General features: G+C 45.4%; 2 protein-coding genes and 1 long non-coding RNA gene across 3 annotated transcripts; 1 reads left to right on the forward strand and 2 right to left on the reverse strand.

Annotated features, from left to right (window-relative positions):
* Window positions 1-29,788: 29,788 nt before the first annotated feature.
* LOC138651139 (uncharacterized) lies at window positions 29,789-61,487 on the reverse strand. Its single transcript, XR_011315442.1, has 3 exons — window positions 61,037-61,487; window positions 53,074-53,134; window positions 29,789-33,143 (listed from the first exon to the last, which is right to left on the reverse strand). It is a non-coding gene; the product is annotated as an uncharacterized lncRNA (long non-coding RNA).
* Window positions 61,488-61,698: 211 nt separating this feature from the next.
* On the forward strand, window positions 61,699-89,400 carry LENG8 (leukocyte receptor cluster member 8). The gene is made up of 16 exons (XM_069741233.1): window positions 61,699-61,956; window positions 64,996-65,049; window positions 65,452-65,599; window positions 65,774-65,869; window positions 66,171-66,278; window positions 67,166-67,418; window positions 67,635-67,809; window positions 67,941-68,126; window positions 74,353-74,622; window positions 74,717-74,848; window positions 82,433-82,721; window positions 82,906-83,007; window positions 83,586-83,654; window positions 84,024-84,153; window positions 84,253-84,460; window positions 87,861-89,400. The coding sequence occupies exons 2-16, from the start codon at window positions 65,015-65,017 to the stop codon at window positions 88,021-88,023; spliced, it is 2,364 nt and encodes a 787-aa protein (XP_069597334.1). The 5' UTR covers window positions 61,699-61,956; window positions 64,996-65,014; the 3' UTR covers window positions 88,024-89,400.
* A 28,275-nt stretch (window positions 89,401-117,675) lies between these two features.
* LENG9 (leukocyte receptor cluster member 9) lies at window positions 117,676-121,270 on the reverse strand. The gene is made up of 2 exons (XM_069740684.1): window positions 121,108-121,270; window positions 117,676-120,160 (listed from the first exon to the last, which is right to left on the reverse strand). The coding sequence occupies exon 2, from the start codon at window positions 120,142-120,144 to the stop codon at window positions 118,828-118,830; it is 1,317 nt and encodes a 438-aa protein (XP_069596785.1). The 5' UTR covers window positions 120,145-120,160; window positions 121,108-121,270; the 3' UTR covers window positions 117,676-118,827.
* Window positions 121,271-122,203: the final 933 nt, after the last annotated feature.

Raw genomic sequence — 122,203 nt, forward strand, 5'->3', positions numbered from 1 at the left:
GTGAAGTCAGGTCACGTGTCTGGGCCTCTATTAACTAACACAGTCAGGGGTAGCTGCAGGTCACGCTCCCGGTCTCCTTTCAAGCAGCACAAGCGCGGTACTCCCTTTCACAGGGTGTCTGGCACCTGGCTTTATGGCGTTCACCGGGCACGAACTGTATGTCTCCTTTCCTCTTGTCATCGCTGATGGCGACGGTGGTCGCTGGTCTGTGTGGTGCAGGTGCTCCCTGAATGGAGCACTCCCCTCTTTGTCTGCGGCAGAACCTGACTTGGCTCTGCTCTGCACGCACAACTCTGCACCACTCTTCTCTGTATGCCTGGCCCTTTTCTCCGCTGCAGCCTCTCTGCGAGCGGTGGGGCCTGCCGCAGCGCCGGTACTGTCTGGAGGGACGGGGCGCAACACTTCTCTCTCCACACGCTGCTCTGAACTCGTGGGAGAAGCCCCCCTGCAGCGCACGCTTTTCTTCTTTTACCTCACGCCACTGCACGCTCTCTCTTTGCTCTCCCCGCCCCCTTTTCAGCAGGAAGCTCTCGCTCTCTCCTACTTCCTTCTGGCAGCAGGGGAAGGTCCGCCTCCCTAAAGTTTCCCCTCGGAAACAGATCATGCAGCCCTTTCAGCTCCAGACCTGGCATGCAGGTGCCCACGGTCCGGTCTACCCCCTTACACGAGAAAAAATCAGACACCACACGGACCATCCGTGTGACTTGCGAGAAATACGCGCACATTTTCCTCATTTCAACCCATTGAACCATTAAATTCAATGAGGAAAAGCAGTGAGAAATGTAAAGCCATACGCATGTCATACAGATGCTTAGATGTGAGGAAATCTCATCATCACAAACGGATTACATGCAGAGAACACTTGTGCGATTCTCGGCCGAGAGAATTGGACCGATTTGTTTTTTGTTTTTGTTTTTTTAATACGGTAAGTGTGACGCCGGCCTATGACTGACTGACTAATGCTGCAGCTTATCCCTACCTGGACTACTGCATATGACTAACTGGTGCTGCTGCTCATCCCTACCTGGGCCTCTGTCTATGACTGGTGCTGCAGCTCATCCCTAGCTGGGCCTATGTCTATGACTGACTGGTGTTGCAGCTCATCCCTACTTTGGCCTATGCCTGGTGCTGCTGCTCATCTCTACCTGGGCCTATGTCTATGACTGTGACTGGTGCTGCAGCTCATCCCTACTTTGGCCTATGTCTATGACTGGTGCTGCAGCTCATCCCTACTTTTGGCCTATGTCTATGACTGTTCCTGGTGTTGCAGCTGATTCCTACCTGGGCTACTGCATGTGACTGTGCCTGTTGCAGCAGCTTATTCCTACCTGAGCCTCTGCATATGGCCGGGTTCACACTTGCGAGTTGAATGCGAGAAACTCACGCATCAAGTCCCGGCACTCGGGACTGGAGTTTGCGGATGCGGAGTTTCTCGCATTGGATTTGCAAGTGTGACCCCGGCCTATGTCTGACTGTGACTGGTATTGCAGCTCATTCCTACGTGGACTACTGCATGTGCCTGGTGCTGCAGCTCATCGTTACCTGGACTACTGCACATGACTGTGCCTGGTGCTGCAGCTTATCCCTACCTGGACTGCTCAGTTGAATAGCACTGTGCTGTAGCATCAGGCACTACAATCATAATAACTAATAAAGCAGTGAAGGGGCCACAATGCTCCATATATGTGGATCGCCCCCCAAGGACAGTGGGGTACTCGGTACCGGGTCCGATGCTCACTGGGGGATGTCACGGTGGCTGACCCGGTCCGTGACCCTGGAACATCCGTATAAAAGGGAAAGGCCTTTAAAGGGATACAGTTTATGTTCGTGACGCCACCTGTAGTATTCGGTCAGGGTGACCGATGCTGCTTTAAGGGGTCCGCTGGGGTTGATGTTATGGCAGCTAGATAGTATACCTTCCAACAGGTGAAGTGTGTCCCAAGGCTTCCCGGTGTGTAGATAGTGGTATGGTGAAAGGCGCAGAGAAGTATGAAGACACAAGGTTGCAGTCTCTTTTATCTTTACTGAAGACTTCAGCATCCACAGTCCAGGGCACCAGATCACGGGGCAGGCAGAGTCCAGTCGGTTTGGAGGCAAGTCCAGAGTCCGCTTGTCCAGGTGGAAATCAGTAGCCTTCCCTTGCGCTGCAGTGGTGTAGTCCCTTACTGCCTATGGCTTCACATAACGGTCTCACAGATGCGGTGTTTTGCTCTCTCTGTCCCCCATATAGGATAGGACAAAAGCTGTTATGATCCGGTGACCTTGGAGCTGCATGAGAACTTTCACTGGAGAAAGTGGCCACTATACTGACTGCAAACCTGAACTTAACACCGCAACTAGAAGTAGCCGTGGAGTGTACCTAACACACCTAGCTAGACACCTCATCACAGCCGGAGGACTAAATTCCCCTAAAGATGGAAATCTGAATACTATCTTGCCTCAGAGAAAATCCCCAAAGGATAGACAGCCCACCACAAATATTGGCGGTGAGTCAGAGAGGAAAAAACATACATAGGCAGAAAAAACAGGATTTAGCACAAGAGGCCACTCTAGCTAGATAGGACAGGATAGGACAGAGTTCTGTGCGGTCAGTATTAAAACCCTTCAAAAAATCCACAGCAGAATATACAAAAAACTTCCTACATCCAACTAAAGATGTAGGAGCGTATATCTGCAACTCCAGTGAATCCTACAAACAGAGCAGGAAAAAACTGAAACAAGCACACAACAGTGTGCCACAGACACAAAAAAAACCAAAACACTTATCTTTGCTGAAATTGGCAGCTAAACAGGTGAGGCCAGGCAGAGATTCAATACTTCCAAAGAAACATTGACAACTGGCAAGGGCTAATGAATCCTGCACACTCAAATATCCCAGTCAGAACAGCAATTAGCAGATACACCTGGCCAGGACTCTGACTCAGAGACAACTGCATTCCCACCTACCACCACTGGAGGGAACCCAAGAGCAGAATTCACAACAAAAACCCATACGACTGGTGACTTGAGGCTGTTTATAGGGTCTCTTAGATAACCCGGCTCTGTAGGTGTCACCGTGCCTCCTGGGTGTAGGTGCGGACAGGTAACCTACCATTAGCTGTCCTGCCGGTCTCTGAAATAAGGCGTAGAGGTCCTTACTCCCTCGGTGTTCCGGCTACCGGGATTTTGCGCCTCAGAAGGAGGCAGCCTGAGCGGGGCTGGTCCCCTTCTGGTATACTCTCCCTTGCTTCGACTTCCTTTACGCTCGCTGCAATACAATTCTGCCTTTTAATGTCTCTTTCTGGGAGCTGCAGCTCTGAGGGCATGCACAGCTCCTTTAACCTTCTGTCCTCCTCAGATTGATGTCTGGAACTCAACTCCTACAGAACTCCAGTCTGGAGCTCTGTCAGGAACTAACCCCTGTCTGGAACTGACTAACTTTCCCTACAGACTGCCAGATATATATATATATATATATATATATATATATACATATAATCTGGCAGTCTGTAGGGAAAGTTAGTCCGCTCCAGACAGGAGTTAGTTCCTGACAGAGCTCCAGACAGGAGTTCTGTAGGAGTTGAGTTCCAGACATCAGTCTGTGGAGGACAGAAGTGATATACCAGTGGTGTGTGTGTGTGGGTATATATATATATATATATATATATATATATATATATATATATATATATATATATATATATATATATATATATATATATATATATATATATATATATATATATATATACCACTGTGACGACCAGGACCCTGGGGCGCCACATATGGGGACAAGATCGGGTTAAAAACAAAACACCATTAATTCAGGTAAATAATGATGATCTGCAAACATAGTTCCTAAAATAAAGGCTATGGGTCTGTTGACAGAAAAGAATCATTATCTGATATAATAAACTATAAGGTACCTTCACAAAAAAACGATTTCGTTAACGATATCGTTGCAACATCACGCTTTTTATGACGTAGCAATGATCCCGCTAACGATATTTTTATGTGTGACAGCGACCAACGATCAGGCCCCTGCTGGGAGATCGTTGGTTGTGGGGAATGATCAGGACCATTTTTTGGTCGCTGATCATCCCGCTGTCATCGCTAGATCGGCGTGTAACCCAATGTTTACCCTGGTTACCCGGGAACTTCGGCATCGCTGGTCGCTGGAGAGCTGTGTGACAGCTCTCCAGCGACCACACAACGACCTAAACAGCGACGCTGCAGCGATCGGCATCGTTGTCTATATCGCTGCAGCGTCGCTAAATGTGACGGTACCTTAAGGTGCAAATGAAAAAATAGGTAAAAGTTAGTGATGAGTGAAAGTGTTTGAAAGGTGTAATCGGAGCATGCTCGGGTGCTACTGTCTTTGGTGTGCTTGAATAATATGTTCTAGTCCCCGTGGCTGTTCGACAGCAGTAACAGGCAGGGTTTGCCTATTTGTTAGACAATCCCGATATGTGCCGCGAGACATGCAGTTGCCGGAACTTGAACATACTTTTTGAGCACGCCGAAGACCCTCGTTTAACACCCGAGCATGCTCGGATAACACCTTGTCCCACCACATCCGCTCATCACTAGTAGAAAACAAAAAAAAAGGCACACATGCTGTAATGAATCTGGGCCTATATGGTTAGGTGCTAATAGGAATAACCCCAGCAGATGAACAAACCTCTTAATGCGTAAGTGCAAATTTGCCTGAGCACAGCTATAAGCAAAATGGCTAATAAATGAAAAATAGGAAATAATTAATATATTGAGTCCAGGGATGGAGGAAAGTGCAGGACACAATGCAAGAAAAATACTGCAACAATAATGAATAAATATGCTTTAATAAAGCAGGGGAAGTCAAGAAGACCTAAGCTTGGCAGAATGGACCACATGTGTCATGCAACTTCTTCAGGGATCAGTCAAGTCATTTACCAACTATACATTGAACAACAAGTAAAAAAACCTCTTCTAATCCCTGGAATGCACTGACTAATCACTGATCCTATTATTTCCCAACTGTTGTTTCACTCCTTGTTCAGTAAATACTTGTTATGAAGCAGACAAGCCAATGTCCTCCCCCAAAACTCTTTCTGTATTAGTGATTAACCAATTGGCCAAAATACTTTTTTTTTTTTTATTAGATGCTAAAGTGCCTAAATGTACAACCCCTGGCAAAAATTATGGAATCACCGGCCTTGGAGAATGTTCATTCAGTTGTTTAACCCCTTTACCCCCAAGGGTGGTTTGCACGTCAATGACCAGGCCAATTTTTACAATTCTGACCACTGTCCCTTTATGAGGTTATAACTCCGAAACGCTTCAACGGATCCTGGTGATTCTGACATTGTTTTCTCGTGACATATTGTACTTCATGATAGTGGTAAAATTTCTTTGATAGTACCTGCGTTTATTTGTGAAAAAAACGGAAATTTGGCGAAAATTTCGCAATTTTCAAACTTTGAATTTTTATGCAATTAAATCACAGAGATATGTCACACAAAATACTTAATAAGTAACATTTCCCACATGTCTTCTTTACATCAGCATAATTTTGGAACCAATTTTTTTTTTTGTTAGGGAGTTATAAGGGTTAAAAGTTGACCAGCAATTTCTCATTTCTACAACACCATTTTTTTTTAGGGACCACGTCTCATTTGAAGTCATTTTGAGGGGTCTATATGATAGAAAATGCCCAAGTGTGACACCATTCTAAAAACTGCACCCCTCAAGGTGCTCAAAACCACATTCAAGAAGTTTATTAACCCTTCAGGTGTTTAATAGGAATTTTTGGAATGTTTAAATAAAAATGAACATTTAACTTTTTTACACAAAAAATTTACTTCAGCTCCAATTTGTTTTATTTTACCAAGGGTAACAGGAGAAAATGGACCACAAAAGTTGTTGTGCAATTTGTCCTGAGTACGCTGATACCCCATATGTGGCAGTAAACCACTGTTTGGGCGCATGGGAGAGCTCGGAAGGGAAGGAGCGCCGTTTGACTTTTCAATGCAAAATTGACAGGAATTGAGATGGGACGCCATGTTGCGTTTGGAGAGCCACTGATGTGCCTAAACATGGAAACCCCCCACAAGTGACACCATTTTGGAAAGTAGACCCCCTAAGGAACTTATCTGGATGTGTGGTGAGCACTTTGACCCACCAAGTGCTTCACAGAAGTTTATAATGCAGAACCGTAAAAATAAAAAATCATATTTTTTCACAAAAATGATATTTTTGCCCCCAATTTTTTATTTTTCCAAGGGTAAGAGAAGAAATTGGACCTCAAAAGTTGTTGTCTAATTTGTCCTGAGTACGCTGATACCCCATATGTGGCAGTAAACCACTGTTTGGGCGCATGGGAGAGCTCGGAAGGGAAGGAGCGCCGTTTGACTTTTCAATGCAAAATTGACAGAAATTGAGATGGGACGCCATGTTGCGTTTGGAGAGCCACTGATGTGCCTAAACATTGAAACCCCCCACAAGTGACACCATTTTGGAAAGTAGACCCCCTAAGGAACTTATCTAGAGGTGTGGTGAGCACTTTGACCCACCAAGTGCTTCACAGAAGTTTATAATGCAGAACCGTAAAAATAAAAAATCATATTTTTTCACAAAAATTATTTTTTAGCCCCCAGTTTTGTATTTTCCCGAGGGTAACCGGAGAAATTGGACCCCAAAAGTTGTTGTCCAATTTGTCCTGAGTACGCTGATACCCCATATGTGGGGGGGAACCACCGTTTGGGCGCATGGGAGGGCTCGGAAGGGAAGGAGCGCCATTTGGAATGCAGACTTAGATGGAATGGTCTGCAGGCGTCACATTGCGTTTGCAGAGCCCCTAATGTACCTAAACAGTAGAAACCCCCCACAAGTGACACCATTTTGGAAAGTAGACCCCCTAAGGAACTCATCTTGATGTGTTGTGAGAGCTTTGAACCCCCAAGTATTTCACTACAGTTTATAACGCAGAGCCGTGCAAATAAAAAATTTTTTTTCCACAAAAATTATATTTTAGCCCCCAGTTTTGTATTTTTCCAAGGTTAGCAGGAGAAATTGGACCCGAAATGTTGTTGTCCAATTTGTCCTGAGTACGCTGATACCCGATATGTGGGGGGGAACCACCGTTTGGGCGCATGGGAGGGCTCGGAAGGGAAGGAGCATCATTTGGAATGCAGACTTAGATGGATTGGTCTGCAGGCGTCACATTGCGTTTGCAGAGCCCCTAATGTACCTAAACAGTAGAAACCCCCCACAAGTGACCCCATATTGGAAACTAGACCCCTCAATGAACTTATCTAGATGTGTTGTGAGAACTTTGAACCCCCAAATGTTTCACTACAGTTTATAACGCAGAGCCGTGAAAATAAAAAATCTTTTTGTTTTCCCACAAAAATTATTTTTTAGCCCCCAGTTTTGTATTTTCCCAAGGGTAACAGGAGAAATTGGTCCACAAAAGTTGTTGTCCAATTTGTCCTGATTACGCTGATACCCCATATGTGAGGGTAAACCCCTGTTTGGGCACACAGGAGAGCTAGGAAGGGAAGGAGCACTGTTTTACTTTTTCAACGCAGAATTGGCTGGAATTAAGATCGGACGTCATGTCGTGTTTGGAGAGCCCCTGATGTGCCGAAACAGTGGAAACCCCCCAATTATAACTGAAACCCTAATCTAAACACACCCCTAACCCTAATTCCAACGGTAACCCTAACCACACCTCTAACCCTGACACACCCCTAACCCTAATCCCAACCCTATTCCCAAATGTAAATGTAATCTAAACCCTAACCCTAACTGTAGCCCCAACCCTAACTGTAGCCCCAACCCTAACCCTAGCCCTAACCCTAACCCTAACCCTAACCCTAGCCCTAACCCTAGCCCTAGCCCTAACCCTAGCCCTAACCCTAGCCCTAACCCTAGCCCTAGCCCTAGCCCTAGCCCTAACCCTAACCCTAACCCTAGCCCTAACCCTAGCCCTAATGGGAAAATGGAAATAAATACATTTTTTTTTATTTTTCCCTAACTAAGGGGGTGATGAAGGGGGGTTTGATTTACTTTTATAGCGGGTTTTTTAGCGGATTTTTATGATTGGCAACTGAAAGACCCTTTTTATTGCAAAAAATATTTTTTGCAATACCACATTTTGAGAGCTATAATTTTTCCATATTTTGGTCCACAGAGTCATGTGAGGTCTTGTTTTTTGCGGGACGAGTTGACGTTTTTACTGAAAACATTTTCGGGCACGTGACATTTTTAGATCGCTTTTTATTCCGATTTTTGTGAGGAAGAATGACCAAAAACCAGCTATTCATGAATTTCTATTGGGGGAGGCGTTTATACCGTTCCGCGTTTGGTAAAATTGATAAATCAGTTTTATTCTTCGGGTCAGTACGATTACAGCGATACCTCATTTATATCATTTTTTTATGGTTTGGCGCTTTTATACGATAAAAACTATTTTACAGAAAAAATAATTATTTTTGCATCGCTTTATTCTCAGGACTATAACTTTTATTTTTTTGCTGATGATGCTGTATGGCGGCTCGTTTTTTGCGGGACAATATGACGCTTTCAGCGGTACCATCGTTATTTATATCTGTCCTTTTGATCGCGTGTTATTCCACTTTTTGTTCGGCGGTATGATAATAAAGCGTTGTTTTTTGCCTCGTTTTTTTTTTTTTTCTTACGGTGTTTACTGAAGGGGTTAACTAGTGGGACAGTTTTATAGGTCGGGTCGTTACGGACGCGGCGATACTAAATATGTGTACTTTTATTGGTTTTTTTTTTTATTTAGATGAAGAAATGTATTTATGGGAATAATATTTTTTTTTTTTCATTATTTTGGAATATTTTTTTTTTTTTTTTTTTACACATTTGGAAAATTTTTTTTTAACTTTTTTACTTTGTCCCGGGGGGGACTTCACAGATCGGTGATCTGACAGTGTGCACAGCACTCTGTCAGATCACTGATCTGACATGCAGCGCTGCAGCCTTCACAGTGCCTGCTCTGAGCAGGCTCTGTGAAGCCACCTCCCTCCCTGCAGGACCCGGATCCGCGGCCATCTTGGATCCGGGGCTGGAGGGAGCAGGGAGGGAGGTGAGACCCTCGCAGCAACGCGATCACATCGCGTTGCTCCGGGGGTCTCAGGGAAGCCCGCAGGGAGCCCCCTCCCTGCGCGGTGCTTCCCTGCACCGCCGGCACATCGCGATCATCTTTGATCGCGGTGTGCCAGGGGTTAATGTGTCGGGGGCGGTCCGTGACCGCTCCTGGCACATAGTGCCGGATGTCAGCTGCGATAAGCAGCTGACACCCGGCCGCGATCGGCCGCGCTCCCCCCGTGAGCGCGGCCGATGGGCTATGACGTACTATCCCGTCCAGGGTCAGATAAGCCCAGGGCACCTCGACGGGATAGTACGTCTAAGGTCACAGAGGGGTTAAGACATGGCACAAAACTAAAGTCATTTCAAATGGCGACTTTCTGGCTTTAAGAAACACTAAAAGAAATCAAGAACAAAAAAAATGTGGTAGTCAGTAATGGTTCCTTTTTTTGACCAAGCATAGGAAAAAATTATGGAATCACTCAATTCGGAAGAAAAAAATTATGGAATCACCGTGTACATTTTCATACCCAAAAAATAACACCTGCATCAGGTTAGATCTGCTAGCAACCAGGCAACCCCCACATGTACTTATGCTGGCGAACAGATGTAAATAATTCAGCTGCGGCAAGAAAAACTAAATCTCCGAGCACTAAAAAATACTCGGAGGAAATCTGGAGTAACGAGTATATTCGCTCATCACTAGAAATTAAAGATCGGAACAAGTTGGATTTCGTACTGCTGCTGATCCTTTCGTTTTCCGACATATAATCTGCCACAGAAGACTCTGCCAGTGGCTCTTTCATAGAGAACACCAAGAACCCTCGCAGTGTGAGAGCTCCTTTTTCACCGGGACCATTGTTTGGCCGACAATCATCTAAGGCAGTGCTCCCCAAGTCCGGTCCTCAAGAGCCACCAACAGGTCCATGTTTTCAGGGGCTGTAGTCGAATTAAACAGTTGCCATCTAGATTTGTTGCTGAGAGTCCGTCTCGTTTCACACTTTTAAGAATAGCAATCCATTCCTTATATATTACAAATATTGGGGGAGAAAAACAGAAACCCTTGAAGAAATTCAAGTGTATGTCCATTTTTGGGTGTCTACAGTATAAGAAGTCCAATGTGTTGCGTTCGTTTGTTTTTTACAAAATAAGGTTTTCCACCACTGTTACTTCATGCAGATCATTGGCACATCGCTTTCACGTTCATAACTCTGGACAGTTTGCTTACTATTGCTCTACAAGAGGACACTATACAATGGGATCGATAGTGCATGAGATTTGTTAACCCTGATGCCCTAACCGGATTCCAATGTGGATCATGCATTCCTGGCCTGTCCATTGGGGGATAAGGCTAAAATGCTCCATTAAACAGGAATTTGAGTTCATTCTATGACCACAGAAGGAAGTCATTTTGATAGAGGTCAACTGCACCAACAATAGCTTGTAAATATAACTGACTCTTGTGTTGCCATCTTGGCTTTATGTTCTATTTGACCTGCATAAATAAGATTAAAATAGATAAATCTCCGGGTCCGGATGGCATACACCCACGAGTACTAAGAGAACTAAGTAATGTAATAGATAAACCATTATTTCTTATTTTTAGGGACTCTATAGCGACGGGGTCTGTTCCGCAGGACTGGCGCATAGCAAATGTGGTGCCAATATTCAAAAAGGGCTCTAAAAGTGAACCTGGAAATTATAGGCCAGTAAGTCTAACCTCTATTGTTGGTAAAATATTTGAAGGGTTTCTGAGGGATGTTATTCTGGATTATCTCAATGAGAATAACTGTTTAACTCCATATCAGCATGGGTTTATGAGAAATCGCTCCTGTCAAACCAATCTAATCAGTTTTTATGAAGAGGTAAGCTATAGGCTGGACCACGGTGAGTCATTGGACGTGGTATATCTCGATTTTTCCAAAGCGTTTGATACCGTGCCGCACAAGAGGTTGGTACACAAAATGAGAATGCTTGGTCTGGGGGAAAATGTGTGTAAATGGGTTAGTAACTGGCTTAGTGATAGAAAGCAGAGGGTGGTTATAAATGGTATAGTCTCTAACTGGGTCGCTGTGACCAGTGGGGTACCGCAGGGGTCAGTATTGGGACCTGTTCTCTTCAACATATTCATTAATGATCTGGTAGAAGGTTTACACAGTAAAATATCGATATTGGCAGATGATACAAAACTATGTAAAGCAGCTAATACAAGAGAAGATAGTATTCTGCTACAGATGGATCTGGATAAGTTGGAAACCTGGGCTGAAAGGTGGCAGATGAGGTTTAACAATGATAAATGTAAGGTTATACACATGGGAAGAAGGAATCAATATCACCATTACACACTGAACGGGAAACCACTGGGTAAATCTGACAGGGAGAAGGACTTGGGGATCCTAGTTAATGATAAACTTACCTGGAGCAGCCAGTGCCAGGCAGCAGCTGCCAAGGCAAACAGGATCATGGGGTGCATTAAAAGAGGTCTGGATACACATGATGAGAGCATTATACTGCCTCTGTACAAATCCATAGTTAGACCGCTGAGGATCTGTTTATACCAAGGAAGGTGACGGGCACAAGGGGGCATTCTTTGCGTCTGGAGGAGAGAAGGTTTTTCCATCAACATAGAAGAGGATTCTTTACTGTTAGGGCAGTGAGAATCTGGAATTGCTTGCCTGAGGAGGTGGTGATGGCGAACTCAGTCGAGGGGTTCAAGAGAGGCCTGGATGTCTTCCTGGAGCAGAACAATATTGTATCATACAATTATTAGGTTCTGTAGAAGGACGTAGATCTGGGGATTTATTATGATGGAATATAGGCTGAACTGGATGGACAAATGTCTTTTTTCGGCCTTACTAACTATGTTACTATGTTACTAATGTGCTGTCACATCTTTCCCATTTTTTCCCTACAAGAATTATGGAAGGATATTCAGCAAGGTCATGGAACATTAGGCAATGATTGCTGGAAAAAAAAATGTTCGCCTCCTAGAAATATAGATCACATTTACATAATCATAGTGTGGACCTGTCTGGAAACCTTCAACAAGATTTTTGACAACACATTCGTAAGGACGACCATAGACATTAGACGGTTGTCGACTGAAAGATTGTTTGGCTGACAGCCCTCTCGGCTGACTCTCCCATACACAGGAGAGCTCGTTCGTTCGGCCGACCGCTCCTGTGTTCTCTATGAGAAAGCCTCAAACTGACACGTCTCCCGGTGTCTTATCTCAGAAAGGACAATGCAATAAACGGTCTGAAATTATACATGCCTGATTGACATTTTCTACCGACCATCATTTGGCTGGTGCTCTCAAACACATTAGACTGTAGGCCGATTTTGGCAGGTTTGGCCAACATATGTCTAATGTATATGGCCAGCAATACCGTTGGGTTGCCACAGCTGGAGAATCCCACTTCTTTTGATAGCAGAAGTAAAGGATAGTGTGCACAAGATCTTTATACACTCAACACCATTCAAGAAGATACTGCAACAAGATTAAATAGACTATGGCCCCACTTCCTCTAACAAGTGTGACACATCATGTGGTCGGCCACAACCTAATGCAATATACAGGACCAACCCAGACTGGGGATGTACCTCTCAGTGTGACATGGACAAGCTTACTTCTCCCTCATCTCACACTGGAGACTACACCTCACTGTGTGGTATTAGGTTCTCCTTGCCCTCCCTCGTGGCTCTATCTCAAGGCCACTGAGACACAATGGGAAGCTTCTACTCTGCTTTGATTCTTTCAATAGGGTGGCGCTCTATTAAGGCGGTATTTCTCCTTTCTTTGTATGTAGGCACAGCTCATTTCGCCCGAAACTGTCTTAGATGCTATTTCCCCTCCAAAACATGGAGGCAAGACACTGCAATTCAAATGTGTCTTCTACCAATTTGCAAGTTGAGGTCTATATTGGGTGCTGTACCTTCTACCAGCTCCATGTGCCACCTGTAACTGGCCCCGAGTGACAGCAAATCAGCCAAAAATAAACTAGGTAAGCACCCTCTTCGCCCAGTCTCAGTTTTGTCAGCACCACACTTAACCCTTATATATCAAGACTATAGAAATGTTGGCATGACTTAGCATTGTCCATAGGCACACGATAAAAACATGAATAAGTGCACCAAGCATAAATCCAGATGGAGGGAAGGGGGCTAAAATGCACAATGTAAAGGGTCGGTCTCTCTTCTATGATGGGTGATATTAGTGGTCATTTCCAACCCTGTTGGTGCATGTTGAGTCACAGAACTCGGGCCTTCAGCCACGTTGGTAATCTATGGCTACTGGAGGGGAGTTCTGAGAACTGCCTCTTACCTGATGACATCTGCAGCTCTTCTTCTATCATGATTGTGCCACACCGCAATGACGATGGCGCATCAGGTAATTATGGTAAGAGGAGGTTCTCGGGACTTCCTTCCAGCGGTCATAGATTACCGACTTGGCCAATGGACCAGTTCCTGCAAATCGATCTGCACCAACTCTTTTTATGCTTGTTTGTACTAACTCAGAAAATAGTATTAGTTCTTTTATCTCCTCTTTTTGGATATATATAAATTGTAATGCTATAGAACATCCATCTATCTAAAGTGTATGAGGTCCTTCCAACAAATGATCTTGGGTGGACAGAAGGATCAGATCCTTTGCTGTTCCTTGAGATAACCCATTACCAGAGATGTCTGGCATCAACTCACTCCTTTCTCTTCATAGAAGACACATGCAGACCCAGCTGACTTCATGCATACATATTAAAGGGAGCCTGCCAGAACACAATGACTGTTTAAAGCAAACACATGTTTCGTTGCACCCTCGGTGAGGCCAAAAATGTAAGTGCATCTTCCCACCTACTTGTCTTCCATCTACTTCCACCCTTCAATCCATTTCATGTGAGTCAATCAGCGCTGGCTTCACTCTTTGACATTAAATTGATCATTGATAATCAGTGTCACTAATTTCTCACCTATGACCATTTTATTACTTCCGATGTATAGAAATATTCATGTCTTCTGTACGTTGAATGAAAGCCCACCACTTCCCAATGAGGCCACAATTTCTCCTTATGTCATATATAATTGTTAGTAAAGGTCTTTGGAGCTACAAAACCACGCGCCTCATCATTACTTACTCATAAAGTACAAAGCCCGAAGTAAACTTCTCTTTGATGTGAATATTGCCGGGGTTTTATGATGAGCATGTGTAATGTAGTTCTCATAGGGGAGGTTCTATAGCTCTATAATGTGCTGGATGATGTTACATAGTGTTAGGGTTTGAGCGCTTAGATGTTCATGTTCTAAGGTCATCTGTTCATGGACTCTATATAAAGGTAATATAATAATCTGGAAACTATCCAGAATTTTTCATGATTAAAGTCTTATAGATATTTGGATAAGTGTAAAAAATACTTTGCAGTCCAAAAATTATTTTTTAAAGAACTTAGCTGGGCATTTGCTACTACTTTTATGACCTACCTGTATGATTTCTGGGAGTCTGAACAACGGGACCCGTGAGACACAAAGTCCTTGTGTGAATGGAGCTGATGAGAACTCCGAGACCACAACTCCATTCAAGTCTATGTGACTGATGGAGGAAGCCATTGCGTCAGTCCCACAGAGATGGGTGAAGTGATGATGGTGCATCGACTCCTATCATACAGGGGGCTTTAGGACCCCTGGTTTCAGGATCAGTTGGGCTCCCAGTGGTTTGATCGCCTGCAGTAATACATTTATCATCTATTCTGTAGATATATCGTAAAGGTATCTAGTGGGAAAACTTCTTTAAAGGGAATCCATCACCAAGTTTTTTCCTAGCGAATCTGAGAGCAGCAAAATGTAAGGGCAGAGATCGTAATTTCAGCATTGTGTCACTTACTGGGCTCATTGTTGTAGTTTTGATTAAAAACAATTTTCTCTGCTGCAAATCTAGCACTTCTCTTGAATGCTGAGCTACGTATAACCCCGCCTACACCACTGATTGGAAGCTTTCTATGTCCACTGTACATAATCTGCCAATCAGTGGTGGGGGCGGGGTTATACAGAGCCATGACCATAGAGGACTACATGGCAGCAGGTTTACTAATCCTCTAGTGATAATTTCCTGCTGATAAAACAGTGATTTTATCAAAACTACAGCAAGCAGTCTGGGAAGGGATACATCACTGAAATCGGGGTCTCTGTCCCTACATTATTCTGCTCTCAGATTAGGTGGCAAAAAACTGGTGACAGATTCCCTTTAAGTATAAATGACATGAGGTTTTTTTCAAGAGCAGCTGGCAGGAGGGTATGTAATGATGTATAAGTGCTTTAAATTACTTATAAATAGCTGCCTTCCCCAATTTCCAGCATTGGTCCGGTCCTCTTCTGGCCAATCTGACCTGCAAAGAGACTATTAGGCTTAATACAGGGTTTATGTGTACACTGGAAGTCACTTTTTCCACGTAAGTCTATGGAGTGCTGTTCTCAGGATCCATAGGTTTACATTGAAGAAAGTAGCATCGTCCCACACAACGATCCCTATGTGAGCCAGCAAAGAAGAGGAGACCGATGTGGGACTGGAGCCATCCTGAAAAATGAAGAAGTATTTATTTTAATTCACTTACACATCATTACATACAGTCATGGCCAAAAGTGTTGGCATCCTTGAAAGATTTCCAGAAAATGAAGTTTTTCTCCCACAAAATTATTGCAATTGCATGTTTTATTATACATGTTTATTTCCTTTGTGTGTATTGGAACAACACAAAAAAAACTGAGAAAAAAGGCAAATTGACCATTATTTGACACAAAATCCCCCAAAATGAACCAGACAAAATTGTTGGCACATTTCCAAAATTGTAGATAAACAGCCCTTTAAGTAGAGGGCTTTTCGGTCTCTTTCATCCCGCTACATTTAGCCCAACTTGGGTCTCTCCCTAAGGTGGCTAGCATGTATTTATAGATAAACAGCGCTCATTCAAACTCACCTATGGCAAGCAACAGGTGTGGGCAATATGAAAATCACACCTGAAACCAAGTAAAAAGAGAAGTTGACTAAATATTTGCAAAAATACATTAAAAACCATATAAATATTTGTGAACTTTGTCATGCATATTGAACTCTTAGTAATTCCAGGGATGTCTACAATTCCAAGTAAGAGGTTTAAAAGTCTGGAGCAGCTTTGAAATCCCTAAAATAGTAGTCAAAGGTCAAAATGCATTTGTTGGAAGCCATCACAGTGCGGACAGTGTTCTCATCGAGTCACTTAATGACTATTCCAGCTCATTCCTTGAAGAATAATATTGGCGAATCAGTTCTGGACAAAGTTTAGCTCGGCTTTCATGTATAATGTCTAGCTGTAACCCGAAGAAGGAAATGAAAATAAACAGTAAAATAAGTGCCGCCCTATGGTGTGGATTACTATGGGAATATTTCAATAAGAACTCACTGCTGTTATGATTGCCACCGGAGAGGTGATGGATTTCCCAACTGGATCTTGAGATCGACAGAACAGTATTTATTTAATTTTTTATTCTTGCCTATGAAGCGTATCAGTATGTCTTCACTGAATGGTAATAAATATGCTACTGGAAACGGCCAAAGTCGGGGCCAACGCAATGAAAAGTCAGGATGAGATAAGTCAGATGATATGGGGCAAAATCAGACCAAAAAAGTGGCCAAACATCACATACCTGGCAATGACTTTAAATAAAAGAGGCAATGGGGGAATTTCTTAAGACCAGTGTTTTTCCCCACAATGCAGAATCCAAAAGCAAGGCTTAACCCCTCCCCTACACATTAGACTAATGTCCATCAAACCAGCCGATATCAATAGGTTTGACCAACAGCCTAATTTGTATGGGACCCTATACAGATGATTGTTGAGGGAGATAAGGAGTCTGCACGTCCGATTTCGGACAGCCAAACCTTTTGTTCTGTAGAGATAATCCATCATCAGAGATGTCTGGCGGCAGGTCTCTCATAGAGAACACAGGATCCCTCGACGAAATGCTCTTGTGTATGGACGAAGCATTTCATTGCGAAACGCGCGTCGGGTGTGGTGGGTCCCCAGGAGCACTCCTTAGGTAATTATTATTTGGTTACTTTATACACTTGTATTATTTACCCGTTATCCATTTTTTGCATGTTTGTACATGGTCACTTGGCACAATTATATGCAATGTTTTGTATTATGGAATAATTATTTTTACTACCATATTTGGAGTTGTCACCTGGGGTATCCCACCGTTTTGCCTGTGCTGTGGCTCTATACCGGTTACTGTTTACTATTATTAACCATTGTCAATAAAGTATATATGTATTTTAATTGGCCTTGTGTGAAGGATGTTTTCTTTGGTGTTTGTAGTGGCTATTCCCTTCATGGTCTGTATGTAGGATACATGTAGGTGTTTTTGGTGTATAGAAGAGTCCGGAGGGACAGCTAGCTCTCGAACCATTGTTCAATCCTGGAGGAGAAAGAAGCATATTTTTCTAATAAGATATATGACAAAGCTACTTATTTTCATCCATATTATTGATTTATGAAATAAAAATGAAAACAAGTTATTCTTTAAATATGCCTCCGGTCATCCAGAGAGTGCCATTGCCACCAGCAGCTAAAAGCCAACGAGCCGCTGCCACCAGTGGAAGGTTCCTTCTGTTATCAGAAGAAAACAGTGACATACAATAGTTTTTAATTTATACGATTGAATGATATGAAGCCTTTCAAGTACAATAGTCCTTTTTTAACGAGAATATTACTACCTATTCTAAAAATAACAATGTATAATAACGTGCAGACTAGCCGATTGCTTTGGACAACTCTTGACCTTCTTCCGTAATGATGGTCTCTGAAGCTCAAGAGCATGGAACCACTCTAAGCTCAAAATCAGCAAAAAGGTTGTAGGCTTATCGCAATGGAAAAGCTAAAGATAACCAACTAAGCTGATCAAAAGGGTTTAGAAACGACTTTTTTTTTTAGGTTTACAGCATATGTCCAACCTAATAATTGAAAAAAAATAACAGTAATTAGGTGAACATATGCTACAACAGTCCATTTTCTTTCAACGACTGCTACTGATTAATTAGGGGCATGAACTTTCTTTGGGATGTTACACCAGTAGCTACTGTTGATTTTGAGACTGTAATACTTAAAATGTGAACAACGCAAAATGACCAATGTGTCCTTGTCATTCAAAATTGAAGAAAAAAAAATCTACAGTATTTCTAACACATAAAATAGCACTAGGTCAACGAATTTGATAAACTTTCAATAAAAACATCATTATGGTGTTAGACCATAGAAAAAGCTGAAACTTGTCTCTGCTAGAATACATATATCTAGGTCTAAGCTAAACTATTCTACACAGAGGGTTAAGATTCAGATTACCACCCTTGCCTTATATCTAAATACCCTTGCTAAGTCAATGTGCCTTGGTGGTGGACTCCCTGATACCTTGAGCAAATGCACTTCCAGCCTCCCAACTATCTTATCCTGTATGTTCATGAGCGTGTGGAATTATAGGGTCATTTGCCGAGTACAAAAGGATCACTCATTATCTCCCCTCCTACATATCAGACTGTTGTTCAATGTTACCGATATTGACAGGTTTGGTTGACTTTTCTCTACTTGTGTTTGAGGGTCTTAAGCGACAGTGACAAGTGTCAAATTTGTCATTCCTAGACAACAAAGTCAGCAAATATCTGAAAAAGCAGCATTTGTTTGGTGTTCCTGGTATAAAGCGGTTAGTAGTATCTACCAACAGTGATCTAAAGAAGGAGAACTGGTTGACCACAGACAGGGTCATGAACACCTAAGGCTCACTGATGTACTAGCTCATTGGGCCTAATGCTGCAGCAAAGCTACTGTAGTGTAGCACAAATTGCTCAAAAAGTTAATGAGGGCAATTAAATAAGTGTTTGTATCCTATCCATCACAGCTTGCCATGTATGGGGTTGTGTACCAACAGACCAGTCAGAATGCTCATGCTTCCCTCATTCCACCTCATGGAAAAGAACTTTGAAATACCTGAGGTTCTGCAGAGAATTGACCTCCAATGCTTGCTGAAGATGTGGTACTGAGGCTGGCATGACGACTCATACTTGGTGATCTTGCCCACTTCTGCAACTATTTTGGTGGACAATTATTACATTTATCACCAAAGCTTGGTCTGGAACCCATCTGGCAACAATTCCCCAGGTTGCACTCCTTTTGCTCCTCCCTGGTTTGATTTCCTGAACTAAAAAGGATTTTTTTTTCTCTGTCTCTCACACTTTTTCCATTTATTTTTCCACTATGCCTTCTCTACTTCTTGGTTTCATACCTTAGATGTTTAATACTCTGGCTTCTTTTGGCAGGATACTGCTCCTGTCACATTGCAATAATTGTTCAGGAATGGTCTAAGGAACATGACTTAAAGTTTAAGTGGATGACTTGGCCCCCAAATTCACCAGATCTCAATTTCAAGCATCTTTCGGACCATGCTGGAAAAATAAATACAATATATGGAGGCCCCATCTCACAATCCAGAGGACCTAATGCATCCGATGCAACAGAAAGGAATCAGAGGTCTTCTAGAGTTCATGAGGACCTACAGTTAGACAATACATTTAAGGTTACAACTGACTAAGGCCGGCTTCACACTTGCGAGTTTTACGGACGTAAGAGCGCAGAAACTACGTCCGTAAAACTCGCAAAAAATACGGCACAATTATTCTCTATGCCTCTGCTCCTATCTGCCGTATTTTACTGATCAGTATTATACGGCTTTCTACGGCCGTACAAAATCGCAGCATGCTGTGTTTGTCACCGTACTGCGCAAGAAATACGCCAATGAAAGTCTATGGAAGCGTGAAAAATACGGATTACACACGGACAAGCAGTGTGACTTGCGAGAAATACGCAGCGCTGTTAGAGAGAAAAGCCGGCAATTCAGTGCGGTGTACAGTAAAATCACACTGACAGCTTACAGTAGAATAGGTAGAATAAATGTGTACACATAGAATAGGTATATATATATATATATATATATATATATATATATATATATGTCAGTAGACACATATATGTATATATATTAATATTTTTTCCAGCGCTATACAGCTTGAAAGCCGGTAATTCAATTACCGGCTTTTTCCTTCTCCTTCCTAAAACCCGACATGATTTGAGACATGGTTTACATACAGTAAACCATGTCTTCTCTCCATTTTTTTTGCAGATTCCACACTACTAATGTCAGTAGTGTGTATCTGCAAAATTTGGCCGTTCTAGCTCTTGAAATAAAGGGTTAAATGGCGGAAAAAATTGGCGTGGGCTCCCGCGCAATTTTCTCCGCCAGAGTAGTAAAGCCAGTGACTGAGGGCAGATATTAATAGCCTGGAGAGGGTCCACGGTTATTGGCCCCCCCCTGGCTAAAAACACCTGCCCCCAGCCACCCCAGAAAAGGCACATCTGGAAGATGCGCCTATTCTGGCACTTGGCCACTCTCTTCCCATTCCCGTGTAGCGGTGGGATATGGGGTAATGAAGGGTTAATGCCACCTTGCTATTGTAAGGTGACATTAAGCCTAATTAATAATGGAGAGGCGTCAATTATGACACCTATCCATTATTAATCCAATTGTAGTGAAGGGTTAAATAAAACACAAACACATTATTTAAAATTATTTTAATGAAATAAAAACAATGGTTGTTGCAGTATTTTATTCAACGCCCAATCCAGTCACTGAAGACCCTCGTTCTGTGAGTAAAAAAACATAATAAACCAACAATATACTTACCCTCCGCAGATCTGTAACGTCCAACGATGTAAATCCTTCTGAAGGGGTTAAAACATTTTGCAGCAGGGAGCTGTGCTAATGCAGGCTGCTCCTCGCTGCAAAACCCCAGGGAATGAGGCTAAAAATAGATCAATGATCTATATTTAGCTTCATTTGCGGTGAGGCGCCCTCTGCTGGCTGTTCATAGATCGTGGGAAATTACCTAGAAAGCCAGGGAGCTTTCTAGGTAATTTCCCACGATCTATGAACAGCCAGCAGAGGGCGCCTCACCGCAAATGAAGCTAAATATAGATCATTGATCTATTTTTAGCCTCATTCCCTGGGGTTTTGCAGCGAGGAGGAGGAGGAGGAGGAGCAGCCTGCATTAGCACAGCTCCCTGCTGCAAAATGTTTTAACCCCTTCAGAAGGATTTACATCGTTGGACGTTACAGATCTGCGGAGGGTAAGTATATTGTTGGTTTATTATGTTTTTTCTTTCACAGAACGAGGGTCTTCAGTGACTGGATTGGGCGTTGAATAAAATACTGCAACAACCATTGTTTTTATTTCATTAAAATAATTTTAAATAATGTGTTTGTGTTTTATTTAACCCTTCACTACAATTGGATTAATAATGGATAGGTGTCATAATTGACGCCTCTCCATTATTAATTAGGCTTAATGTCACCTTACAATAGCAAGGTGGCATTAACCCTTCATTACCCCATATCCCACCGCTACACGGGAATGGGAAGAGAGTGGCCAAGTGCCAGAATAGGCGCATCTTCCAGATGTGCCTTTTCTGGGGTGGCTGGGGGCAGGTGTTTTTAGCCAGGGGGGGGCCAATAACCGTGGACCCTCTCCAGGCTATTAATATCTGCCCTCAGTCACTGGCTTTACTACTCTGGCGGAGAAAATTGCGCGGGAGCCCACGCCAATTTTTTCCGCCATTTAACCCTTTATTTCAAGAGCTAGAACGGCCAAATTTTGCAGATACACACTACTGACATTAGTAGTGTGGAATCTGCAAAAAAAATGGAGAGAAGACATGGTTTACTGTATGTAAACCATGTCTCAAATCATGTCGGCTTTTAGGAAGGAGAAAGAAAAAGCCGGTAATTGAAGTACCGGCTTTCAAGCTGTATAGCGCTGGAATAAATATTAATATATATACATATATGTGTCTAATGACATATATATATATATATATATATAGACAGTATATATATATATATTTTTTTCTTTTTGGGACACATGGATCATTTCTATAGCGGTATGTTGGTTTTGCAAGCCTGCGAGAAAACCACGCAGTACGGATGCCATACGGATTACATACGGAGGATGCCATGCGCAAAAAACGCTGACACACCCTGCCTACGGAGGAGCTACGGACCACTATTTTCGGGACATTTCAGCGTATTACGGCCGTAATATACGGACCGTATTTTCATACGCTGAGTGTGAAGCCGGCCTAAAGGTACCGTTACACTTAACGATTTACCAACGATCACGACCAGCGATACGACCTGGCCGTGATCGTTGGTAAGTCGTTGTGTGGTCGCTGGAGAGCTGTCACGCAGACAGCTCTCCAGCGACCAATGATGCCGAAGTCCCCGGGTAACCAGGGTAAACATTGGGTTACTAAGCGCAGGGCCGCACTTAGTAACCCGATATTTACCCTGGTTACCATTGTAAATGTAAAAAAAAAAAAACACTACATACTCACATTCCGGTGTCTGTCACGTCCCTCGCCGTCAGCTTACCGCACTGACTGTGAGGGCCGGCCGTAAAGCAGAGCACAGCGGTGACGTCACCACTGTGCTTTACGGCCGGCGCTCACAGTCAGTGCGGGAAGCTGACGGCGAGGGACGTGACAGACACCGGAATGTGAGCAGAAAAAAGAAAAATATATATACCAGCTCACCTGTCGGCATGTGTTGTGGGGAAGCACGGATAACGTGTAGTCATCACGTGAGCAAGCAATCCAAAAAAAAGAGAAAAAAATCCAGCTTCCAAAAACTTACAAACTTATTCAGGATAAAAGGCAAAGTCCAGTCCAATCCAATAAATTACATAGTGAAGAGTAGCAAGCAACGCGTCTCGAACAATGGTATGTTCTTTCTCAAAACACTGGAATGTGAGTATGTAGTGTTTTTTTTTTTACATTTATAATGGTAACCAGGGTAAATATCGGGTTACTAAGCGCGGCCCTGCACTTAGTAACCCGATGTTTACCCTGGTTACCAGTGAACACATTGCTGGATCGGCGTCACACACGCCGATTCAGCGATGACAGCGGGTGATCAGCGACCAAAAAATAGGTCCTGATCACTCCCAGCGACCAACGATCTCCCAGCAGGGGCCTGATCGTTGGTCCCTGTCACATATGATTTTGTTAACAATATCATTGCTACGTCACAAAAAGCAACGATATCGTTAACGAAATCGTTATGTGTGAAGGTACCTTAACTGTATGGGTAATCAGATTAACAGTGATGGTTTTGGCCTGTGAACCAATACATGATAATGAGTTGACCATAATTTTTTAACTATGAGGGCATGCTTGAGAGGACGTGGCATTTTGCCAACACACACAGACAGTCCATGGATTTCGATAAGTTTTATCCATTTTGTATCAGTGATGTAGGGGAATTTAAAGTGTTGCTCTGCTACTTTTATATTGATGATCTACAATCAATATCGGATGGGTAGGGTTTGACTCCCTCATGAATTATTCATTCTAATATGGGTGGGTTTGCTATACACCCTCTCATGGCCACTACACGGTTGATGGAGATATAATGTTCAGATCCATAACTGCTAACATCCGGCAACCGCCTGCACCGAGAACAGCTGATCGGTGGCTATGAAGGGTGTCGGACCCCCACCAATCTAATATTGATGACTTATTCTCAAGATGACTCCTCAATGTAAAAGTAGTGGAGCAACTCTATAACACTTTCTTATGGATTCTTCTACAAATTACTTGAGGTCCTAATAAAGGAAAATGTCATCATTTGCTGGATTATCCGAAGACAAACTTCTGAAATATAATCTATTGCCTTATACCAGACATGAGTAATGCTCTCACTAATACCCTCATTATTTATCCTTCCTTCGTTTCACCTTCCAGATAGTGCTTATAAGACATCTGCTAGGCAGAAGACCATATGGAAAATACCTTTCCAGCTGCTGTCTATCAGATTAATGTGCTAAAAATGAGAAGAGTCATTCAACTCTCCCAGTCCTTCAGTAGAACGTGATGAGTGAAGACAACAGCTTGCACCGTTTGTACAGGCTCCTACCATGTCAACCTTTTCTTCTGTAATTACCCCTTACAATCACTTTAACCTAATTTATTGTGTGGTCAGCGAACCTCAAGCATCACAATAATTCTTGAGTAACGACACAGTATTATGCAGATACGGAAATGTTAAAATCCCCAATTTCCTGGAAGCTGTGTAAAAGGGGCAAACATTCAGCCCCACTAATGGTAACAAAGGCAACATGTTTTACTCTTTAATTGGTAATAGACTACTCAATTGTCAAAAAAAATTATTTGTTCCATTTTTGTTGCTTTGTACATGCAACAGAAATATGTATACACTTTATTAGAGACACTAGTCTACCAGCGCATTGGACCTCCTATGGTCTTCAGAACCACTGTAGGTCACCACGGCTTAGAGTCCACCAGGGGTTGAAATTGCTCTGCAGGAATATTGGTCCATGTGGACAGGATTGATTTCTGAAGTAGTGGCAAATTAGATGGAGGGGCTGACCTAGTAAATTCAGCCCATTATACCTCATCCTAGAATTTTGGTCCTGCCAATAAAGCCTATTTGAATTGAGTTAAGATCTTGGGTCTATCAAGACCGGGGAAACAAGGGAAACTTGTAGTTCTGTTCCTTGAACAAATCCATGATTACGCGACCTAGATGCATTGCCCTGCTGAATATGCCCTTCCGATATAGGGATGAAGTTAATCGTTGACCACAATGCTTAGGTAAGTCCTGCTGTCCAAGTGTCTATCTACAAATATTAGAGGACCTAGGATGTGTCTTGAAAACTTTCCAAGTTACTTCACTTCTACCAAACTGATCTGTTGACACCTGATAGGAAGGATTAATCAATTCATGCTACTTACGTAAAAATTTGACATCAGCACAGAAATTTATATTCATCTGTTCAGGCGATGTTTTTCCACAGCTCAGTGATTGCTTTTTAAGCTCTTTTACCCATTTGACCGGAGACTTTCTGTTTACCTTAGACAACAATGTCACTCAAACTGGTTGCCTGCTGATATAGCTAATCCATGCTAAAGTATGATGAGTTGTTCAGACACGTTGTATTGGAGTACCACAGTTGTATTTGGCTGCAGGTTTCAATGCCTTCTCGTTGGAACAATTCTTCACATCTTCTCGCACCCCTCCAATTTATTCTAAACTCTGCTGCCCAACTAATCCACCTGTCCCCCCGCTATTCCCCGGCCTCTCCCCTCTGTCAATCCCTTCACTGGCTCCACATTGCCCAGAGACTCCAGTACAAAACCCTAACCATGACGTACAAAGCCATCCACAACCAGTCTCCTCCATACATCTGTGACCTTGTCCCCCGGTACTTACCTACACGCAACCTCCGATCCTCACAAGATCTCCTTCTCTACTCCCCTCTTGTCTCCTCTTCCCACAATCGCATACAAGATTTCTCTCGCGTATCCCCCCTACTCTGGAACTCTCTACCACAACATATCAGACTCTCGCCTACCATCGAAACTTTCAAAAAGAACCTGAAGACCCACCTCTTCCGACAAGACTACAACCTGCAGTAACCACCGATCGACCAAACCGCTGCATGACCAGCTCTATCCTCACCTACTGTATCCTCACCCATCCCTTGTAGATTGTGAGCCTTCGCGGGCAGGGTCCTCTCTCCTCCTGTACCAGTTATGACTTGTATTGTTTAAGATTATTGTACTTGTTTTTACTATGTATGCCCCTCCTCACATGTAAAGCGCCATGGAATAAATGGCGCTATAACAATAAATAATAATAATAATAATAATAATCTTCCTCTGAACCCTTTTGGTCTTCGAGTTTTTTAAGTTCATTAGATCCATTTTGTCTGGAAGCTTTTCTTCAGTCACACAATTCTCTGTATATTCTCAACCCAGGAGGTTGGTAGTTTTTTCAACATTGTGGATCTAGCACTGAAGATTCAACATCACTCAAATTTCTCAATTTCCCCATTCCAACATGGATTCACATTAAGACATGGAAAACTGGCTCTCCGGATTTTATGCTCCTCTCAAAACATAATTTCCTTACAGGTAAGTTCCAATCATGAAAGGACAGTTGTCTCTAATAAAATGTCCATTCAGCGTACTGTATTGATGCATGATTAGGTCCTAGTTCCTACAACTATCAGGTCGCGGTACTCTAAATCGCCGCCATGTCCTACTGAAGCCTGGAAACTTCACCCCAGAAGTGAGTCTAGTGAGGCCATAGAGTATAAAACGTGGATGTGTATATCTCTATGTGTCGTGTTGGAGTTCTAAAACAGGACTTTTGTGAATCCAATATAAAGAATGAACAAGGTGACCTGACAGTGCGTAATGGTCATATGTTAAAGCCTAAAAGTTCATTTACACTGCAGGACAAGCATGCACAGTGCCGATCCATTATAATGGGAATTAAAGTTCCCCTTTCTGCTAATCAGTCAGACTCTCAATGATCACCAAGTTACAGATAGGTGATAACTTGTTTTCACTAGACAACCGCTTTAATTTGTGTTTTCCTGATACAAAAAAGCCAAATAAATTACAACAAGTGATCTGATCATCTAGTTTACGTCTGCTCTTCTTACAATATATCAAAGTCTTCACTCACACTTCACCCACCAAAAAGTCCCCTCAGGTCCATGAAAAGGTCCATATACCATAGAAAAGTGTGTATGGCAATTTTAATTAGATTTTCCTAATGACAAATTTAGTTTACTGATTGACTGTCATCAACAAGGATTTGGATTACTCACTAAACAGTCAAAAACCATCGCCAATGATGCATTATATATTCAAAGATTCCCATCCATGGAACCAATGGTGGATACAGAAGAGGGCCCCTGTGCAAGAACAACCTATGGGCCCTTTACAGCCCAATTGTATACATTGGCACCCTTACTTTGTGGGCCCCTGTGAGGTTTACAGGTTGCACAAATCGTATGTCCACTCCTGGATTGAACATCTACCCTTGACCATTTGTTAGAAACCCACGAGTTAACTCCTTCTGTTACGATGACCTGTTCGACTCCTCATGCTGATCAACGTCTCCTCGGATACTAAGTGCTACCTTTCAAATTGTAAAAATACCAAAAATACCTTTTGCAACCCACAACTATAATCAAGATCCACTGATGCAAATCATCTCCCATCTTCAGCCAGCAGACTACACACATACTACATAGGACCTGACTTTACTGTAATTAACAAAGAGCATATGAGATAAGAAAGCACAAAAATGTGCTACAAAAAGCACAAAAATGAGTTATGGTCCAGTTGAAATGAGAAAAACAAATCAAGGTCTACATTTTTAGTGTCTGAGCCAACTCTGTGCTTCAAGGCTGGTTAGACCTCACCATAGTCTCTGGTAAAGGTCACTAGACAGTGCCTTTGCTTAGCAAAAGAAAAACACATCTGAGGCCTCTTATCTGAGCCGTCAATTCAAGGTCTGTGTGTATAACCTATGTCTGGAGATGAATCCTCCTAATTCTCCGGATAAAAGGTCTTTTCATTGCTTTTAGAACATACAAAATAAAGGGTCACGATTGACGACCTGGAGCTTATAGGTCGACCATACAACTAAAGTGAAAATGTCATCTATTGGGGTAAGACTATGTGCACACAACATCTTTTCGAAAAGAGCAGAAAAATGGTTCCAAAAAATGAACATAATGCGCAGCAATGTGAAAACATCTTGCTCAGTCTTTTGTTATGTTTTTAATCCCTACAGGGTTTGGTGCTTTATTTTTTTATCCAGAGCAACAAATCCCTTGCATAGACAATATATACATTTTTACTTGCCAACTCTCCCAGGACTCTTGTCACAAAGGGAGACTTCACCGATTTCTATAAAGAATGGAAGAGAGAGAGAGAGAGAGAGAGAGGAAAGAATGGGAGAGAGAGGAAAGAATGGGAGAGAGAGGAAAGAATGGGAGAGAGAGAGGAAAGAATGGGAGAGAGAGAGAGGAAAGAATGGAAGAGAGAGAGGAAAGAATGGAAGAGAGAGAGGAAAGAATGGAAGAGAGAGAGGAAAGAATGGGAGAGAGAGAGGAAAGAATGGGAGAGAGAGAGAGGAAAGAATGGGAGAGAGAGAGAGGAAAGAATGGAAGAGAGAGAGGAAAGAATGGAAGAGAGAGAGGAAAGAATGGGAGAGAGAGAGGAAAGAATTGGAGAGAGAGGAAAGAATGGGAGAGAGAGGAAGGAATGGGAGAGAGAGAGGAAAGAATGGGAGAGAGAGAGAGGAAAGAATGGAAGAGAGAGAGAGAGGAAAGAATGGAAGAGAGAGGAAAGAATGGGAGAGAGAGAGGAACGAATGGGAGAGAGGAAAGAATGGGAGAGAGGAAAGAATGGGAGAGAGGAAAGAATGGGAGAGAGAGAGGAAAGAATGGGAGAGAGAGGAAAGAATGGGAGAGAGAGGAAAGAATGGGAGAGAGAGGAAAGAATGGGAGAGAGAGAGAGGAAAGAATGGGAGAGAGAGAGAGAGGAAAGAATGGAAGAGAGAGAGAGAGGAAAGAATGGAAGAGAGAGGAAAGAATGGAAGAGAGAGGAAAGAATGGAAGAGAGAGGAAAGAATGGAAGAGAGAGGAAAGAATGGAAGAGAGAGGAAAGAATGGAAGAGAGAGGAAAGAATGGAAGAGAGAGGAAAGAATGGAAGAGAGAGAGAGGAAAGAATGGAAGAGAGAGGAAAGAATGGGAGAGAGGAAAGAATGGGAGAGAGAGGAAAGAATGGGAGAGAGAGGAAAGAATGGGAGAGAGAGAGGAAAGAATGGGAGAGAGAGAGAGGAAAGAATGGAAGAGAGAGAGGAAAGAATGGAAGAGAGAGAGGAAAGAATGGAAGAGAGAGGAAAGAATTGGAGAGAGAGGAAAGAATGGGAGAGAGAGAGAGGAAAGAATGGGAGAGAGAGAGAGGCAAGAATGGAAGAGAGAGAGGAAAGAATGGAAGAGAGAGGAAAGAATGGGAGAGAGAGAGAGGAAAGAATGGGAGAGAGAGAGGAAAGAATGGGAGAGAGAGAGAGGAAAGAATGGAAGAGAGAGAGGAAAGAATGGAAGAGAGAGAGGAAAGAATGGAAGAGAGAGGAAAGAATTGGAGAGAGAGGAAAGAATGGGAGAGAGAGAGAGGAAAGAATGGGAGAGAGAGAGAGGCAAGAATGGAAGAGAGAGAGGAAAGAATGGAAGAGAGAGGAAAGAATGGGAGAGAGAGAGAGGAAAGAATGGGAGAGAGAGGAAATAATGGAAGAGAGGAAAGAATGGGAGAGAGAGAGAGGAAAGAATGGGAGAGAGAGAGAGGAAAGAATGGGAGAGAGAGGAAATAATGGAAGAGAGGAAAGAATGGGAGAGAGAGAGGAAAAAATGAAAGAGAGAGAGAGAGGAAGAGGGTAAGGACAGGAAGTAAGAGAGGGGGCCGGGAAGGAAGGAATGTAAAGACAGGCACAGTAACTGTGAGCATGTGCAGAAGGAAGCTTTGCTGCTGTGCCCTGAAGTTAATCTATGCAGGTACTGTTAAGCTATCTCCAGGTCACAGCAGTGGAGCTTCATACTGCACATGCTCACAGACACCTTACCGGTCCTTACATTCTAGGACAAGTTTCTGCCAGGGTAACAGGACAGCAGCCATTTTAATGTACTATTGTGATTACCTCTCTAGAAAACAAAATGTTATTTGCTAATTCAAGGTATTTAGTAATTTATTCTAATTATATTTTTCTTCTTACTTTTTTTCTATTCTTGGAGAACCCCTTTAAGTTGATTTTTTATTATTATGCTTCTGCCATTTCTCAGTCCACTGTCTGCAGAGAGCAGGATGACGGTAAGCTATGCCACGCTACACTATGGGACCTTTTGGAAGTCCCTGAAATAGTGAACTAAAAGGTCAACCTTGGAATGAAGAAATGAACTTCACAGGATGACCGAACCTTTTGCACCGCTATGTTTAGTTTTGCTTATACAGCTAAGTGTCAAAGCATTTCATTTATTATCCATGGCTACATTCACACATCTGCGCGACTCGTCCTACTGCTGTCCGTTTTTTGTGGTACTTTCATTTGCATTGCTTTTGAATTGTGATTCAACAGAAAAATTAGAATAAAATGTAATAAATATGGCCTGGACAAAAATGATGGTACATATTATATAGCAGTTTAATGTCTCTGAGATTGTAGCCATCCTACTTAGACGTGGCCACAAAAGGAAAATTGTTGACAAATTGAAGAGACAAATTATACGAATGTTAACCAATGAGCCTAGAAGAACTTCCAAAGCGATTATAGGTGAGCTCCAAGGCAAGGTCAAGGTCCTTCTGTGTCAGATCGCACCATCCGCCACTGTCTTGGCCAAACTGGGCTTCAAGGAAGACGACCGAGGAGGAAACCACTGTTGAAAGCAAATCATAAAAAATCTAGACTTAATTTGCCCCCCAAAATATTGACAATCCACAAATCTTCTGGGAGATTGACATTTTGGACAGATAAGACAAAACTGGAGCTTTTTCGCAACTCACAACAGCTCTAAGTTCACAGACACAAAAATGAAGCCTACAAAGAACAGAACATTGTACCTACTGTGAAACACGGTGGAATCTCGGTAATGTTTTGGGGTTCCTTTGCTTCATCTGGAACAGGGTGTTTTAAATCTGTACAGGGTACAATGAAAGCTCAAGACTATCAAGCCATTGTGGAGAAAAATATGCTGCCTAATATCACAAAGCTGAGCTGCAGGTCGTGGGTCCTCCAACAGGATCACAACCCAAAACACAGCTAAAATATCATGGATCAAAACAAACCCTTCTGAAGTGGTTTCTATGAAAATTAATCTAAATCCTACTGAACATCTGTGGACGGAGCTGAAACCTGCCTCCCGGAGAAGGTGCCTTCACACCTGAGACAGAGGGAGATGTTTGCTCATGAGGGCTCGGCCAAAATACCTGTGGACAGGAGCAGACGTCTCATTGAGTTACAGAAATTGTGTGTTTGTCGTGATTGCCTCAAAACGTTGTGCAACAAAGCACTGAGTTAAGGGTGTCCAGACCGTTTTTATTAAAAAAATTTTTTTCTGTTGAACCAAAATTCAAAAGCAGATCATTTTGGACGGCTGCCTTACATACGGCTGCCTTGGAAATAATTGTATTCAGATGGGAATGGGAGCTATAGGAGGTTTTGCTGACCAGCACAAACTACAAAGAGGCAGGATTGATAAGAAAAGGCTCGGAAAGTTTTTTGTACAGTACAACTGCGCAAGAGCGTGATGCCGGGGAGCGAGGAAGAAGCAGGAGGGCGGCATTGTAAGAAGATCCATTGCTTCCATTTTTTTTTTGTAAGTCACTTTTTTTTTTTTTTTTACTTGTAGGTGTTTTTTTGCGCCAAATTCGTAAAAAAATGGCTCAAGCCGTTTGTGAATTTTGAGCAGAATAAAAAAAATTCACTTGATTTCTGTCTTTAACCCGTTCTCAAACACTTCAAAAGTTGCACGTTCCACTAAAAAATAATTTCAAGATTTGTGCAAAAATTTCAGGCGTTTACGCAAATAGATGGTAACTTTTTTAAAAAAGCTTCAGTTAATGAATCAGCCAGAAACATATGGAAAATCCAATCACTACCCGCAATGATGAACATAAAAAAGCAGGCGAATACATATAAAAGAGGAATATGGGGCAAACGAAAAACAGCAAAAAAGTAGATGAATGTAGCGCAAACACAATAATGAATTGGCCCGTTGTCTCTAATCCTGCATAGCCAGCAAGGTGGCTCAATGGTTAGCAAGGTGGCTCAGAGATTAATGTAGTGGCTCAGTGGTTAGCACGGTGGCTCAGTGGTTAGCACAGTGACTCAGTGGTTAGTATGGCGATTGAGTGGTTAGCGAGGAGGCTCAGAGGTTAGCACGGTGACTCAGTGGTTAGCACGGTGACTCAGTGGTTAGCATGGAGGCTCAGTGGTTAGCACGGTGGCTCAGTGGTTAGCACGGTGGCTCAGTGGTTAGCACGGTGGCTCAGTGGTTAGCATTGTGGCTCAGTGGTTAGCATGGTGGCTCAGTGGTTAGCACGGTGGCTCAGTGGTTAGCACGGTGGCTCAGTGGTTAGCACGGTGGCTCAGTGGTTAGCACGGTGACTCAGTGGTTAGCACAGTGGCTCAGTGGTTAGTATGGCGATTGAGTGGTTAGCAAGGTGGCTCAGTGATTAGCACGGTGGCTCAGTGGTTAGCACGGTGGCTCAGTGGTTAGCATTGTGGCTCAGTGGTTAGCACGGTGGCTCAGTGGTTAGCACAGTGACTCAGTGGTTAGCACAGTGACTCAGTGGTTAGCACAGTGACTCAGTGGTTAGCACAGTGACTCAGTGGTTAGCACAGTGACTCAGTGGTTAGCACGGTGACTCAGTGGCTAGCATGGTGACTCAGTGGTTAGCATGGTGACTCAGTGGTTAGCATGGTGGCTCAGTGGTTAGCATGATGGCTTAGTGGTTAGCATGGTGGCTCAGTGGTTAGCAAAATGACTCAGTGGTTAGTGTGGTGGCTCAGTTGTTAGCATGGTGGTTCAGTGGTTAGCATGGTGGCTCAGTGGTCAGCACGGTGGCTCAGTGGTTAGCATGGTGACTCAGTGGTTAGCACAGTGACTCAGTGGTTAGCACAGTGACTCAGTGGTTAGCACAGTGACTCAGTGGTTAGCACGGTGACTCAGTGGCTAGCATGGTGACTCAGTGGTTAGCATGGTGACTCAGTGGTTAGCATGGTGGCTCAGTGGTTAGCATGATGGCTTAGTGGTTAGCATGGTGGCTCAGTGGTTAGCAAAATGACTCAGTGGTTAGTGTGGTGGCTCAGTTGTTAGCATGGTGGTTCAGTGGTTAGCATGGTGACTCATTGGTTAGCATGGTGGCTCAGTGGTTAGCACGATGGCTCAGTGGTTAGTACTGTTGCTTTGCAGTGCTGGGGTCCTAGGTTCAAATCCCACCAAGGACAACATCTGCTAAGAGTTTGTATATTCCTCGTTTTTGTGGAGTTTGTAAAAATGATAGGTCCATTTAGGTCCCTTCTTCATCCTGTCACCAGCAGATTATCAGGTCTCCTAGGATTATAGCTGTGAATAAAGATTATTTGTTTAATTACCAATCTCTGTAAATATTAATAGCAAACATAAGAAGGCCTGCGCCGGAGAAAAGACTTACCGATCTGCTGCTGAGCAAACATCCATGCTGTTCTGGATCCTATCATCATGGATCATTAGAACTTTACTTTCAGAATGATGGGAGTTTTTGGCACACTGCATTGTATGTAGTCTTAGGAATAACAGAAGAACGTCACAAGGCAGAGTTCTAAGAAAAGATGCTTCTGCTTGGTTCAGGACTAGTGATGAGCGAACGTGTTGGGATAAGGTGTTATCTGAGCATGCTCTGGTGCTAAGCGAGTGTCTTTGGCGTGCCCACGGCTGCATGTCTCGCGGCTGTTCGACAGCCACATTTACAGCATCTTTTTTTATTCATTGATTTCAAATCAATAAATAATTTACAGAGAACCAGTCAACACATTTTTACATACAGAAGTAGTGGTGTGGGAACATAGGTGCTTGTCCCCCAATAAGAATGACACCTTTTTTTGTAGAGATGCGATAAGCCAGTCATGAGAAATCTAGTGTAGAAGCCATATGCAAATCAGGCTGAAAGCGCAGTGGGGGCGTGCCACTGCACCTGGAATGTTTCTCCTAAGTGCAATGACACGCCCCCGCTGCACTTCCAGCTTGATTTGTGTATTAATTCTACACTATATTGGATCTCTACAAAAAAAGGTATAATTTTAATTGGGAGACAAAGGCCTATAAAGCCATGCCATTACTTCTATGTTTAAAACCTACTGACAGGTTGCATTTAAAGGGAATGTGTCACCAGTTTTTTACCACCTAATCTGAGAGCAGCGTGATGTAGGGACATAAACCCTGATTCCAGCAATGTGTTACTTACTGGGCTGCTTAGTGTAGCTTTGATAAAAATCACTGTTTTACCAGTAGGGGATTCTCACTGCTGGACTAGTAAGCCTGCTACCAGATAGTCCTCCACATTCATGAACTTTATATCACCACATCCCCAAAACTGATTGGCTATATTCTGCCTATGCACTGTGTACACAGAAAGCTGCCAATCAGTGTACTACATCATGGTACAAGACACGTAGACTTGTAATGATAATCTCCTGCTGATAAAACATTGACTTATTAAAACCGCAACGTGCAGCCCAGTAAATGACACATCCCTGGAATCATGATCTCTGCCCCTACATCATATTGTATAGTGGCACTCTGGAAAAGAAATTGGGTGGCATTTTTCCTTACATAGGATTTAACCATAAAAATGTATTTATTTCTTTGGTTTAAAGGAACGTTTGCAGAGAATAATAGCACAGTTGCGCTGGCTTAGTATGAGCATATGGTTTTCATTAAAGCACAGTAGTACTTATGATGCTTCAGTCCAGAGAGACATTTCATGGCTGACTGTGACAAACTAATCCCAGCCTTGGTATAAAGACAGAAATGTGAAGAATGTGCATTGGCCGCGTACAGTACATGGGCCCGCATCACTACTCACTGCAGTAAAAGCTCGATTTTTAAGCCCAGCTTTCATCACTTTAGAAGCATTTATTCAATACACTCACATTCAATAGCTACAGTGAAAAACACGTCGTTCTGCACAAGTTGGAATGGACCGAAAAAGATGCAGAATATCGGCACTCACAGCAATAGATGCCATGCGGAACAAAAATACAGTATATCACTTGGTGCAAAATGACAAAGAAAAGGTTGGTACATAAAAAGAGCAATAAGGGAATATATAAGTAACTGGGTTAACAACTGACTCACTGATAGGAAACAGAGGGTTGTTATTAATTAAACGCTTTGGTTACAGTCAACAGTGTAGAACAACAGGGGTCAGTATTTTGCCCTCTTCTTTTTAACAGTGGAGTAACACAGGGGTCAGTATTGTGCCCTCTTCTTAACAGTGGAGTAACACAGGGGTCAGTATTGGTCCCTCTTCTTTTTAACAGTGGAGTAACACAGGGGTCAGTATTGGTCCCTCTTCTTTTTAACAGTGGAGTAACACAGGGGTCAGTATTGGTCCCTCTTCTTTTTAACAGTGGAGTAACACAGGGGTCAGTATTGGTCCCTCTTCTTTTTAACAGTGGAGTAACACAGGGGTCAGTATTGGTCCATCTTCTTTTTAACAGTGGAGGAACACAGGGGTCAGTATTGTGCCCTCTTTTTAACAGTGGAGTAACACAGGGGTCAGGATTGTGCCCTCTTCTTTTTAACAGTGGAGTAACACAGGAATCAGTATTGGTCCCTCTTCTTTTTAACAGTGGAGGAACACAGGGGTCAGTATTGTGCCCTCTTCTTTTTAACAGTGGAGTAACACAGGGGTCAGTATTGTGCCCTCTTCTTTTTAACAGTGGAGTAACACAGGAGTCAGTATTGTGCCCTCTTTTTTAACAGTGGAGTAACACAGGGGTCAGTATTGTGCCCTCTTCTTTTTAACAGTGGAGTAACACAGGGGTCAGTATTGTGCCCTCTTCTTTTTAACAGTGGAGTAACACAGGGGTCAGTATTGTGCCCTCTTCTTTTTAACAGTGGAGTAACACAGGGGTCAGTATTGTGCCCTCTTCTTTTTAACAGTGGAGTAACACAGGGGTCAGTATTGGTCCCTCTTTTTAACAGTGGAGTAACACAGGGGTCAGTATTGGTCCCTCTTCTTTTTAACAGTGGAGTAACACAGGGGTCAGTATTGTGCACTCTTCTTTTTAACAGTGGAGTAACACAGGGGTCAGTATTGTGCCCTCTTCTTTTTAACAGTGGAGTAACACAGGGGTCAGTATTGGGCCCTCTTTTTAACAGTGGAGTAACACAGGGGTCAGTATTGGTCCATCTTCTTTTTAACAGTGGAGGAACACAGGGGTCAGTATTGTGCCCTCTTTTTAACAGTGGAGTAACACAGGGGTCAGGATTGTGCCCTCTTCTTTTTAACAGTGGAGTAACACAGGAATCAGTATTGGTCCCTCTTCTTTTTAACAGTGGAGGAACACAGGGGTCAGTATTGTGCCCTCTTCTTTTTAACAGTGGAGTAACACAGGGGTCAGTATTGGTCCCTCTTTTTAACAGTGGAGTAACACAGGGGTCAGTATTGTGCCCTCTTCTTTTTAACAGTGGAGTAACACAGGGGTCAGTATTGTGCCCTCTTTTTTAACAGTGGAGTAACACAGGGGTCAGTATTGTGCCCTCTTCTTTTTAACAGTGGAGTAACACAGGGGTCAGTATTGTGCCCTCTTCTTTTTAACAGTGGAGTAACACAGGGGTCAGTATTGTGCCCTCTTGTTTTTAACAGTGGAGTAACACAGGGGTCAGTATTGTGCCCTCTTCTTTTTAACAGTGGAGTAACACAGGGGTCAGTATTGTGCCCTCTTCTTTTTAACAGTGGAGTAACACAGGGGTCAGTATTGGTCCCTCTTTTTAACAGTGGAGTAACACAGGGGTCAGTATTGTGCCCTCTTCTTTTTAACAGTGGAGGAACACAGGGGTCAGTATCGGTCCCTCTTCTTTTTAATACTTTCTAATAATTGCAGCTGATACTAAACTCTTCAAGGTAATTAACAATGATGAGGATAATTTAAAGGGAGTTTGTTACTCCCAAAATGCATTTTTAAATTAGCAATACAGTGATATAAGGGACTTAGCCTCTATAAAAATCATACTACCACTCATATGATGAATTAAAAGAGACACAGATGCTCATGACAAGAACATAGTTTTTCCTCTATACAAGTCACTAGTGTGGCCCTTAGAATACTGGGTACAAGTTTGGTCTCAGGTGTATAAGAAGGACATTGGTAAACTAAAGCAGGTGAAGAGAAGAGCAAGGAATGGGTGACCTGCAAAACCATGATGGGTTGTCAAACATGGGGTTAATTAGTTTGGAAGAATGAAGTTTTAGGGGCGATCTTATTACAATGTACAATTATATGAGGTGACAGTACAGAGATCTGTATAATGATTTTTTTACACCTAGGCCTGAAATGATGATACAGGGCATCCTTTATGTCTACAGGAAAGGTTTAATTATCATAGACGGTGATACTTTACTGTAAGAGCAGTGAGACTATGGATTCTTTACAGTAACAGCATTGAGACTATGGATTCTTTACAGTAAGAGCACTTAGACTATGGATTATTTACAGTAAGAGCAGTGAGATTATGGATTCTTCACTGTAAGAGCAGTGAGACTATGGATTCTTTACAGTAAGAGCAGTGAGACTATGGATTCTTTACAGTAAGAGCAGTGAGACTATGGATTCTTTACTGTAAGGGCAGTGAGACTGGATTATTTACAGTAACAGAACTGAAACTATGAATTCTTTACAGTAGGAGCAGTGAGACTATGGATTCTTTACAGTAAGAGCAGTGAGACTATGGATTCTTTACAGTAAGACAAGTGTGACTATGGATTCTTTACAGTAAGAGCAGTGAGACTATGGACTCTTTACAGTAAGCGCAGTGAGACTATGATTCTTTACAGTAAGAGCACTGAGACTATGGATTATTTACAGTAATAACAGTGAGACTATGGATTATTTACAGTAATAACAGTGAGACTATGGATTCTTTACAGTAAGAGCACTGTGACTATGGATTCCTTCCTGTAAGAGCAGTGAGACTATTGAATTCTCTGCCACATGATGTTATAATGGTTGATTCACTAAAATAGTTCTAGCAGGGCCTGGTGTCTTTTTGATAGATAGATAGATATATATATATATATATATTACAGGTTATTGGTGCTGATTCTGTATTGGGATGTTAATCCAGAGAACTAGTCTGATTGCCGTATGTGGAGGTATGTGGAGTCGGGAAGGAAATTTTCCCCTAATGTGGGGCAATTCGCATCGGCCTCATGGGGTTTTGCCTTCCTCTGGATCAATGTGATCCAGCTCAGCTAGATTGACAGGTCTCTCCCCATTTGTGTATTGGAAGAGTCCTGTCAATCAAACTGAGCTGGGCGGGGACAAGCTCCAATTTAGTAAACTCTATTTTCTTTGAAAAGCTGTAAAACACAGATGTCTACAGTGGGGGAGCCTGTCCCTGATTCATGCTACTCTTGGTTCTGACAGCATAAATCACCTGACAGGGTCCCTTTAAAGGGGTTGTTAAGGCTTGTAGTTCATGTTTGCACTTACTGGATCCTCACAGCATGCAGTGTGCACACCTACAGGAGTCTTTAGTGTCTGGAGCGGGCGGCTGCATGACCGCTAATATGCGATTTGCCTACATGAGGTCACGTGCCAACTAGACGTGCACAGCCTCGCTAGTTGGAATGTGTCCGGAAGTATGCAAATCTAATACATGACCGCCCACTAACAGCATCAGCATCCTGACAGTGAGCATTGTGTGTGGTGTGACATAGAAAGACTGCAGACGTGTACCTCAAGCCTGGACAACCCCTTAAAGTCTATTTCCAAGGCTGTTTCATTTTTTTTTTTTTTAGATGTACTAGAAATACAGACGCTACATCGGCGTCACAGCTGAGCCCAATGATTGGCTGAAACGGTTACGTGCTCTATAGTCATGACGGCACTGCTGCAGCCTGTCAATAAGGTCGGAGGGAGTGGTGGTGGAGAGCTGGCACTGAACCAGAGCATCAGGGCATGTGGCTGATTTTATTAATTTTATCTATGAATAGCCGAGGGGCTTAAAAGATTTATTGCCGGAAAACCCCTAAATTGTTTTTCTAGCCAACAACCGCTCCTAGTGATATTAGCAAGCAAAATAATACATTTTGTTTTGTCCATTCAAAGGAAGTGTAGCAGCATGTTCCAGTATTTTGCATTTACAGCCGATGATCTGTCAGCTGAATGGGTGACTGATTGACGCTTGGGGGGAAAAAAGCAGTACATGCTGTACACCACAAGGTGGCAACATTCATCTAATGCTGTGCAGTTATTATTATTGGTTGTTTTCTAGCACCATTAATTCCACATATAAGGCTATGCAGAAATTTCCTGAACAAAACCGGACATTTTCTGCAAGAAATCCGCATGGTGATTTTTCGCGTTTTTTTTTTTTTTGCTGATTTTTTTGCGTTTTTTTTCCCCGGAGGTTCTGGGATGCAATAATATAGTGGGAAATCAGCAAAAAATCTGCAAAATTAATGAACATGCTGCGTTTTTTTCAGCGATGCGTTTTTTTCGCTCTGAACTTAAAGCCCACCGCTTTGTTATGCCCGTGTGCAGTATCTCCGGCACTATGGAGTGATTTTTAAGAGGTAAATGTTTTGTGTCATCTGGTGACGTGGATTCTTCAAGCCTTTGGTCCAGATGAGCAGATGACTTGCAGCACAGGCAAACGGCATTGGTAAAGCAACGTGAACCAGTGTGAACAACAAAGGATGTAGAGGATGTAGATAAACTTATGAGGTGAGTACAGCAGAGCCCTTATGTGGCCAGGCACCATGGAATAGCAGATACTGGCTTGTGGACAAGCACTCTGGAATAGAAGAATCAATTACGGAGATAGGTACCTTGGAACAAAGAGACACTTATTCTTTGAAACATAAAAGCCTAGAATGCAGACAGCAGAGCTGGATACATCAGCAGATACAAATGGATGAAGTAGCAGAGCTGGGTTTGGCTGGAGACTTATTTTGAGTAGCAAAGCTCAGAGGAACAGCGGAGCTGGGTTTGTTTGAAGGCACACTTGTAATGGCATAGCCAAGCAGAATAGCAGACCTAGGCTTATCTGAAGGCTCACATGGAGTAGCAATGCCCAGTGTAATAAGCATAGCTAGGCTTGTTTGAAGACACACTTGGAGTAGGTGAGATGAATCTGTGCTGCACTTTATGTACATGCTCAGTAGTGACCAATGCTGTGGAGTCGTAGAGGAGATGAATCTGTGCTGCACTTTATGTACATGCTCAGTAGGGAGGCAGGGCTGTGGAGTCTTAGGTGAGATGAATCTGTGCTGCACTTTATGTACACGCTCAGTAGTGACCAGTGCTGTGGAGTCGTAGAGGAGATGAATCTGTGCTGCACTTTATGTACATGCTCAGGAGTGACCAGTGCTGTGGAGTCGTAGAGGAGATGAATCTGTGCTGCACTTTATGCACATGCTCAGGAGTGACCAGTGCTGTGGAGTCGTAGAGGAGATGAATCTGTGCTGCACTTTATGCACATGCTCAGGAGTGACCAGTGCTGTGGAGTCTTAGGTGAGATGAATCTGTGCTGTACTTTATGTACATGCTCAGTAGTGGCCAGTGCTGTGGAGTCGTAGCTGAGATGAATCTGTGCTGCACTTTATGTACATGCTCAGTAGTGACCAGTGCTATGGGGTCATAGGTGAGATGAATCTGTGCTGCACTTTATGTACATGCTCAGTAGTGGCCAGTGCTGTGGAGTCGTAGCTGAGATGAATCTGTGCTGCACTTTATCTGCACGCTCAGTAGTGACCAATGCTATGGGGTCATAGGTGAGATGAATCTGTGCTGCACTTTATGTACATGCTCAGGAGTTACCAGTGCTGTGGAGTCTTAGGTGAGATGAATCTGTGCTGCACTTTATGTACATGCTCAGTAGTGACCAGTGCTGTGGAGTCATAGGTGAGATGAATCTGTGCTGCACTTTATGTACATGCTCAGGAGTTACCAGTGCTGTGGAGTCTTAGGTGAGATGAATCTGTGCTGCACTTTATGTACATGCTCAGTAGTGAGGCAGGGCTGTGGAGTCGTAGCTGAGATGAATCTGTGCTGCACTTTATGTACATGCTCAGTAGTGACCAGTGCTGTGGAGTCGTAGAGGAGATGAATCTGTGCTGCACTTTATGTACATGCTCAGTAGTGAGGCAGGGCTGTGGAGTCTTAGGTGAGATGAATCTGTGCTGCACTTTATGTACATGCTCAGTAGTGGCCAGTGCTGTGGAGTCGTAGCTGAGATGAATCTGTGCTGCACTTTATGTACATGCTCAGTAGTGACCAGTGCTGTGGAGTTGTAGTGGAGATGAATCTGTGCTGCACTTTATGTACATGCTCAGTAGTGAGGCAGTGCTGTGGAGTCTTAGGTGAAATGAATCTGTGCTGCACTTTATGTACATGCTCAGTAGTGACCAGTGCTGTGGAGTCGTAGGTGAGATGAATCTGTGCTGCACTTCATGTACATGCTCAGTAGTGAGGCAGGGCTGTGGAATCTTAGGTGAGATGAATCTGTGCTGCACTTTATGTACATGCTCAGTAGTGACCAGTGCTATGGGGTCATAGGTGAGATGAATCTGTGCTGCACTTTATGTACATGCTCAGGAGTGACCAGTGCTGTGGAGTCTTAGGTGAGATGAATCTGTGCTGCACTTTATGTACACGCTCATTAGTGACCAGTGCTGTGGAGTCAGAGGTGAGATGAATCTGTGCTGCACTTTATGTACATGCTCAGTAGTGAGGCAGGGCTGTGGAGTCTTAGGTGAGATGAATCTGTGCTGCACTTTATGTACATGCTCAGTAGTGACCAGTGCTGTGGAGTTGTAGTGGAGATGAATCTGTGCTGCACTTTATGTACATGCTCAGTAGTGAGGCAGTGCTGTGGAGTCTTAGGTGAAATGAATCTGTGCTGCACTTTATGTACATGCTCAGTAGTGACCAGTGCTGTGGAGTCGTAGGTGAGATGAATCTGTGCTGCACTTTATGTACATGCTCAGTAGTGAGGCAGGGCTGTGGAATCTTAGGTGAGATGAATCTGTGCTGCACTTTATGTACATGCTCAGTAGTGACCAGTGCTGTGGAGTCTTAGGTGAGATGAATCTGTGCTGCACTTTATGTACACGCTCAGTAGTGACCAGTGCTGTGGAGTTGTAGTGGAGATGAATCTGTGCTGCACTTTATGCACATGCTCAGTAGTGAGGCAGGGCTGTGGAGTCTTAGGTGAGATGAATCTGTGCTGCACTTTATGTACATGCTCAGTAGTGACCAGTGCTGTGGAGTTGTAGTGGAGATGAATCTGTGCTGCACTTTATGTACATGCTCAGGAGTGACCAGTGCTGTGGAGTCTTAGGTGAGATGAATCTGTGCTGCACTTTATGTACACGCTCAGTAGTGACCAGTGCTGTGGAGTTGTAGTGGAGATGAATCTGTGCTGCACTTTATGTACATGCTCAGTAGTGAGGCAGTGCTGTGGAGTCTTAGGTGAGATGAATCTGTGCTGCACTTTATGTACATGCTCAGTAGCGACCAGTGCTGTGGAGTTGTAGTGGAGATGAATCTGTGCTGCACTTTATGTACATGCTCAGTAGTGACCAGTGCTGTGGAGTTGTAGTGGAGATGAATCTGTGCTGCACTTTATGTACATGCTCAGTAGTGACCAGTGCTGTGGAGTCTTAGGTGAGATGAATCTGTGCTGCACTTTATGCACATGTTCAATAGTGACCAGTGCTGTGGAGTCGGAGTTGAGATGAATCTGTGCTGCACTTTATGTACATGCTCAGTAGTGACCAGTGCTGTGGAGTCAGAGGTGAGATGAATCTGTGCTGCACTTTATATACATGCTCAGTAGTGACCAGTGCTGTGGAGTCTTAGGTGAGATGAATCTGTGCTGCACTTTATGTACACGCTCAGTAGTGACCAGTGCTGTGGAGTTGTAGTGGAGATGAATCTGTGCTGCACTTTATGTACATGCTCAGTAGTGAGGCAGTGCTGTGGAGTCTTAGGTGAGATGAATCTGTGCTGCACTTTATGTACATGCTCAGTAGTGACCAGTGCTGTGGAGTCGTAGGTGAGATGAATCTGTGCTGCACTTTATGTACATGCTCAGTAGTGAGGCAGGGCTGTGGAGTCGTAGCTGAGATGAATCTGTGCTGCACTTTATGTACATGCTCAGTAGTGACCAGTGCTGTGGAGTCGTAGGTGAGATGAATCTGTGCTGCACTTTATGTACATGCTCAGTAGTGAGGCAGGGCTGTGGAGTCTTAGGTGAGATGAATCTGTGCTGCACTTTATGCACATGCTCAGTAGTGAGGCAGGGCTGTGGAGTCGTAGCTGAGATGAATCTGTGCTGCACTTTATGTACATGCTCAGTAGTGAGGCAGTGCTGTGGAGTCTTAGGTGAGATGAATCTGTGCTGCACTTTATGTACATGCTCAGTAGTGACCAGTGCTGTGGAGTCGTAGGTGAGATGAATCTGTGCTGCACTTTATGTACATGCTCAGTAGTGAGGCAGGGCTGTGGAGTCGTAGCTGAGATGAATCTGTGCTGCACTTTATGTACATGCTCAGTAGTGACCAGTGCTGTGGAGTCGTAGGTGAGATGAATCTGTGCTGCACTTTATGTACATGCTCAGTAGTGAGGCAGGGCTGTGGAGTCTTAGGTGAGATGAATCTGTGCTGCACTTTATGCACATGCTCAGTAGTGAGGCAGGGCTGTGGAGTCGTAGCTGAGATGAATCTGTGCTGCACTTTATGTACATGCTCAGTAGTGAGGCAGTGCTGTGGAGTCTTAGGTGAGATGAATCTGTGCTGCACTTTATGTACATGCTCAGTAGTGACCAGTGCTGTGGAGTTGTAGTGGAGATGAATCTGTGCTGCACTTTATGTACATGCTCAGTAGTGACCAGTGCTGTGGAGTTGTAGTGGAGATGAATCTGTGCTGCACTTTATGTACATGCTCAGTAGTGACCAGTGCTGTGGAGTCGTAGGTGAGATGAATCTGTGCTGCACTTTATGTACATGCTCAGTAGTGAGGCAGGGCTGTGGAGTCGTAGCTGAGATGAATCTGTGCTGCACTTTATGTACATGCTCAGTAGTGAGGCAGGGCTGTGGAGTCGTAGCTGAGATGAATCTGTGCTGCACTTTATCTACATGCTCAGTAGTGACCAGTGCTGTGGAGTCGTAGGTGAGATGAATCTGTGCTGCACTTTATGTACATTCTCAGTAGTGAGGCAGGGCTGTGGAGTCTTAGGTGAGATGAATCTGTGCTGCACTTTATGTACATGCTCAGTAGTGACCAGAGCTGTGGAGTCGTAGGTGAGATGAATGTGTGCTGCACTTTATGTACACGCTCAGTAGTGACCAGTGCTGTGGAGTCGTAGGTGAGATGAATCTGTGCTGCACTTTATGTACATGCTCAGTAGTGACCAGGGCTGTGGAGTCGTAGTGGAGATGAATCTGTGCTGCACTTTATGTACATGCTCAGTAGTGACCAGTGCTGTGGGGTCACAGATGAGATAAATCTGTGCTGCACTTTATGTACATGCTCAGTAGTGACCAGTGCTGTGGGGTCACAGATGAGATAAATCTGTGCTGCACTTTATGTACACGCTCAGTAGTGACCAGTGCTGTGGGGTCACAGATGAGATAAATCTGTGCTGCACTTTATGTACATGCTCAATAGTGACCAGTGCTGTGGAGTCAGAGATGAGATGAATCTGTGCTGCACTTTATGTACATGCTCAGTAGTGAGGCAGGGCTGTGGAGTCGTAGCTGAGATGAATCTGTGCTGCACTTTATGTACATGCTCAGTAGTGACCAGTGCTGTGGGGTCGTAGATGAGATGAATCTGTGCTGCACTTTATGTACATGCTCAGTAGTGACCAGTGCTGTGGAGTCGTATTGGAGATGAATCTGTGCTGCACTTTATGTACATGCTCAGTAGTGACAAGTGCTGTGGAGTCTTGGTGAGATGAATCTGTGCTGCACTTTAACCCCTTCATGACCCAGCCTATTTTGACCTTAAAGACCTTGCCGTTTTTTGCAATTCTGACCAGTGTCCCTTTATGAGGTAATAACTCAGGAACGCTTCAACGGATCCTAGCGGTTCTGAGATTGTTTTTTCGTGACATATTGGGCTTCATGTTAGTGGTAAATTTAGGTCAATAAATTCTGCGTTTATTTGTGATAAAAACGGAAATTTGGCGAAAATTTTGAACATTTTGCAATTTTCACATTTTGAATTTTTATTCTGTTAAACCAGAGAGATATGTGACACAAAATAGTTAATAAATAACATTTCCCACATGTTTACTTTACATCAGCACAATTTTGGAAACAAAATTTTTTTTTGTTAGGAAGTTATAAGGGTTAAAATTTGACCAGCGATTTGTCATTTTTACAACGAAATTTACAAAACCATTTTTTTTAGGGACCACCTCACATTTGAAGTCAGTTTGAGGGGTCTATATGGCTGAAAATACCCAAAAGTGACACCATTCTAAAAACTGCATCCCTCTAGGTGCACAAAACCACATTCAAGAAGTTTATTAACCCTTCAGGTGCTTCACAGCAGCAGAAGCAACATGGAAGGAAAAAATGAACATTTAACTTTTTAGTCACAAAAATTATCTTTTAGCAACAATTTTTTTATTTTCCCAATGGTAAAAGGAGAAACTGAACCACGAAAGTTGTTGTGCAATTTGTCCTGAGTACGCTGATACCTCATATGTGGGGGTAAACCACTGTTTAGGCGCACGGCAGGGCTTGGAAGGGAAGGAGCGCCATTTGACTTTTTGAATCAAAAATTGTCTCCACTCTTTAGTGGACACCATGTCACGTTTGGAGAGCCCCCGTGTGCCTAAAAATTGGAGCTCCCCCACAAGTGACCCCATTTTGGAAACTAGACGCCCCAAGGAACTTATCTAGATGCATAGTGAGCACTTTGAACCCCCAGGTGCTTCACAAATTGATCCGTAAAAATGAAAAAGTACTTTTTTTTCACAAAAAAATTCTTTTAGCCTCAATTTTTTCATTTTCACATGGGCAACAGGATAAAATGGATCCTAAAATGTGTTGGGCAATTTCTCCTGAGTACGCCGATACCTCATATGTGGGGGTAAACCACTGTTTGGGCACATGGTAAGGCTCGGAAGGGAAGGAGCGCCATTTGACTTTTTGAATGAAAAATTATTTCCATCGTTAGCGGACACCATGTCGCGTTTGGAGAGCTCCTGTGTGCCTAAACATTGGCGCTCCCCCACAAGTGACCCCATTTTGGAAACTAGACCCCCCAAGGAACTTATTTAGATGCCTAGTGAGCACTTTAAACCCTCAGGTGCTTCACAAATTGATCTGTAAAAATGAAAAAGTACTTTTTTTTCACAAAAAAATTCTTTTCGCCTCAATTTTTTCATTTTCACATGGGCAGTAGGATAAAATGGATCATAAAATTTGTTGGGCAATTTCTCCCGAGTACGCCGATACCTCATATGTGGGGGTAAACCACTGTTTGGGCACACGGCAGGGCTCGGAAGGGAAGGCGCGCCATTTGACTTTTTGAATGGAAAATTAGCTCCAATTGTTAGCGGACACCATGTCGCGTTTGGAGAGCCCCTGTGTGCCTATGCATTGGAGCTCCCCCACAAGTGACCCCATTTTGGAAACTAGACCCCCCAAGGAACTTATCTAGATGCATATTGAGCACTTTAAACCCCCAGGTGCTTCACGGAAGTTTATAACGCAGAGCCATGAAAATAAAAAATAATTTTTCTTTCCTCAAAAATGATTTTTTAGCCTGGAATTTCCTATTTTGCCAAGGATAATAGGAGAAATTGGACCCCAAATATTGTTGTCCAGTTTCTCCTGAGTACGCTGATACCCCATATGTGGGGGTAAACCACTGTTTGGGCACATGCCGAGGCTCGGAAGTGAAGTAGTGACGTTTTGAAATGCAGACTTTGATGGAATGCTCTGTGGGCGTCACGTTGCGTTTGCAGAGCCCCTGATGTGGCTTAACAGTAGAAACCCCCCACAAGTGACCCCATTTTGGAAACTAGACCCCGAAAGGAACTTATCTAGATGTGTGGTGAGCACTTTGAACCCCCAAGTGCTTCATAGAAGTTTATAATGCAGAGCCGTGAAAATAATAAATACGTTTTCTTTCCTCAAAAATAATTATTTAGCCCAGAATTTTTTATTTTCCCAAGGGTTACAGGAGAAATTGGACCCCAAAAGTTGTTGTCCAGTTTCTCCTGAGTACGCTGATACCCCATGTGTGGGGGTAAACCACTGTTTGGGCACACGTCGGGGCTCAGAAGGGAAGTAGTGACTTTTGAAATGCAGACTTTGATGGAATGCTCTGCGGGCGTCACGTTGTGTTTGCAGAGCCCCTGATGTGCCTAAACAGTAGAAACCCCCCACAAGTGACCCCATTTTAGAAACTAGACCCCCCAAGGAACTTATCTAGATATGTGGTGAGCACTTTGAACCCCCAAGTGCTTCACAGACGTTTACAACGCAGAGCCGTGAAAATAAAAAATCATTTTTCTTTCCTCAAAAATTATGTTTTAGCAAGCATTTCTTTATTTTCACAAGGGTAACAGGAGAAATTGGACCCCAGTAATTGTTGCGCAGTTTGTCCTGAGTACGCTGGTACCCCATATGTGGGGGTAAACCACTGTTTGGGTGCACGTCGGGGCTCGGAAGTGAGGGAGCACCATTTGACTTTTTGAATACAAGATTGGCTGGAATTAATGGTGGCGCCATGTTGCGTTTGGAGACCCCCTGATGTGCCTAAACAGTGGAAACCCCTCAATTCTAACTCCAACACACCCCTAACCCTTATCCCAACTGTAGCCGTAACCCTAATCACAACCCTAACCCCAACACACCCGTAACCCCAACACACCCCTAACCCTAACCACAACCCTAATTCCAACCCAACCCTAAGGCTATGTGCCAACGTTGCGGATTCGTATGAGATTTTTCAGCACCATTTTTGAAAAATCCGCGGGTAAAAGGCACTGCGTTTTACCTGCGGATTTACCGCGGATTGACAGTGTTTTTTGTCCGGATTTCACCTGCAGATTCCTATTGAGGAACAGGTGTAAAACGCTGCGGAATCCGCACAAAGAATTGACATGCTGCGGAAAATACAACGCAGCGTTCCCGCGCGGTATTTTCCGCACCATGGGCACAGTGGATTTGGCTTTCCATATGTTTACATGGTACTGTAAACCTGATTGATCACTGCTGCGAATCCGCAGCGGCCAATCCGCACCGTGTGCACATAGCCTAATTCTAAAGGTATGTGCACACGCTGCGGAAAACGCTGCGGATCCGCAGCAGTTTCCCATGAGTTTACAGTTCAATGCAAACCTACGGGAAACAAAAATCGCTGTACACATGCTGCGGAAAAACTGCACGGAAACGCAGCGGTTTACATTCCGCAGCATGTCACTTCTTTCTGCGGATTCCGCAGCGGTTTTACAACTGCTCAAATAGAAAATCGCTGTTGTAAAACCGCATTGAAATGCGCAGAAAAAACATGGTAAATCCGCCATAAATCCACAGCGGTTTAGCACTGCGGATTTATCAAATCCGCAGCGGAAAAATCCGCAGAGGACCAGAATACGTGTGCACATACCGAAACCCTAACCCTAACCCTACCCCTAACCCTACCCCTAACCCTACCCCTAACCCTACCCCTACCCCTAACCCTACCCCTAACCCTAACCCTACCCCTAACCCTAACCCTACCCCTAACCCTACCCCTACCCCTACCCCTAGTTCTTACCCCAACCTTGGTGGAAAAAAAATAAATATTTTTTTTATTGTCCCTACCTATGGGGGTGACAAAGGGGGGGGGGGGGTCATTTACTTTTTTTTTTATTTTGATCACTGAGATATAACCTATCTCAGTGATCAAAATTCACTCTGGAACGAATCTGCCGGCCGGCAGATTCGGCAGGCGCACTGCACATGCGCCCGCCATTTTGGAAGATGGCGGCGCCCAGGAAAGAAGACGGACGGTCCCCGGGAGGCCAGGTAAGTATAAGGGGGGGGAGATCAGGGCACGGGGGGGGCGTCGGAGCACGGGGGGGTGGGCCGGAACGCGGGGGGGTGGATTGGGGCACGGAGTGGGGGATCGCTGTGCGGGCGGGTGGATCGGAGCACAGGGGGGGGGGGGAAAATCGCTGTGCGGGGGGGGGGAATCGGAGTGCGGGGGGGTGTGATTGGAGCACGGAGGGAGCGGGCAGGAGGACGGGGGAGCGGAGCACAGGACCGAGGGGAGCAGACCGCAGATCGGGGGGCGATCGGAGGAGTGGAGTGGGTGCACATTAGTGTGTCCAGCCATGGCCGATGATATTGCAGCATCGGCCATGGCTGGATTGTAATATTTCACCATTTTTTTAGGTGAAATATTACAAATCGCTCTGATTGGCAGTTTCACTTTCAACAGCCAATCAGAGCGATCGTAGCCACGAGGGGGTGAAGCCACCCCCCCTGGGCTAAACTACCACTCCCCCTTGTCCCTGCAGATCGGGTGAAATGGGAGTTAACCCTTTCACCCGATCTGCAGGGACGCGATCTTTCCATGACGCATATGCTGCGTCATGGGTCGGAATGGCACCGACTTTCATGACGCAGCGTATGCGTCAAAGGTCGGGAAGGGGTTAAGTACATGCTCAGTAGTGACCAGTGCTGTGGAGTCGGAGTTGTGGAGTTGGGGAAACTGAGTGGGAAGTTTGGCTTACAGACCTGGGCACGGATGATGCTGTGTGGGTGCTGTATTTGTGGCGCCCCAGGGTCCTGGTCATCACAGTAGCATTGCTTTCCTCCCGGGGAGAGTGATGTTACGCTTGAAGGCAAGAAGGGATAACTGTAACCAGGTACTACAAACATGCAACACATTCACACTCCAGGCCACCAGGGGGAGCTTTTGATCCTATTTACTAGGTGACTCCCCATATATAAGGTAGTTTTGGAGGGAAAGTCAGTGAGTTCCAGGAAGGTCCAGTCAGTGTTTGTCAGGAGACAGACTGGATCAGCCTGAGGCAGAAGAGGGTTTACGGAGCTGTGTAGCCAAAGTATAGCAGTTCCCGAAAAGAGACATTCAGAAAGCCGAATGCATTGCACAGAGCGTGCAGGAGAGCAAAGCACAGGAGAGGATATCAGGGGGAGACCAGCCCTGAGCAGGCTGCCTCATTCTGAGGCGCAGAGACCGGTAGCCAGAACACCGAGGTTGTAAGGACCTCTGTGACTTACATCAGAGTCCGGCAGGACAGCTGAACTCCAAGTTACCTGTCCGACCTAACACCCAGGAGGCACGGTGGCACCCCTCAGAGGCCGGGGCGTGCTAGAGTCCCTATAAACAGCCTCAAGTCACCAGTCATACGGGTTATGTCTTGTCCTATCCGGGGGACAGAGAGAGAGATAACATCTGTGAGGACCTTATGTGAAGCCATAGGAAGTAAGGGACTACACCACCACGGCGCTAGAGGAAGGCTTTGATTTCCACCTGGATAAGGGGACTCCTAACTGGCCTCCAGGCCAGCCGGACCCTGCCTGTTCTGTGATCTGGTACCCTGGACTGTGGCTGCCTGAAGTCTTCAGTAAACAAGGTAAAGAGACTGCAAACCTGTGTCCTCATTCCTTACTGCCCCATTCACCATGTACCATCCACACACCGGGAGCCCTGGGGACATACTTCACCTGTGGGAAGTTGTACCAGCTAGCTGCCATAACATCACCCCAGAGGACCCCTTAAAGCAGCGTTGGTCCCCACTGACCGAATACTACAGGTGGAGTCACGAAGATAAACTTTATCCCTTTAAAGACCTTCCCCTTTTACATGTGCGCCGAGGGCCACGCACCGGGTCACCACCATGACATCCCCCTGTGAAACACCGGACCCGGTACTAGTACCCCACGGCCGGGGCAGGGCGACTCATATTGGTAATGTCTAAGGCAACCTGGTACACTCAGCTTAGGAGTAGGGAAAGTGTAGAACATGATTTAGGGCTTAGATGGGAACATTAGAACAGATAGGCAGTGGAGGACCTATTAGTGTATAAGATATAGGAATAGGTTAGGATACAGTTAAATAGTTGGGACCAGCCCAGCATTGGAGAGGAGTGAACAAAGAGGAAAGCATCTCTGGTTGAGTTAGTGAAAGTGTATGGTTTGTTTGAAGTTCATGTTCAAGCTGCTGTGGGCTGGAGGCAAGTGGAGTACATATCATTCTGGCAGCATCCTGTGGAAATTCCTGTAACGTTCAGGGCCTACGAACCGAACTAGGCACTGAAGAGTGTGCCTTAATCCCTTCTATACTGAGGAAACGTGTGAGGGAAGTGTAATGGATCTCTTGAGTGCTGTGGTTCGGGACAGGAAATCCCTGGGGCTGAGAGGAGGATCAAGCGTAGGAAAAGTCCAAGCTGAACGTAAGCAAGAGCTTGACATGTACTGCGTTGATGGAACTGGAGGGTGCTGTGCCCGATACTGCGTGTTAAAGACTGATGTAACTGAACTGTCCATTAAAGTTGAATTTGTTCGAATGAACGGAGAGTGCCATGGTGTGTGCGGCTGGTGCTGGACCTCAGGATGCGGATACAGCGGAGGCCTCTGGCCTACAAGTGAGTGCAAAGCAAACTTCACAGCACAACACATATGGACTGGGACACTATATTTGTGGGGTGAGCAGCAGCTCACCCACGGATACCGCCCTGGGCACCTTACATGTGCGTCAAGGTAACCCAGCATGCATGGGAGTAGAGGGAGTCAGCCGCCAGTGATGGGGGGCGCAGAGCCAAAAAAGGCGAGTATCATTAATAAAGTTTTAAGATGATTTATAACATTATTTATCAAATCTGAAGGCAAAGACCATGTAAACAGGAAGCACCTGTGGACAGAACATTCAGCGCTGATACAGTGACACGCCATCATGTAATCATTAGCAATAACTCCACATTTTATGGCATTGCTGCTAACAGGAAGTGTACATATAAGGGATGTGTAGGGAAGGACGGCAGAATAGTCACGGATTAGCTAATAGTACAGCGGTAAGACGTTTATAGTGTGAATCAACGCTGTGAGAAACGAGACAATAAATGGTGTCACTAATATGGAAACATAAAGCACACAGTGATAGAGAAGGAGCCGAGAGTCTTACTGCTTTCCCGCATGTGTTGTTAATGAGTCACTCGTTATTTGCTCGGTTCCAGTAAGATGAAGCAAAACATCATAACTGGGTTCAGACGTCTCCCAAACAATCACAGGTAATGTGACGGCAAACGTCCCGAGGCTCTGAAACCTGTCTCTCTGCCACTTTCGGTGGCAGCAACACGACGAATTTCTGTAATTCATCATTCATAGGAATATTAATTATGCAAATCCAGAAATAGTAGTATAATCTGCACTTGCACAAAATGCTAAATAAATAGCAAATACATACATGTTTAAAAAGGGAAATTGGCTTTACTCACCCTCCCCGAGTCCAGATTTGAGTCTTCGGGGCTGTCTGCCATTGTCTGCAGCACCGTCAACAACTCCTTAGCAGCTTGTGCTGTCAAATCGGTCAAAGCCGCTGATCTCAGCTGTCAGCAATGACGTCAGCACTGCAGACAATCATATACATTGGGAGACTCAATGATGGACCTGGGGAGGGTGACTAAAGGACAGTTATTGTTTTTTAAACAAACTGCAGCTGGGGGACAGGAATTTTGTTACTACGTCAATAAAGATAGATGAGGGCTTTTGGGGGGACGTAGTTGTTATTAGAACTATAACACAAGGGCAGCACGGTGGCTCAGTGGTTAGCGCGGTGGCTCAGTGGTTAGCGCTGTGGCTCAGTGGTTAGCACGGTGGCTCAGTGGTTAACGCGGTGGCTCAGTGGTTAGCGCGGTGGCTCAGTGGTTAGCACGGTGGCTCAGTGGTTAATACGGTGGCTCAGTGGTTAGTACGGTGGCTCAGTGGTTAGCACGGTGGCTCAGTGGTTAGCACGGTGGCTCAGTGGTTAGCACGGTGGCTCAGTGGTTAGCGCGGTGGCTCAGTGGTTAACGCGGTGGCTCAGTGGTTAGTACGGTGGCTCAGTGGTTAGTACGGTGGATCAGTGGTTAGTACGGTGGCTCAGTGGTTAGCACGGTGGCTCAGTGGTTAGCACGGTGGCTCAGTGGTTAGCACGGTGGCTCAGTGGTTAGCACGGTGGCTCAGTGGCTAGCACGGTTGCTTTGTAGAACTGGGTTCCTGGGATCAAATCCCACCAAGGACAACATCTGCAAGGAGTTTGTATGTTCTTACCGTGTTTGGGTGAGTTTCCTCCGGATTCTCTGGTTTCCTCCCAAACTGCAAAGACATACTGCTAGGGAAATTAGATTGTGATAAAGTAAGTTGTGATTAGTAAGTGGATAAAATGCGGGTAACATTCATAAAACTTCAATGGCAGCAACATCTATGTGTTTCAGGTACTAAAGGCCCCAATCAATTGCAAATCCAGAAACAAAAATGCCCTCAAAAATACCTAAAATTACCGTAGTTTAGGGTGTGTGTGAGATTATATACAAAATATGTAACGGTCACCCAAAAATTGACAGGCTACAGTACAAGGGAACTATGAAAGCCTAAAATTCCCTAAGGTGTCCCTACCTGATGGCGCCCAAATGTTTGCGATATGGCGCCCCGCTGCACGTCAAATATCACTCAGGACCCTACTAAACACCTAGCACTAATGTAAACTATACTAAAATCCTGGAAGCATAGTTTATTGCATACATAAGAAGCCTGAAATCCAACAAATCTATGTCTAATATCCCAAACCTCCGCTGACAGGTAGGGACACCTAAGGGAATTCTAGGGTTTGATAGTTCCCTTTCCTGTCAATTTTGTGGGTGACCCTTACAAATTTTGAATATAATCTAATACTAATTTTAGGTATTTTTGAGAGTTTTAACGTGATTAATTAAAAGTTATATTTTACGACTCTAGTTACACCACTGCACACCACTGGAAGAAGCTGGCGGCAAAACGCACGTCGGGGTGGTGGGACGCAATAACTGCCCATCCTGGTGAAAATATCAATTTACAGGTATTTTGATGGTCCTAAGGGACTCTCTTCATAAGAGGCATGGGAGGGTTATGTTCACACTAATAAGGTGAAAGTTATACTTCCTTCTGCACTTATTTATAACCATAAATCATTTTTATGGGGTCCTATATCTATATTGAGCAAAAACTGCAAATAATAATTAGACTGATGAATGGAATGGAATCATTAGGACCCCTTTACTTTGATTAATGGTAATTATAGGCTTGTGGTTTGTTTCTGTATGCTCACACATATTATTCATGTACCACAAAGATGTTTCTTGGTATTTTTCACTTTGGATATATTACATGTCAGGTGCACAACAGAAATGTCTGTAAGGGGGAGGTCACAGTACTTTCATTTTTCAAATACCGTATTTTTCTGACTATAAGACGGTGCATACTAAAACCCTATGTGCCAAATTTACCTATGCCTATGGTAGATATTTTAGTCTATTCATCTATACATATGCCTATTTTAGATTTTTTTTTACCGTTTCATTTTCTTAATTTAGTTTTCCTTTCCACTTCACTCCATTTGAAGCAGAGTAACCAATTTATTTACATATGTATTTATTTGACATAAAGTTGCAATACATGAATGTAGGGGTAACATTTTTTGGAAACGGAATAACGGTTTTGAGCTCCGGTTTTTTTATTGGAATAAGTTCATATTAGTACAACAACGTTATCTTCCAAGTTTCATTAGGATATTTTTAGGGATTCAGTCTTTATGCGCCATTTTCTGCCATACCTATGCCTAGTGTGTTATGACGGTTGAAACGGAATAACGGTTTTGAGCTCCGTTTTTTTTTTTGAATAAGTTCATATTAGTACAACGACGTTATCTTCAAAGTTTCATTAAGATCTTTTTAGGGATTCAGTCTTTATGCGCCATATTCTTCCATACCTATGCCTAGTGTGTTATCATGGTTGGAAACGGAAAAACGGTTTTGAGCTCCGTTTTTTTTATTGGAATAAGTTCATATTAGTACAACGACGTTATCTTCCAAGTTTCATTAGGATCTTTTTAGGGATTCAGTCTTTATGCGCCATATTCTGCCATACCTATGCCTACAGTGTTATCACGGTTGGAAACGGAATAACGGTTTTGAGCTCCGTTTTTTTTTATTGGAATTAGTTCATATTAGTACAACAACGTTATCTTCCAAGTTTCATTAGGATCTTTTTAGGGATATAGTCTTTATGCGCCATTTTCTGCCATACCTATGCCTAGTGTGTTATCACGGTTGGAAACGGAATAACGGTTTTGAGCTCCGTTTTTTTTATTGGAATATGTTCATATTAGTACAAGAACGTTATCTTCCAAGTTTCATTAAGATCTTTTTAGGGATTCAGTCTTTATGCGCCATATTCTGCCATACCTATGCCTAGTGTGTTATGACGGTTGGAAACGGAAAAACGGTTTTGAGCTCCGTTTTTTTTATTGGAATTAGTTCATATTAGTACAACGACGTTATCTTCCAAGTTTCATTAAGATCTTTTTAGGGATTCAGTCTTTATGCGCCATATTCTGCCATACCTATGCATATGGTAGTTTTTTTTTTCTAAAGTTGAATTTTTTGAATCTATTTTTCCTTTCCATTTCACTCTATTTAAAAATAAATTAATGGAGGTTAAACTTTAATTGCGTTTTCAACAAGGCAAACCCATACATTTCTATATAGTAACTTTACATTTGAAATAAACACTGAATCCCTAAGAAGATCTTGCTGAAACTTTCAAAATAAGTTTGTCATTAATATGAACTTTTTCCAGCAAGAAAAACAAAGCTTAAAAATGTAATTCTGTTTTCAACAATGTTAATTCATACATTCCTATACAATAACTTTACATTTCAAATAAACAGTGAATCCCTAAGTAGATCTTTATCGAAAATTTTTGCCTTAGGCCGGCCTCACACTGGCGAGTTTTACGGACGTATGAGAGGTGCAGAAAATACGGCACAATGATTCTCTATGCCCCTGCTCCTATCTGCCGTATTTTACTGATCCGTATTATTCGGCTTTTTACGGCCGTAGAAAATCGCAGCATGCTGCGTTTGTCACCGTATTGCGCAAAAAATACGCCAATGAAAGTCTATGGGGGCCAGAAAAATACGGATTACACACGGACCAGCAGTGTGACTTGCGAGAAATACGCAGCGCTGTTAGAGAGAAAAGCCGGTAATTCAGTGCGGTGTACAGTAAAATCACACTGACAGCTTACAGAAGAATAGGTAGAATAAATGTGTACACATAGAATAGGTATATATATATATATATATATATATATATATATATATATACACACACACACACGATGGTGGCCCGATTATAACGCATCGGGTATTCTAGAATATGCATGTCCACGTAGTATATTGCCCAGCCCATGTACTATATTGGCCAGCCACGTACTATATTGCCCAGCCCATGTACTATATTGCCCAGCCACGTACTATATTGCCCAGCCCACGTAGTATATTGCCCAGCCCATGTACTATATTGGCCAGCCACGTACTATATTGCCCAGCCCATGTACTATATTGCCCAGCCACGTACTATATTGCCCAGCCCACGTAGTATATTGCCCAGCCACGTACTATATTGCACAGCGACGTAGTATACGGCACAGAGCCATGTAGTATATTGGCCAGTCACGTAGTATATTGCCCAGCGACGTAGTATATTGCCCAGTCAGGTTTGTCACATTTTAAAAAATAAATATATACTCACCTTTCTGAGGGCCCCTTGTAGTCCACGGCAGCTTTGGGTCCCAGCAGTGGTATGAGCGCAGGACCTGTGATGACGTCGCAGTCACATGACCGTGACGTCATAGCAGGTCCTTCTCCCATACCATCTTTGCCACCGGAACCTGCAACGGAAGATGGCGGCCGGCGCGAGCGACTACGGAGGGTGAGTATAGCAGGTTTTTTTTATTATTATTATTTTTAACATTACATGTTTTACTATTGATGCCGCATAGGCAGCGTCAATAGTAAAAAGTTGGGGACACACAGGCTTAATAGCGGCGGTAATGGAGTGCGTTACCCGCGGCATAACGCGGTCCGTTACCGCCAGCATTAACCCTGTGTTAGCGGTGACCGGATGGGAGTATGCGGGCGACAGGCACTGACTGCGGGGAGTAAGGAGCGGCCATTTTCTCCTGGACTGTGCCCGTCGCTGATTGGTTGCGGCGGCCATGACAAGCAGCTTGCAAGACCAATCAGCAAATGAATAACCGTGACAGAAGGACAGACAGACGGAAGTGACCCTTAGACAATTATATATATATATATATATGTCAGTAGACACATATATGTATATATATTAATATTTCATCCAGCACGAGATAGCTTTAAAGCCGGTAATTCAATTACCGGCTTTTCATTTCTCCTTCCCAAACCCGACATGATATGAGACCTGGTTTACATACAGTAAACCATCTCATATCACCATTTTTTAGCATATTCCACACTACTAATGTTAGTAGTGTGTATGTGCAAAATTTGGGCGCTCTAGCTATTAAATTAAAGGGTTAAATCGCGGAAAAAATTGGTGTGGGGTCCCGCGCAATTTTCTCCGCCAGAATGGTAAAGCCAGTGACTGAGGGCAGATATTAATAGCCTGGAGAGGGTCCATGGTTATTGGCCCCCCCTTGGCTAAAAACATCTGCCCCCAGCCACCCCAGAAAAGGCACATCTGGAAGATGGTATGGGAGAAGGACCTGCCATGACGTCACAGTCATGTGACCGCAACGTCATCACAGGTCCTGCGCTCATACCAACACTGGGACCGGAAGCTGCCGTGGACTACAAGGGGCCCTCAGAACGGTGAGTATATATTTATTTTTTAAAATGTGACAAACCTGACTGGGCAATATACTACGTAGCTGGGCAATATACTACGTGACTGGCCAATATACTACATGGCTCTGTGCTGTATACTACGTCGCTGTGCAATATGCTACGTGACTGGGCAATATACTACGTGGCTGGGCAATATACTACGTCGCTGTGCAATATACTATGTGGCTGGGCAATATACTACGTGGGCTGGGCAATATACTACGTGGCTGGGCATTATACTACGTGGCTGGGCAATATACTACGTGGCTGGGCAATATACTACGTCGCTGTGCAATATACTATGTGGCTGGGCAATATACTACGTGGGCTGGGCAATATACTACGTGGCTCTGTGCTGTATACTACGTGGGCTGTGCAATATACTACGTGGCTCTGTGCTGTATACTACGTTGCTGTGCAATATACTACATGACTGGGCAATATACTACGTGACTGGGCAATATACTACGTGGCTGGGCAATATAGTACGTGGCTGGGCAATATACTACGTGGGCTGTGCAATATACTACGTGGCTGGGCATTATACTACGTGGCTGGGCAATATACTACGTGGCTGGGCAATATACTACGTGGCTGGGCAATATACTACGTGGCTGGGCAATATACTACGTGGCTGGGCAATATACTACGTGGCTGGGCAATATACTACGTGGCTGGGCAATATACTACGTGGCTGGGCAATATACTACGTGGACATGCATATTCTAGAATACCCGATGCGTTAGAATCGGGCCACCATCTAGTGTGTGTGTGTGTGTGTGTGTGTGTGTGTGTGTGTGTGTGTGTGTGTGTGTGTGTGTGTGTGTGTGTGTGTGTGTATATATATATATATATATATAGAAAAAAATTAGAACAGCATCATATCACCAAACTTGCGGTGCAAAGCTTTCCAAACCAGTATCCAAGTGGTTCCAATAATATAAGAAAAAAAGGAAAACAGCACACAAAAAAATAGAAAAAAATGGGCTTTAATGCCTGGCCACGCTGTCCAGGCATTAAAGCCCATTTTTTTCTACTTTTTTGTGTGCTGTTTTCCTTTTTTTCTTATATATATATATACACACACACACGCAAATATATATATGCTATGTATAGACATTTATTTTAGCTATTCTCTTCTAACCTGTCACTGTGATTTTACTGTACACTGCACTTAATTTCCAGCTTTTCGATAGAACACCGCTGCGTATTTCTCGCAAGTCACACTGTTGGTCCGTGTATAATCCGTATTTTTCTGGCCCCCATAGCGGCCCTGCGCTTAGTAACCCGATATTTACCCTGGTTACCAGTGAACACATCGCTGGATCGGCGTCACACACACCGATCCAGCGATGACAGCGCGTGATCAGCAACCAAAAAAAGTTCCTGATCATTCCCAGCGACCAACGATCTCCCAGCAGGGGCCTGATCGTTGGTCTCTGTCACACAATAATGAGATCGTTAGCGGGATCGTTGCTACGTCACAAAAAGCGTGACGTTGCAACGATATCCTTAACGATATCGTTATGTGTGAAGGTACCTTAAGGCAAAAATTTTCGATAAAGATCTACTTAGGGATTCACTGTTTATTTGAAATGTAAAGTTATTATATAGGAATGTATGAATTAACATTGTTGAAAACAGAATTACATTTTTAAGCTTTGTTTTTCTTGCTGGAAAAAGTTCATATTAATGACAAACTTATTTTGAAAGTTTCATCAAGATCTTCTTAGGGATTCGGTGTTTATTTCAAATGTAAAGTTACTATATAGCAATGTATGGGTTTGCCTTGTTGAAAACGCAATTAAAGTTTAACCTCCGCTAATTTATTTTTAAATAGACTGAAGTGGAAAGGAAAAATAGATTAAAAAAATTCAACTTTAGAAAAAAAAAACTACCATAGGCATAGGTATGGCAGAATATGGCGCATAAAGACTGAATTCTTAAAAAGATCTTAATGAAATTGGGAAAGTAACTTTCTGTCACTAATATGAACTTATTCCAATAAAAAAAAAAAAAGCAGCTTAAAACCGTTATTCGTAATTCTTACCAAAGTGATGATGGGAGAGCCTGGTGTTGCAGCTTGACTTCAGTAAGGTACCGTCACAATTAGCGACGCTGCAGCGATATAGACAACGAGACGATCGCTGGAGCGTCGCTGTTTAGGTCGCTGTAGAGACGTCAAACACAACGATGCAGGAGCGATCCAGTGACGTAACGGCGACTCACTTATTGTTCTCGCTCCATGTAAAACGTTGCTGGCGTCGTTGCTTTTGATGTCAAACATGACGATACACGCCGATCTAGCGACCAAATAAAGTTCTGGACTTTCAGCGACGACCAGCGATGGCACAGCGGGATCCAGATCAAACACAACGAGATCGCTATCCAGGACGCTGCAACGTCACGGATCGCTGTCGTTCTCGATGCAAAGTTGCTGAGTGTGACGGTACCTTAAGATATGCCCCAGCCAGCATGCCCACTTACTCTGCATTCTGTGGTTGCTGGGTACTGGATGTGTGAGAGGAGGGTTTATAAACTATCTCAAGGTAGACAATATTAGGCTAGGTTCTCATTGCGTTACAGCAATCCGTTTAGTGCTAAGCGCTAGGGGATTGCGCTAACGCAATGTCTTTTTAGGGGTCGCGTGAAACGTCCCCACTAGTGCAGATCCCTGATCTGCGAGAGCGGGGAACGGACCTCGGGCGCTGCAAGCACAAAAGAACGGCACATCGCTAGCGCGTGCCGAAAATGGCACGCACTAGCAATGCGCTTTAACATTGCTAGCAATGGGAGCGCTAATGGACGCATTGGACGGCGTTAATTTCGCCGTGCAACGCTGTCTGTTAGCGCTCACCCTAAAACGAAATGAGAACCTAGCCTTAATATTATCTCACTCAAAACATCCCCCTCCCTCTCTCAGGTCAGGTACACAGAGAAGGGAGTTGTAAGGCTATGTGCACACGTTCAGTATTTTTCGCTTTTTTTTTGCTATAAAAACGCGATAAACGTGAAAAAAACGCTTACATATGGTTTCCAATAATTTCAATGTAATCCGCAAAACTTGTGCAAATGTTGCGATTTTTTTCCGCGAAACATTCATTAATTTTGCGGAATCGCTGATTTCCCGCACACTGTAAAAAATCTACCATAGGCATAGGTAAAATCTACCATAGGCATAGGTATAGACAAATATGACACATAGGGTTTTAGTATTTTCCCTATAAGACGCACCGGACCATAAGACGTACCCAAAATTTTGGGGTGGAAAATAGAAAAAAGATTTTTATAAGATGGGGGTCCGTCTTATTGTCTAAATTTAAGGTATCTTACCTGAGAGCCGGCGTCGGTAGAGCGGGGTCACAGAAGGCAGGGTCCCTTCCTCAGGAAGCCGGCGGCAGAAGTGGGGCAATGCTGCAGTCCCGGGGTGCTTTGCTGTGGGTCCGGAGACGGCGGTGCGGAGTGCACCTGCTCAGGTGAACTCCACATCACCACACCTCTGACACAACCCCCCGGTAAGTGTGTTCGCATTGTAAGACGCACCCCCCCATTTTCCTCCCAATTTTGGGGGTGAAAAGTGCATCTTATAGACCGAAAAATATGGTACATAAAATCTGAAAATAAGTTAATTATAAATCAACATATTTGGTATTATTGCCTCAAATGTCCTCATACTGGGGGGGGGGGGTAATAGGTAAAATTGCAAGCATTCATGACAACTGGAAACCAGCAGCAAATCCATAAGCTGTTTACACACCCCACCAACATGGCGGCAGTCTCCCCCTTCTAGGCGACACATTACGATTACGCAGACGTCTACGTCACATGACAACATCCCACATCGTGATTGGAGGAGACAAAACTGCCATTCAATGACTGTAGCCAATCAAAAATAGATAAACAATAAGTCTAAGAAAACACGTTCTGATTGGATGAGATAGATAGACCGGAAGTAGGGGTAGAAACGATGACGACGACGGCTAGGGAAGTAGAACAGGGCGGGGCGAACAGGAATAGTTACGTCAGGAAGACTGGCTGTTTGCGGCCGCCATTTTGTGCTTGTAGGAGCCATCTCTGAGGCTCGGACTAGAACGGGAAAAAAAAGCCGCGGTTCAGAAGGGAAGAAACCATAACCCGGTCTGAACGCTTCAGGCGACAGTGGAGGTGAAGTCCGGGACGGACGAGGCTTAGGTCGCGGTGAAGGAGTGCGAGGGCGGAGCACACCGGGCTCCTGCATGAGCGGCCTGGCTGAGGTAACGCTGGTGACAGCCGAGCGGGACATAGGGCCCCCGGTGGAAGGACAGTAAAGATGGCGGCCTCCAGCCCGACAGTGCGGGCAGCAGGAGTGAGGTCTCCTCATTGTGGAGCTCTGTGACAGCTAGGGAGTCGGCTCCTGTGCTCCCCGGGTGTGGCCGAGGCCTCAGCGCCCCGTCTGCACCGAATCCACCACACTTCCCACACCCCCTTATCTCCCACTTGCTCATCCTCTACACCCCCCTCCCCCCACCTCTCCCCCCACCTCTCCCCCCCTCCCCCATCCTCTACACCCCACCTCTCCCCCCTCCACCTCCCTCTCCCCCCCCACCACCCACCTCTCCCCCATCCTCTACACCCCCCTCTCCCCACCTCTCCCCCCTCCACCTCCCTCTCCCCACCTCTCCCCCCTCCACCTCCCTCTCCCCCCCACCACCCACCTCTCCCCATCCTCTACACCCCCCTCTCCCCACCTCTTCCCCCCTCCTCCATCCTCTACACCCCCCTCCCCACCTCTCCCCCCCCTCCACCTCCCTCTCCCCCCCACCACCTCTCCCCCCCTCCACCTCCCTCCCCCTCCACCTCCCTCCCCCTCCACCTCTCCCCCCCTCCACCTCTCCCCCCCTCCACCTCTCCCCCCCTCCACCTCTCCCCCCTCTCCACCTCCCCCTCCACCTCTCCCCCCCTCCACCTCTCCCCCCCTCCACCTCTCCCCCCCTCCACCTCTCCCCCCCCTCCACCTCTCCCCCTCTCCACCTCTCCCCCCCTCCACCTCTCCCCCCCTCCACCTCTCCCCCCCTCCACCTCTCCCCCCTCCACCTCCCTCTCCCCCTCCACCTCCCTCTCCCCCTCCACCTCTCCCCCCCTCCACCTCTCCCCCCCTCCACCTCTCCCCCCCTCCACCTCTCTCCCCCTCCACCTCCCTCTCCCCCCCTCCACCTCTCCTCCACCTCTCCCCCCCCCCTCCACCTCCCTCTCCCCCTCCCTCTCCCCCTCCACCTAAACAGAAACAACTAAACAGAAAAAAAACACTTTTAAAAGAGAAAAAAAAAGTGTATAAACTGCAAATTAGGGTGTGAATAAAATAGTCCTAAGGGTATGTGCACACCTTGCAGATTTGCCTGTGGAATTTTCTGCATAGATTCTGCATCTCTTGGCAGAAAATGCAGGTGAAAATCAACGTGGATTTTCATGCTTTTTTCATGCGGATTTGTGTGCGTTTGTGTCAATTTCGGCACTAAGCCTCTCTCCTCCCACTGCCCTGTTGCAGTTGCAAATGGGGTAATATTTGTAAGGTGACATTAAGCTGGCTTAGTAATGGAGAGGCGTCAATGAGACACCTGTCCATTACTAATCCTATAGATGTGAAATAAAGACACAGCTAGAATAACGAATTTTAATGAAATAAAACACTACACATTTTTCCCATCTTTATTGTATGCCTAATTCGTGTGGCACCCTCGATCTCCCGCAAAAAAATGTAGATAATAAACCACCACAAATACTCCCTGGTCTGATGTAGTCCATTTAATAACGAGTGTCCCACGATGATGTCCCCTATAGAGCTGTCACATCGGGAGATGTGAATGCTCTGTAGGCCTCCCGCGATGCACTGGCAGGAGGTAATGGCTATTGCAGTGCATCACTGAAGAGGTTAACTGAGTTCATTCTTTCACTTTACGGCAGCGCTGAGTGAGACTTTTCGCACGCAGTGGTGCCGCAAGTAACAGCGACCTCTGACGGCGGAGTGATACATGGCGGCAGGATACCTACCGTCATTGTAACACCGGGGCCCCTGGAGAGCGGTCACATCTGCCGATGTGACAGCTCTACATGGTAGATCGTGGTGGGACACTCGTTATTAAATGGATTATGTCGAAACAGGGAGTATACTGTTAGTTTATTTTTATTTATTTTTTTACAGGTGATCGAGGGCGTATACTGTTATTAGCTGTATGGTGAATATGTACTGTATGTGTGTGTTTTTTTGTTTTTTTTTAGCACATGAGCACAGTAGCCGGATGATGGGACTACTGCTGTCCCATCATTGGCTAGCTGTCACTGTAGCAGGCATAGCCGGATGGGACTAGTAGTCTCATCGGACGATACCTGCCTACATACAGACCCACAGACAGCCCCGCAGACACGCATATCTTCTCCGCACACAGTCTCCACCCACACACTCTTCCTCCTCCTGATCTGCAGCGTTTCCCGCTCCCAACTCTACAGCAAAACTGCAGATCTTTTTAAACCTGCGGTTTTGCTGCGGATTTGACTGAATCAATGTTAGTAAATGGGTGCAGAAACGCTGCAGATCCACAAAAAGAATCGACATGCTGCAGAAAATAAAATGACACAAACCCTTTTCAATTACAATATTCCCCCATTGAGAAACATCCCCTTTTAAAAGGAGCAGTGAAATAAGTCGGCTCCTTATTTTGCTTTTTTTTTGCACAGGAAAGTTCCTTAAGAACACTAAAATAAATATTATAATAAACTTCTGGGCCTATGCTGTCCATTTTGGACACATTCTCGCTAACCTTTGTGGTGCTATGGACCTCCTGCTGTAGGAATCTGTATGGAAGAAATGCTGCACATTTAAAACCAAGTTATCACCTATCCTCTGTAGGGGTCTGACCCCTGGGACCCGCATCAATCAGAAGAATGGGGAGCTTTTATCCCCCCTACAATGGGGCAGTAGTGTACATGCTCACCCACTGCTCCACATGCACATTCGCTAGTTGTTTTTATATTTCCAGAAGCCCCATTAAAGAATGGCGCGGTCAGTGATTTGAGCATGTGACCCGTCGCTGCATATTGTAACTGGGACAAAAGTTCCCTATTCTAATGATTGGTGGGGGCTTGTCCCTGGGTAAGTAGTCAGTAAGTCATAACCTATCCTTCAGAAAGGAGAGAGCTTGTTTTCTCCTTGTGTGGTGACTGTATCCCTCCACTCTCCATACACAGATATTCATGTGTGTATACAGCTCTATATACCTGTGCACATTTTAAGCTTCTGTTCAATTTTGTACCAACAGGTCACACGTGAACGCTGCAATGTCAAACATCGGAGACCAGCTGAATTCTGAATGGTGGGTTTACTAAGTACCGTAATATTGACATCCTATAGAGATATAGTTAAGATTTAAATGGCAAAAAAGAAAAAGTAGGCGCGCACTTACCCTGTTGCGGTGAATATCACTTTATTAGGACATATAAACAAACGGATAGCAGGGAGGGATAGGGTCAGCCACTTTTTCTTTTTTGCCATTTGGATTCTGCACACATTTTTCCTGGCAGCAGCACCCCGTTGATTCAGGTGTAAAGGATTCATACAGCCAGTATCACTTTCTGTGGTGCTAGACCGATATTATAATACGGTCACTGAGTTGGACCTTTGAGCAGTGCGGATGTGTGTTTTCTCTACTATTGGACTTTATAGTTAAGATTTATATTACTTACATTTTTTTGTTTTTCCATCTTATTGTACACAGGGCTCAGCAGTACAATGGAGGTAGAGATGGCATTTTAGAAACCCCAATGCATGAGAATCCTGAATGGGAGAAGGCACGGCAAGCGCTGGCCAACATAACTAAAGCAAGTTCCACTAAAGGATCAAGTGATGGGCAAGCTAATGCGCAGGTAACAGGAGGGGACTGGTCTGTTAATGGAAAAAACTGCGCATGAACATTGCCTTTTCATGGGTCCGACTGTGTAAAGAGAATGTACTGCTGACACAATGTATATTGTATGAAGTCCAAACAGTTATTTTTATTATTAATACTATTTTTATTTATTTTTTTCCCTCTTTTGCAGTATTCAGCATCACCGAACGATGCAGCGATGCAACAGTATTATCAGTGGTATTCGCAGTACAATTATCCATATACATACAACTACTATTACCCCATGGTAGGTATCAGATTTCTGTTCACCTTCATGCATTAAGAGGTTCTAGTGGTAGAAATATTACTTTTATTGGGGATATATGTGAGTGGGTCTTTTCAATTGCTGATGTCCATGGTATGTAAAGAAATCTTTCAAAATATGATGGGCTGGGATCCACAAAGAACAAGACACACTAGTCTTTGTATATATAGCTTGATCTTCACTATTTTTTGACCAACACAATCTATTTTAGTCCTTTTACATTCTGGACTGTATTTATAATCTGAAGCCTATGGTTAAGCTTTTATTTCTTTGCATTTTGTAGCAAAATGTGTATGGTGGATTCAATGCTTCCGGTCAGTATGGGATGTCTGGTAGTTACCAAGGATCGCAGAATCAGCAAGCTGGACTGCACCAGGGGAATCTCTCTCAGGTATGCTTGGTTATTTGGGGGTGCCGGTGATGATCATCCTTGTAAACATTAATGGGACTGAATCGAGCAATATTTAACATATCTCTACCAGATTGCTGATCAATGTATGGTTATCTGGGGTCCCATCTCTATGGCCCAGACCATGACAATGATGATGCTGTATACCCATTTGAATAGAAAGAAAACTGCTGATTTACCCGCTATCTATAGGCCTGATAGCAGTGAACAGCGCTTTGCTATCTCTGCCAGATCCTTTGATACGGAAATGGACCACTGCCCTGTTCAGAGAGACGACATGTTGCCTTCATTCTGGTGATCAGTAGTGTCTCAGTTGGGACTCCCGACATGTGAATCGTGCATTTACAGCCTATCCTGTGTATTATTCTGGACCCAACTTGGCAACCACTTAATAAGTAATTAGGGTATTGCCTTGCTCTTGTAAGTTTGGATACCTAATTAATGAACTTTACGGTTTAAAAAAACCCAAGTTCCTTAACTACAGTTTGTTTTAGAAAAAAGAAAATCGCTGTCCTTAGCTCACCCTCTCCAGGTCCAGTGCTGAATCCTGTCTCTGCTCTTGGTGTCTGTTGTGACGCCATCACTGCAGAAAATGATGGCAGCGCTGCAGCCACCAGCTCAGTGCCTCTGCCCAAGGTGATGACACGAGGCGCTCAGTGGCTTTGAGCTCACTGATTGGCTGCAGCGTTGACAACATGGCTTAAGCACTGCAGACAGTGACTCACCAGATGCAGCAGTGGAGACCACACTGGGCCCGAGGAGAGTGAGTAAAGCTCAGATGGGGAAGAGGGTTTTACAAAATAGTAAAACCCTTTTTTAACCTGCTGCTTTTTCTGTCGGATGATAATACATTACATTCATGTTTCCAGCCCGGTGTTCCTGGTCTAGAAGATGGGATTCCTTACTCGAATATCCAGTCTCAAGTGTCCGCCTCTAACCAAACTTCGCCACATCACCAACATGTCAACCATAATTTGTCACAGTCCTGTCCGCAAAACACAGGAGGCGGCAACCAGCTCTCGCCCCAGCATCCATCCAGTAACGCCAACAGCTACAATCAGCATTCCTACAACGACGGCCCCAAATCAAAGAAAGGCCATCAACTATGGAACCGAATGAAGCGTAAGTTGTCTTCTGTCCAGTACTTCCTTCCATAGAGTTGTTCATGGGCTGAAAACTCCCCCCAGTTCCATAGCTTTCCATGAACACACAGGCCGTAAAAAGCTTCTGCCCTGATTTGGTGCAGACACTGGTTCATTTGGATATGATCTGATTTTATGTTGGTAACAGCTGTTAGATATTATGCACTGTCTTATTTTGCTACTTCTGTTTTAATAGAGGCTCCAGGAGCTGGAGGCCTGAAGTTTAATATTCAGAAGCGTCCACTTGTAATGTCCAATCAGATCTTTTCATCTAATGAGCAACACGGTAACCATACTGGCATGTCGCAGCATGCACGCATGCACCACCACGGGTTACAGCAGCAGCAAGCAGAGAAGAGCCATGAGCACAGGTGAATATTTTGCTTCTTTTGTGAAGGGCGCTATTACTAACCCCTTCTGCGGAGCCCTGGTTTAGCTATTCACTCTTTTTATTAAAGGCTGAAGTGTTTCTAATTAATTTGTCTTTTTTGTATTTTTGCAGTAATAGTTCCGCTAAGCCTGAAGATTGGCCTCCAGCTATGAAGGAATATGTCCAACGCTGCTTTACTGCATGTGAAAGTGAGGAAGACAAAGATCGAACAGAAAAACTGCTAAAAGAAGTCTTGCAGGCCAGATTACAAGATGGATCGGCTTATACCATTGATTGGAGTAGAGAGCCTTTGCCAGGGTATGTGTTAGTGGCTATCCAACACATTTTGTTTTCAATAATAAAAATGCAGCTAAGGGGTGTAAAAACAAAAAAGAACATAAGCTCTTCAAAAAGGAGATTTTTGTGTACTCACCGTAAAATCTCTTTCTCTTAACCTCTAATAGGGGGACACAGGACCATGGGGTGTTATGCTGCTGTCCACTTGGAGGCAACACTATGCATAATCTGAAAATCTGAAAAAGATTATCCGTGGCTCCTTTGCAGTATACACCCCTGCTTTTAACTGCCAGGTCTTGTCCGACCTTTGCGTCGACCGTGAGTTGTCCCTGTGTGGGGAATGGTTACATGCTGGACGCTTGTAAGTGCGTATAGGTTGAGGGAGAGAGGTACTCTTACCCCCGGTGGCGTTGGATATATTGTGTCCAACTTTTCACCAAAAAAATCACCACTGAGATATGGAAGGTGCGTGAGGGACTTCTTGGAGTCTGCGTCCGCTTTCCATTCCGCAGCCAGAGGATACGCCGAATCATGATGGCGTTTGATGCTATCCTCGCTACGCCCCTTGCTGAATCCAGAGCTGCATGAAGCATGTAATCTGCTACAACTGCTATTTGAACCGCTTGGTCCGACAGCTCAGGAGCAGATGCTTGGAGGCCAGCTTGTAAATTTTTGGCCCAAGCCAGGATGGCCTTGGCAGTTGGCAGCCCAAACTGAAGCGAACGCGGGAGCCAGGGATGCCCCTGCTGCCTCGAAAAATTGAACGAGCCATGCGTTCTACCTACCGGTCTGCTGCATCTCTGAGGGTTGAGCTATCTGGCAGTGAAAAGAGGGTCTGTGCTGCTTGTCTAGAGACTGGGGGGTCCACTTCGGGTGGATCTGTCCATTCCTTGGTGTCCTTCTGTGGGAAAAGGTACTTTGCCTCCAGATATTTGCGATTAGCAAAAATTTTTCTCAGGCTGTGAGAGCTGCTTTTTAAGGATCGCTTCAAACTCTGGGTGGTTTAAGAAAACCTTAGGCGGCTTCAGAGGTCCTTCAAAGGATATCTTGTGTTCTGGGGCCTCTGGTGGCAGATTAGAAATGTCCAGCACGCGATGGAAGAGATTATGTCCTCGATTAGCGCTGTATTGCTATGAGGGATTGGGATCAGGGACCCCTCCGTTTCCTTGTCTGAGTCGGAGTCACAGATGCCTTCCGAATCCTGTGCATCACTGAGGTGTCCCCTGCTGGGTGAGCTGGGGCAGAGACCTTCTCTGGTAGGGGATTGCGGAGATCTGCATTGTCTGCCCCTGGAATGGGACGGTCTAGATAACCTAGAACTACGGTGTCTCTCCCTAGAAGGGGATTACCGTGTGCTATGGGATGACGCAGATGAACATGACCTATGGGTCAGCTTGCGTCCTGACCTACACGTGGATGTGCCAGGGTCGTTCTGTTCCTGAGTCAAGCTCTCCCTTTGCTGTGTAACGGTCATAGCCGAGGCATGACTCTGCAGAGCCTGAAGCAATGTGGAGGTTTGTTATCTATAGACTGCGTCATAGATTGCGACCTCTGAGTGACCATTCCGGCGTGGCATTAGACACTGAAGCATTGGCAGGGGCCTCTTGGGGCTCTGACACGGTAGTCTGAGTGCAGCCCTGGCAGTGCGAGTACGTGCTGCCGCTGGGGAGAGCGGTCCTGCAGGCTGTTCAGAATGCATAATAGCAGTCCTGCCTGGTTCTCCTGGACCTTGAGCCCGGCATAGTGCACAGAGTGCGGAAGGGCTTGCAGAGGGCCTTACAGGGGTAACTATGCAGAAGACCCTATAGGGGAGCCTTATAGGGAATATGGATTCACAGCCGAGTAAAACAACCCAGCTGTGATCTACCCCACCAGTTTGCCCCTAGGTCCAGCGCCGAAGATCCACAGTTCTGTGTCCCCCGGAGACTGGCTGGCCTCGTCCTGCTGACCGGGAGATGCAGGGTTAATCCTTGCTGCAGTAGAAATGGCCGCCGAGGAGAAGAGGCAGGGGGAGAAGGGGGCGGAGAGCTGAGGAAAAAGGCGGCAAAGCTGTGTAAAAACGCGCCCTTTCTGTCTCGATCTGCCCCCTCTGACACTGTAGAGTGTCATATTTGTCATCTGGGGGGGCGGAGAGGAGGCGGTGGCTTCAGCTAAATTAGATGCCTGATTGTTGTGAATTCTGCTCTTGGGCTCCCTCCGGTGGTTATGAGTGGTAGTGCTGCTGTCTTTGGATCGCAGCATTTATCAGATGTCCACTTAATGCAATTTGGACTGGGCTATTTAAGTCTTGCTTGATCCTTTAGTCAGTGCCAGTTGTCCATTGTTTTTGGAGGATTCACATCCCTGACTGGTCTCTCCTGTTTTGCTGTTCTTTTCAACAAAGATAAGTTCTGGCTTTGTTTTTGCTGTCCACCTGCTGTGGGCCTTATAGTTCTGGGCATTTTCATGTTTTGTCTTGTCCAGCTTTGTCTGTGTAGGGATTTTTTGCAGCCAAGCTGTATCTCTGGAGATGCAGATTTACCCTCCATGTCTTTAGTCAGATGTGGAGATTTGTATTTTCTGCGGTAGATATTTTCTAGTGTTTTTATACTGACCGCATAGTACTCTGTCCTATTCTTTCTTTTTAGCTAGAAAGGCCTCCTTTGCTAAATCCTGATTTCAGTCTGCGTATGTCATTTCCCTCTCCTCTCACAGTCAATATTTGTGGGGGGCTGTCTATCCTTTGGGGATTTTCTCTGAGGCAAGATAGTTTTCCCGTTTCTATCTTTAGGGGAAGTTAGTCCTTAGGCTGTGCCGAGGTGTCTAGGGAGTGTTAGGTACATCACACGGCTACTTCTAGTTGCGGTGCTAAGTTCAGGGTCTGCGGTCAGTACAGGTACCACCTTCTCCAGAGTACGTCTCATGCTGCTCCTAGGCCACCAGATCATAACACCTGATGCCCAGAAAGGCTCCAGGCCGGCGCGGAAGTCCGCAGGGCTGTGGAGTCTGTAAGCCACAGTTGCGACTCCGGCTCCGACTCCTTCATAAATGGCCAATTCGTAACAATAAATTTACTGTTGTAAAATATTAACATTGTGCTTATTCAGTTTCTCACCATCATATAAGTAATCAGACCACTTGGTAATACTATTATTCCTCATGTACTCAGTTAACTGATGCAAAGTTTGTTGAAAGGATAATACTTCTTAGTCTTCGTCTTCTGAGTAGCAGCTGTGTGATGCTTAGAAGACGCACACCTAGTAAACATCTAGTCTAGAGGAGGAACTTTACTACTAAAGGTACCTTCACACTGAGCGACTTTAGAATGATAACGATAGCGATCCGTGACGTTGCAGCGTCCTGGATAGCGATATCGTTGTGTTTGACACGCAGCAGCGATCAGGATCCTGCTGTGAGATCGCTGGTGGGAGCTAGAAGGCCAGCACTTTATTTCGTCGCTGAATCACCCGCTGACATCACTGAATCGGCGTGTGTGACGCCGATTCAGCGATGTCTTCTCTTGTAACCACGGTAAACATCGGGTTACTAAGCGCAGGGCCGCGCTTAGTAACCCAATATTTACCCTGGTTACCATTGTAAATATATAAAAAAAAACACTACATACTTACATTCCGGTGTCTGTCGCGTCCCCCGGCGTCCGCTTCCCTGCACTCCTCCTGCATCCTGTGTCAGCGCCGGCCGGCCGTAAAGCAGAGCACAGCGGTGACGTCACCGCTCTGCTTTACGGCCGGTGCTTACACAGTGCAGGGAAGCTGAAGGCGGGGGACAGACACCGGAATGTAAGTATGTAGTGTGTGTGTGTTTTTTGTTTTTTTTAACGCCGAAACAGCGACGCTGCAGCGATCGGCATCGTTGTCTTTATCGCTGCAGCGTCGCTTAATGTGACGGTACCTTAAGAATTTGCAACACATTTTCAGTTTCATACATTGTAAGTAGGGGGGTTGGGGCAGCATGAGGTTAACCAAGTAAAAGATTAGATAAGGGCAGTGGAGAACAGTGACACACAAGAAGTAAAGGTACCTTCACACATAACGATTTCTTTAACGATATCATTGCTTTTTGTGACGTAGCAACGATATCGTTAACGAAATCGTTATGCGTGACAGCGACCAACGATCAGGCCCCTGCTGGGAGATCGTTGGTCGCTGGGAATGATCAGGACCTTTTTTTTTTTTTTTTTGGTCGCTGTTCACCCGCTGTCATCACTGAATCGGCGAGTGTGACGCCGATCCAGCGATGTGTTCACTGGTAACCAGGGTAAATATCGGGTTACTAAGCCCAGGGCCGCGCTTAGTAACCCGATATTTACCCTGGTTACCATTGTAAAAGTAAAAAAAAAAAAAAACAGTACATACTGTACATACTCACATTCCGATGTCTGTTACGTCCCCCGCCGTCAGCTTCCCTGCACTGACTGTGAGCGCCGGCCGTAAAGCAGAGCACAGTGGTGACGTCACCGCTGTGCTCTGCTTTACGGCCGGCCGGCGCTGACACAGTCAGTGCGGGAAGCTGACGCCGGGGGACGTGACAGACATCGGAATGTGAGTATGTACTGTTTTGTTTTTTGTTTTTTTTAACTTTTACAATGGTAACCAGGGTAAATATCGGGTTACTAAGCGCGGCCCTGCGCTTAGTAACCCGATATTTACCCTTGTTACCCGGGGACTTCGGCATCGTTGAAGACAGTTTCAACGATGCCGAAGTCTTTCCCCTGATCATTGGTCGCTGGAGAGAGCTGTCTGTGTGACAGCTCCCCAGTGACCACACAACGACTTACCAACGATCATGGCCAGGTCGTATCGCTGGTCGTGATCGTTGGTAAGTCGTTTAGTGTAATGGTACCCTAAGAAAAGTCTCTATCTCCAGCAGAACTGCTTATCACTGTTGTTCATAGTTTGATAGAACATATATACTTGAGTAGCATTTATAAAATTCATATGAAAGTTCAATTCTGAAATGTTAATACTTTTTTCTTTTTTTTTTTTTAAAGCTGGAGTCGGTACATTTATACCGACTCCAACCAAAACTAACTCCGACTCAACGACTCCGACTCCACAGCCCCGGAAGTCCGGAGGGGGGGGGATCTGAATCGGACCCCCCCGGATTTAAAGGCAGGATAGCGATGGGGCTATAAGTGGAAAAGGGGGCCCTGAGAGGGGTCCCCTTGACGCAGCATAGAGCTGGTGCTGCCGCAGAAACGGGCGCAGGGAGCCCTGTCTGTATGTGCCATGCCTGCCTGCAGTCCCCCCGGCCCCGACAGGAGCCCGCAGCTGGGCTGGGGTCCCTGGATGCAGGCACACTGTGCCTGCATCCAGGCACACTGTGCCTTGATGCAGGCACAGTGCGCTGGTCCATTGCTTGGAGCTGCAGAGTGCTGCCTGTACAAGCCCTACCTGAGGCGTCTCAACCTAATGCCCCCAGAGGGGAATAGGGAGGGTGGTGTTACCATCAGGGGGCTTTATCCTCACCTCAACTCAGATACCAAGAGGAATTGGGGAAGGAGTGGGGGGGGGGGGGGGGGTGGTCTCGACTTCGAACCAGCACCCGAGGGACTGGGGAAGGGGCGGCATGGGGAATAGTCATCTCTACTTCAACCAGGCACCCCATAATAGGGGTTGAGGAAGGAGCCATGCCGGGAGTCTCACAGGAGACCCACTTTTCTTCATCTGTAATTCGTCGGAAAAAAAACGGAGTAAAAAATCTTAGGTGTGCCTCCTATGCGACACTAAGCAAAAACTGGAGAAGGCTGACGCCGTCCAGGGGTGTATACTACAGAGGAGGAGCCACGGTTAATCTTTTTCAGATTATGCATAGTGTCGCCTCCTAGTGGACAGCAGCATATCACCCATGGTCCTGTGTCCCCCCAATGAGGTGACGGAGTAAAGATTTTTTTTCTGTTCTGCCACACTGCTTCCTTTCTCCCTTCAGTGGCTGGGTTTCCTCTTACGGCGGGTGACATCGTGTGAATGCTGCAGCCAATCAGCTGCCTAATTGACTGCAGCCTTCATGTTTTGTCTGTGCCAGAAGAGAGACTGACTGGAGCCACAGGCAGCATTCTAATGAGTTTTGTAAGTGAGCACATGTTTGGTTTTTCTGTACCCTCTTTTGGACCATTTTTATAGATGAAACTTTAGAAATGATCATCTTGAATATCACAAAGACACTTTGAACAGTCTGTAATTATAAACTAGATTTATAGTGAAATGTGTTTTTTTTACATTTTTTTTAAATGTCTTATTGTTTTCAGCAAGGAAAGTGCAAAGGGAAGTCCAAAGAAAAAGCGCTGGGAGCAAAGTACTTTGCAGTCTTCTCTTGGCAGTACCATTACTGTCACACAGTCCTCACGTGGCGGAATCCATAACAATACTAATACACTAAGAGGACGCGGTGGCAGCTTTCCTACAAGGTTTGGAAACAGGAATGTTTTCATGAAAGACACCAGTTCTTCTTCAAGCACTGGCTCTAGGTCAAGATCAAGGTCCTCTTCACGGTCCCCTCACAGACGATACCGTCGCAGGTAGCAAACATGATGAAATTGTAAATTTTGTCTGCATGGTTTTAATTTCTCTTAAGATTTATACATTTAAGACAACTGGATGTTTTCTGTTCAGTGATTCAGACTCTGAAAGCAGTTCATTATCTGGAAACGAAAGTCGATCAAATAATCGCAGAAACTTTCAGAAGGGACGTGGCCGGGGAGGACATATGGATCGTGGCCGTGGACGAAATCAGCGAGGCAAAAGGTGGGAGTAGGACTATAACTTGGCTCCATTATTAGAGATGTTTTCGAGCCATGTCCAGACTTAATGGTAGTGGTATGGATCACATAGATCTCACTTGCTTCCTATGTAGGGAAAAATGCAATGTCTTTTATTAAATACAAACGGTCGTCGCGTTTTAGGTAGAAATATATGTTCACGTAGATAACAAAATGGTAATTTCTCCTATGCCTCATTGGGTGACACAGGACCATGGGTGTTATGCTGCTGCCACTAGGAGGACACTAAGTTAACACATAAAGAATAGCTCCTCCCCTGCAGTATACACCCTCCTGCTGGCTCTCAGTGACCCAGTTCTTGCTTGGTGTCTGTAGGAGGCACTTGGGTCTGCTTTCAGACCCCACCGTTTTTATTTTAACTTTTTACTTCTATTTTTCTTTAACGGAGCGAATGGGGGCGACGGATCCTTTCTAGGTTCCGATCTCCCTCGAACCATCAACAGGCAAGTACGTGGAGCGTTCCTCCCATATGCTTTCCTGCAACGTTGGATGCCAGCCCTGAGCTCACCTTACGGGCGACGATTCCTTGGCATTCCGATCTCCCCCCTCCATAGCAGGCGACCACATGGAGTAGCCCTCCATCTACCTCTCCTGGAGCCAGGTGCATAGCCGGACATATTATGTATTGCGTCCGTGCAGCCCCCCTCTGCATCACCACTCATATAGCGGATGACGCATGGCGGCAGAAGCTCTCCACCCCCTCCCTGACTATGGCGACATTGGATTGAGCACCGGCCCACTGCATCTACCGTGAGTACACTTTGGGGGCCGAGGCGCTGGGGGTCCTGGTCCCCGGGGTATGGCAGGTCCGCACCTTAAGCCTGTGTCCGTGGGTGGTCCGTAGTGCGGCAAGCCCACGAAGGAGTGCAGCTAATGATGGCGCCAATAGCGGTCGCGGCGCTGCAGGCCGCAACCGCAGAGAAGTTTAAAAAAATAAAAATTTCCCTCGATACAGGCTGGAGTTTTGGCCACGCCCACCGGCAGTTGGCCACGCCCACTTTTCCTGGCGCTTCTCGTTTCCTGTGATGAGCTCCCACTTCCTGGTCTCGGCGGCCATCTTGGGACACCCACAGCCCTGATGCTGCAGCACTGCTCCAGCGTTTCCTATCACAGCCCTCAGGACTAGCGTTTTTTCTCTGCCTACACTGCGGACCTGCCCTTGGGACTCAAGACACAGTCACTGGGTAAGCTGCAGACACATAGCTTAACCCTTCCCCTGCTTGTAAGCGCTTTCCTCCAGGCTTTACTATGTTTCAACCAAAGTCTCACAAAAAGTCTGGAAAAACTCACATTGTATTCTTCGCTGCATGTACCTCCTGTAAGGTATCATTACCCCGGGGTCACAATACTGCGTTATGCTCAGCTTGTGAACCGGTGACTGCTCAGGAACCACCTGTTGCTGATACTGATCCCAGTGAGCCTAGTCCCCCTGAGTGGGCTACCTCCCTTTCCCGGTTTATGGCATCCCTGGCCAAAGCGTTAGACTCATTCCGAGACCCTTCCTCTAACCAGGGCACTAATACGGACGACTCTTCCGATGGTCAGAACCCCTCGGAGTCTTACCTCGCCATGGAGTTCTCACTCTTCCAGGAAAAGGACTCATGCAATATCCCCAGACCATCTCCGGGTTTAGGGTTCTGAGAGCTCCATTTCTCGCTCCCCTTCCATTGGGGCTAGTAGAGAACCTGTCTCAGAGGACGATTCTGATACGTCCCTAGATCAGGAATATCATCACGATCAGGAGACTCTCGACTCTCTCGTTGAGTCAGTGAATAAGGCTTTGAGACTTGAGGAGGAACCTTTATCTAAAACGGATCATGCCGTGTCCTTTAAGAGGACCAAACGAGCTCACAGTGTTCGCCAATCCCGAGTTTAAGCAAATTGTTGAATCTCACAGGATCCGTCCAGATAAACGATTCACAGGGCAGAAGCCCATGGAGTCCAAATGTCCCTTTGCCCAGGATCTAAGAAAAGATTGGTCACAGTCTCCCCCGGTAGATCCTCCAGTATCGCGCCTGGCTACGAAATCTTGTTTTATCCTCCTCGGAGGGCGCCTGTATTAACAATCCAACCGATCGTCAGATTGACAATATGGCGCGTTCAGCTTTTGAAGCCTCTGCGGCCGCACTCATTCCATCTGTTGCCGCTATGTGGGTGGCTAAGGCTATGACCCACTGGGCTGAGGTCTTGTCTTCAGTAGTACTGGATACCAATCTTCCCCCCGAGATAGCAGACCTCGCTACTCAGATAGCCGGAGCTGGAGATTTTGTAGTGACCGCGTCCTTGGATGCCGCTGACTGCGCTTCTCAAGCAGCAGCCAAGGCTATCACCATCCAGAGATCCTAATGGCTCAGGGACTGGCATGCGGATTCTACTTCTAAAAAGTCATTGACTTCTCTCCCATATCAGAGCGGTCGCCTTTTTGGCGAAAAGCTCGACCAGTTAATTTCTGATGCCACTGGAGGGAAGAGTAAATTTCTTCCACAACAGAGACCCTCTCAGTCCTTTCGGAACGCGCAGCCACAGGCTCGGTCCCGATTTTTTTTTTTTTTCTCTCGTTACAACTCAGACTGGTCCTCTACTTCCACATCTCCCGGTTCCGGCCAGGCACAACGTGGAGACAGAGGTTCACAGACCTCTTTTAAGCCTTCCCCTTCATGGAGAGGCAGGCCAAGACAGCCCGGATCCAGAGGCGCCAGAACGGGCAGACCTTCCACACAATGACTCACTGCGGTATCCGGGGGACACCCTGAAAGTAGGCGGCCGCCTGCTTTCTTTCAGTGCCGCGTGGCTCTCGGTCGTTCACGACGAGTGGGTCCGCGGTCTAGTGTCCTCCGGATACAAGATAGAACTCTTATCTAGTCCTCCAAACCGTTTTTTCCTGTCTTCTCCTCCCAGGGCAAAAGCATCAGTTCTTCAAAGCTATAAGCTCTCTGAGAAAAGACGGAGTTATTATTCCGGTCCCTCAAAACGAAAGGTTTCAAAGTTTTTATTCAAACCTCTTTATTGTTCCAAAGAAGGACGGTACACTACGGCTCATACTGGACCTAAAACTGCTGAACAAGTTTGTCAGGGTGCGACGGTTTCGGATGGAATCGCTTCGTTCTTTCATCGCCTCCATGGAAAAATGCGAGTTCCTGGCGTCTATAGACATCCAGTTATATAGAAAATGTTCAGCACAGCCAAAAGGAGGAGGTGCATGGTCATAGGTTCCCAAGCCTTTATGTAAAATGCAAGTGATTAGCACACTCCAAAAGTGTTGTGATACAAAGTGGGGGTTTATTTACATACAGTATTCACAAACGTTTCGGTCGTTACTGGACCTTCATCAGTGTGCTAATATACTAGTATGCTTAGAGAAGCCCCGAGTAGCAAGGTTAGATTGCATCAATAAAAAGCCTGAAGACATATAGGTCGCGGGGGTAGGCACAAGCCGCAGAGATACAACGGTGTGTCACAAGTGACACTAACTGCTGGATGGAGCAGGAGCCACGCGGAATGTACTGCCAGTATGGGCTGCAAAATAGTGCACATGAGGTAGAAACAAGCTACTGAGATAGTGTCAGTCCGTGACACACTATCCTATCTGCTGAATGAAGCAGGAGCCACGCGGAATGTACTGCCAGTATGGGCTGCAAAAAGGTAGAAACAAGCTACTGAGATAGGATAGTGTGTCACGGACTGACACTATCTGCTGAATGAAGCAGGAGGCACGCGGTATGTACCGCCAGTATGGACTGCAAAATAGTGCTCAAGGGGTGCAGTGAGCCTGCACTTGCGGTGGACACCGCGTGCTTCCTGTTGCTGATGAGGCGGATAGTGCGCACTATTCTTGCAGCCCAGACTCGCGGTGTATACCGGGTGGCCCCTGCTTCATTCAGCAGTTTGTGCCTACCCCTTGAGCACTATTTTGCAGCCCATACTGGCGGTACATACCGCGTGCCTCCTGCCTCACAGCTGAACTCCAAGGTTCCCAACTTCATGGCTCGGTCCCACGATCCAGCAGCCATCGGGGCAGACGGTCTTGTACTCCCGTGCCATCATTTTCGGCTTCCGTACATATTTCCCCCGCTTCCTCTCCTGCCAAGTCATCAAGAAAATCAGAGCGGAGAGGGCACCGGTAATCCTGATTGCGCTAGATTGGCCGCGCCGGGCGTGGTACGCGGAACTAGTTCAACTAGTTGCCGACGTTGCCTGGCGATTACCGATTCGCGCAGATCTGCTATCTCAAGGCCCCTTTTTACCACCAGAGCTCAGAGAGAGGCCCTGTGTTTGACGGCATGGCCGTTGAGTCCTGGGTCCTAACCCAGGTAGGTTTCTCTCCAAAAGTCATAGCTACCATGATCAGCGCTAGAAAGCCTACGTCTATACGTATCATCGCACTTGGAAGACTTTCTTTTCTTGGTGTAGTGACCGAGTTCTTACAAACGGGTTTGGACTTGGGTCTCGCCCTTAGTTCTCTCAAGGGGCAGATCTCAGCCCTGTCTGTTCTCTTCCAACGCAGGATTGCCAACAGATTACAGGTCAAGACGTTTATTCAAGGAGTCTCCCTTCGGGCGCCCCCCTATAGGATGCCGTTGGAACCATGGGATCTTAATCTGGTCCTCGGAGTTTTGCAACAGGCTCCTTTCGAACCTCTGCAGGAGGTGTCCCTGTCTCTTCTTTCGTGGAAAGGTGCTTTTCTGGTTGCGGTCACCTCTGTTAGACGAATCTCCGAGCTGGCGGCTCTGTCCTCTCAAGTTCCGTTCCTGAATTTAAATCAGAATAAGGTGGATTTGAGGACATCCCCACTCTTTTCTACCGAAAGTTGTATCCTCTTTTCATCTCAATGAGGAGATTGTCTTACCATCACTCTGTCCGGCACCAGTCCATCGCATCGAGAAGGCCCTTCACACACTGGATTTAGTAAGAGCTCTTAGGAGATATACCTCGCGGACAGCGTCTTTCCGCAGGTCAGATGCCCTATTCGTGTTCCCAGAAGGACTGAGGAAGGGGTTTCCCGCTTCCAAGGCGACAATAGCCAAATGGATCCGTTCGGCTATTCAAGAGTCCTACCGAGTCAGAGGTCTTCCTGTCCCAGCAGGGATTAAGGCTAGGTTCACATTGTGTTAATGGGTTAACGCTAGCGGGCTCCGTTACATGGCGAAATTGTCGCAATTAACGCCATGCAACGTGTCTGTTAGCGCACCCATTGACAGCAATGTGCTAACGGATCTCTAGTGCATCGCTAGCGCATGCCATTTTCGGCACGTGCTGGCGATGTCCCGTTAGTTTCGGACGGACCACGGACGCTGCTTGCAGCGTCCGAGGTCCGTTCCTCGCTAGCACAGAACGGGTATCTGCGCTAGCAGGATCGACAAACGCGATCCCTTTTGGGACATTGCGTTAGCGCAGTCCGTAGTGCTATGCGCTAAACGGACTGCCTTAACGCAATGTGAACCTAGCCTAAGGCTCACTCCACTCGGTCAGTGGGTGCGTCTTGGGCCATCCGGTACCAAGCTTCGGCAGCACAAGTTTGTAAGGCTGCGACTTGGTCCAGCCTGCATACCTTTACAAAACATTACCATATTCACTCTCAGACCTCGGCAGATACGACCGTCGGCAGAGAAATTTTGCAGGCGGCTGTGCTGCATCTGTAACTTGTGGGTACAAGCAGCAATTGCAGTTAATTGTTTCCCATCCAGGGACTGCTTTAGGACGTCCCATGGTCCTGTGTCCCCCAATGAGGCGTAGGAGAAAAAGATTTTTGTGTACTCACCGTAAAATCCTTTTCTCCGAGCCAATCATTGGGGGACACAGCACCCACCCTGTTAGCCTATTGGCTTTGGTTTTTTTGAGTTAACTTGGTTTTGGCATAGTTCATCCTCGTTAAATATTAAGCTCCTACTTCTTTGTTACCGAACTGGTTCACTGAGAGCCAGCAGGAGGGTGTTTACTGCAGGGGAGGAGCTATTCTTTCTGTGTTTACTTAGTGTCCTCCTAGAGGCAGCAGCATAACACCCATGGTCCTGTGTCCCCCAATGATTGGCTCAGAGAAAAGGATTTTTCGGTGAGTACACAAAAATCTTTTTCATAGCGGTATTACATTTTCACTTCCTAAGGCTAGTTTCACACATCCGTTTTTTTGTTTTCAGGCTAAATCCAGCTAATTTTGTAAAAAAAACGGATCCGTCTTAAATTGTCAAAAACTGATCCGCTGGATCCGGTTTTTAGCTGGATCCGGTCTTTAATGCGCATGGATTTTTTTGACTTCCTGGTTTCGGGGACAAGAGAGAGAGCGACTGACCCGGATTCATTGTTTCACATCTCCGTTTCATGTGGTTTTGGCCGATTCCGTCACTGTGCGTTTTTTTCCGTCGGACAAAAAACGTTGCAATGGACGTTTTCTCCGTCCGCCTGAAACGACTATTTGGACGGATCCGGGAAAAAACGGATGAAATGTCTGGCCATCAGGCACAATCCGGCGCTAATGCAACTCTATAGGAAAAAACGGATCCGGTGAGAAAAAAAACGGATCCCTTTTTTTTTTTCAAAAATTGCCGGATTGTGCCTGAAACAAAAAGCCTGGCGTGTGAAAGTAGCCTAACCTCTTTGTAAGTTATAACTCGTGAATTAGTCAGATTAGTGATGAGATCTGAAGTCGTCCTCCCTTTAGGATGCCCATCATTGAGAACAAGGGAGCTCAAATCCACCTTCTTGGCAGAAGATGAGATTGAGTATGCGTCGTTGTTCTCCATAGCAATAACTGGTGTCGGGAACTGTCAAGTAATGAGCTTTTGGATGCTTCTTGATGGTACAGTTCATCTGTCTGAAGAATGACCACACATGATCATCCTGCTGAGAAGAATTTGTAGCTCTTAGTTCTCAGCGTCTGTCGAGGTCACAAGAGGTTGCTTTAAAAGTTAAAGGGTTTGTCTGGGCAGAAATCCAAGCACACCCACAGATAGGCTGAAAATTTGTCTGTTGTAAATGCGTCAAACTGGGCTATTCAATATGTGGCGGTCACATCCGGCTACTGCAGAACAGCTTCTATTCAAATGAACGTCAGACCCCACCACCGATCTCATATTGATGACTATACTGTTGATAGGTCATCAATACATTCTGCTTGTACAACCCCTTTATATGTAGGTTCTCTGAGAATTTGGTAAAAATGTCTACCATCACATATTTCAAGCTACAACCTAACCTTCAGATGTCAGGATGGAGTGTAGCCTCAAGAAACACAGCTCGAGACATTGTCAGAAGAGCAGCATAACTCATCTGCTCACTCAGCCATGGAGCATAGGTGTTGCAGAAGAAAATCCTCCTCCCCTGACCGATCATAACACTCACTGCTCCACGCTCATTTAGAAGTCAGTGTGTGTTCAGGCTGCAGGAACCCCTTTAACAAATAGCTGTGATGGGGAAAACCCTGAAAATGACTGCATACATCTTGCAAATACCAATATTGTGATAACTTTGTAAAAATTTGTATTTATAGTTAGTATCTGTTACATTTTATTTATTAACCCAATGTGACTCTCATTCCTTTTTCTGTTGTTGTTAGGAATGAACAAAACTTAAATAAACGAAACCGTAAAAAGAATATGACCATGGATTTTGAAGACCCAGAAAAAGATTTCAAAAAGGAAAAGCGTGCAGCGCGGTTTCAGCATGGGCACAGTCCAAAGAAGCTGCGCATTGAGCCTTTGGTTCTGCAGATTAATCTAGATCCAAGTGAATCGGGTAACTTGGACTGGAACGAGCTGAAAATTGTTGGAACTTCACAGGATATCACAAAAACCTACCTACGATTGACTTGTGCTCCAGATCCATCAACCGTTCGACCTGTTCATGTAAGACTTTACTGCCTTTGCTCTTTCCATAATACACAATTGTTTTTTAGTGCATGTTTTCATTACAGGTGTGCTGGTAGTATGTCCTTTTAAGTCCATAGCACAGGGGATGAAGTAGTTGACATGTGTGATGTGTTTTAATGTTTGTTGTATTAGCATCTAGAAATCTTTTCTTGATTCTTAGGTTTTACGCAAGTCTTTGACAATGGTTAAAGGGCACTTTAAAGAAAAACAAGACTATGCATTCGCTTGTGAGCAGTTGAAATCGATTCGTCAAGACCTAACGGTATGTACCACTATTTGGCACATTTGTTAACATACACAAAGTACAAAGATACACAGAAGTACATGTGGGGGTTGCCTGGTTGCTAGGGAATCCCCACATGTACTTATTCTGGCTAACAGATGTAAATCATTCACCTGCGGCGCAGAAAACTAGATCTCCGAGCACTAAAAAATACTCGGCGGTCACCCGAGCGTGCTCGGGAAATCTCGAATAACGAGTATATTCGCTCATCACTATTAAGTACCAAAAAATCCCTCCTTTTTTTCTGCCTTTTTTCAAGTCCTATATAGAAGCTGTTTTGTGACTGCATGTATGCGATTTGAGGCCTCAGGGTCACATGCTGACTTGCTGTCTTCAACTTCTCTAAACTGAAGTGAATTGATAGGATGAAAATCGCATACATATGGTAACGTCACCCGAATCCGTAATACTGAGGAATAGTGACCGAATGTACACTGCACACTGTCACAATTCGGCGGTCTGCAGATGTTTTGTTCAAAGCCCAGACAATTCAATTTTTTAGCATGGTGTTTAATTTTTTTTGTTTTTAATTTCTATTTTTTTTGTATGCGCTGCAGGTCCAAGGCATTCGCACAGAGTTCACTGTGGACGTCTATGAGACCCATGCACGGATAGCACTGGAAAAGGTAATTTTTCTGATGTATTAAAGCATTGGTATGGATAACTGAGATCACCACTTTTCTGAAATCTATAAAATATGGGGCGGGGAAATGGTTAATACGCCTGAGGTGAGAATCTGAACATTGAAGTCAGAAGATGTATAAGGGTTATAAGTGACAGGTTTTCCCGTCTGCCAGTCATGCAGGAAAGCTGTCAATCATTGGCTTTATCTAGAAGTCTTTGAAGTTCTTTAATAAAAATATTGAATTAAAACAAACCTGTTCTCTAATCTCCACATCTCTCGTTCTACTCTATGCCTCTCGGATAGGTCTGAAAGTGCATAATATTTCTGGTTGTATTTGATTGTAACCTAAACGTTTTTATGTCTCATGTAGGGGGACCACGAGGAATTTAACCAATGTCAGGCCCAGCTGAAATCCTTATACTGCGAACACCTTACCGGCAATGTTGGAGAGTTTACAGCGTATCGTATATTGTATTACATTTTCACACAAAATTCTGGGGGTAAGCAAATAGCTAAACCTCCTCTGCACATGCATTGTGGACGTAGGGTAACAGGTACAGAGTTTTTCGGCTTTTGATTTGTGATCTTTTGTCTTCCAGATCTAACGACAGAAATGGCGTATCTGACTAAAGAGCTGAAGGAAGACTCTTGTGTTGCGCACGCTCTAGCTCTTCGCAGCGCTTGGGCTCTTTCAAATTATCATCGATTTTTCAAGCTTTATAGAGAAGCTCCGCGCATGTCTGCTTATCTCATCGACAAGTTTGCAGAAAGGGAGAGGAAGTCAGCCCTTAAGGCCATGATTAAAACGTATGTGCAGGCTGCCCAATTAGTGTATTTAATGAAGCCTTCTTTTTTCAGCTTCTTTGGCATGCATCATTGTATTTTTAATAGTGTGGGCAGGTAGATATTGGGGTAATATATCAAAGCATTTCTACCCACGACCCACACATGACTTAAGGATTGTGTGTAGCTGACAATGGGATAAGATTTTATAAAGGTGTGATAGTTTGGGAGGTCTAGTGATAGAAGCAGATGAGAAGGTGACAAGAAAGAAATCTATGAAGGGACACATACGTTTGGGGGGCATGGTCTTCCTGTAGGTCTGGCCGTAAGAGGCACTTTTATTTGACTCTATAATTATTCAGACTGGGGCCAAATTCAAGTCACGTGTCGCCCCTTTAAATGCTACATATTATGTAATTCTCCCCAAAACTAGATCTTTGTTGGTTCAGATGGAGACTAGAAATTAGTCATTGATCTTACAATGTTACTTGGAGCCAAAACCTTTTCTCTGGTGATTTACGGGAACATGAGTACTAAACAAAATGTTCTCTGGCTGTACACATCATGAGTGAATTTAGGCTAGATGCAGAAATACCTTCTTTTTTTTCTTAGGAAAAAAAAAATGTTTTGCCAGCACTTCAGATGTAATGGAGGAATAGATTTATGTTCCATACAAGATCGTACCATGTGATAGTAACTAGACCCGTTCCATATCGGGGCTGGTCCTGGCATGTAGCTTAGCGTCACTGCAGAATTGGGGGGGTTTCATTCTTTCTTTGCAAACCTGTCTGTGGTTTTTTTTTTCTTTATTTTTTAAGGTAAGTATTGATGTATGCAGTCATGTAAACTGGAAGTATAATATTGGGAAAAGTGTACAGTATTTTGCTATTCAAGCCACCACATCTCCTATTTGTAAGTTCTGTACAAATATTAAGATACAGTGGGATACACCGAGGTAATTGAAAAATGGTTTCATGATCAAGATGAAATGGTCCTCCGATTAAGCATTAATTAGTGAGCAAACTAAATCTAATATTTAGGCGACCAGAACAGTCACCATATGTTAGAATTAATTTTTTTTTACTAAACTTAAATTCAAAAAGTTTGTTTATATCAAACTATCCTTAGCAACATGAACCTTTTTTTTTTTTTTGTAACAAAATTGACAAGAGTAAGAACTACATATAGTGTGGGCGAGTTTTCTGTTGCCAGGGTAGATCGTTTTCCAGCGTATTAGGGCATGCTTGGAATTGTGTAGCTAGAGAGCCACAAGTTGCAAAACGCTGCTATACTAGAATTTTTTTAATTGTAATACAGAAAGTGATAATTGTATATGTTTTACTTAAAGGGAATCTGTCACCCCCAAAATCGAAGATGAGCTACGACCACTAGCATCAGGGGCTTATCTACAGCATTCTGGAATGCTGTAGATAAGCCGCCAATGTATCCTGAAAGCTGAGAAAAAGAGGTTAGAATATACTCACGCGGGCGGTCCGGGGCCTCCCATCTTCTTACGATGATGTCCTCTTCTTATCTTCACGCTGCGGCACAGGCGTACTTTGTCCTGTTGAGGGCAGAGCAAAGTACTGCAGTGCGCAGGTGCTGGGCCTTTTTCGGCGCCTGCGCACTGCAGTACTTTGCTTTGCCCTCAACAGGACAAAGTACGCCTGCGCCGCAGCGTGAAGGCAAGAAGAGGACGTCATCGTAAGAAGTTGGGAGGCCCCGGACCGCGACGCCCATCGGACCAGAACCGGGTCGCCCCTGGGTGAGTATAACCTAACCTCTTTTTCTCATCTTTCAGGATACATTGGGGGCTTATCTACACCATTACAAAATGTTGTAGATAAGCCCCTGATGCCGGTGGGCTTAGCTCACCTTCGATTTTGGGGGTGACAGGTTCCCTTTAAAGAGCAGCGTTTTTTAATTTTTATTAAAAAAAAACAAAACAATAGTACCCCTGAAAATAATTACTTTGTAATATATCTTATCGGAGAAATCGGATTCTTCTTCAGAACGTAGCTTTCACTCTGAAATTTCTCAATTCACAGGGGCAGAGAGAGACTGACTGACTCTGCCGGGTACTCTTCTTATTTTGGCAGCCCCTTAGCCCTTACTATGAACATTTCTTTATCGCTTCCTTGGGTGTATGCTGCTGTCGCCAGGAAGCTGACACTAGGCAAAAAAAGGAAAATAGCTCATGTTTGGGTCCCCATTACCGTCTGTGGGGTTCTGGTAGCCGAACTGAATTTGGACTAAAGTTTTGGTCGGACTCGACCATCCATGGGTCTGCTCATCCCTACTTATCCGCACCAGCTGTCATTTCCTCTAATAATGTATCTCGGTCTTCACTAAATACAGATTTTACCCGTGAATTAAGAGTTTTGAGAATAAATGATCAGTCCCGGCAGAGAAAGAAGCAGATTTCTCTAATAAGATATGTTGCAAAGCGAAGTATTTTAATGGGAACTATTGATTTCTGAAATTAAAACAACGGTTGCACTACAAAAGCATTTGACAGCTCATTTATATTCATTCAAAGGGTATTGTGATGGTTAAAGGGGTTGGTCACTTCCGTTTTCATCAATGTCGGTGAGGTGGGACACACAGCACCCCCTCAGATCAGCTGTTACGGGCTCCGGCCAGAAGTTGACTAGTGAAACTGCCATAACACGGCAGCTCCGTCTCTTCTTATAGTGTATGGAAGATCCACGCCCTATTCAAATGCTAAGCAAAGGCCATCCATAACAATAAGTATAGTAGTGGGTAACCCCTTGAATTGACATTAAATATTATAAAACACAGTTTCAAAACCAACTTACTCAGCAGTAAGCTGGCAGGGTTTCTAGCTTTTATCTAGACAGTATTGGCAGTGTACTCTTCTAATAATTAAGGGATAAACTATTTACGAAATAGAAAATCCTACAATTTAGTAACATCCATGTATGTAAAGTCTTGCTCATGGCTTTCTTATACCAGGGTGTATAGGACAACCCCTTTTTTAAAAAAGGTAAAACTGTATGCACGACAGCACCAAATTGGATGTAAATATTTTGTTTGCACATTTGGGCTTTTTCTTATTAGTCTCACCGAGTGCTTCCCTGCATTTCCCTAAAGAATCCTTGTGGGTTTTCCATCAAAGGGAAAAAATAATTTCCCAAATTAATTGAATGTTTATTATACATAGCATTTTATTAGCAGCGATACTTCAACTATAGCTTGAGCCCAGATACGGGTCAGTGTTTAGCACGGTTCTGCTCACTTACGGTAGATAGTGACTAAAGGTGGGTACGTGTTCTTGTCGTAAATGTCTTAGAACTTTTTGTTGTAGAAGGTTATGTCAGTTATTGTCATTGCTGTTCTAACTTGTTTTTTCTTTTCCTCCTTTTTTTTCTCTACTACTTTTATTTTATTTTAACTCTTTTAGTTTTCGGCCGGTGCTACCAGTTTCCTACGTTCAGTCAGAGTTGGCCTTCGAGAGTGAGGAGGAATGCCAGAGTTTCCTGGCTTCCCTGTCTCTTACGTATGCAGGGAACGACACCAGCAAGATTGACTGCAAGCAAAGCTTAGCAGTCTTGCCCAACTTCTAAACCAGGCGTTTCCTACCAGACCCTACCAATGTGTTTGTCTTTTCGACACATGTTTAATGCTCCACACTGTGTGTGCACGTGAAATACCGCCTATCTTTATCGGATCTGTTGTTCCAGATCGAATACCTCTGGATCAGAGGGTACAGGCCAAGACCGGGCTTCCCAAAACAAGACTGTGTTGGGTTTCTCTGTTTTGCCAGAATGTCAGCAACTGCAACTCGGGCGTTGGTAATTTCCTGTGTTCTGTGGTCGGACGTGTGTTTGTATATATTTTATATATAGCACCTTTAACATGAAATTACCAAACATCAAGTCGTCACGAAGAAATTTTACACACTCGTCGGTAGAAAATGTTTTTTTGTTAACTGGTGCTGTGAATTTCTTCGGTGATGGGAAAATACAGATGTCGATATACTAAGTAAAGCTGTAGAAGACATTTGTATATCCTTGCATTCAGACCACTTGTAAGGGAGATCCGCCTGTCTTCTTTACACTGTGACCACAATATTATAGATATGCTAGCTTTTTAATAAGCTATGTGAATATTTGTGAATAGGTTTTACATTTCGAAGTGGGTAAAAGGGATTATGTTCACTTTTTTCTTTCTTTTTGTACATGACTTTTGTTAAATCTGTTCAGCCTTTTGAGATACTATGATCAGAAACTAACGATGTCTCAGTTTCTTTTCTCTTTACCTCACTTGCACAAAAGCCTCTGTCCACGTGCTGCACAAGACACAACAACCAATGCGGCTCTGGGGAGAAGGCACCAAACACAGGAAAAGTCAACTCAAAGATTGGGAGAAGTGACACAAAGTTCCAGAGAGGGAAAAAAAAAACACAGAAGAAAATAGACTTTGTAATGTAAAGAACTTTTAGCATCCAACAAGTCCACTAAAACGAAGAAAGAAGTTTACAGTTAATTTTAAAGTAGAATCAAATCCTCCTTCTGTCTCTGGAATCGCCTACTGCTGGAACCTGTGAGAAGATGTTTGTACAATTTACTCCTTCATTTAAGAATTCCCTTCCCCCTTTTTCCTTATTTTCTTCTTCCCCCTCTTTTCTTTGCTGGGTTAGTATAATTTATCAGGTAAATATTAGGTAATAGCTACTTGAACCTTCTTTCACCACTTTTGTTTTTTTTCTTTCACTGATTTTTCTATTTTGTTTTTTTCCCCCCTCTCCTTTCTCCAACCATCTTTAGCTCGTCTTCCCTTTTTTTTTTTCTCTCTTTTTAATTCTATCCTGCCATTTTGAGGATGTAATCGTGAGAAAATGTGCAATATTGACAGTTGTCACCAGTTGCTCCTTTCTTTGCAGATGTTTGTTTTTAATTTTCCTTTCTCCCTCTAATAATAAATATTTTTTTGAGTTGCAAGTGGCTTCTATGGTTTTATTTTTTTTTTCTTTAAAAAAAACTTGTCAGATGCAGAAAAAACGACTCGCCTAGGGGCTTGTTTTGTTACAGTGTAAAGGTACCTTCACACTGTGCGACTTAACAACGATATCGCTAGCGATCCGTGACGTTGCAGTGTCCTGGATAGCGATATTGTTGTGTTTGACACACAGCAGCGATCTGGATCCTGCTGTGACATGGTTGGTCGGAGCAGAAAGGCCAGTACTTTATTTCGGCGCTGGATCTCCCGCAGACATCACTGAATTGGTGTGTGTGACGCCGATTCAGCGATGTCTTCACTTGTAACCAGGGTAAACATCGGGTTACTAAGCGCAGGGCCGCGCTTAGTAACCCGGTGTTTACCCTGGTTACCAGTGTAAATGTAAAAAACAAACAGTACATACTTACATTCCGGTGTCTGTCCCCTCGCCGTCAGCTTCCCGCACTGACTGTGAGCGCCGGCCGGCCGTAAAGCACAGCACAGCGGTGACGTCACCGCTCTGCTTTACGGCCGGCCGGTGGCGAGGGGACAGACACCGGAATGTAAGTATGTAGTGTTTGTTTGTTTTTTTTACATTTACAATGGTAACCAGGGTAAACATCGGGTTACTAAGCGCGGCCCTGCGCTTAGTAACCCGATGTTTACCCTGGTTACCAGGGGACTTCGGCATCGTTGTGTGACAGCTCTCCAGCGACCACACAGAGACGAAACAGCGACGCTGCAGCGATCGGCATCGTTGCCTATATCGCTGCAGCGTCGCTTAATGTGATGGTACCTTAAGGGAGAATTAACACCTCAAAATTGCAGATTGAACTGATTCTGAAAATCAGATGAATTGGACTGTTGCAGACACTTAATCAACAAATCTGCTGCAGTGTATAAACTCTTAACAGAGCTTTCTTTTTGCGCCTAACAATTGCCCTATCGTGTATTTAGGGCAGAATCGGATGACTTTAAATGCGCTGCCTTTTTATAGTGACGTCTTAAATGGAAATTGTAGTAACATAGTAACATAGTTAGTAAGGCCAAAAAAAGACATTTGTCCATCCAGTTCAGCCTATATTCCATCATAATAAATCCCCAGATCTACGTCCTTCTACAGAACCTAATAATTGTATGATACAATATTGTTCTGCTCCAGGAAGACATCCAGGCCTCTCTTGAACCCCTCGACTGAGTTCGCCATCACCACCTCCTCAGGCAAGCAATTCCAGATTCTCACTGCCCTAACAGTAAAGAATCCTCTTCTATGTTGGTGGAAAAACCTTCTCTCCTCCAGACGCAAAGAATGCCCCCTTGTGCCCGTCACCTTCCTTGGTATAAACAGATCCTCAGCGAGATATTTGTATTGTCCCCTTATATACTTATACATGGTTATTAGATCGCCCCTCAGTCGTCTTTTTTCTAGACTAAATAATCCTAATTTCGCTAATCTATCTGGGTATTGTAGTTCTCCCATCCCCTTTATTAATTTTGTTGCCCTCCTTTGTACTCTCTCTAGTTCCATTATATCCTTCCTGAGCACCGGTGCCCAAAACTGGACACAGTACTCCATGTGCGGTCTAACTAGGGATTTGTACAGAGGCAGTATAATGCTCTCATCATGTGTATCCAGACCTCTTTTAATGTACCCCATGATCCTGTTTGCCTTGGCAGCTGCTGCCTGGCACTGGCTGCTCCAGGTAAGTTTATCATTAACTAGGATCCCCAAGTCCTTCTCCCTGTCAGATTTACCCAGTGGTTTCCCGTTCAGTGTGTAATGGTGATATTGATTCCTTCTTCCCATGTGTATAACCTTACATTTATCATTGTTAAACCTCATCTGCCACCTTTCAGCCCAAGTTTCCAACTTATCCAGATCCATCTGTAGCAGAATACTATCTTCTCTTGTATTAGCTGCTTTACATAGTTTTGTATCATCTGCAAATATCGATATTTTACTGTGTAAACCTTCTACCAGATCATTAATGAATATGTTGAAGAGAACAGGTCCCAATACTGACCCCTGCGGTACCCCACTGGTCACAGCGACCCAGTTAGAGACTATACCATTTATAACCACCCTCTGCTTTCTATCACTAAGCCAGTTACTAACCCATTTACACACATTTTCCCCCAGACCAAGCATTCTCATTTTGTGTACCAACCTCTTGTGCGGCACGGTATCAAACGCTTTGGAAAAATCGAGATATACCACGTCCAATGACTCACCGTTGTCCAGCCTATAGCTTACCTCTTCATAAAAACTGATTAGATTGGTTTGACAGGAGCGATTTCTCATAAACCCATGCTGATATGGAGTTAAACAGTTATTCTCATTGAGATAATCCAGAATAACATCCCTCAGAAACCCTTCAAATATTTTACCAACAATAGAGGTTAGACTTACTGGCCTATAATTTCCAGGTTCACTTTTAGAGCCCTTTTTGAATATTGGCACCACATTTGCTATGCGCCAATCCTGCGGAACAGACCCTGTCGCTATAGAGTCCCTAAAAATAAGAAATAATGGTTTATCTATTACATTACTTAGTTCTCTTAGTACTCGTGGGTGTATGCCATCCGGACCCGGAGATTTATCTATTTTAATCTTATTTAGCCGGTTTCGCACCTCTTCTTGGGTTAGATTGGTGACCCTTAATATAGGGTTTTCATTGTTTCTTGGGATTTCACCTAGCATTTCATTGCTCAAGTGGATCTTTTATTTAAGGAATAGTGATGAGCAAGTATACTCGTTGCTTGGGTTTTCCCGAGCACGCTCGGGTGGTATTTATGACTGCTCGGAGATTGTTTTCCTTGCTGCAGCTGCATGATTTGCGGCTACTAGACAGCTTGATTACATGTGGGGATTCCCTAGCAACCAGGCAACCCCCACATGTACTCAAGCTGGCTAGCAGCTATAAATCATGCAGCTGCGTCAACAAAAACTAAATCTCCAAACACTAACAAATACTCGGAGACGACCTGAGCAACGAGTATACTCTCTCATCACTGGTAAAGAATAGTGATCAGCAAGCATGCTAGTGTGTCTTCCGCATGCTCGAATACTGTGTTCGAGACGCTGCGGCTGTTTGCCGCAACACATGCAGGGATTGCCTGTTTGTTAGATGAAATGTTGATGGACGGAATGAAACATGTCCCAGATGTGCTCAATTGGATTCAGGTCTTGGGGAACAGACAGGAGGGGCCACATGAGGTCTGGTTTTGTCATGCATCAGGAACCCAGGGCCCACTGCACCAGCATATGGTCTCACAATGGGTCTGAGGATCTCGTCTCGGTACCTAATGGCAGTCGGGCTACCTCTGGCGAGCACATGGAGGACTGTGCGGCCCTCCAAAGAAATGCCACAACACCCCATTACTGACCCACTGCCAAACCGGTCATGCTGGAGGATGTTGCAGACAGCAGATCGCTCTCCACTTCGTCTCCAGACTCTCACGTCTGTCACATGTTCTCAGTGTGAACATGCTCTCATCCGTGAAGAGCACCAATGTCGAATCTGCCAATCTTGGTGTTCTCTGGAAAATGCCAATCACCTTGCATGGTGTTGGGCTGTAAGCACAAGACCAACTTGTTCTAGACACTTCCTCATGCTACTGTACAGTACCTCTAGGGGTGAGAGCAATGACAAATTACCAAAGTGACCAAAACAGCCCAAAAAGGATGAGAACAGAGAATTGGTCTGTGGTCACCCCTGCAGAACCACTCCTTAAAAGTTGTCTTACTAATTCCCTATCATTTCTAGCTGTTGTCTGTTCCTTTTGCACAACAGCAGGAAAAATTGATTCAGAGTCAGTGTTGGTTCCTAACTAGACAGGTTGATTTCACAGAAGCGTGATTGACTTGGAGTTGCTTTTTGTTCCCTTTTAATTTTTTTTTGAGCAAGTGTCATCCGAATGATTGTCTTGTTCAGTTTCTTAATTTATCTGGGAAAGGGCAATCGGCACTTCTAAATCTTACTAGATAAAAAGGATAAACTTGGGAGCATAAAAGTAGGTTAGTGTGGGATTGTGCCCACCTTCTGAGGTTACAGGCACAACCTTGGTAAAAGAGGTAGAATTACTGTCAGCTGACTCCTTTCCTGAGCAATGATCCTCACCATTGTCAAATTATTAGACCTGATAGATACCAATTCAGTTAAGGATCATGTCACATGAATGTCTTGACAATAAAGGAACATGACTACATCTTATTTTTGGGATGTTGGACATTATCAGCAGACTTTCTGTCAGTCCTGGGATTGATGATAGCCTGCATCTTAGTTGCACACTTTCAACTTAAATCCATGTATCTCAATTTCTCAATCTTGTTGGCAGATATAGAAGAATTTGAGTGTAGACCGCTGTCACTAAGGTGGGCATTTAGCAAAAAATTAGCTTGTGCATCTCTATAAAAGCTCATACACAGGTAGGCCAAGCAGTGCTGCTCCCACCCAATTTCATTGTACTTTTCTATTTGAGGGACATTCAGTGAAAGTAACCTTGCTGAAGGATGAAGATGGGTGAATAACCTGCTATATGTAGATTCATCTCTGCAATTCACTTTTCTTACAATTTAGATGTCTTCCCTAAAGTTTTATTTTCACATTAACTTCCCTTACCATTACTTTTTTTTTCTGGATCTTCATTTCATTTGGCCAATTTTGTTTTCCTGCCGTGGGCACATTCTCCCCTTCTGTCCCCACAAGAATTATGTTCTTCCATCATTTTCTGGCCATATGCCTCCAGTGCAAGAGATTGCCACCCGCTTAGGAGGCTGTACCTGATAGTGTCTCACACTCCCTCCCTGGCGCCTACATCCAAACCTATAAAAAACTGGGTTTTCTATGGTCCACCAATATTCGATAAGATGACCCCAAGAGATTAACTCAGAACTGATTCCTGATTTTCAACCCTTATGGTTTGAACTTCTCTCAACTCCTGGGTCAATGCTAGGACTGTGATGCAGGCTCTTCTACCAAACAAATAAACACAAGGGTTTCCGAAAAGGATGTTGCACTAGTAAATACAAGGTCAAAACTCTATCAATATATTCAACACCTCGACCCCAACCCAATATATTAATTTTGAGGGACAAGAGTATATTTAACTCTCTCTATTTTGTCTTAATATTTCATCTCAATTGAGTATGCCACATGTGGCTATGGAGATCTTAAATTGTTAACCATACCCTTTTTTCATTGCACTGGCATATGTGTCCTTGCAGTTATTGCTTTATACTTGCACAAGCATTATCCCTTAGGTAACTTACCACACTATGTGTTAATAATTTGTAGCACAGGTATTTATCGTTATTCTATGTGCAATTATTTGCCATTTTCTCTTGGCTATACCTTCGTTTTACTGCCCAACATTTTGTCCTGTATTTTTGGTAGTGCTACTTTGTTCAAACAATTTTTAATTCTATTAATAAAAGAATGTTTTATATGGTTTAATATATTTTGTCCCTCTCATTAATTTAATATATTGGGTTGGGGCCCGAGGTATTCTTCTACCAAACAGTATGTTTTCTAGTTCTGGGTAGATGTTTTCAGACATGTCTCTATGAATGTCCCTCTCCTTTTAGAGTTCAATTGTGTCTGTTGCTTTTCTAGATGGCCATTCTCCTAACTATGTCTATCGAGATGCATTCTATTCCTTCCTGTGTTACCTGGTGTCCTTTTCCCTAGCCTGACCTCTCCTCTCTTCATGGAATTTGTTCTGCAGGGGTCGTCACGCTCACTACACTTTGTCTTCAGCAGATAGATTATCCTAGACTTACCCTGGTGGTACACTTCACACTCCAGTAGGGTCTCCCCTCTTCCGCAGATACTTTTCTCCTGAAGAGCTGTCTTTCAAATATTGTTAGTGAGGAGACCTAGTTTGCGCATTCTCTAGGATCACACCAGCCTTTTCTTTGTTCTGCAGCAAACCACACCCTTCAACGAGTCTTGCAACTATCGGCCTTCACATAAGATCCTTCCTTGGTCACTTTTTGTAACCCAGTTTTGCTGACATTCCCTTTCAATGGCTGGTGCATCTACTAAAGGGTGTCTCCGATCTAGAAAACCAGTACAACCAGATGTGGTTGGCAATTTTTTTAGGTTTGCGTATCTGCAATGCAATGAGTCTTCTTCAACCAGTTGGTATCCATCTATCATCCAGATCTTAAAATACTATGTACTGTGGTCTACTGTAGTAGAAACTATACCTAAAAATGACTAACCAGATGAATCACTGTTTTTGGTATAAACTATATTACGAAATGTCACAATTTACCAGTTGGTGCTCTAGATTCTAAGAAAACCGCCAGACTCCGCATTCATGATCTGCAGGTTTTTGAGACTGTGTATTAGAATAATTAATTGAATGGGGGAGTTCAAAATAATAGTGTGGAGTTCAATTAGTGAGGTCAATCATTCTGTGAAGAAACAGGTGTGAATCATGTGTCCCTTATTTAAGGGTGAAGCCAGGACATGTTGTACATGCATTTTTCTTGAAAGCCTGAGAAATATGGGTCGTTCGAGACGTTGTTCAGAAGAACAGCGTAGTTTGCTTAAAAAGTTGATTGGAAAGGGTAAAACTTATAAAGAAGTGCAGACAATGATCGGCTGTTCAGCTAAAATGATCTCCCAATGCTTTAAAACGGAAAGCCAAACCCGAGAGATGTGGAAGAAAACAGAAGACTACCATTCAAATGGATGGAAGAATAGCCAGAATGGCAAAGGCTCAGCCAATGATCAGCTCTACAATGATCAAAGACAGTCTCCAGTTCTCTGTGAGGACTGTGCCAATTAGAAGACCTCTGTGTGAAGCTACTCTCTTAGAAAGTCCCACTGTTAAAAGAAAGACATGTACTGAAGCAGATACAATTTGCCAAAAAACATCAACTGGCCTAAAGAGAAATGGAGAAACATTTTGTGGACTGATGAAAGTAAAATTGTTCTATTTGGATCTAAGGGACGCAGACAGTCCATCAGACGACCCACAAACTCGGCATTCACACCACAGTACACTCTGCAGACAGTGAAGCATGGTGGTGGACACATCATGATAGGCATGTTTCTCTTACTATGATGTCGGCCCTATTTACCGCACACCAGGGACCAGTTTGCATGTTATAAAATACTTGAAGAGGTCATTTTGCCTTATGCTGGAGAGGACATGCCCTTGAAATGGGTGTTTCAACAAGATAATTACCCAAAACCCACCAGTAAACGAGCAAAAGCTTAGTTCCAGTCCAACAAAATTGAGGTTATGGAGTGTCCAGCTCAATTACCGGACCTTAATCCGATATATCACTTGTGGGAAGACCTAAAAAATGACGTTTCTGAGGCAAAGTCAACAAATGCCAAATTATTGTGGGATGTAGTGTAAGCATCCTGGGCTGGAATAAAGGTGACAGGGGCCAGAATTTGGTTGACTATGCAACATAGATGTGAAGCAGTCATAAAAAAATGTGGGTATATAACTAAATATTGGGTCAGTGATTCACAGGAATGCTAAATCCTCAAAAAAAATTACATATTGGGAGTTTATAAAGACAAACGCAGACACTGCTATTTTTTTTAGAGCAGCCCAATGTTCATTTTTTGTTATTTTTTGTAAACTAGTTAGCAATTATATACAATTCCCTTCATGTTTTGAATTAGAAAACAGTGTACAATGTTTGATTAACTCATGTTTTTGAACACACTGCTGTTACTTTGAACACTACTGTGTTAGACAAAAAATGTCTAAACATTTCTTAAAAGAAGAGTTGCTAAGGTACCTGGAAATCTCAAGACTGGAGGAATCATCAAAATATTATGCTTCAGTTTAAGGCATCCAAGAAAATGAAAAACATGTTCAAAGATCCCTTCCCAATTGGCATTAACCTGTGCTTTCCGGCCGGCGCTCATAGTCCGTGCAGGAAAGCACAGCGCCGGGGGACAGACACCGGAATGTAAGTATGTAGTGTTTGTTTTTTACGTTTACGCTGGTAACCAGGGTAAACATCGGGTTACTAAGCGCGGCCCTGCGCTTAGTAACCCGATGTTTACCCTGGTTACAAGGGGACTTCGCATAGTTGGTCGTTGTGACAGCTCTCCAGCGACCACACAGCGACGCTGCAGCGATCGGGATCGTCTAGATCGCTGCAGCGTCGCTAAATGTGATGGTACCTTTTGTCTGTAATAGTGACTGTACATAGAGTGTGTTAAAGGGAACCTGTCACCCCGTTTTTTCAGATTGAGATAAAAATACTGTTAAATAGGGCCTGCGCTGTGCGTTACTATAGTGTATGTAGTGTACCCTGATTCCCCACCTATGCTGCGAAATACATTACCAAAGTCACCATTTTTGCCTGTCAATCAGGCTGGTCAGGTCAGGTGGGCGTGGTGACATCGCTCTTTTCTTCCCCAGCTTTCTGTTGGTGGCGTAGTGGTGTGCGCATGTCCAAGTTACGAATCCACTGCGCGCACGTGAAGAAACAGCGCGCAATCTGCGCTATTACCCCTGTCATCGGTGGGGGCGGCCATCTTCCTGGGGCCGTGCGTGCGCAGATGGAGTGCTCTGCTGCACGGGGCTTCAGGAAAATGGCCGCGGGATGCCGAGCGTGCGCAGAAGAGATCGCGGCGGCCATTTTCCCAAAGCCGAGTTTGCATCTTCACGTGCGCGCAGTGGATTCGTCACTTGGACATGCGCACACCACTACGCCACCAACGCCACCAACGGAAAGCTGGGGAAGAAAAGAGCGATGTCACCACGCCCACCTGACCTGACCAGCCTGATTGACAGGTGAAAACGGCGACTTTGGTAATGTATTTCGCAGCATAGGTGGGGAATCAGGGTACACTACATACACTATTGTAACGCACAGCGCAGGCCCTATTTAACAGTATTTTTATCTCAATCTGAAAAAACGGGGTGACAGGTTCCCTTTAAGCTTTGTTTATTGGTGTGTGCTTATATGTGATGTGATGTGTGCTTAATCCGATTACCATTGTTTACCTTATCTTGATGTTGGACTGAAGGACTCTGGGTAATTCTAAAAATAGCTTACATGCCTTGGGTATAAAAAGACTCAGAGATCACATCCTGGGAGACTGAAGTAACACAGAGCTATCAGCCGGACATTCTGCAAACCACCCAACAGACAAGAGAAAGGACTGCAGCCAATTCATCATGGCACCATCACGAGGGACACTGATCTATGATTCTATAGGAAGCAACCTAGGGGTTTTCGGCTCCAGTTGGAAGGACACAGATCTGATGCAGTGACCATCTCTGAACCATGGATATGTTTGGAGAAAGCCTGGTTTGAGACCCGCTGGTCGCCTGGTTCCATGGAGATGGTCAGATAAGCCAGGTGGTGACTCTTGTGTCAACTGACTTTGGACCTTGTATGGACTCTATGGACAGTTCTTGGTCATCTCCCTATGCTTGTCATTACCTCTTCTCTGTGCGTGCATCCACAGATGAAGTAGCGACCCTGGGAGCTCTAACATGTCATACTGGAAATACGTGGAGATGCAGTGATCTTTTATATGCGCCCATGTAATCAAGCAATTCCAGCCATGTTGGGATTGTTCTGTTTGCTATTGTGCGCTGTGGTTCAATAAAGTATTGCCACATTGTTTTACCTTAACCCTGTGTTGTCTGTGTAGTGTATTGCCCACTGGGAGATAGAGCCGGCGTTCAGTGGTATGAGCCGTGGTCCATGCAGTCTTGCTAAAGACAGCCGGGCCAGCGGACGAGAGCACCCACTAACACCGTTTCTTCACATGGTGTATATGGGTTGATGAATTTTGCACAAAATCACAAATGCTTTTTTTCTGTCCTTATGACACAAATGGGACAAGGTTTAAGTCAATGTTGAGAATTTCGGAGGATAATAACCAATGAGATAATTAATGAATGTGACTTCTACTAGGTGAACCACAATGGAGTGGTGTCACGAGCTGTTTGCTTTTCTGAGGTTTTACCCAGATTCAATCTGGCTTAACTCAAGACGCTACAATGAGGAAAAAAGGTCAATTGATTCAGCAAAGCATTACACCACTGGGAGATCTGCCGCAACACCCAATTATATGGACAATTCGGGTGGTCGTTTGAAACAGAAATACATTCTATGGGAAGAGGAGTAAGGAGCAGGGAGAGGAAACAGGCTGATGAAGAAATAGAACGACCTGGATGAACTTTCTAACAAGTAGTGTTGAGCGATACCTTCCGATATCGGAAAGTATCGGTATAGGTTGGGATCGGCCGATATTCAAAAAATATCGGATATCGCCGATACCGATACCCGATCCCAATGCAAGTCAATGGGACCAAAATATCGGAATTAAAATAAACCCTTTCTTTCCTTGTAGGTTCATTCTACATCAAGGAAAACAACTAAGAATAATGTAGGAGGTATTGTGGGAGGTGGCGGAGACATTAAAGGCAATGAGGTTTAGCCCAATCAAATAGAATAGCATGTTTTTTTTTTTTTTTAAGACGTTCGGAGTGAAAAAGATATTGAGTATGTAAATTTTTTTTTATTTTGTCAGATATTGATGTTTCACTATTCCACGCCCTTCCCCTTCTTTTTTTTTTCTTTTTTTTTTTTACTTTTCCCACACTTTCATCTTCATCATCATCAGCATCTTTGACATCAACTTCTTCTTCACCTTATTCATCTTCTTCATCATCTTCTACCTATTTTTTTTTTTATTACATTCTTCATATTCATTTTATTCAACTATTATTATTCTTCCTATTCTACATATTCTTTTTATTCCACTGTTATTATTCTTCCTATTCTACTTCTTCATCATATTCTCATTTGTGACAGGCATTCCCGTAGTTGTTATCTATAAAAGTTGGAAGATTACACCTTCCGTTCTGCCAGTCACAAAAGTTACATTTGTCCGCGTTCAGTTTGGCCTGCAGCATCAGGCTTTATCCAGGGGCACCACGAGGAGGAACGGACTCACCCCCATACACTGCTTAGTCTTCTTCTGCATATAATTTAGATAATATCTTTTGCTCTGATATTAAGTCTTATGCTTAATGTTCTTCTGCTCTTTGTTCTGCAGCCTCTTGTTCTTCTGCTTCTCGGTCTTCCATGTCGTCGTCTCCAGGGTCGTCGTCTCCAGTGTCGTCATCTCCGCCGTCGTCGTCTCAGCCGTCGTCGTCTCCGCCGTCGTCGTCATCGGGGTGGTCTTCCGGGTCGTCGTCGTCGTCATCGGGGTGGTCTTCCGGGTCGTCGACTTTAGGGTCTTCAACTTGGAAATGTAGCAGAAGGTACAAGAAGGCTGAGAAAATGCCAAGAACCAGCTGATGGAACTGGAACTCGGATGGCTACCCGAAGGTTCAAGAGCCTATGGAACTACCGAGGACCAGCTGACGTTACTGGAACCCGGTTACTAAGCAGGAGGTACCCGTGCTAAAAAGCACTACCAAGGACCGCCTGACGTTGGCGGAACTCGGATACCCAGAAGGAGGCACCTAAGCCAAAGGCTCTGCCCGGAACCAGCTGACGGTACTGGAACCAGGATGAGGAGCAGAAGGTACAAGAGCAAAAGACACTGCCGAGAACCAGCTGACGGTACTGGAACCCGGATGGGTAGCCGAAGGTCCAAGAGCCAATGGAACTACCGAGGACCAGCTGACGTTACTGGAACCCGGTTACTAAGCAGGAGGTACCCGTGCCCGAAAGCACTACCAAGGACCACCTGACGTTGGTGGAACTTGGATACCCAGAAGGAGGCACCTAAGCCAAAGGCTCTGCAGGGAACCAGCTGACGGTACTGGAACCAGGATGGGGAGCAGAAGGTACAAGAGCAAAAGACACTGCCGAGAACCAGCTGACGGTGCTGGAACCAGGTGGTGGACCTGAAGGTCCACAGGAGAGGAGAGAACAGCTAGGCCGCGAGGCAGCCGCAGTTACCGAACCCCAACAGTCCTACAGGGGGAGCTGGGCCTACTGGCACTACAGAACCAGCCTTGACTACCAGTTCACGCAGCCCACATAGGAAGCTCCTAAACTGGAGGCACCCTGGAGTTGGCTAACCCGACCGCACCACGACGGGGCAAGCATAGGCGTCTCAGTGAGCTTGACACAACCCGGAAACAGCTGGCGGTGCTGAAACCAGGCTTGGCACGAGGGAGTACCTGTGTCAAGAACACTGCCGAGAACCAGCTGGCGGTGCTGGAACCCAGATGCGTTGCCTATTAAAGATTGTCTTCCTAGAGCCCCAACTAGCGGTGTTGGAGCTAAGGGTAAGCAGGGGGAGCAGAGTGTAGGCCGAAGCCTGCACTGGAGGCAGCTTTGTGTCTGCGTTGCGTTTGCAGGACACTTTGCCGGCTACACAGTGGGGGAACAGCTGGCGTTGCTGAACCCCACTAACACAATGGCGTGTGTTTTTCTCTGTGCAGCTAGCACTTGCGGTCAAAAACTAGCGATGTTAGAGCCCGTGTTGAAGCAGGAGGAGGAGGAGAGGAGCAGAGTGTAGGCCGAAGCCTATTTGAACCAATTTCAAAGGAAACCTTTAACCCCCCCTCAGGTGTTACAAAGTACAAGAGACACACCTTGTGCAGTATTAATGCTGCACAAGTGAAAGGTTGCTCTATTAATTTGTCTACTTGCACACGCTGAATGAAAGACGTACACAATTTAGCCCATTCTACAGTCAAACTGTAGTGGATGCGTGACTTGGCTTTTTAAGGAGACGCAGCACAGGTGTCCCAAATAACGCCTTGGTGCTTGGCGCAGCTTCCTGAGCGTTGTTATTTGCTGTACAGGAGTCTGCGCTCTTGTGTTATCCCTTGGCAATGCCCTGTTAGAGCTGCCCGTCTTATGACCTCATTTCATGTTGGCCGGTGCGGTTAACGATGGCCATAAATCCCAGACCCACAGTGCCTTTTCATAAAGTCACACTGCGGTGCTGTGATTCGTGGCCTTGAGCAGTAAATATTTTGGCCGCTCACACACGTCCTTACACCTGCTTCAGACTGGGCGGCCTCTGCTGATCCCTTCTCGCATGCCGCGGCCATGAGGCTGCACAGTCTGAAGAAGGCGGAAGGAGATGAGTTAAGACAGGTGAAGATATGCACTGCTCGTGCCCATCAATCACACCCTCGCAGTCAAAATAAGACAACGAGGAGCATTGTTTCAGGCAGGGCGGACGCACAGGCGCAACAAGCCAACCAATGATGTCAGAAGACGGGAAGCGCTACCAAGGGGGGTGCTGCGTATCATTAGAAAGGAAAGTCACACCTCAGGGACAGTGGAATGGTCTCAATGAGACACATTTTGTACGTTTTGAGTTCCACGTGGGCAAGGACAAAAAGTCAGCCACCTTGTACAAATGCAGCAGTACTGCTGTACAAGGTGGCTGTTATACATAGAAACACCTGGGGGTGGGGGGCAGGCTCCCTTCAATTTCAGTTCATGTGCCTGCGTGGCGTTTGCAGGACACGTTGCCAGCTACACAGCAGGGGAACAGCTGGTGGTGCTGAACCCCACTAACACATTGGCTGGTGTTTTTCTCTGTGCAGCTAGCAGTTCCGGGCAGAAACTAGCGGTGTTTGAGCCCAGGGTCAGCAGGAGGAGTAGAGGAGCAGAGTGTAGGCCGAAGCCTAGTTGAACCAATTTCAAAGGTTACCTTTAACCCCCCCCTCAGGTGTTGCAAGGTACAAGAGCCACACCTTGAACAGCATTAATGATGCACAAGTCAAAGGTTGCTCTATTTAATTTTGCTCCTTGCACACGCTGAATTAAACACGTACACTATTTAGCCCATTATACTGTCAAACAGTAGTGGAGGCGTGACTAGTCTACTAGTCTTTTTAAGGAGACGCAGCACAGGTGTACAAATTTACACCTAGGTGCTGTGCGCAGATTCCTTACCGTTGTTATTTGCAGTACAGGAAACTGCGCTCTTGTGTTATCCCTTGGCAATACCCTGTTAGTGCAGGCCGTCTCATGACCTCATTTCATGTTGGCCGGTGCGGTTAACGATGGCCATAAATCCCAGACCCACAGTGGCTTTTCCTAAAGTCACACTGCGGTGCTGGGATTCGTGGCCTTGTGCAGTAAATATGTTCGCCGCTCACACATGTCCTTACACCTGCTTCAGACTGGGCGGCCTCAGCTGATCCCTTATCGCATGCCGCGGCCATGAGGCCGCACAGTCAGAAGAAGGCGGAAGGAGGGGAGTGAAGACAGGGGAACATATGCACTGCTCGTGCCCATCAATCACACCCTCGCAGTCAAAATATATGAGACAACGGGGGGCGTTGTGTCGGGCAGGGGGGACGCACAGGCACAGCCAGCCAACCAATGATGTCAGGAGACGGGCAGCGCTAACAATGGGGGTGCTGCGTGTCATTAAAAAGGAAAGTCACACCTCAGGGACATTGTAATGGTCTGTAATGAGACACATTTTGTACTTGTTGAGTTCCACGTGTGCAAGGAGAAAAAGTCAGCCACCTTGTACAAATGCAGCAGTACTGCTGTACAAGGTGGCTGTTATACATAGAAACACCTGGGGGGGTGGGGGGCAGGCTCCCTTCAATTTCAGTTCATGTGCCTGCGTGGCGTTTGCAGGACACGTTGCCAGCTACACAGCAGGGGAACAGCTGGCGGTGCTGAACCCCACTAACACATTGGCTGGTGTTTTCTCTGTGCAGCTAGCATGTCCGGGCAGAAACTGGCGTTTGAGCCCAGGTTCAGCAGGAGGAGGAGAGAAGCAAAGTGTAGGCCGAAGCCTGCACTGGTGACAGCTTTTGGTCAGTTGTGCCAGCGTGGCTTGTGCTGGACACGATGCCGACTACACAGCAGGGGAACAGCTGGCGGTGCTGAACCCCACTAACACATTGACTGGTGTTTTTCTCTGTGCAGCTAGCATGTCCGGGCAGAAACTGGCGTTGTTTGAGCCCGGGGTCAGCAGGAGGAGGAGAGGAGCAGAGTGTAGGCCGAAGCCTGCACTGGTGGCAGCTTTTGGTCGGTTGTGCCAGCGTGGCTTGTGCTGGACACGATGCCAACTACACAGCAGGGAACAGCTGGCGGTGCTGAACCCCACGAACACATTGACTGGTGTTTTTCTCTGTGCAGCTAGCAGTTCCGGGCAGAAACTAGCGGTGTTTGAGCCCAGGGTCAGCAGGAGGAGTAAAGGAGCAGAGTGTAGGCCGAAGCCTAGTTGAACCAATTTCAAAGGTTACCTTTAACCCCCCCCTCAGGTGTTGCAAGGTACAAGAGCCACACCTTGAACAGCATTAATGATGCACAAGTCAAAGGTTGCTCTATTTAATTTTGCTCCTTGCACACGCTGAATTAAACACGTACACTATTTAGCCCATTATACTGTCAAACAGTAGTGGAGGCGTGACTACTAGTCTTTTTAAGGAGACGCAGCACAGGTGTACAAATTTACACCTAGGTGCTGTGCGCAGATTCCTTACCGTTGTTATTTGCAGTACAGGAAACTGCGCTCTTGTGTTATCCCTTGGCAATACCCTGTTAGTGCAGGCCGTCTCATGACCTCATTTCATGTTGGCCGTTGCGGTTAACGATGGCCATAAATCCCAGACCCACAGTGGCTTTTCCTAAAGTCACACTGCGGTGCTGGGATTCGTGGCCTTGTGCAGTAAATATGTTCGCCGCTCACACATGTCCTTACACCTGCTTCAGACTGGGCGGCCTCAGCTGATCCCTTATCGCATGCCGCGGCCATGAGGCCGCACAGTCAGAAGAAGGCGGAAGGAGGGGAGTGAAGACAGGGGAACATATGCACTGCTCGTGCCCATCAATCACACCCTCGAAGTCAAAATATATGAGACAACGGGGGGCGTTGTGTCGGGCAGGGGGGACGCACAGGCACAGCCAGCCAACCAATGATGTCAGGAGACGGGCAGCGCTAACAATGGGGGTGCTGCGTGTCATTAAAAAGGAAAGTCACACCTCAGGGACATTGTAATGGTCTGTAATGAGACACATTTTGTACTTGTTGAGTTCCACGTGTGCAAGGAGAAAAAGTCAGCCACCTTGTACAAATGCAGCAGTACTGCTGTACAAGGTGGCTGTTATACATAGAAACACCTGGGGGGGTGGGGGGCAGGCTCCCTTCAATTTCAGTTCATGTGCCTGCGTGGCGTTTGCAGGACACGTTGCCAGCTACACAGCAGGGGAACAGCTGGCGGTGCTGAACCCCACTAACACATTGGCTGGTGTTTTTCTCTGTGCAGCTAGCATGTCCGGGCAGAAACTGGCATTGTTTGAGCCCAGGGTCAGCAGGAGGAGGAGAGAAGCAAAGTGTAGGCCGAAGCCTGCACTGGTGGCAGCTTTTGGTCAGTTGTGCCAGCGTGGCTTGTGCTGGACACGATGCCGACTACACAGCAGGGGAACAGCTGGCGGTGCTGAACCCCACTAACACATTGGCTGGTGTTTTTCTCTGTGCAGCTAGCATGTCCGGGCAGAAACTGGCGTTGTTTGAGCCCAGGGTCAGCAGGAGGAGGAGAGGAGCAAAGTGTAGGCCGAAGCCTGCACTGGTGGCAGCTTTTGGTCGGTTGTGCCAGCGTGGCTTGTGCTGGACACGATGCCGACTACACAGCAGGGGAACAGCTGGCGGTGCTGAACCCCACTAACACATTGGCTGGTGTTTTTCTCTGTGCAGCTAGCATGTCCGGGCAGAAACTGGCGTTGTTTGAGCCCAGGGTCAGCAGGAGGAGTAGAGGAGCAGAGTGTAGGCCGAAGCCTAGTTGAACCAATTTCAAAGGTTACCTTTAACCCCCCCCTCAGGTGTTGCAAGGTACAAGAGCCACACCTTGAACAGCATTAATGATGCACAAGTCAAAGGTTGCTCTATTTAAGTTTGCTCCTTGCACACGCTGAATAAAACACGTACACTATTTAGCCCATTATACTGTCAAACAGTAGTGGAGGCGTGACTACTAGTCTTTTTAAGGAGATGCAGCACAGGTGTCAAAATTTACACCTAGCTGCTGTGCGCAGATTCCTGAGCGTTGTTATTTGCTGTACAGGAGTCTGCGCTATTGGGATCCCTTGGCCATGCGCTGTGAGCGCTTCCTGTCTTCTGACCTCATTTAATGTCGGCCGTTACTGTTAGCGATGGACATGAATCCCAGACCCACAGTGTGTTTTCAAAAAATCACACTGCGTGGCTGGGATTCGTGGCCTTGTTCAGTAAATATGTTTGACGCTCACACATGTCCTTACACTTGCTTCAGACTGGGCGGCCTCATCTGATCCCTTATCGCCTGCCGCGGCCATGAGGACACCCAGTCTGAAGAAGGCGGAAGGAGATGAGTGAACACAGGCAAACATATGCACTGCACATGCCCATCAATCACACCCTCGCTGTTCAAAAAAATAAGACACCGAGGGGCGTTGTTTCGAGCAGGGCAGACGCACAGGCGCAGCCAGCTAACCAATGATGTCAAAAGACGGGCAGCGCTAACAAGGGTGGTGCTGCGTATCATTAGAAAGGAAAGTCACACCTCAGGGACAGTGGAATGGTCTCAATGAGACACATTTTGTACGTGTTGAGTTCCACGTGGGCAAGGAGAAAAAGTCAGCCACCTTGTACAAATGCAGCAGTACTGCTGTACAAGGTGGCTGTTTTACATAGAAACACCTGGGGGTGGGGGGCAGGCTCCCTTCAATTTCAGTTCATGTGCCTGCGTGGCGTTTGCAGGTCACGTTGCAAGCTACACAGCAGGGGAACAGCTGGCGGTGCTGAACCCCACTGACACATTGACTGGTGTTTTTCTCTGTGCAGCTCGCATGTCCGGGCAAAAACTGGCGGTGTTAGAGCCCAGGGTCAGCAGGAGGAGGAGAGGAGCAATGTGTAGGCCGAAGCCTGCACTGGTGGCAGCTTTTGGTCAGTTGTGCCAGCGTGGCTTGTGCTGGACACGATGCCGGCTGCACAGCGGGGGAACAGCTGGCGGTGCTGAACCCCACTAACACATTGGCTGGTGTTTTTCTCTGTGCAGCTAGCACTTCCGGGCAGAAACTGGCGGTGTTTGAGCCCAGGGTCAGCAGGAGGAGGAGAGGAGCAGAGTGTAGGCCGAAGCCTGCACTGGTGGCAGCTTTTGGTTAGTTGTGCCAGCGTGGCTTGTGCTGGACACGATGCCGACTACACAGCAGGGGAACAGCTGGCGGTGCTGAACCTCACTAACACATTGACTGGTGTTTTTCTCTGTGCAGCTAGCAGTTCCGGGCAAAAACTAGCGGTGTTTGAGCCCAGGGTCAGCAGGAGAGAAGCAGAGTGTAGGCCGAAGCCTAGTTGAACCAATTTCAAAGGTTACCTTTAACCCCCCTCAGGTGTTGCAAGGTACAAGAGCCACACCTTGTGCAGCATTAATGCTGCACAAGTAAAAGGTTGCTCTATTTGTTTTGCTCCTTGCACACGCTGACTAAAACACGTACACTATTTAGCCCATTATACTGTCAAACAGTTGTGGAGGCGTGACTTGTCTTTTTAAGGAGACGCAGCACAGGTGTCAAAATTTGCACCTAGGTACTGGGCGCAGATTCCTGAGCGTTGTTATTTGCTGTACAGGAGTCTGCGCTATTGTGATCCCTTGGCCATGCGCTGTGAGCGCTTCCTGTCTTCTGACCTCATTTCATTTCGGCCGTTGCGGTTAGCGATGGACATGAATCCCAGACCCACAGTGTGTTTTCAAAAAATCACACTGCGTGGCTGGGATTCGTGGCCTTGTGCAGTAAATAGGTTTGCCGCTTACACATGTCCTTACACCTGCTCCAGACTGGGCGGCCTCAGCTGATCCCTTATCGCCTACCACGGCCAGGAGGCCGCACAGTCTGAAGAAGGCGGAAGGAGATGAGTTAAGACAGGCGAACATTTGCACTGCTCGTGCCCATAAACCACACCCTCGCTGACAAAATAAATATGACAACGAGGGGCGTTGTTTCTAGCAGGGCGGATGCACAGGCGCAGCCAGCTAACCATGATGACAAAAGACGGGAAACGCTACCAAGGAGGGTGCTGCGTATCATTAGAAAGGAAAGTCACACCTCAGGGACAGTGGAATGGTCTCAATGAGACACATTTTGTACGTGTTGAGTTCCACGTGGGCAAGGAGAAAATGTCAGCCACCTTGTACAAATGCAGCAGTACTGCTGTACTAGGTGGCTGTTATACATAGAAACACCTGGGGGGGTGGGGCCAGGTTCCCTTTAATTTCAGTTCATGTGCCTGCGTGGCGTTTGCAGGTCACGTTGCCGGCTACACAGCAGGGGAACAGCTGGCGTTGCTGAACCCCACTAACACATTGGCTGGTGTTTTTCTCTGTGCACCTAGCACTTCCGGGCAAAAACTAGCGGTGTTTGAGCCCAGGGTCAGCAGGAGGAGGAGAGGAGCAGAGTGTAGGCCGTAGCCTGCACTGGTGGCAGCTTTTGTTCTGTTGTGGCAGCGTGGCTTGTGCTGGACACGTTGCCGACTACACAGCAGGGGAACAGCTGGCGGTGCTGAACCCCACTGACACATCACCTAGTGTTTTTTCTGTGTAGACAACACTTCCAGGTGGCAACTGACAGTGTTGAAACCCAGGGAATCAAAGAGGAGCAGAGTGTAGGCCGAAGCCTGCAGTGGAGCAAGTTGAAAGGGAACCTTTAACCCCCCCCCAGGCATTTGTTGCTGAAAGAGCCATCTTGTACAGCAGTAATACTGCACATGGAAAATGGTGGCTCCGAAAATTATGCTCCTTGCAAACGCTGAAGTACACACTCATATAATGTGTCCCCTCACACCGTCAAACCATCCCGGAAGTGGGACTTTCCTTTGTAATGTGACACAGCACAGCCGTCATTCCAACCCCCTTGGTGCCGGGCGCCACCTCCTCAACGTTGTTTGGTTCTGTCACGGAGCCCGCGCTGTAATGTTATCCCTTGGCCATGCACAGTTAGCGGTGCCCGTCTTCTGACATCATGTAGGTGTCAGGCTGGCAGTGCCTGTGCGTCCAAGCTGCCCGAGATCCAACCTTGCAGTGTCATCTAATGTAGTCCCACTGCGGGCCAGGGATCCATGGGCATGCGCAGTGCATATCATCGCCTCTCACTCACCTCCTTCCTGCTTCTTCAGACTGTGCGGCGTCACGGCCGTGGCATGCTATTAGGGATCAGCTGACGCCGCCTAGTCTGAAGAAGCGTGAAGAAGGGGAGTGAGAGGCTAGTATATGCACTGCGCATGGCCATGGATACCAGGCCCACTGTGGGATCACATTAGACGACACTGCGAGGTGTGATTTCGGGCAGCGTGGACGCACAGGCGCAGCCAGGACGACAACAAATGATGTCAGAGGACGGGCAGCGCAAACTGTGCATGGCCAAGGGATAACATAACAGCGCAGGGTCCATGACGGAATCAAACAACGCTAAGGAGGCAGCGCACGGTGCCAAGGGGGTAGCAATGACGGCTGTGCTGCGTCACATTACAAAGGAAAGTCCCACCTCCGGGACGGTTGGACGGTGTGAGGGGACACATTACATGAGTGTGTAGTTCAGCGTTTGCAAGGAGCATAATTTCAAGAGCGACCTTTCCCTTGTGCAGTATTAGTGCTGCACATGGTGGCTCTTTCAGTAACAAACGCCTAGGGGGGTGGGGGACAGGTCCCCTTACATTTTAGTTGTGCCAGCGTGGCGGTCGCATGACACGTCGCCGGATACACAGCTGGGGATCAGCTGACGTTACTGAACCCCAATAACAGAGGAGCGACTGTTGACTGTGCACACAGCACTTCCAGGCACCAACTGGCGGTGTTAGAGCCCAGGGACAGCAGGAGGAGCAGATTGGAGGTATTGCCGCACACACAGCTGGGGATCAGCTGACGTTACTGAACCCCAATAACAGAGGAGCGACTGTTGACTGTGCACACAGCACTTCCAGGCACCAACTGGCGGTGTTAGAGCCCAGGGACAGCAGGAGGAGCAGATTGGAGGTATTGCCGCACACACAGCTGGGGATCAGCTGACGTTACTGAACCCCAATAACAGAGGAGCGACTGTTGACTGTGCACACAGCACTTCCAGGCACCAACTGGCGGTGTTAGAGCCCAGGGACAGCAGGAGGAGCAGATTGGAGGTATTGCCGCACACACAGCTGGGGATCAGCTGACGTTACTGAACCCCAATAACAGAGGAGCGACTGTTGACTGTGCACACAACACTTCCAGGCACCAACTGGCGGTGTTAGAGCCCAGGGACAGCAGGAGGAGCAGAGGAACAGAGTGTAGGCCGAAGCCTGATTGGAGCAAGTTGAAAGGAAACCTTTAACCCCCCCCCCCAAGACGTTTGTAGCTGAAAGAGCCATCTTGTGCAGCACTAAGGATGCAAAAGGAAAAGGTTGCTCTTTTAATTATGCTCCTTGCAAACACCGAAGTAAACACTAAAAATGTGTCCCTTTATACCGTTAAACCGTTCCGGAGGTGCGAATTTCCTTCGTAATGGGACACAGCACAGCTGTCATTCCTATCCCCTTGATGCCGTGCGCTGCCTCCTCAGCGTTGTTTTAAGCTGTCACGGAGCCTGCGCTGTTCTGTTAGCCCTTGGCCATGCCCAATTAGCGCTGCCTGTCTTCTGACATAATTTGGTGTCAGGCTGTCAGTGCCTGTGCGTCCACGCTGCTCCAGATCCCACCTCGCAGTCTCGTCTAACGTAATCCCACTGCGGGCCTTGGAACCATGGGCATGCACAGTGCATAACCTCGACTCTCACTCCCCTCCTTCCCTCTTCTTCAGACTGTGCGGTGTCACGGCCGTGGCATGCTAGGGATCAGCTGACGGCGCACAGTCTAAAGAAGGCGGAGGGAAATGAGCGAGAGCCCGAGGGGAAGATATGCACTGCGCATGCCCATGGATCCCAGGCCCGCAGTGTGACTCAATCAGAAGACACTGCGAGGCGGGATCTCGGGCAGCGCGGCCGCACAGGCGCAGCCAGCCTGACACCAAATTATGTCAGAAGACAGGCAGCGCAAATAGGGCATGCCCAAGGGATAACAGAACAGCGCAGGCTCCGTGACAGCTTAAAACAACGCTGAGGAGGCAGCGCATGGCACCAAGGGGGTAGGAATGACGGCTGTGCTGCGTCACATTACGAAGGAAAGTCCCAGCTCCGGGACGGTATAACGGTATCAGTGAACACATTTTATAAGTGTTAAGTTCTGCGTGTGCAAAGAGCTAAAAAAAAAGAGCTACCTTTTCCTTGTGCAGCATTACTGCTGCACAAGATGGCTCTTTCAGTAACAAACGACGGGGGGGGGGGACAGGTTCCCTTACATTTAGGTTGTTGTGCCAGCGTGGCGGTCGCAGGACACATTGCCGGCTACACAGCTGGGGATCAGCTGACGTTACTGAAACCCAATAACACTGGGTCGTATGTTTTTACTGTGCAGCCTGCACTTCTGAGCCGCAACTGGCGGTGTTGGAGCCCAGGAATAGCAGTTCAGGTGGTAGAAAGATGAACACAGCAGGAGACCTGGATGACACCCAATTACTTAATCAGGCAGAGGAGTGGCAAATTCCTGCGAGATCCAGGCCTGGTTCATTTTCAGGAAAGTAAGCCGGTCAACGTTATCGGAGGATAGTCGCAAGCGACGGTCTGTTAGTACACCACCTGCGGCACTAAAGACACGTTCCGATAAGACACTAGCCGCAGGGCAAGCCAGCACCTCCAATGCATACTGGCTTAGCTCTGGCCATGTATCCAGCTTAGAGACCCAAAACTTGAACGGGGAAGAGCCGTCTGGGAGTACAGTAAGAGGGCAAGCCATGTAGTCTGTCACCATCTGACGGAACCGTTGCCTCCTGCTGACTGGAGCCGCCGGTGATGGTGTAGACATTTGGGGCGGGCACACAAAAGTGTGCCAGAGTTGTGCCATACTGGGCTTGCCTTGGGCAGAGGCACTGCTTCTGCTCCCTCTTTGGGCAGAGCCTCCCCCACTGCCTCGACGCACTGAGCTGCTTTGTAAAGCACTAGCAGCTCTCCTCTCAGTTGGACAGGAGAAGATGATGGAATTCACCAGTGTGTCGTGGTACTCCCGCAATTTACGCTCCCGGGTCAACGCAGGGATGAGGTTTTGGACGTTGTCCCGGTAGCGAGGATCGAGGAGGGTGAACACCCAATAATCAGGCATGTTGAGAATGTGCTCGATGCGGCGGTCGTTTCTCAGGCACTGCAGCATGAAATCCACCATGTGCTGCAGAGTGCCAACTGGCCCAGAAACGCTGTCCCCTGCTTGAGACATGATCTCTGCCCGCTCGTCATCACCCCACCCTCGCTGTACACACTGACCACTGGACAATTGTGTCGCTCCCTCCTCTGGACGGAGCTCTTCCTCCTCCATTGACTCCTCCTCATCCTCCTCACAAATTGGCCCCTGCGTACCCCTTTGTGAGGAACCACGTGGCGCTGACTCTCCAGAAGCTGATGGAAAAGGTGACTCCTCATCCTCCACCTCTTCCACCACATCATCCCTTAACCCTTGCAAAGTTTGCTGAAGCAGGCAGATAAGGGGGACAGTCATGCTGACTAGTGCATCATCTGCACTTGCCATCCGCGTGGAATAATCAAAAGGACGCAAAACCTGGCAGACGTCCTTCATAGTGGCCCACTCTGTGGTTGTGAAGTCTGATCGGCGCTGACTGCGACTTCTTTGCGCCTGATGCAGCTGGTACTCCATAACTGCTTGCTGCTGCTCACACAACCGCTCCAACATATGTAACGTGGAATTCCACCGGGTAGGTAGGTCACATATGATGCGGTGTTCCGGAAGGCGGAATCGGCGCTGCAGAGCAGCAATGCGGGATCTGGCCAAGCTGGAACGCCGCAAGTGAGCACACTCTAGGCGGACCTTGTGCAGCAGGGCATCAAGATCCGGATAGTCCCTCAGAAAACTCTGCACAACCAAATTGAGCACATGTGCCAGACATGGGATGTGAGTGAGGTTGCCAAGGGCCAAAGCTGCCACCAGATTTCGGCCATTGTCACACACTACCATGCCTGGCTGGAGATTCGCTGGCAGTAACCACACATCGCTCTCCTGCTTGATGGCATTCCAGAGCTCCTGCGCTGTGTGGCTTCGATGCCCCAATGAAACTAGTTTCAAGACGGCCTGCTGATGTTTGGCCACGGCTGTGCTCATGTCGGTCATAGGTAAACGTTCACGGGTCCATGTGGAGGTGGACTGTGACGGATCCTGCAGAGAGGAATCAGAGGAACTGGTGTAAGAGGAGGAGTCGATGCGTACAGACTGGATTCCTGCAATCTTTGGAGTGGGCAGGACACGTCCTGCGCCACTCGCATGATCTGTACCTGGCTCAACAACATTAACCCAATGGGCAGTGAGGGAAACATATCGCCCCTGTCCATGCTGACTGGTCCACGCATCGGTGGTGAGGTGGACCTTGCTACTGACGGCGTTCAGTAGCGCATGTTTTATGTTTGCCTCAACATGCCTGTGCAGGGCAGGGACAGCCTGCCTGCTGAAGTAAAAGCGGCTGGGCACCTTGTACTGTGGGACTGCCAATGCCATCAAGTCACGGAAGCTGTCAGTCTCCACCAGCCTGAACGAGAGCATTTCCAGGGACAACAGTTTGGCAATGCCTGCATTCCGAGCCTGTGCTCGGGGGTGGTTGGCCGAGAATGCCCGCCTTTTCTCCCATGCCTGGACTACCGATGGCTGTAGAGTAGACTGGGAGTGTGAGGATGACTGGGAAGGTGGTGCTGTGGGTGGAATTACACTAGGTCTCTGGACAACAGTGGAGGAAGAGGCAACACGAGATGAAGAGGTGGTAGCTGCCGCTGTTGGTTGGCCTACGTCTTCACTGTGTTTCTGTAACTCCACCGCGTGCCTGTTCCGCACATGTTTCCACATATTTGTGGTATTGAGGTTGCTGACACTTTTACCTCTTTTTACTTTCTGATGACACAGCTTGCATTTGACAAAACAAATGTCATCTGCAACTGTGTCAAAAAAGGACCAGGCACTGCAAGTCTTGGGAGCGCCCTTTTTGGCTTTGGAAAGAGACAGGCTCCTAACGGGTGCCAAAGTGGAGGCTACAGGCTCCGCAGTCTTCCCCCTCCCTCTCCCTCTTTGGCCCGTAAGGGGAAGCTCTTCCTCAGAGCTGCTCCCACCACTTTCCTGTTCCTCACGCCACGATGGGTCAAGGACCTCATCATCTCCACTACCCTCTGCCACCAACTGCTCCTCCTGGGTAGTCTCGGCAGCACAGTACGCATCAGAAAGCAGCACCTGAGTTTCATCATCAGATGCGTACTGCGCTGTGGTCACCGGAGGCACTGGCCCACCTGCCTCTTCAGAGTCAGAGAGATAAAGCTTTTGGGCATCACTGCACACTGCCTCTTCTTCCATTTCTCCAATGCTGCTTGGCTGGCCCCCTGTTTCCAAGCCAAGAGATTCAGAGAACAGAAGTAGAGACGGCTCCTGTCCTGGGCTCTCTGACTGCCTGGCCAATTTGGCAGGTGGTGAAGAGACAGATGGCTGCTCTCCAGTGCTCTGTGCCTGAGAGGATGTGGCACTAACTGAAGTCGATGCCGAGGCGTTAGCTGCCATCCACCCGACAACGGCTTCAATTTGGTCTTCACGTAGCAGCGGTGCACGGCGCTCTCCGACAAAGCTGCGCATGAAGGACTGTTCCCTGCTGAAACTGAGTGACGACGAGTCACCGGCGCCCGCAGCAGGCACAGAATCACCACGTCCTCTCCCTGCTCCTCTCCCTGCTCCGCGCCCACGCCCACGTGCCTTACTCCCTGCCCTCTTCATCTTGGTTGACAGATAAAGATAAGCAGAAAAGTACTAAGGCCTTAGTGTGCTTATTCCTGAAATGCTCCTCCTAACAGGTGTAAGAAACACTAATGTTGTAAATTGTGGACTAAACTTTATTATTTTTCAAATGTGGCCTACACAAGTGTTAAGTTGTGTTTGGTGAACTTAACTTTTTTTTTGGTGCAGATCGGGCTACAGAGCTAGTTTAAATCACACGGAGACCGTGTAGACAGCCGTAAACGGCGCTGCAAGGCCAAAAAACCCTCCTCTCGGTTATCCTATATAGTGTTTTTCCACTATTTAGCTGGATACGAGTGGAAAGACACTAATAGGAATTTTTTTTTTCAAATTTTAAACAGGCTGCACTATTTGAAAAAAAGGAAATTGTTTTTCAAGGTATGAGGCAGTAACGCACCCTGAGCTGAATCCAACCGGCTATGGCTGCACACAGACTACAGGGCGAGCTGCGCTCACACAGAGACCGTGCAGACAGCCGTAAACGGCGCTGCAAGGCCAACAAACCCTCCTCTAGGTTATCCTATATAGTGTTTTTCCACTATTTAGCTGGATACGAGTGGAAAGACACTAATAGGAAATTTTTTTTTCAAATTTTAAACAGGCTGCACTATTTGAAAAAAAGTAAAATTTTTCTCAAGGTATGAGGCAGTAACGAACCCTGAGCTGAATCCAACCGGCTATGGCTGCACACAGACTACAGGGCGAGCTGGGCTCACACGGAGACCGTGCAGACAGCCGTAAACGGCGCTGCAAGGCCAAAAAAACCTCCTCTAGGTTATCCTATATAGTGTTTTTCCACTATTTAGCTGGATACGAGTGGAAAGACACTAATAGGAATTTTTTTTTTCAAATTTTAAACTGGCTGCACTATTTGAAAAAAAGGAAATTGTTTTTCAAGGTATGAGGCAGTAACGCACCCTGAGCTGAATCCAACCGGCTATGGCTGCACACAGACTACAGGGCGAGCTGCGCTCACACAGAGACCGTGCAGACAGCCATAAACGGCGCTGCAAGGCCAAAAAACCCTCCTCTAGGTTATCCTATATAGTGTTTTTCCACTATTTAGCTGGATACGAGTGGAAAGACACTAATAGGAATTTTTGTTTTTCAAATTTTAAACAGGCTGCACTATTTGAAAAAAAGTAAAATTTTTCTCTAGGTATGAGCCAGTAACGAACCCTGAGCTGAATCCAACCGGCTATGGCTGCACACAGACTACAGGGCGAGCTGGGCTCACACGGAGACCGTGCAGACAGCCGTAAACGGCGCTGCAAGGCCAAAAAACCCTCCTCTAGGTTATCCTATATAGTGTTTTTCCACTATTTAGCTGGATACGAGTGGAAAGACACTAATAGGAATTTTTTTTTTTCAAATTTTAAACAGGCTGCACTATTTGAAAAAAAGTAAAATTTTTCTCAAGGTATGAGCCAGTAACGAACCCTGAGCTGAATCCAACCGGCTATGGCTGCACACAGACTACAGGGCGAGCTGGGCTCACACGGAGACCGTGCAGACAGCCGTAAACGGCGCTGCAAGGCCCAAAAACCCCCCTCTAGGTTATCCTATGTAGTGTTTTTCCACAATAGAGCTGGAGACTGGTGGAAAAACACTAATAGGAAATTTGAGAAAAAATGTGCAGCAGGCTGCACTAAGAGCAAAAAAGGACAACTGTGTGAGGCAGTGTGAACCCCCCCTGAGCTGAATACAACCGGGTATATGGCTGCACACAGACTACAGAGTGAGCTGCACACACACACACACACAGAGACCTTGCAGAACGCTGTTAAAACAGCGCTGCAAGGCAAGAGCAAGGTGAACAGTGAAGAGAACACACAGCGTTTTGCTAAATTAGCCTTTGGAAAGGAAAATAAAGCAATTAGCTAGCTCGACTGGCCCTCAGTTAGAACACAGCGTCCTGTCCCTAACTGAAATCACAGCAGAGTGAGCGCAAAATGGCGGCAGCGTTTTTTATAGTGCAGAGTGACATCATTTCAGCAGCCAATCCAAGCCTTGCCAGTACTTACATGCCCACCATGCTAAACAGGATGTGCCCACACTTCCAATCATTCCTCACTGGCTGCTGCGTTCAGTTTGAATTCTGGGAACTTCCGATTCCGGTATCCGATACGCGGGAAGTATCGGAATTCGGTATCGGAATTCCGATACCGCAAATATCGGCCGATACCCGATACTTGCGGTATCGGAATGCTCAACACTACTAACAAGTCTTTACTAGTGTATAGACCCTTCTGTACAATAGCCTTCATGTTTTAATTGCTTGCCTTTATGTTCTAAAAAAATGAGTAAAACAGTTTGAACTTTAGTGATCTGCGTCTTGCGGCCACAATACAGATGCTAAAACACAGTCGCCTTGTTTAGCGTGGCCTTACCATCAATAGATTTACAACTGTGGCTTCAGTCTAGCAGTGTGTCACGACTATCTGATGAGTAACCAGACGACGCAGGAGAAAAACTTCCCATTATATTTTTATTTGTTGAAATTTTGAATGTGGCGTATCGATAGAACAGTATTACCTAATATACATTCTACATGAAAGAGTGCATAGTACCCAAGGAGAAGGACACCATTATATAATTAACATTTATATATAATCTGACAAAGTGGAGTCATCTTATTCAAAGGGTTCTCCACAACCCCTTTCAAGGGAATCTATCACCAGGTTTTTGCAGCTAATCTCGGGGCTGCATAATTTCGAGGCATGGACCCTTCTTACAACATTGTGTCACTTACTGGGCTGCTTGCTGTAGTTTTAATAAAATCAATTATCAGCAGGAAATTATCATTTGAGGACTAGTAAACTTGCTACCATGTAGTCCTCCATATTCATAAGTTCTGTTAACTTCGTCCCCTCCACTGATAGGCAGCTTTCTGCCTATGCATAGTGTACACAGAAAGCTGCCAAACAGGAATGCTAGCATGTCCAAAGCAAAAAAAAAATACACAAAAGTTTACGTAAATCCCCTCCAGGAGTAAGTTTCTGCCCAAAAGTAGGTTTTCTTGTGCTCCCAGGATGGGACTTACAGGAGTTGTCCAATTTCTTTTATGCTTACCTGCATGTATTTAGGGCTAAAAAATCATTTTTGCAATTCAGTTTCATTTAAAATTTTACAGTTTTTTTTTTACAAGCTCAACTCAGTCTCCAACCAGCAATAGAGGGTGCAACACAGGAGCTATAGAAGGGAATCGGGGCAAAAAATTTTAACAAAACCATATTGCAATGGATCTGCTACAATAACCATATTATCCCATGGACTGGCGCAATCTTTTATCTTATCCTCTAAAACTCTTTATTAGGTTAGTCAAGCTCCTTTACTACAGTGGCACAATTTATTTTTCCAATATTAAATTAATATAGAATGGGGTTAAACCACCAAGGAATTCTGAGAAAATTCAGCTCTGTGGCCAGTAGAATTAAGAATGCAGCTCTGTACGATAATGAAGGCTATAGTCCAGATAATCAAGGTAGACAACATACACAGTCAGAAAAAAAAATTAGGCCATGGTTCTCCGGTGTTTTGAGACCGTTAATTTATGGGTCTTCTCACATATAGGATTTGGCCAGCGAGTGAGAATTAATTATAGAATTATGCATGGTGAAATCAGTACAGAGGTAATTCTAGAAGTGTTGTATAGAAGCCATCAGTCCGTCTTGAGCTCCCAGCGTAACAGAAACTAAGACAATCAATAGGTTGTGACCCCAAATGGGTCAGCTGAACAGTTGTGTACACCTCAGGCCTGAAGAGAAGACTTGGGTTTCTACTTGCCACACTTCTGGGCATCTTTGCTATGGTTAAATGGAAGCTGTTGGCTTGTGGTGGATCAATTATTTTCAGACCTTTACTGCGAAAACTTTGGTTCAGTCGATTGACCAAACTTCCAAACCCTGGAATAGGCGCAGGTTCCAAATACAGCACTCGTGAATGAAAGTCCTTCAGTCCTTCAAAACTTAGGATAAGACTTGGAGGAAGAAGACGTTGCATGTCGCTTTTTAGTTCTTGAAGCACCGTGTAGGCAACTTCGATATCCTCAGGAGATTCCAAATGCAAAAGGCACAAAGTTAAATGAAGTTCCGGCAATGGGATACAAAATACTGCAATATCAGCGTTCTCTTTTTGGAGGACATTTTGAACTTCTTTTACTGAACTTTTCACATCTTCACTGCTTATACGGACTGCTATGAAGTGTGTGGGTCTCAATTTTTTGGTATCTGCGTGATCTACTGTAGCACAATCCTTTTCAAGTTCTTTGACTTCGAGTTCTTCAACTTCATGAACAGTCACATCACCTTGCTCCTGTCCACTAGAATCTCCCACCTTGTTTCTTTCTGTTTGCATCATTGACACATACTGATCAATGATATCCAAGATTGTCAAGCCACTTCCTGTTGACCCAAAGATGTTATCTATGCGGCTGACCTTGTCCCACACCACCAAATCTCGATATTTGAAATATTGAATGCGATGTTTAGGTATAGCAAGAACATCTACCCCTAAAGATGCCAAGTCTTCCCAACAAAAAGCCGAGAAAGGTTTTTCAATTGTTCCTAAGAACCTATCAAGATAGCCAACGATGAAATGTTCTTTTGGCAAGTGTGCGTCCCATTGAATCCTGGAGATGACATCACTGGCTGTCTTCATTGGTGGCTTCTTCCCCTTTGGTTTAGATGCTTGATTACCTTTTCCTTTGTTATCGTTGGTCACATGAGAGTCATTGGATGCTGAAGGCTCTCCGATATGGCGGTTCCTACATTTGTCTCCAAACCTGCAGCGCCCCAATAGAAAAAATTGACAGATAGTATCATCAGGTGTTACTTCTTCTTCTGTTGTTCCAGGTTCCTCATTCAGTTCCATATTGAACTCATCGTCCACCTTTGTAGACTCCTTCTTTGTGTCACCGTCATTGTCTGTACTCTCCATATCTTAGCTTTTATTACTATGGAAAGATAAAACATAAAGTGACGGTAAGGATAAATATGACAGAAGGAAGGAAAATCAGGTTAGTAAAATACGTGTTGACCAATCCTTTGGGTGGAACTACGCAACTATACTTCGGTGTCACATCTAGGCTAGGGATTCATGACATGACCTAAAATCATGGTATTACTGCAACTCTTCCCAGGTCTTTAATATCACAAACAATCTTGTGACAATTGTAAAAATTTTACCCTAAAGAATTTTATGCAATAACTGCATGTTTTTATTTTTTTTCCAATGCAATGCTGTGTCATGGTGGACTCTGCAATTTTTTTTTTATTTTGACCGTTTCAGTGAAAAAAAAAACGGAAGCAATTAGGATGGCATCTAAGAAAAAAACAAAACATGTCCGTTTCTACAGATGTGTGAATGCAGCCTTACATTGATCCCTCTCCCTCGAGTTTATGTCAGATGGGGTATATCAGTGCCGGACTGGGGTGCCAAGGGCCCACCAGTAACCTTGACTCGGATGGCCGACTGTTCGGCTACATGAAAATATCACATTACCCTCATTCACAAATTTGCCGTGTTTACATAGAACAATAAACGGGGTAGTTTGTTAAATAAATGTTGAGATGATGCCCCTTTCTGTACATTGTGAAACATGTATTGTGCCGACTACTTCTCATATAGGTGGAATAGAGAGACTATTCCTGCATGGCGGCCCACCGGAGGATTCTTCTGCTCTCCAGTGGGCCAGTCCAAGTCTGGATATATATAGTAGATACCATCACCAAAAGGATGCAAAAAATGACCCCGATCACCAGGAAATAAAATCTATAAGTACCAAACTTAATAAATGTCATAGTTACTTATGAAATGGAGCAATAATTGACGTCTACAGTAGCTCAGATCCCCCCTCTCTGGAATCACAGCAAGGATTTAACTTTTAATGTCAAAACTTACAGAAATGAGTGCGTCTCCTCTCTCTTCCTCCTTTCCTCGCCTTCTACCCTGACACTTTGCACCGTGGATGATCTGGTTTATGTACATGACTCACCGGCAACTTACGTCATAGTCCCTGGCTACTGCAAACAAGGTAACAAAACATACAGGAAGCCATGTAGTCACATGGCAGTGGTCATAGAGAGGAAAGTCCTGACAGAGTGGCTTTCCCTGCAAGGTTTTCTGGGATAGCTGAGATGCACAGTATCACCACAAGATGGCAATCCAATGCCAGTGATTGTCTAACATGTCATGTGACAAAGTCTGGCGAAACCTGGGATCTAAGAATAAAGTAATCTGCAGAATGAAACTTTTAGTGCATATTATTAGATAAACTGGCCACAAGGATAAAAAAAAATGTTTTTGCGCCACAACATTCCTAAACGCATAGCTTTTTTTAATATCAGGACAGCATAAATCTGTAGTTTTTTTGTGAAACTATTTGTACTTTATGTTAGCATTCCGATAAAATTGCAACAACAAAAAACACGATTTTGTTGAAACTTTTTATTTTCATCTTTTTTTGCCATTTATTAACTTAAATAATTAGTTTTATGAAAGAATTTGTTGCATATGCAGCAACATTTATTTGTCTGATTTGTCTTTTTTTTTTTTTTTGCACTCCCATCATTAGATTTTTATTATTTATGGTTTTACATGGTAATAAATTGGCTATACAGTCATGGTGGAAAGTGTTGGCAACCTTAAAATTGTCCCAGAAAATGAAGTATTTATCCCAGAAAGTTATTGCAAACCTCTTCCAGAGCGCTCTGGACCTCAGACTTGGTCGATGGTTCACCTTCCAACAAGACAATGACTCTAAGCACACAGCAAAAATAACAAAGGCGCGGCTTCAGAACAACTCTGTGACCATTCCTGACCTAAACCCAATGGAGCATCTCTGGAGAGACCTGAAAATGGCGTCCACCAACGTTCACCATCCAACATGACGGAACTGGAGAGGATCTGCAAGGAAGAATGGCCGAGGATCCCCAAAACCAGGGTTGAAAAACTTGTTGCATCATTCCCAAGAAGACTTATGGCTGTACTAGCTCAG

Source organism: Ranitomeya imitator, chromosome 10 (assembly GCF_032444005.1).
Source record: "Ranitomeya imitator isolate aRanImi1 chromosome 10, aRanImi1.pri, whole genome shotgun sequence".
NCBI classification, from domain to species: domain Eukaryota; kingdom Metazoa; phylum Chordata; class Amphibia; order Anura; family Dendrobatidae; genus Ranitomeya; species Ranitomeya imitator.

Excerpts from the sequence above, each read along its gene's own strand:
- LENG9 (XM_069740684.1), bottom strand. The coding sequence starts at position 120,144 with ATGGAGAGTACAGACAATGACGGTGACACAAAGAAGGAGTCTACAAAG.
- LENG8 (XM_069741233.1), top strand. The coding sequence starts at position 65,015 with ATGTCAAACATCGGAGACCAGCTGAATTCTGAATG. Across the intron at positions 66,279-67,165 it reads ACCAGGGGAATCTCTCTCAG|CCCGGTGTTCCTGGTCTAGA; the intron begins GTATGCTTGGTT and ends TCATGTTTCCAG. Across the intron at positions 74,849-82,432 it reads CGAAATCAGCGAGGCAAAAG|GAATGAACAAAACTTAAATA; the intron begins GTGGGAGTAGGA and ends TGTTGTTGTTAG.